This window comes from Mustela lutreola, chromosome 11 (assembly GCF_030435805.1).
Source record: "Mustela lutreola isolate mMusLut2 chromosome 11, mMusLut2.pri, whole genome shotgun sequence".
NCBI lineage: Eukaryota > Metazoa > Chordata > Mammalia > Carnivora > Mustelidae > Mustela > Mustela lutreola.
Window position 1 is genome coordinate 70,376,774 of NC_081300.1, and position 134,450 is coordinate 70,511,223.

Below are 134,450 nucleotides of genomic sequence, written 5' to 3' on the forward strand. Positions count from 1 at the left end.
CCGTTGGCTCCCCCCTGCCCCCCACCACCTACTAAGGACCCATCATGTGCCTCTTCACCCTCCTCTTCATCACACTGCCCCGTCCTGATGTGTTCAGGCCTACCCCCCTCTCTCTGGAGCCTTAGCTTCCTGCTGGAGGTTTTGAGCCTTCCCAGCCAGTAGAGGAACTCAGCCAAGGGCCTGAGGGGTTCCCTGTGTGCCAGACACTTGTGCTATGGCCTGCAGGGTGACCTCATTTTCCTTATCTTCAGCTAGTGATTTGCTTTTTTTAATTATTTTATCCATGGAGAGGGCTAGATTCTGGACCATGGGTGAAAGATAAGCCACACAAAAGATCCCTCCCACCCTTCCTCGGTTCTTAGTTTTGCTCTCAGGAGGCAAACTTTGTTGCTAGATTTGGGTTGTTTCCCACCCACCCACCAAGGAATATTCTGTACATGATTAGAAGCAAATTCACAGAGATATTTGCCAAACAAATGGCAGCACATTCCAGATACTACCAGCACTTTGCTTTTCTTAACCTATCAGTACTAACAGACCCACCCCAGAATTTCTTGGGTGAACGGGCTGCCATTAGCCGGAGCGTATGGGTGGACATTCAGGCAGTTTCCGTCTTCCGTGAGTCCAAGCAACAGTGCAGTCAATACCAGCCCACATACGGCCTTGCTCGTGGGCAGATGCAGCTGTGAGATCTAGCTCCAGAATTGCTAGGCCAGAGGGTATAGCATTTTCTGTTTTAAATTGTACTTCTTGTTTTGAGAAGGCAATGTATTCACATGGCTCGAAATCCAAAAGGCAAAAAAAGAAGTGAAAAATCCTACTCCTCATTCCTCTCCGCAAAAAAACCAATGTTATTCCAAAGGCACTCAAAGAAGTCCAATATGGCTTTTTCCCCTTTTATACACAGTGGGTAGCATGGAATAACCCCGATCTGTGCCATGTTCTATCTTGGAGACTTTTCCATTATCACCCCATTACAGAGAGGGTCCTAATGCCTTTTTATCACGGCTGTGTGCTTTTCCATTGAATGGAGGTGCTGTCCCAAGCCAGAAGCCCCACAATGCCCATTAAGTTGGCCTAGGGTGTTGCTAGTACAAGTGATACTGCAAAGAATATTCACTTTCATACATGGACAGGGTCAAAGGTAGGTGCGCTTATAATTTTGAGAGCTGTTGCTAAAAATTCTCCAGTTTACATTCCCACCAGCCAGGAATGAGATGCCTATGTCCCCCATACTGTCACAGACAACCCAGTGTCTATACACTGTGTGCCAAACTTAAGGTGAAGAATGGTACCTTACCGTGTTCTCAATATGCCTTTGTTCGTGTGTTTGCAAGCCACTTGCATGTCCCATTCTCTGGTTTTAAAGGATTTTAGGGGCGCCTGGTTTGGGCCTGGTTTGATGGTTTGGGCCTCTGCCTTCAACTCAGGTCGTGATCTCAGGGTTTTGAGATCAAGCCCCACATCAGGCTCTCTGCTCAGTGGGGAGCCTGCTTCACCCTCTCTCTGCCTGCCTCTCTGCCAACTTGTGATATCTCTCTCTCTCTCTCTCTCTCTCTGTCAAATAAATAAATAAAATTAAAAAAAAATAAAGGATTTTATTTAGGGCACCTGGGTGGCCCAGTTGGTTAAGCAACTGCTTTTGGCGTCAGGGTCCCTGCTCAGTAGGGAGTTGCTTCTCCCTCTCACTTTCCCCTCTCGTGTTCTCTCTCAAGTAAATAAATAAAATCATTTAAAAGTTTTTTATTTACCGATTTATTTGAGAGAGAGAGTGCACATGCGCATGTTGAGGGGCAGAGGGAAAGGGAGAGAGACTCTCAAGCAGGCTGCACTGAGTGCAGAGCTTGATGCAGGGGTTGATCTCACGGCCCTAAGATCATGAACTGAGCTGAAACCAAGAGGCAGATGCTTAACTGAGCCACCCAGGTGTTCCTGCATGCCCTATTCTGCAAGCTGCTTCATATTCCTATTCTTTGCCCATTTGTATAGTTATTGGTCCTTTTCTTACTGATTTGTCATTATTTCTCCCCATTTTGTTACTGTCTTTTACTTCACCGTGTTGAAAGTGTTTTTGTATGCTGTCTTCCTTTAATCTCTTCTATACTTGCCTGAGCTGGTGCTTGTCTGATCTTCATTTGTGCATTTCAATCCTGTTCCATCTGGGCTTTATGTTAGGGACAAGGTAGGGATCCAACTTTTTCTTTTCCCAGATGGTTACCCAGTTGTCTCCACACCATTCACTGAGTAATTCATCTTTTCCCCACAGAGCTGAAATGTCATTTGTAACATGTACTACATTTCCATATGTATATGAGTGCTTTTCTGGACCCTGCTCTGCAGCGGAAACTTTTGTCTACTCATTGGCCACTGCATTTTTAAAAAAAATATTATATCTTTATATTTCCATATTTATAGTACCCGTTTATTCAACCTCTTTGTCCCAATTGAACTTTAAAACTATTTTCTTTTTTTTTTTAGAAGATTTTATTTACTTACTTTAGAGAGAAAGAGAGAGAGCAAGCAGGGATAGGGGTAGGGGCAGAGGTAGAATCAGGTTCCCTGTTCAATTGACTAAGCCACATAGGCACCCTGAAACTACTTTGTCTTTTAAAAAATTTACTGTAGGGGTGCTTTGTGGCTCAAGTGATTAAGTGTCTGCCTTTGGCTTGGGTCATGATCCCAGGATCCTGGAACCAGGCCCCACGTCAGGCTCCTGGCTCAGCGGGGCTTCTGTTTCTCTCTCTCTCTCAAATAAATAAAATCTTTTTTAAAAAATTTACTCTAGATCCTTTTGTAGTTCATAAGTGTGATGATTGGGTGTTTACACCCACCATTTTGCACATACACACAAAAAATTGTATTAATTTTATTTGGACCATACCAAATGTTTGTATTAACCTACAGAGAACTGACATCCTTATCATGATGGCAATAATAACATTTATCTTTATATCAAAATATAGGAGTAGATGCTTCTCCACTGGTTCATGCTTTCCTTTATGTCTCTGTAATATTTTTTAAATATTCAAGATTTATTTATTTATTTATTTGACAGAGAGAGAAATCACAAGTAGGCAGAGAGGCAGGCAGAAAGAGAGGGGGAAGCAGGCTCCCTGCTGAGCAGAGAGCCCAAGGCGGGTCTCAATCCCAGGACCCTGAGATCATGACCTGAGCGGAAGGCAGAGGCTTAACCCACTGGGCCACCCAGGCGCCCCAAATATTTTTATTTTTAAGTAATCTCTATACCCAGTGTGGGCCCTGAACCCATAACCCCAAGATCAAGAGTCCCACATAACACTGACTAAGCCAGCCAGGTGCCCTATGGCTGTAATATTTTAAGTTTTCTTCATTCAAAAGTTCTTGCATGCACATTTATTTTTACATAGATTCATGAGAGTTTTTTTGTTGTTGTTGTTCCTTTTTGTAAATGGGCTCTTTTCCATTCTTTCCTATATATATATTTATTATGTAATATAGATTTAATATATAAACATAAGAATAATATAAATGTATAAAGTAACATAAGTTATGTAATAGAAAATTTGTGAACTAAACTCCAGACTTTATTCAGATTTGACTAGTTTCCCCACTCATGTCCTCATTCTGTTTCCAGATCCCACATTCCATGTGGTTATCATGTCTCCTCGGGCTCCTCTAATCTGTGACAGTTTCTTTGTTTTTCATGACTTTGTTTTTCACGACCTTAACAATTTTAAGGAGTACTGGTGGGTGTGTTGTAGACTATCCCTCAATTTTGGTCTGTTTTTCTCGTGGTTAGACGGGGTTGTGGGTTTTTAGGAAGAAGACCAGAGAGTGGCCTTCTTTGTTACATCCAGTCAGGGGCCCACAGCATCCGCCTCTCACTGTCACATTAGCCTGGATCACTTGGCCAAGGTCTTGTTCCCAGCTTTCTCCACCGTGGGGTTCCTCTCTTCCCCTTTCCCTTAGTCTGCTCTTCAGAAGCAAGTCACTAAGGGCAGGCTACACTCAGGAAAGATTGTGGGGGCAGGGAGTAGCTACATAATGACTTGAAATTCTTCTGCTGGAAAGAACTGCTTTCTTCTCCTGTATTTATTTATTAATTCAGTCATATATATCAGTCTGGACTCATGGATATTTATTTTCCCATTTGGATTTAATCCAAAAGTATATTATTTTACTGCATAAATTGCTCCAGTTTGGTCATTGGGAGCCCTTTTGGGTAGACTCTATGTCCCTTTGATATTCCCCGTCCTTTTGTTACTTGGCGGCTTCCTTGCTTTCTGGCATTTCAAGATGTCCCAGGCTCATCTTGTATCTGTCCTGCCCTGACCCTAGCATCAGCCATTTCTCCAAGGAGCTGGTTCCTTTCACTGGTGAGCAGCCTTAGAAACGAAGATGTCAGTGCTGGGTGCCTTTTTTGTTCCTAGGGTAGCACTTCTAGGCCACCTCAGCAGACGGAGCTAGGAAATATCTCTGTGCATACTTACCCGTGTAGACACACATGGCCCTCCGTTGTTTTGTAACCAGTAGCTATTTGCATATAAAAAATGAAATTGTTTTATATGTATAAATCTTGTCCCCACCCACTTGCTAAACTGTCTTGTTTTTCTCTCCGTTTTATCTCATCTCCTCCCACAACTGTGTGAAGTCAAGACCACTGTTATCCCATCACAAAGAGGGAAACAGGCTTAGAGAGTTCAAGTAACTTGCGCACACTGCACACCCCCTGGAGGGGAGACCTCAAACAGCCCCACTCTATTCTGTGTGGCCTCCTTGTGTCCTGAGGGCTGCAAGAAGTTGACCACCATGCTCAGTGGGCAGCATTGCAAGGATGACCGAGGACCCACTATATGCCAAGCATCTGGGAGAGGGGTACCCACCCCCATCCAGGGCTCAGGGGGTGAGTCACTGTTGGGACAAGTGGTATGGTGCTGTGATTAACGGTCAGGACAGACCACGATGGAAGATCGGGGAGGGCACCAGAGCCTATGCCCCTGGGAGCTGGAGGCAGTGCAGGGTGTTCGACCCCAGGGAAGGTCTAGAATCAGGCCAGCTGGGGAAAAGCTGTGTGGGCGCAGGGGGCAGGGAAGGGCGGTGCTCAGCAGGCTGGCATCAGGAGGCTGTGGACTCAGGATTCTCCACCCAGTGCCTGTGCCTGCCAGGGACCTCTCAGCCCACCCCACTTTCTGTGGCTTAACCCTTCATGGCTCAGCTTAGGTGTGGTGTCAGGCCTTTCCTGAGCCCTCAACCTTGGTAGGCTGGTCCTCCCCTGGGTCTCCTCAGCCCCCAGAACCCCCAGGCCTTTCCACCCATCTGTGCCTGGGTGCTTGCCTGGCTCCTTCACATGCCACAGAGAGCAGGCAGGAACCAGCTTGGCCACTGTGGGCCCAGCACCAGGTCCTACAGGCTATAGGAACAGATGTGTGGATGCTTGATGAACGCGCTCTCTGTGGAGCCTAGGGCCTGCGGAGCTGCAGACAGCACCCTAACTGCCTCTCCTTGGGCAGGAAGTGAGGGAACCACTGAGGGAAACTTTGAAATTCACATCCCAGTCCAGGTTTTCTGGCTTGCTAGTCTTTGGGAATCTTGGCACCTGGGTGGCCCACTCCAGTCCTAGCTCTGCTCAGTCCCCACAGATAAAGGGGGCTTCCTTAAAGTCCTTTCCCGCAAGGCCACATTCCCCGGCTGATCTCCTCCCGAAGGCCCTCTGGTCCCTGGGCTTCTCAGAAAGTCAGACCCGACGGTTCCCGTGCCTGTGCCATCACTTTCCTGCTGCGCAATCTCAGGCAAACCTTTGCACCTTCCCAGGCCTCCCTAAGCATGCGGCTATGGGTTGGGGCGTATCCTTCCTAAACAGGGACTGCTGCTAAGGGTGCTGGTGCTCGAGTTTCCTAGGGAATGGGCCATCCCTGTGCGGTCTGCTGGACCTTGTAGGAGCTTTAGGACAGAGGAGAGTCCTCCATCATTCCCAAACCAGGCACCAAGAAAGCATACTGGGACCCAGAGATGCCTCCTGCCCACACACACACAGCCCTGTTTGCTGGTTCTGAAGAAGCCTTGCCCGCGAAGGCACTCTGTCTGGAAGTGAAGCAAGGAAGGTTTTCCAGAGGAAGGACATGTAGAACTAGCTCCCAAGGGTGGTCTTGCTCCCAAGGAGCAAGAAGAGAGGGTGCTTCAGTCAGAAATGTGGGCCCTACCCAGGGCCTGAAGGAAGACTGTCCTGATGTCAGCCCTGAACCCTCCTGAATGCCAAAAGGGAACAGGAGCTTAATTTATTTATGCTCAGCCTTGTTCCCCAAAGGAACTGAGGCAGCTTACAAAACCCAGAAGTCTGAAATGTTACAAAGTGACAGGGGAAGTTGGGTGAAGGGAAAGGATCATGGCAGGAAAGGAAGATGAAGCCAGGAGTCCCCACTTACTGGGCTTGAATACCCAGAACACCTTCCAGAGGTTAGCCACAAGTCTAGCTCTGAGCTCCCTAATGGCTGAGGAGAAAAGTGAAAGAAGACCCAATTCCCTGACCTAATGTGGGAAGATGAAAATACAACCAGTGCTCTGGAGAAGCACCTTCTGTTGCCATCACCTGCTTCTCTGCCTCTCCTCACTTCAGGGTTAAGCTCCCCTCTCTCCTCCACTTCCCACACTATGCTCCTACAATTCCTGGATCCCATGTGTTCTAGAACCTACTCTCCTAAAGTAAGATTTCCCCCTCTCCCCACCTCTCCAGTCCTGGTGAGCAGTAATATTAGGAATGCTTGTTGAGAGCTACTGTGACCTGGTGTGTAGCGGGCTCACCAAACTCTGTCCAGCCCTACCTGGATGCGGGCCATCTGATATATTGTTTCATGCTGGACATTTACCTCTGTGTGCAGGACAAAAGTGGGAGAGCTCCTCAGAGGAGACCACAGGCTATGTGACCGTCAGGGGCCACCCACTGGCACCCCCCCCCACCACCTTGGAAGATCGCCTCCCGGGCCTGTTTTTCTCTCTCAGAGGGAGATAACCAGGATAAAGCTGTAGATTCAGTAATCACTAAGCAACAGCTTAGTGAAGGGCCCAGCACATAGTAGGGTTTCAAGCAAAGTATCTGCGTTTGATGGATGCGGAGCCCAGAGGCCCGGCAGTGCGGAGACTCGCCCAAGGTCACACAGCTGGGGCTGTAGATCAGACCAGGGCGGCCCGACTCCCACGGGCTGGGTTTGTCTGGAGCCAGCTTGCGGGAGCGGTGTTTGGAAGAGCGGATGCGGGCGTGGGCGAGAAGGGACTTCTATTTTGGAGCGGGTGAGAGAAGCGCGGGACACCGAGGGGGCTGGATCCCTCCCTCCGGCTTCCCGCGACCCTTCCCGGGAGGAGCATCCCGGGCGGGTAGTGGGGACCTGGGGAGGGGCGGGCCGGCGGTTACCTCATCGCCGCCTCCGGGAAGCTCCGCTCGCCCGCTCGCTCCCTCGCTCGCTCGCGCCGCTGGCTGGGGCGGCGACTCAGGGCGCCGGAGCGACCGAAGGACAGCGGGACTGAGGCACCGAGAGGCAGCGCCGTCCCCGCGCCCGGACCCGCTGCGGGACCCGCCGCGAGACCCGCGCGGCCAGGAGGTCCGACCCCGGTGCTCGCGCTGCCGGCGGTGCCTCCAGCTCGCGCTGCGGGGCGGAGGCGGTGTCTGCACCGCGCGCGGGGTCTGTTCTCTCCCGAGCTTCGGCACCTGCCGGAGCTGCTCGTTCGTCCTCCGTCGGCCTGCTCGGCTGTCTGCCCTCCGGCCGCCCGCTCCGTCCTCTGGCCCTGCCTCTCCTGACCCAGGGTGCTCCGGGGGCGGGGGCGGGGGGGGCGATGAGGAGCGCGGGGCCAGGGTGCACCGGGCAGGGCACGCGGGGCGCACGGCGCTGCGCTGGTCCATGAGGGTTTACAACGCTGGGCGTGGCTGGGCGCGCGGGCCATGGGGGGCAGCCTGCGGGTGGCTGTGCTGGGTGCCCCGGGCGTGGGCAAGACGGCCATCATCCGTCAGTTCCTGTTCGGTGATTACCCGGAACGCCACCGGCCCACGGACGGGCCACGCCTCTACCGGCCCGCGGTGCTGCTCGACGGCGCGGTCTACGACCTGAGCATCCGCGACGGCGACGGCGCTCCTCCGGGTCAGAACCCCGGGGGTCCAGAGGTAGCGACTGGGGAACGGCCGGCGCGGGCGGGGGCGTGTGACAGCGTGCGTGTATATGTGGCGGGTGCTTGGTGCACACGTGCATGTCTGCCTTGACAGCCCTGGGGTGCCAAACTGTGTTCATGGATTAAAGGATGAACGTGTCCTGGGGGGTTTGTGTGTGTGTGTCTCCCTGATGGCCTACTGCTATCCAAGATCAGGCCCCAGGCCCGGCGATTTTGAAAAGAGGGTTTTTCTCACTGGCCTAAAGTGCCTGTATTATTTGCCTGCCTCCGAGGGTGGTTCTGGATCAGTGCATGGCAGACCATGGTCGTGCCTCCCTGCCAGGGAGCATTTTATGCTTGGGGAATTAAGCAGACTCTCAGTGGGGAGAGGATGGGGCCAGACACAGGTGTACTTTCTAGGGCGGTTATTCTCTGCTCCTTTATTCCTGTGACTTGGAGCAAAGAGTTTAGCAATTTGTGCGAATCCCAGGGCAGATTTTGAATTCTTGGAGCTGGATGCCTCTGAGGGGTGAAGAGGAAGGAGCACACAGAATTAAGCAGGGCCTCCTGGAGGCGCTGACGTTTGGGCTGACCCTGGAAGGATGAATGAAATTTTGATTAAAAGAAGTGTCAAAAGCCTGCCAGGTGGAAAGGACAGCATGTGCTTAACCCAACCCCCCACCCCCACCATCCCACCCCCGCCCTGAATGTGTACAGCTGTCCCATCATCAATGGTGTCGGAGGGCCTGGGGAACACGGAGCCTGGGGCTTAAAGGCAGCTGTGGTAAACAGGGAGTGAGGGCCTAAGAGGCCAGCCCCGAGATGAGCTTTGAAAAGCTGGAAGGAGGAAGCTAGGGGGTAGGCAGAGAGGAGGCCGAGAGCGAAGGAGGGCTGGTAAGCAGCTGACTGGCTTCAGACACGGGTTAGAAATTTTTATCCTGGCAACCCTGCGGACAGGAGGCCTAGGGAGCTTGGAGAGAGATGGTGGGGGACGGCCGAGGCCTGAGGATGAACTGTGGGTTTAGCATCAAGACCCTTCAGAGGGTCTGGCTGTTGGAGAGTGAGAAAGGGTCTCTGGCAAACTCCGGCCTCCTGCCCCAGGAGTGGCCAGACTCCAAGGACTGGAGCTTGCAGGACACGGACGCCTTCGTGCTCGTCTATGATATCTGCAGCCCGGACAGTTTTGATTACGTGAAGGCGCTACGGCAACGCATCTCGGAGACCAGGTGGGGATACTGCCACAGGTGTGTATGGGTGGAGCAGGGGTGCTTTTGCCAGACCGGCCGGGCCTTTGCCCAAGGGTAATGGGTGGGTTCTTCCCTGGTCCTGGCTGGGTCTCTGGTCTGCCAGCTATGCGGTCTTTGGGCCACTCGGGTCTGGTATTTCCTTGGGAGGGGGGCTGTCTCTGGCCACAGAAATGTATATACCCACTGCGGAGGGAGGGGTCTCCGGCGTGGGGCGTCCGGCACACTAGCCCTCGTCCCCATCTGGCCCACAGACCGGCGGGTGCACCCGAGGCTCCCATCCTCGTGGTAGGCAACAAGCGGGACAGGCAGCGGCTGCGCTTCGGGCCTCGGCGCGCCCTGGCCGCCCTGGTGCGCAGGGGCTGGCGCTGCGGCTACCTGGAGTGCTCTGCCAAGTACAATTGGCACGTGCTGCGTCTTTTCCGCGAGCTGCTGCGTTGCGCTTTGGTGCGTGCACGCCCTGCACACCCGGCCCTACGCCTGCAGGGGGCGCTGCATCCAGCGCGCTGCAGCCTCATGTGATTGAACTGGACGTCGACGCCGAAGGTTGGGGGAGGGTGGTTTGATTGGAACAACCGGCTACCCGGATTGGACGAAATTGCCCAACTTCTCTCGGATTGGACAGGACAAGGTCTCCTCCCTGATTGGACGAGGAAACCTCCCACTCAGTCTCCGGGCAACAGGACTTTGGGGAGCTGCATTGGACCCTGCCAGGCCCCCAAGCCACACTGGGATCCAGCAATCTTTTCTGGGACCTCATTGGGTTACAGTCCCATTGGGTAGAAGGGACTTGGCTGTGGATCTGATTGGAAGCGCTCAGGTTGCTCCTACGGTTCCACTGGACAGACTATAAAATCACACCTCTCAGGAGGTAATAAAGGGGAAAACGATGGAAGCGCAGCTTGCATTTCTTGGGTGGGCTGCATGGTCTTAAGTTTAGAGGTCGTTGCTCTCACCTAATACCAGAACCCCAACATGTAAGAAGTGTCCCCCGAAAGGTGTGATGGCCCCAAGGCCAGCCCCAAGGCCAACCCCAAGAAGCAGACACATGTGGCTGAAACAATACTTTACTGTCAGGCTCTGCAGGGCCACAGGACCGCAGGATGGGTCCTCACTGACCTCCTCTAAGGCAATCAATAATATTAGTAATTAAATAGCAATGCTCATCCCCCAACCGGAATGTACAACAGAGGTCCCATTGTGCCATGTGGTCCCAAGGGGTCTGGTCCCATGAGGTCTGGTACCCGAGAGGCAGGGGTGGAGGGGGGGGCTCCCTGATGCAGAGGGGTTAAGGCCACAAAGGAATAGGATGAGGAGTAGGGGCCTGGGGGGCAGCTGGGCTGGTTCATCACATCCAGGAATCCGGCTCTGCCCTTGGGCTCACAGAGTGCAGGGCATGCCAGGCCCCAGGCTCTGTGGATCCAGACGGGCGGCGAGGGCCCCGAGGCGTGGGGATGCGTGAGGGTTTTCGGTCTGGCTGTGTGTCCATCCGGCCCCGTGCCCAGGTCCTCGGGAGCTCCAGGCCAGCCAAGGGGCTCCCAGGTGCATCTGGTGGGCCCCCCACACCAGGGCAGGGGCTGCCTTCATCAGAAGAGCTGGACAGGACTGGGCCTCGGGGCCCGGGCAGCCCATTGGCCATCCGGCCAGAGTCCCCGGGCTGGCCACACTTGCCACCCAGGACACTGAGGGATGAAGAGGAGGAGCTGGAGGAACAGTAGGCCGAGTCAGGAGCTGGAGGGTCTGGGGCCCGAGCTGGGTCAGAGGCTGGTCCGGCGGGGGTCCCACCAGCAGCAGCCTCAAGGGCTCGGGCATTGGCCAGGAACTCCTCTTCCAAGCGCCTGAACAGTTGCTGCTCCTGCTTCGGGTCCAGCTGTAGGGGGGTGCGGAAGACACTGGCCGGTGTGGTGCCCAACTCTGGACTGGGGTTGGAGACCCGGAGAGGCCGGGGCGCTGCAGGGCTGCGAGCCCGGGGAGTCTGGGGACTGCTCCTGCCTGAGCCCCCACTGATCCTGCCCCGGGGCACCCATGAGTGCTGCCCATCTCGGTCCCTGCGCACCAGCAGCATGGTCTGCTCCTCCCGGCTCTGGCTCCGGGCCCGCCGGGCAGGGCTGGCGGCTGACAGCGGGGCTCCCCGGCCTCCTGGGGCCCCACGGGGCCGCCCCCGATCCAGTCGGTCTCTGGACTGGCTGCGCGGGGGAGGAGGCCGTCTCGGGGAGGATGGGGTGCCCGTGGTCAGCCGCCGGCTGGGTCGCTCCTTCCGGGAGCCAGTGCCTGAGTCTTCACTGCGGACACCAAGGGGGCCACTCTGGGCTGAGGACGCTGAGGAGTCACTGTCCCCGGAGTAGCGGCGGGAGCGGGGATGGGGGTGCAGCTGGTCCCGGGCCCTGGGGCAGCGGAACAAGAGACATCGAGAGATGGGGCATACAGAGACAGTACTGGCATGCAGAAGGGCCCAGAGAGGAAAGGACAAGCAGCCAAGTGGTTGGGGGTGGGGAAGACACCTGTGGTGGTGGTGGTGTGGGTGGGGTGGGGGCTGTCAAGGGCTTCAGTCCTCTTGGGGACTTCCAGAGAGAAGTGAGGGACTCCAAGCAGCTTCCGGCAGCCAGGGCCACCCCCGACCCAAGGCAGCGGAAGAAGCCAGGTTCCGAGTTCCCCCTCCCCAGGCCTCCGGCTTCCTGGGCAGGCCAGAGGGAAGCGGGTAGGACTGGCTGCCGCCCAGCCCCCAGGGCCTGCCCCAGCTGTGTTGTTCAGTTGCTTAGGTTGCCATGGAGATAGGAAGCCAGGCCTGCCCCCACCCACGGGAACTTTTCCCAGGGTGTGAGTCACCCTGGAGCACAGGCTCCTTTGTCATCCAGCCACGGCAGACACCCCCAACCCCCCCGACCCCTCACCCCCATGTCCCCCTGCCTCTCACCTGAGGGTGGTCTCCATTCCCTCCTTTGAGGCCCGTAGGCTAATGGGCATCACTTCTGGCCGGGAGCTCCGGCGCTCACCCCCAGGCACTGGGCTGCCAGCCCGCGGGCTGGGGGTGGGCGACACCCTCTGTGGGGAGAAGGTGCGAGCCCTGGGCTGGGGTGGGCGGTGGGCTGCGGGGGTGAGACAACAGGTGGCCTGTGAAGGGCAGTGCCACAGACAGAGCCCAGCCTACGCATCCCCCGTATGGCCCCGCCGCAGGCACTGACCCGAGGACGAGCAGCGGCAAGGGTCATGCTTGTCCAGATAGTGCTCCAGAGTGTCCCAGCCGCCACCCACGCGCACCATCACGTGGCTCCTCAGCACCTGTGGGAGCCCAGTGTGGGCAGGTCACGACCTGTCAGTGGGGGTGGGGGGTGTGACAGCCCACCTTAGGCTGCTGCCTGCAGGGCAGCCCCAGGCTCTTACCCGCACGAAGATGAGGAGACTGGAGTCTCCCACGCGGTACTTGCCCTCTGAGACTTTGATCATGGGAAACTGGTCTGGACAGGTGCAGTAGCCCAAGATCTCCCTCACCTGAGGCCAGAGAGGAGAAGCGGGAGGTCAGGGATTCAGTCCCTCCTCCTGGGGCCTGATGTCAGCAGCTCCAGGGTCAGGAGGAAGCAGGTCCTTCCGGAGAAAGGGGGCACGGATGGTGTGGCTCCAGACTTGGGTGCAGGCTCTACACTTGACCTTTCACCAACTGCCCTTCCCCTTTGGCTGTTGGAGGTCAGGAAGCTGATCAGGAAAGGATGGTGGCCCTGTGGTCAGGCCAGGGCGTGGGACCCCAGTGTGGCGCCTCCCTCCAGCCCCTGAGCCTGGGGCTGTCCTGGGAGCCGTCCTCACTCCCCCTTCACCTACTTCACAGAGAGAGGCTGAGGCCCCACAGGGAGACTGGGTCCATTGGAGAAGGAGGACCATGGGACATGAGTGCAGGGAACCCACGCCACATCAGTGCCACAGACATGTAAGACACACACACACACCCCAACATGTACACCTAGGCCACATGCCCAGCAAGCACACATTTGCACCCCTCCTGCTCCAGCCCAGGTCAGGAGCTGCCAGGCTGGCTATGTGGGCGGCCCACCTCCCAGCCAACAATGGGGCCAGAGGAAATGAGCAGGTGGAGCTTCTGGTGACCCTGGCCCAAGATAGGACTGGGGTTGGCAGCCTCTGCCCAAGGCCATCCGGCTAACCCCCTCAGGGGTAAGGCACAGCATAGTCCTAACCTTCTGATAAGAAGGACACTCTTGGCCAGGCTGCGGGGGCGTTAGGGATACCTAGGTCCTGAGATAAGCAGGAGGGAGCTGGGGGTACAGTCTGGCAGCTCCCCATGTTTTTCTAACAGTAGCTCTGGGCTTGGCTTCTCCACCAGTGATGTGCGCAGGGCCACGGGGGGTTGGCAGGGGGGCTGTAGAGCCCTGGGAAGCTTCCCTAGGCCCTCAGTGAGCCTACTGTGTGCCGGGCACCTCCCTCAGAGCCAAGCATCACAGGCACCCACTCAACCTCGAGCTCTGTGATGTGGATCTAAGTGTCTAGTCCTGAAGTACATACAGAAGCGGTCAAATCACACAGCCCCTGGATGAGGGGTATACAGCCTTCTCTGGTGGACGGGGAGCCCTTGAAGTGGAGATCACACAGTGGAGCTCAGATTTCATCCACAACCCAGCAGGGCTATGCGACCTCATCAAGCAAGCACTTCTCCCTCCAAGCGGCTGTGCCCGCTCCTTGGGGCCAGGTATATAGTTGATGCTCAACGTGTGCACTACCCCATGGGGCAAGCTGTCCCATCCTGGGCACGCGGAGGGGACGTGCACCCTCACGGGCAGACTCACCAGCTCATCAAGGTTGCGCAGGTCGCTGGGTGTCATGCGGGGCCCGCGGGTGGGAGCCCCTGCTGTGGTGGCCGTTTCGGGGGCGTCCTCCTCGGCTGTGCGAGTGTGGGGGGCCGGGGGGGCAGCACGGAGCTCCTGCTCAATCTCCTGTTCAAACTGCACAAGGCGAGGGGCGAGCAGGCCAAGGCGGGCCCCACGCCGTGCCACCTCCAGCAGGCACAGCACAACGCTCTTCTCATTCTTCCGAAGCACCAGGTCCTCTGTCTCAAACATGAGCACTTCAGGCACACCCAGCTCTGTTCGGCACCAGCCGATGAACGTGGCTACATTGTCGCGGGCCATGAAAGAGCCGGGCACCACACTGTGTGCCTGGAAGGCCACCCCGCGGGCTGGGCGGGCAACAGCCAAAGCGCGGGCCGCATCGGTGACAGCATTGGCATGTTGGCACAGGGTGGTGCCCGTGGCCAGCCCCGTCAGGAAGCCATCGCCACCACTGGGCAGACCCAGGCCATACAAGGCGTTGAGCCACTCGGCCAGGTCCTCCTTCATGGCCTCCACGTAGGCCTCACTCGAGCGGTACGGCCGCACGCTCTTGGCTGCTGAGCCTGCGATGCCCGCCACCGGGTCCGCCATGTCTGGGGCCAGCAGAGTCACGATGGGTGGGCAGGGATACAGGGCTGCTGTGAGGACCCAGGAAGCCCTCGGTACAGACTAAGCCGCTGACCACCTGTAACTCGCCTGTCATCTCAGGCCAGCTGCTTGGTTTTGTGAGCTGGCTGTGAGAAACTTCACTGTACCTCGGTTTCTTCGTCTGTGAAATGGGTACAGTAATAGCACCCTCCTTGCAGGACCTAATGAGATAATTTCTATGAATGACTTAGTATTGAAAGTGTTTGCTATTTCCCTCTGGGAGGTGGGTAACAGGATACTTGACTGAATCCTCCCTCCCTCGCAGGTCCCCACGCATCCTTATTGCCCCACAAGGTAGGTGAAAAGCAGAGCCCTAAAGATGCAGCCCACAGGCGTGGGCCCACAGTGGACAGGCAGGACAGTCCAGGAATTCAGGTCCCAACCGCAGGAATGATTAGCTCCATCACTGAGGGCTGGTACCCGGCCCCCCACCTCTGGGAAGGTCCCAGGTACTCCCACAGCTCTCCTTCCCTAACGACTCTCATTATAACAACGACGTAACAGCAGTAACAGTAACCGCAATGCCCCTGCCCAGGGCTGAGTGTCAGTGATTTTATCTCCATTTTACAGATGAGGAAACTGAGGTGCAGAGAGGGTAAGGGCTCGCTCAAGGTCGCAGAGCAGTGGGTGGCAAAGCCAGGCCGACCTGAGCCGCGCTTATGCTCCCAAGCGCCATGGGCAGCCCGGGGGCCGGAGACAGGCCCCGCCTCCTCCTGCGAGCCTCCTTAGCGCCGCAGGCCGGGTCCGTGCCGGCCAGGACTCGGAGGAGCCTCCGACAGCCCCGCTGGCCTTCGGGCTTCGGCCCAGAGAGGGTGCGGGGCCGCCCAAGGTCACACAGCCCCGGGGAACGGAGGCCGCGGCTGCCAGGTCCCCGTGAGTGCGCGCCAGGCAGGGGGTACTGGGGGTCCCCGCGCTCACCTGGCTCATCCTGCGGCCTCGGGGAGCATCGCCCCGGCGGGGCCGAGCGGGGCCGGGCCGCCGCAGGGAGGCGCCGCCCGAGCCACAGCGATCCGGTCCCGCGGCTGAGGCCTCCGCACCCGCCCGCCCGCCGTCTCCGCCCCGCCTCCCTGGAATTCGGATCCGGCCCGAGGGGGCGGGCGGGGCCGCGCGCTCTTAAAGGGGCAGCGCTATTCCCGGGCTGGCTAGGGGGACGGAGGGAGGAGCTGGAGTCTCCTGACTGGGGTGGGGGCGGGATCAAGGCCCCCGGGCGCCCCCACCAGCCCGGACGTCCTGTCCCAGATCAGCCTAGTCCCTACCGTACCTTTCAAAACTGCTTGGTCTCCTGTGGGGAGGTTTGGGCGATTTTAACTGCACTCCATCCCTGGATAGCTGCCTCCTCGGGAGGACCGCACGGCCTGTTCTCAAGACGAACTCAGGAAGCGATAGGGACCGGGGCTGCAAAGTCACCTCCGCCTGGAGGGAACCATCCTAGTTAAGATAAATGAAGCCAGTGTGACTCGGGTGTGAGCTTCCTACCAGCAGGGCGGGCCTCGTGGAGGGGGAAGATAGCCTGTTCTGCCCACCCGTCGTGCCACTCCTTACTGAATACTCATTTTTAACCTTGAGGTTGGGGGAACCCGTTTCTCTGATAAAGACACAGGCCCAGAGGAGTAGGCAGGGGGCTAAGGCCTAGGGATCTCACACCTTGGCCCCTGCCCTTCGGCGAGAGACCCATCCCTAACCACCTGTGGCTGCCCAGGTCAGGCACAGAATTAAGAGGAAAGGAGGATATGAAGTGGCCTGGGTCGGTTTGGCTCCAGAGGGTTAATCGCTGCTGGTTTCTTTTCAAACTGCAGAGGAGGGCCCCGGCTGGGACCTGCGGGAAACCCTGCCCCCTGCTGCTGGCTGGGTGGGGAGGCCAGGCCTGGCTGGGCTGCAGCCCCGCTGGCGGGGCGGGGCCAGCCTGGGGGGAGGCACCACCACCCATAGCCAAGTCTCAGAGCTTTCATAAAGCTCCTACTGTGCACCAGGCTTGCTCTGTGCCCTTGACCTAAACCAGTCAAGTCACCTCTATGAGACACTTTCTTTTGCCTAAACTGGAGCTCAAGAGAGCAGCTGGTGGAGTCTGGGGTTTGAACATGGCTATTATGGGAGTATCCTCATTCAAGTGTCAGGGGCATTTGTGGAGTACCTACTGTGTGCTAGACCTTGTGGTGCCAGGCTGATCACATACATCATCCCACCGAGTCCTCATGACTCAGTGGGCAAACAGCCTAGTGTCTTAGATATCCAAGTGGTACAGGTTCTAATCTACCGTCTCCTTCAGCACCCCTACCCACAAAGAGTGAGGAAGGGGGGGTAACTAGTAACAGTAATGGCTGACACTTAAGTGGCGACTACTGTGTGCTGGGTCTCTTCTGGCACTGGGAACTAAGAGCAAAAGGTGGGAGGCAGACCGAGCCAGCTATCGGGGTTCACAGTGTGGTAGGAAGGCAGCCCTAGGACTGAAACAGGGATGAGGCACCAGGGAAGAGAGAGCAATGGAACCAACTGAGGGCCTGGGAGTGTGGGGTGGAATGAGGCTGCAGGGGTTTGTTTGTTTGTTTGTTTGTTTGTTTGTTTTTGACAGACAGAGGTCACAGGCAGGCAGAGAGGCAGGCAGAGAGAGAGGAGGAAGCAGGCTCAATCCCAGGACCCTGAGATCATGACCTGAGCTGAAGGCAGAGGCTTAACACACTGAGCCTGCAGGCACCCCAGGGCTGCAGTTTTAAATCAGTGTTCAGGAAAGAACCTAAGGGAAGGAACAGTGTAGATGGCTAGAAGCAGAGTATTTCATACAGAGGGGACAGCCAGTGTAAAGGCCCTGAGGTGGGCAGGTGGTTGGTGTGTTCAAGAAAGAATAAGGCCTCTGAGGCTGAGATGGAGAGTGGGATGAAAACAGAGATATTGGGAGCAGAGCAAGTAGGGCTTTGTGGGCCATGCCTCTTTGGAGGGACATGGGAGTCATGGAGGGATTTATTGCAGGGGAGGGGTGTGACCTGACTTAGGTCTTAACAGGTTCCCTGTGGTTGCTGTGCAGGGATGGAGCAGAGCTGTATCTGAGGGCAGAGCTGATGGGATATGCTGGTGAATTGGGTATGAATGTGTGGACAGAGTCAAGAATTTCTCCCAGATCTGGGACTGCTGATACTTGGGGAGAGAGGGCTGCTGGAGATGGGGGAAAGAGCGAAGTGTGGAAACTAAGTAATTTAGTCCTCAAAATCATCTTTTTTTTTTTTTTCCTCAAAATAATCTTAGGAGGTGTGATGATTTTATGTGTTCTCATTTTACCACGTGGGGACACTGAGGCCAAGAGAGGGCAAGGGATGTAGTGTGGTCAGCAGCTGTGCAGGAATTAATTCCTGCTTATGTCTACCTTGCTGAACAACAGGGTTCTAGACATAAGAGAGGCCAGATTGAACCCAGGCCCTGGTCTTGGTTTTTGGGTGAGATGGTTAAGCTCTCTGAGCCTCAGTTGTACTATGTGTAAAATGGGACAACAGTAGTAGTCACATCATAGTGTTGTGAAAATGGTATCATTAGTTAGCATTCAGGACAGATGTCTACTATTCCTCTGAGGAAGTGGGGATAAGGGGGTGGGGGCTTGCTGCTCCCTATCTCCCGTCCCCCCAGCTGTGACCTGCCATCACAGATGCCCACTCTAGAGCACAGACTCCAACATTCTGATTATAGGACAGGTGGCAGGTGTAGGGCTGACTGGCATAGCAAGACTCTTGGCCCAGGCCGTGGAGGGCCTCAGCTTTGACCCCTTTTGTTGTGTGGTGACCTGTTCTGTTCCTTGCAGGACCAAGGGAAGTCATAGAAACTGCTGGAGGGACAGGAGGTTTGGGCTACAGTTGTTTTGAACCCATTCCCACAGACCCCAGGGTCCACCCTGGTATACAGAAGGTGTGCCTCTAATGCGCTCATGGTCTTGCCCATGGCCAGTGGACACGTGGCTAGATTTCTTGCCTCCACTGCTGGGTGCCAGAGAACTGCGTGCTTGGCCTTGGTTGCAATGGAGGTCAGATGACGGCCATGGAGTCTTCAGGTAAAGCCCTCCCTTGTGGGATTCAGCTCTGGGGCCGGGCAGCTCAGGTGCTGGTTGGGTCCCCTCCAAGCTCTCCAGGTTAGACTGAGCTCGTGAGCTGAGCCCTGATTGAGCAAGTGACCCATGGGGGGCTTTAGGCTCCTATGTTCCCATGTGGGTCCAACCACGACAGCTGCTTGTTCCTGCTCCAGCTATGGGACCCTAAGCTTCCCTGAGCTCCCTCCTGTACCCTCCAGGAGCAAAATCAGGGCCAGAAAGCCCAAGAGGGCCCGCTTTCCAATCCGCCTGTTACACTGCTCATTGCTTGCACTGTGGCCGGCAGCTCCGTCTGCGTGGGACAGGAAAGGTCAGCTCCAGAGCCAGCCACTCGCCCTGAGGTCCTGGTGTCTGGGTGCTTGGCTCCCAGTTGCATCAGCCACTTGCCTCGGTCACTGTCCTGTCCTTGGCCCCACAGCTGCCACAACCTTGGAGCCCCACGCTCCTTCCCACGGGGCAGGTGAGCCACTCGTTGCGGTGTGTGCGGGGCATAGACCCATCTCCAGACTGACTCCTCAACCTTTTGCCCGTAACTGTGGAGTGTAGCCTTGCGGGGCTGTGAGGCTGAGATGGAAATGTTTATTCTGAGTGTGCTCCACCAAGAGCTCCGGAGAGTTCGGAGCAGGGTGTGGAACGTAAGCAGGACTTCTCCGACTTCTCCCTGCTTCCTGTCCTGCTCCTGCTGGTCGCACCCTTGCTTTTCTTCCTCCTCCAGCTCCACGGGCACTAAGCAACTTTGTGCAACCCTTTGAGACAGAGCTTGGAACTCAGGCTGCCTGAGGTCCTCCGAGGCCAGTGTGGTCCATACATTTCTTTTGGCTGAGAGGAATCATTCCTTCTGACATAAACGCCTCTCGCAGGACTATTTAGTGCTGGTGACAATCCCCTCTTGAGGCAGGGCCGAGAGCCACTCTGGGGCAGCCTCAAGTTCCAGGCAGGGGGTAGGTAATGCTGGCCACGTGTGATGGTTGTGCCGTGGCTCCCACAGAGGGCCGCCTTGTCATCCCTTAGCATGGGCTGTGGGCTGGGTGGTGGCTGATCCCTACCCAGAGCTGCAGAGCTCCCAGCTTCTCAGACACGGGACACCTGCGTGCAGGGAGCACAGGCCCGGATGCCTCAGCCTCCACTGGCCAGTTCCACCGCCTCATCCAGGACAGAGGGGTGGACTCCTACCTCAAAGACTTCTCGGGAAGTCAGTGTGGCGAGGTGGTGCTTGGCACCACACAAGAGCCCAGGGATGTTGTGGTTAGATTTGGGCCTCAGGCTGTGCACCTGGGCTCTGACACTCCGATGCCTGCCAAGGCTGAGGTGGGAGCCTCCTGGGCCCCTTGGAGGAACAGCACTGGCCTGTGTGGCCAGAGTCCAGCCACCAAGGCTGAGTGGGGCAGCTGAGGTCACATGATACTCGTAGATCATGGTGAGTGTGCTGGAAGGCCTTGGTGAGTTGTAAGAGAAGCGTCTAGAAGTTACTTGGGCTTTGTGAGGCAAGGGCTGGAGGGGTCAAGGGAAGCGGGGAGCCCCACGCGGGGCAGCAGAGGAGAGGTGGGAGGTGCTGGTGACTTAACACTGTACAGGGTTTTTTTTTTTTTTTTTTTGTCTGTACGGGGTTTTGATGAGAGCCCGCTGGGTTGGGTCGGGGGCTGGGGCAACACGAGAGAACAGAGGCCAGGACGATGGTGAGGCTCCAGGTGTCCCCCATTTGCTGAGTTGGGCTGGAGGAAGGCGCCGGCTCTAGCCCTTCTGCAAGCCCGTCAGCCCCTCGAAAGGAGCTGGTATTTAGGAGGATGTCAGCCAGGCACTGAGGGTCAGAGGAGGCCTTCCTACCTTTCGAGGTCAGGGAGGGGGTGCAGTAGCCACCAGAGGGCCCAGGAGGGACCACTGATTTGGCAACACAGTAACTGGGGACTTTGAGAACTACTGTAAAAGCAAAAGAAGACTGACAAATGGCCTGGTATCTAGAGGGGCTGATGAAGGGTTTCCTGAAGGTGGGAAAGCAATGCCTGTTCTTGAGAAAGGACTTGTCAGTGTAAAAGACGAAGCCACAGAGATGTCACACATTTGCTGAGGAGGGCTGGGATAGTGCCCAGGACCTGTCCTGGTCTGCCTCAGGAATAGAGGCGAGTAGCGAGCAAACCCTACGGACAGCAGGGTGGCTGTGAGTAGGGAGGGGTACACGGGCTCCTCGGAGCCTTCCCAAGGCCTTGCTCTCGTGGACCAGGGGATGGAGAAGAAATCGTTACTCCAAATTCTTCTTGTGCCGTCCTCTGGCAAAGGTGACCATCTCTCCTTGAATCTTCAGACATTAGCTGGTTTCACTTTTTATCATTTTTTTTTAGATTTTATTTGTCAGAGAGAGAGAGTGAGCACAGGCAGACAGAGTGGCAGAGGGAGCAGCAGGCTCTCTACGGAGCAAGGAGCCCAATGCAGGACTCAATCCCAGGACGCTGGGATCGTGACCTGAGCTCAAAGCAGCCGCCTAACCAACTGAGCCACCCAGGCGTCCCAACTTTTTATCATTCTTTAAGCTTTGAAAAGCCAGAATAAGATACAATTTCATACATGTGGACTTTTGAAATACGGACTAGTATCAAGTTATGCTGAGAGCTGTGGCTGCGACTTTAGGAGGCAGCAGTTCCATGGGACTCCCCCCACAGCTTGAACCTCTCCACTTCCGAGCTAGGTGTCCTAGCTGCCAATAACTGATTTCCCTGTCCCTGGCTGCCATTCAGGACTGTGTGTGCAGCCCTGCCCTAGCTGGTCTTTGCTGATGGGGTATGTTAAGGCCTGCATTTCTTCCTGAGCATCTGGTCATCAACTGACTTATTTGCAGACTGGGTTACATATAGTTGCTTACTTGGAAAACCTCTCTTCCCAGGAAGGCATGGTGGGGCCTCAAACTGGATGCTGGGAATCACCCTTAAATCTACTGGCCCGGACCTAAAGAGTCTTCACACAAATCCAGGAAAAGGCAAGACTGATGAAAAAGGCCCAGATGTTTTAGGGTCTGAGGCTCTTCTCATCTTCTCCATTATTTCAGAAACACGCTCATGAGAAAAGCCCTGGCTTCTGACCTCACACAAGGCAGCCAGGGATGGCTGAACAGTGGCCTCTATTCAACCACGTTCACAAATGCTGACCCTAGAACATCAAGAAAATGTCACATCACGGAGTGGGAAGTGAAAACAGTTCCCATTAGCGGTCACTGAAGCAGACTTCGTTCTGAAGCCTGTGGAGCCTGACTTGGAACACCCACGACAGCCCAACAGTGGCCTAGAAGCCACAGTTACCCACGGTGTGGGGCATTACACAAAGCTACTCCCGGCGAATGAGCTGGACCTGGGCTGGATATCCCCATGGTGAGGGGGGACACCGCAACCCCCGTTTCCTTGCTAGCAGCACCACACCCGACATGGTGCCATCCTGACCCTTATGGGTTTCCCCTCCCAGGACAGTGGAAGGAGCAGTTACGTGGCAGCTCAGGGCCCACTCCACGACTTGCAGCGACTGCGCAACAGAGGCCGAGAAGGATGACTGTTTATAAACATTTGGAATTTTATTTAAAAAAAAAAACAAAAAACAAAAAAAAAAAAAAAAACAAAAAACATCACAACCATGAACATTGTTACAGTTAGAGGCCCTCTTGGTTCTCCACAATGATACTGAGCATGCTCACAAGGGGTTCCCATTATTTAGTCTTAGTTAAACAACCATCTTTAAAAGAAGGAAAAAAAAAAAACTCGGCACACTACCATTTAACTTGTTTTAATGTTTCTTCACAAATGGTGAAAAATACTAAAGTACAGACAAGGAATAATCATAATGTTGTGGCCAACATTATAAATATGGAATTATAAATTTAAAACATTTTCTGGTTTAAAAAATAAATCTGGTAGTCAATGCAGCTCTGCGGGGTCTCTGCGTCTAGTAGGGCCGGTCTCTGCGTTCCTGACGGTGCTCGCCTCTGTAAGTCCAAAAGGGGTGAGGGGTGAAAAGGGGGAAAGGAGAGGGTGCGTCCCGCCACCTCCCAGCGGAGCCCAGCCTGTTCCAGGTCAGCCAGGGAGGGCCTGCCACCTCCTCGCGCCCTGGAGCCTGCAGCTGGTTCACACCAGCACGTACTTATCCATTTTTCCAGGTCCTCCGCGCCCGCCTCTTCTTCCTCCCATCTGTTCCATCAAAGGTCCAGGGGGTCCGCCGGGGCCACCCCGTCTTCCTCCACCAAAACCGCCTCGGTCCATGCCCCGGCCACCACGGAAGCCCCCTCTGTCTCCACCACGGCCACCTCTGAACATCCCACCGGGACCACCGCGGTCCATGAGGCCGCCTCTTCCGCCCCGCATTCCACCAGGGCCACCTCTGCCACGGTCACCGCCTGGAGAAGGAGGACAGATCAACAGCAGGACAGGGAGGATGGGGGCTGCTATGGATGTGCCTCAGAGGCTGCTCAGATCTGCCGCCTTCTCCCAGAGCAAAGACCAGATGCTTTACTAGGTCTGAGGGTCCGGGGCACTTCAGAAGGGACGCTGGAGCCTCAGGGGCTCCAGCTCCAAGACTACACTTCTGGAGACCCCCAACCTAGCTGTGAGCCCATCACGGTAACACATGAGGTTTGGAACCAAGATGCTGAGGGGATGCTCCCCAAACTTGTACTTACCAGGAGGTGGAAAGGGTGGTGGAAGGAAGCCTTCAGGCTTCGGGGCCTTACACTGGTTGCATTCTGTTCTCCAGGCAAAGTTCTGGTTTCCACAACCCCTGCATAAAATTTTATCACAACAGAAATCACTAACGAACGAAAGCCGTGAAGCAAAGCAAACGTGAGCAGGCACACACCGTATCCACCAGCACGAACACTGGAGCCTGGTCAAACACCACTGAGAGATCTGCTGACGGAAAAGGCTTTAGAGCCACAGCCTCAGACAGCAACAAATCCCAAAGACCGGTGTATGATCCAGAAAATGTTTGCACAACCATGTACACGGGGACCTCAGGAGTCCAGCAGAACTGTGACTTCCTTCAGAAGGCTCTGAAGATGGACTGATTTGGCCACCCACCCACCCCACGACCGAGCAATCAGGTGAAAGTTATCCCTAATACAACTCGAGACAGAGAATCCAACTGTCCTCCTCTCCAGAATGGGAATGGGTGGGACACAGGGTGACTTCACGAGCACAGGGTATCAATTTGTCAAGAGAAGTACATACGGATTGGGGCACTGCCAGTCTCCAGCTCGGTGCTGGACATTTCCTCCTCCGGATGGGTTCCCTCGAGAACCCCGGGGCCCTCTTGGGGGAAAGCCACCTCTGTCTCCTCCACGGCCTCCCATGCGACCCATGGGGCCCCCAGGACCTCCTGGGCCCCCTGGACCTGCAATAGGAAAGAACCAGTCACTTCTGCACAGCACCAGATTTGCTGCAGGGGACATCTTTTAAGGGAATTCACACAGATCACAGCTGTCACTGTCCCTTCATTTGCCTCAGACTTTTCTGCAGGCCCAAGGACCCAGCTTTGAGCCTTCTGTGCATATCACTTTAGCTAGCTCCCACAACCTGTGAGGGAAAGGCATTCTCATGCAGAAAGACCCAAAGCAGAATAAATAAACGGCACCTGATGACCGCAAGGCAGAGTGGTTGCCAGGCATTCCAGCCCCCCTTAAGCAAGAAATCCCTGTTCTTCTCTTCCTTTCATTCCTGACTTTTAACTGTCAGCCTTTAGCGGTTCAGTACTGATTCTACATTGACTTTTTAGTATTTCTAAGGGGCCTGTCTATACTCTGGAAATCAAGTTTCTCGAAGACAAGTGTAAAAAACCACAGAGCAACAGAGCAGTGGCCCGGGGAGGGTGTGTGGTAAACACCTGCACGGAGGGGCGGCGGCATCCCTCTGCCCTCACGGGGCGGCATGCCACCCCGCAGGCTGTTCATTGGAGGCTTCTTCCGAGCAAGAGACACCTTAAGTTTGCTCCCTTGAAAATCTTTTCCTGGAACCAGAGAACAGAACACCAATTACTCCCCATCTACAACTCTTCCCTCGAGGGACTGGGCAAGGCTGGGTAACTCCTCGTTCCCCAGCTCCACCACACCGTCACCCTCAACACCCCCCAACCCCATAGAGCATGTGCCCCACCCACAACCTTCTCGATCTTTGCGAAGGCCACAAAACATTTTCAAGATACGTCAAAACTCCTTTACCCTGGGGGGGGGGGGGGAGTAAGCCAGGGGAAGGCCGAGTGCACGGCACCCTTGCCCCACAAAGTATGAGAAGTAGGGACAAGAGTATAAAGTGGCCAAGAGATGAGAGCCAGGACCTGTCCAATGACATTTTCAAGTTGGTTTTGTCTGCACTGAATTTCTGGAATCAATGCCAAGGCCAAATACGGATATATGGGGCGCCTGGGTGGCTCAGTGGGTTAAGCCGCTGCCTTCGGCTCAGGTCATGATCTCAGGGTCCTGGGATCGAGTCCCACATCGGGCTCTCTGCTCAGCAGGGAGCCTGCTTCCCTCTCTCTTCTCTCTGCCTGCCTCTCCATCTACTTGTGATTTCTCTCTGTCAAATAAATAAATAAAATCTTAAAAAAAAAAAAAAAAACTCAAATGTATACTGGATTTTTTTGGGGGTGATCTGTACCTTCTGATACTTGTGCTCAGAGAAGCATTTACAATTTTAAGGTGGATCTGTAATCATGACTCAAAATAAGGGATCTCCTAATCCAGAGCCAGCAACAGGGCTCTCCCATTGCAGAAGCGAGCCAGGCCCAGTGCTGCCCAACAGCCAGCCAGTACAGTACTGTGCTTCCCCAGTACAGAGAGAGGGTCTTCCTGCTCCTTTGGCTCTCAGGTTCCTCCTTTCTGCTATGTGCATCTGTTCCATCTCCAAAACCACTTCTGAGAATGCTATTCTAATAGAATGACAAACACCAGCCAGCAAGACCCTTGTTTCACCTGCGGCTGACAAGGGCAGCATGTGCTACAAGAACCTTCATGTGCCCCAGGATGTGAAGTTAAGAACTTAAGTGAGTTAAGAAGGCCAGTGAGCGCCCCCTGTTGACTCTAGGGCTCCTACCATCAAACCACTCCACAGCGGCCTTGGCAGTTGGTGGGTCTTCATAGGACACTGTAGCGTCACCTTTGGGCTTTCCTGTTTCCTTGTCCAAGTAGATATGAATCATGGGTTGTCCGGTTCTCTTGTTCATCTAGGCATAAAATAGCAGAGTTAGGCTGTGACCAGAAACACACTGCTTTTTGGGAGAAATTCAGAGAAGTTCCTTGAATTGTCAAAAGTGTCGAAAGCAGTAATTTTCCAGATACACATTCACAGTAGGATGTCAGTTTATCTCCAAGTAGTGGCATTATTTCCTAAATTGCCACAACAAATATACGTGTGATTTTTTCCTCTTAGGTGTAGGTGTCATGAAAACCAAAACAGACCTAAAGTTCCAAAGTATGTAAGTGAACAGCGTGCTTCCCATTGCTTCCCTAGTTGTCATCTCCTGGTGCCCTTGTACCTGACCCAACATGCTCTGTGCCCTCACTAACAGGCACCCAGTGACAACGGCCACATTTTAAGAGGCAGTCAGGCTTTGATGCCAGCACACAATCCATGTCTCGCATAAAGTAAAAATCACCCTTAAATCAGTAAGTACTGATACAGGGTTGTGAGTGTGCTAGAAGCATTCTTAAGTCTAACACAGCCAATTTTTCCTCCAGAGGTAGAACACACTACTCATTAGCTTTGCAGCTGAACATCAGACGTAACTTGCTTGAATTCAGGAGCAAAACAGTATAGAAGAATATGGTTTCATCTGTTTTCTGCATTTAAAGTGCCTATGATCAAAGCCTAATCTATACATGTTTGTTTTTTTTTTTAAAGATTTTATTTATTTATTTGCCATAGAGAGAGAAGCGAGAGCAAGCACAGGCAGACAGAGTGGCAGGCAGAGGCAGAGGGAGAAGGAGAAGCAGGCTCCCTGCCAAGCAAGGAGCCCGATGTGGGACTCGATCCCAGGACGCTGGGATCATGACCTGAGCCGAAGGCAGCCGCTTAACCAACTGAGCCACCCAGGCGTCCCTATACATGTTTGTTTATATAACACCTAGAGACACCTGAGAGTAGTGATTTATAGGCCAATTTTTTTTTTAAAGAAAGCTAACATTTATAAGACAAGTATTAACACCTACGTTTTTATAAATGACATATAGAGACTGAAAAAAATAGGCAAAATAGCAGTATGAATGATGGGGCTATGTATTTTTAAAATCTCCTCTATGGGGCGCCTGGGTGGCTCAGTGGGTTAAAGCCTCTGTCTTTGGCGCGGGTCATGATCCCAAGGTCCTGGGATTGAGCCCTACATCAGGCTCTCTGCTCAGCAGGAAGCCTGCTTCCTCCTTTTCTCTCTCTCTGCTTGCCTCCCTGCCTACTTGTGATCTCTGTCAAATAAATAAATAAAATCTTAAAAAAAGAAAAAAAAAAAAAAAGAAAAAAACCAAACCCCACACCAAAACTCCTTTATTTTACAAAACTAACAGTATAGGCTCTTTTCTTAACTAGGAAAACCCCCACATACCTGCATAAACAACGTATCATATAACATCACAAGTAGAGAGAGAGATCTTCATTATGCAACTCATAAGCTCTACCCAAACCAAATCTCTTTCTATATAAATCTCACTTGAAAAATCTCATTTGAAAAAGACCATAGTTAACAACTGAAAAAAATCTAAAAAATAAAACTAAAACAGCTGGATGGCTCAGGAAGTTATGTATCTGCCTTTATCTCAGGTCATGATCTTGGGGTCCTGGTATCGAGGCCCACGTACCATTCCCTGCTCAGCCTGCTTCTCTCTCCCTTTGCCTCTCCCCCCAGCTCCTGCTCACCCCCAATTCATAAAGATAAACTCTTTTTCTAAGACTTAGAGAGAGAAAGAGAAAGGGGGGGGTCAGAGGGAGAAGCAGACTCCCTGCTGATCAGGGAGCCCTGATGCAGGACTCAATCCCAGGACTCCAGATCATGACCTGAGCCCAAGGCAGTTACTTAACCAACTTAGCCACCCAGGCATCCCAGATAAAATCTTAAAAAAAGGAAACAAAAACACCCAAAAACAAAACTAATAAAAGACTTGAAAAAACTATAAGGAGATGGTCTTTAGTAAAAACCTAAGTAAATGGGCATATGATATTCATGGAAAAAACTACTATTATAAAAATGTCAATTCTCCTCAAACTACCTTACAGATTTAATAAATACTCAGTTGGTTTTTTTTTTTTTTAAAGATTTTATTTATTTATTTCACAGAGAGAGATCACAAGTAGATGGAGAGGAAGGCAGAGAGAGAGAGAGAGGGAAGCAAGCTCCCTGCTGAGCAGAAAGCCCGATGCGGGACTCGATCCCAGGACCCTGAGATCATGACCTGAGCTGAAGGCAGCGGCTTAACCCACTGAGCCACCCAGGTGCCCGGTTTTTTCTTTCTTTTCTTTTTTTTTTTTTAAATTTATTTGACAGAACGAGAGATCACAAGTAGGCAGAGAGAGAGAGAGGAGAAAGCAGGCCTCCCGATGAGTAGAGGCTTAACGCACTGAGCCACCCAGGTGCCCCTAAGTTGGGGTTTTTAAAAAACTTTGTAAGTGGAATTCTAAATGCATATAGAAGAGCCAGGAGTAAATAGCAAAGCATTCCTGAGGGGAAAGGACAAAACAGAAGAATCTGCTTTACTATAGATATCAATACTTAGCATAAAAATAGCTGCACTAGGGGTGCCTGGGTGGCTCAGTGGGTTAAAGCCTCTGCCTTTGGCTCAGGTCATGATCCCAGGGTCCTGGGATGGAGCCCCACATGGGCTCTATGCTTGGCAGGGAGCCTGCTTCTCCCCTCTCTCTCTCTGCCGGCCTCTCTGCCTACTTGTGATCTCTGCCTGTCAAATAAATAAATAAAATCTAAAAAAAAAATAAAAAAGCTGCACTATTAGTGCCGGACCATACAAATTAAAGTACAAAAGACCATCAGAAATAGATCCAGGCCTCCCTCCCTCCCAAACAAACAAACAAACAAATAAAATCTTAGAAAAAGGGTGGAGAGTTATGCGTCGGTTGCTCAGTCAGTTGAGTATCTGCCTTCAGCCCAGGCCATGATTCCAGAGTCCTGAGATCAAGCCCTGCATTGGCCTCCCTCTTCAGCAGTGAGCCTGCTGCTTTCTCTCCCTCTGCTGCTCCCCCTGCTTGTTCTGTCAAATGAAATAAAATCTTAAAGAGAAGAAAAAATGTAATAGATCCAGTACGGATGGAACTTTATGTGACAGATATATACCGTCAAGGAAATGATTGATCTTTCAATAAATGTTGTTGGAACAGAAGGTCTTACAAACAGAAAGACACAAACCAGTAAGGAAAAGGCTGGTAAGCTCAATGATATTAACAGCTTCTTCTATTCTTCAAAAGAATACATTGGCAGTATTAGCGAAGGACCAGCCTTCAGGAACTATAAGGAACTCTATGTAGGAGCAGCTCAGATGGTTGAGCATCTGCATCTGACTCTTAATTTTGGCTCAAAGGTAATGATCTCAGGGTTCTGAGATCAAAGCCAGCATTGGGCCCTGCACTGAGTGTGCAGCCTGCTTGGGATTCTCTCCTTCATCCTCTGCCCCTACCCCCTGCTCTCTCTCAAAAAGAAAATTAGATTAAATTTAAAAGAAGTTCTTTATAAAATAAAGTCCTTTTTTTTTTTTTTTTAAAGATTTTATTTATCTCTTTGACAAGCAGAGATCACAAGTAGGCAGAGAAGCGGGCAGAGAGAGAGAGAAGGGGAAGCAGGCTCCTCCCTGAGCAGAGAGCCCGATGCAGGGCTCGATCCCAGGACCCTGAGATCATGATCTGAGCTGAAAGCAGAGGTTTAAAACCCGCTGAACCACCCAGGTGCCCCCTAAAATAAAATCTTAAAAAAAAAAAGTTTTAAAAAAGATTTTACTATTTGACAGACACAGCGAGAGAGGGAACACAAGCAAAGGGAAGTGGGAGAGGGGGAAACAGGCTTCCTGCTGAGCAGGGAGCCTGATGTGGGGCTTGATCCCAGGACCCTGGGATCATGACCTAAGCTGAAGGCAGACACTTAACTGACTAAGCCACCCAGGTGCCCCTAAAATACTTTAAGGAACTATTATGTAAAACAAGAAATGACAACTCAATGAAGAACAATTACAAGACTAACAGGCATTTCACAGAAGGCAGCTTGCAACTAGAACATTAGTAGTAGGGTGACAGGCATTAAGGAGGACACGTGATGTGTTGAGCACTGGGTGCAACTTATAAATTATTGAATGCTACATTTAAAACTAATGATGTTGTGAGATATGTGTATGTACCTGCACACATTTGCATCCATTAATTCAGTCTAACTCAATCTAAATTAAAAAGTTAAAGCAACAACGACAAAAAAACCAAAAAATACCAATCATCATCAGGAACTAGGGAAAAAGGAAATTAAAATGACATTTCCTGGGCATGTGGGTGGCTCAGTCAGTTAAGCTCAGGTCACGATATCAGGATCAGGAGATGGGAGTATTGCATCGGGCTCCATGCTCAGCAGCAGTATGCTTGTCCCTCTCCCTTTGCCCCTCCCCTTGGTAGTGCTCACGTTCTTGGTCAAATAAATGAAATCTTATGAACAAAACCCCCCCACCACATTTCCATTTTCCTCCAGCAGACTGGCATTAAGATAAAATTTCAGGTGATTCCCAGCAGCAGTGAAGATGTGGTGAATGCGGTCTCAGGAATGCTAGTGGCATCCACTAAGTTGCTCAGCCATACTATCAGCTTAGGAAATCGAACATGCACACAGCTTTAGAACCAGCAATTCTATACTGGGTACAGTCGATCCTCATTATTTGTGAATTCAGTATCTGCAAATCTGCCTAACTCATTAAAATTTGTAACTTCAGAATCAATGCTTGTATACTCATGGACATGTACAGAGTGCCAAACATTTAAGTTGTCTGACGCACCTGGTCCAGTGGAGTTAAAATGACATATACTTCCCCCACCCCTCAGTCCAGCTTCCTCTAGAGATGACCAGGGGATAGAGACTGTGGGGACAGGACAGTGGTGCAAGAAGTTCTGGCCCTGGGGGTGGATGAATGTGTATGTCAACTCAGGCAAATCACTGGACACTTCAGAACCTCATTTTCTCTTTGTAAGAGAAAACAGATATACAGAGGAAGTTGTTTTTAAAATTTAGGGTTATAATGTGAGATATGTGTATGTACCTGCACACATTTGCATCCATTAATTCAGTCTTTGTAGTGACTTGACAGAACTACTGCAAATAACAAGAACCAACTGTACAGTGGGGCCTGGGTGGCTCAGTTGACTAAGTGTCTGCCTTCAGCTCAGGACATGATCCTAGGGTCTTAGGACTGAGCCCCACATTGGGTTCCCTGCTCTGACCTGCTTCCTCCTCTTCCACTCACCCTACTTGTGTTCCCTTTATTGCTGTAAAAAAAAAAAAAAAAAAAAAAGAAGAAGAAGAAGAAGGAGGAAAGAACCAACTGTACACACACTAGACACACTACTGTCCTGTGCCCCAGGAGACGTTGTACAAGAGTATTCACTGCAGCACAGGCTCCACACCACAAACTTAGAAATAACCCAAAAGTCTATTACAGAATATATGAGTTACTCGTGATGTACTTATAAATGACCTGAGGACCCCTGATCCCCCTTCCCAAGAGCTCAGTTTCTCTTAGTTATCCTAATAAGAACCCAAGTTTCCCACTGTACATGAACTACAACAGTTCATATCTGTTCACTCCTAGTATATTCCCAGAATAGCAGTCCCTCATAGTAGTGTTTAATAAACATTCTCCAAGGGGCACCTGGATGGCTCAGTGGGTTAAAGCCTCTGCCTTCGGCTCAGGTCACGATCCCGGGGTCCTGGGATCGAGCCCCGCGTCGGGCTCTCTGCTCGGCAGGGAGCCTGCTTCCCCTGCCACCCCTCTGTCTGCCTCTCTGCCTACTTATGATCTCTGTCAAGTATATAAATAAAATCTTAAAACAAAACCCGTTTGTTGTAATCTGTACTTCACAAAAAAGTGTCCGTGTAAGTATATATATATATTTTTAAAGATTTTATTTATTCATTTGACAGACACAGATCACAAGCAGGCAGAGAGAGAGAGGAAGGGAAGCAGGCTCACCACCAAGCAGGAAGCTGGACATGGGGCTCGATCCCAGGACCCCGGGATCATGACCTGAGCAGAAGGCAGAGGCTTCAACCCACTGAGCCACCCAGGCGCCCCCACTGTAAGTATTCTTTTTTTTTTTTTTTAAAGATTTTATTTATTTATTTGACAGAGAGAAATCACAAGTAGATGGAGAGGCAGGCAGAGAGAGAGAGAGAGGGAAGCAGGCTCCCTGCCGAGCAGAGAGCCCGATGCGGGACTCGATCCCAGGACTCTGAGATCATGACCTGAGCCGAAGGCAGCGGCTTAACCCACTGAGCCACCCAGGCGCCCCCTTTTTTTTTTTTTTTTTTTTTTAAAAGATTTTATTTATTTATTTGACAGAGAGAGATCACAAGTAGGCAGAGAGGCAGGCAGAAAGAAAGAGAGGAGGAAGCAGGCTCCCCGCTGAGCAGAGAGCCCGATGCGGGGCTCGATCCCAGGACCCCGAGATCATGACCTGAGCCGAAAGCAGCGGCTTAACCCACGGAGCCACCCAGGCGCCCCCCCACTGTAAGTATTCTTATAATAAGCCAACAATGATAAAGGATGGAATTGTTTTTTTAAAGCAACCTTCATTTTTCGTTTTTTTAAAAAATATTTGAGGGGTGCTTGGGTGGCTCAGTGGGTTAAAGCCTCTGCCTTTGGCCCAGGGTCCTGGGATCAAGCCCCACATCGGGCTCTCTGCCCCGCAGGGAGTCTGCTTCCCTCTCTCTCTGCCTGCCTCTCTACCTACTTGTGATCTGTCAAATAAATAAATAAAATCTTAAAAAAAATTTATTTGAGAGAGAACAAAGAGCGAGCATAAGCAGGCAGAAGAGCAAAAGGGAGAGGAAGAAGGAGACTCCATGCTGAGCAGAGAGCCTGATGCGGGACTCGATCCCAGGACCCTGGGACCATGACCTGAACTGAAGGCAGACACTTTACCAACTGAGCTACCCAGGCGCCCCAAAAGGACGGAACTGTTAAGTATGCCCACGCATGTTTGGCATTTTTCTACAAAAAATCAAAGGTTTTTTTTTTTGTTGTTTTTTTCCCCCTTTGGTATTTTAAGTAACAAACCACAATATACCCAGAAAGAAAAGTCAGGCAACTTCAGAAGCAGTCAGATATTCAGCAATTTTTTAACATCATCTCTTTAAAATTTCTGCTGATTTGAAAGATCTTCCTGCTCACAGTTACACTTTTACTTACCTTAACAACTCCACACTGCTTAAAAAAGTCAGCCAGATCATCTAAAGTCACATTGTCATTTAAGCCTTGCACATAAATTGCACTGTTGTCAGAATCTTCATCTGGATCTACAGGTGGGCCTTACAGAGAAAAAAGACAAGGGAATTATTGTCCTGTATCTATAGAGACTGATTAACCCACTAGTCTCTACTGCTCACTGCTATTGTGAGTAGCTGCTCATGATAAAAGGAGCCCCAAACTGCCTCTGACAGCAAGAATATCACACTGGCTGCTGAGCTCTAGCAGGAACTTACTTCTGTGCTGTTCATTTATAAGGCATGATACAAAATTCAAGAATTCAAAATTACCTAGATCAAGATCTGGTCCTTCATCCATGGGTCCTGCCAACCAGGAAAGATCATATAAAATATTATTAGTGCACGTCTTGCAAGCTATAAACCTTACAAACACACATAGCTATCTACTATACCACCATTTGATGGGGCTTCATTTTAAACTCAAAATGACCCGCACTGCTAAAATGGAGCAGTGCCCCTTTAACATTTGTGAAATATTTGCTAGGGTTTTGCTTTTTTTTTTTTTCTGGTTTGCTTTTAAACCATTAACCAAATACACTCTCAAAGCTTATGTGCCAAATTAGTGTTAAATTTAAGTCAAAAATTTTCCTCCAAACGTACCAAATTTAAAAAACGTATTCTCCCCCACATTACAGAAGCAGTTGCTCAATACTTCAAGTTACCCTTTGTTTTGTAACCATAGGTTAACCTTATTACCCCTAAGACAATGCCGGCAGTACCCATTAGTCTCTTTGTATAGATCATTTTTAAACCGCTTATGAAACTAATAAAAAATTATAGTTTTCTAAAAACTGACTGTATTTTTTTTTAAACACTATCCATGGTAATACTCAAAAACTTACCACCAGGCTTATTGAAGCCACCTCGCTCTCCAGCGCTGCTGGGGGGATAAACGAAGAAATGAAGGCCTTTCCCTTTAAAAGCCAGTACCGCTCTGAGCCTTGGGGGGGCTCGTGGGGAAGAAGGGCACTGGCTAAACACATCTCCAAACAATGCATCTCTCTCATCTCGTCACTATGCCTTTCTTCAGGGCAGCTTGCTCAAATTTCCTTTATATACAACCTTGCTTGTCTGATTGTACACACCAGTGTGGTTGGTTCCTTTCATTTCGGGGGCTGGTATTAATAGTGCAATACTTGGCAAATAGGGGCGAAAAGAATCAATCCCAAAACACCCACCCCATCAGCTGAAAAACAGGGAGAGTTTGGTTGCAGAGAGGAGTAGCAAGCAGGGGCAACTGCTTTCCATGTTCATAAAGGTGCACCCTCAACCTCTCCTAGGGGAGAGCCAAGTGAGGCTTCCTAACAAGTCACAGAGTGTAATAAAGCAGGAGACAACCACATTAAACGCCTACAACAAACATCAGAGGACGCATCCAGCCAATCTTCAGCATAAAGCCATACAATTCAGGGAACTAATGGATTTAACAATTGCTGTGAAAGGAGAATTTACAACAAATATCAAGGCTCAATAGACTGGGGGTGCAACTTTATAGACACATCAGTTGAGGACAGTGATGACAGCAGTATAAAATGACTGCCTTACATACTGTAAATTGGGGAAGGGAACATGATGGGTCTTTCTTATTTTTCCTTTAAGATTTAAATAAAGGCAGCTCCTCACTGGGAGGCCCTGAGATTTTTCTAACCAGTATTGCACCTTTAATACCTGAATATACAATTTCAAGCTGTTGCATGCAGCTTTGTTTCCTTTTTAAAAGTACACACCATAAAATGTTCTCTCTCTTTAAACACAAAAGTTTACACTTTAATGTTACACAATTCTAGAGTATTATACCTCCTCTGGTTCATTACCAAATAACAAGTATGCAGTTACCAAAGTTACAGAAGGATTCCATTTATACAATGAATACATTTTGTTAAAAATATTCTATGTATATTTTTCCTCTCCATATGGACACCGTGTCTAGTCCCACTTTTCATTATGCTGCCGGCTGAGTACTGAGTACGGGTACTTTTTAAGTATTGAAGTGTATACAAGGCTCTCACTTTGTAACCTGTAGCATATAAATGCGACAAAGCATGTTAAAAAGTTTCCACGTTTAACAGCCAATGAAAATATCAAAATACTGAGGCAATGAAAAAGGGCATGTTAACAACATTGAGTGCCTTACCTGCAGAAGACACTGAAAACCATCACCACATCAGAGTAAAAAAGAGGGGAGGGGAGAATGCCCCTGTCCTGTCCCCAAGGGATCCAACCGACTGCTTCACAGTCAGTTGAAAAACCTGTGGGGAAAGCCACAACTTTTGTCTATGGCTCCAGGAGAGACTTCTCGTCCAGAAAGAGGGGATCCCTTTACTAGCAAAATTAGTAGAATTATCACTTCTGGAATATTAAAATGAATGAACTCGAAATTGGTTTTGCAATTGGAAAATACTAAGAATTCTACGTGATTGGAGAAGATGTGATGATAGTAATTTCAAGTGTCTATGTCTATTTTAAAACATCCATAAAGAAGTGAAACCTTTATAATGGAATGACATTCTCCAAATCAGTCTGATTTTACTTAATACCAAATTGTTCATCAATTTTTTAATGTTGTCAAGTAACTGTTTCTTCCAATAAAGATTTCACCAGACTTTTAAGTTATGCAGAATATGCAGAACCATATTTTCAATCAGTTATCTTTCAATAGGATACAAATATGAAGAACACAAAAATTAAAGATTAACTTTTTATCTAATTTTGAAGTCCACATCTATAAAAAGAAACCCTACCCAATTTTTTCTTGAACCAATGGTGGCACCAAATCCAATTTATACTTAATATGTAACATTCTGCATAACTTTTTTTTTTTTTTTACTAGTTTATATAGGGACAGAACACACACAGAACTAAACCTTCTGGATTATGTTAACCACCAACAGTATACCTCACCTTCATTAAAAGTACAGACACTGGAAAGGGAAGAAGGGGTAGGACAAGGGAGGGGAGGGGCAGGCACAGATAGCAGGGTTATGTTATTGATCTAAACAAAGTTTTCTAAACCAGATTGTGCCATCAATCAAAATGGTCAAACCGATTTAGACTTTCCAAAATCTCCAAATAGGGAGTGATCCTGTAACTATATACATTACTCTGCAAAAAACTTTTAGACTTTTCTGTGTACCAGGTGCACTTCAGGCCATAGTTCAGGGGTTATGGGACCAAGATCTTCATCATTATGTTCAACAATTCCAAGTACAAACAGAAGTTGGGGACAAACACTGTGGAAAACAGCTCCATTTCTTTTCTGCAGTATATATACACCAGGTATTTCAAGACAACCATTCAGAGGTAATTAGTTAAAAACCTAGGGGTGTTAGAAGGGTTGTGTGTGTTCCATCCCAAATCTATTACCCACAGAGGCTTTTGACCTCTGGAAACCATGAAGGGAACTGAAAGCTCTTGTTTCAAAACCATTCTTTGTTCTCCCCAACCCAACGAAGTAGACTGGCAGGGAAATAAGCGAACTGCCACTTAATCTATGCCACAAAGATGACATTTCCATGTTTTAGAAGATGGCCTGGGCTCAACTGATTGTCCATGGAAATGCAGAAATAAATTTCTTATGTCTTTCAGTCCCTTCTTTCCATTGAAAATCCTATGGATGAAACAAAATTAGATAAAAGGAGAAAAGGTTTGCTCTTACCCCATTCCACCGCGTCCTCCTCCCCGCCCACCTCTGCTCATGCCTCCACGATCAAATCCCCCTCTTCCCCTGCCCCGGTTATCAGGGCCACTCATGCTCCGGTTTTCTCCTGGTCCGGAAAATCCTCCAGACTCCTGCCCATAAACACCCATGCTACTGGGGTGGTCCTGTCGGAATGAACCTGAGGAAAGAGTCACATCTGTAAGCCATGGACCAGCATTTGAACCACTGCCTGTCGTACTTCTCCTGGAATCACAGAATGCTCAATTGCAAGGCACTAACCAAGGCACCATCTTCTTTAAACCTAACAAAGCACCTCTAATCATGTAGGATCTTTTAACTTTAACAAAAACTGCAGGTTCAACAGAGCTGAGGTAACCTTACATAGTTAGCCTGGGAATAAAACACCCAAGTAAGAAAAAGCCCTCTGGTCAACAGTTTATAGGGTTTTGTATCCTATGATGCCTCCAAAACCGGCTTCTTTAAACTACTCTCAAGAAACAAAAACCGGAGGCAGGTTTCTTAGGGCTTTATTATGTTGCTGAAGCTTGGGCTCCATCAAGAAGCACTACTCATCTCATAGCTGGAATGAAACATGCCCATGGATGGAGTTTCATTAAAAAACAACTATCCAGGTAAAAATTAAATTGTGAAGACAGTTTTGAGTTTTTGGTTACTTCTCCATGTAAAACTAAGTGTTCTATGAGAAGAACCCCTCCCCCCCTTTTTTGCTTTATAGATGTAAAAAAACCAAACCCAAAATACAACATTTACTTGACCACCAAAACTGCAGTTAAAAAAAAAAGAAAGAAAGAAAGAAAGAAAAAAAAAAAAACCACACCCAAACTGCACTAGTCTTCAGAGCTATCTGTTCATGCCCTTTTAATGAATTGGGGTGGGCAGGCCACAGAAATGCCAGCTTCACTCACTGTATGTAACACCTCCTCAGAGAGCAAGGCTGGCATCTTAAAATGTTTTCTCTGGTTAGTTACAAGCTCTTTCTTTCTTTGCAAGGCCTACTACCAATTAAATTGGAGAAAAGCACTCAGGTCTTTAATGGGACATCCAAGCGGTTAGCCAGGGTATTATGACCTAAAGATGCCCTGGAGTCCAAAAGTAAACAACCATAAAGACCATTTCCCCATGTTTAGAAACTCCAAACATAATCATTCTTATTTGGTTTTCTCTCTTAGCAACTCACTCTGCTGCCCGTAGCTGCTGCTCTGTTGGCTATATTGACTTGGAGCCTGGCTGTAGGATCCAGTTTGGGGGGGATAACTAGTGGGCGGCTGCTGCCCATAGCTGCTTTGTTGACCATAGCTACTCTGCTGTCCATAGCTGCTCGGCTGCCCATAGGTGTTCTGCTGAGAGTAACTGCTCTGATCATAACTAGTCGGCTGTGTAGAGGAGTAGCTGAAAAAAAGAAAAAAAGGTTTTTAGGAAGGCGAGGGTCATTACTTCTTCAAGCCCCCTAAATATAAAAGATATTCATAGCACGTGACATAGAAACCCTTAAAAACACTTTCTACAATCAACAGTTTCAATTTAAAATAAGTGATTATTTTGGTATTCAGAACAAAGTTTTAAATGCAAAACAAGGGAAAACTACTAAAAACGAATCTATAGCATTATATAACCCTTAAGAGTCTCCTCTTTTACCTCCCACCCCCTTAAAACCACAGTTTTCAAGTAAATTCAAGGCAAACTTGGGAATATGGTGTTTCCTGCATTCAGGGAAGAATGTGTGCACGTGTACTCAGGAAAAGCCACGGTGGACCAAGTCTGCCTCCAACAATTCTTCAGTCACGACAGTGACTGTTCTGAAGGTACAGGCTGCCTGATGTGTGTGTGGCCACACAAATATGGCAATCTTCTGACATCTGTTCAAGTTTCAAATTGTTTCGCTATACATCATATACAGTTTTAAACTTTCAGACATGCCTGATCATCTACTAAATCTTAAGATGGATAAGGAAATTTCAGAATCAAGGCTCTAGACAAGAGTATTAAGTGGGTCTTCATCTTTTGACATGACAACCACATGACCGGGAACTAACCAAGGGTACTTTCTTACATAGAAATAAAGCTCGAAAGAACTGCTATTAAACTTTAGATGAACTATGGAAATGAAAATAAAGACACTGTATTTAAAAGTACGACTAAACTAAGCTGTTATCCTATCTCCCAACATGGCTGTATGGACTCAATAGCTTCTCTTCAGTGTAGTGTTTATTCAATGGGCCAGATCAACCACCCCCAGCAGCACAGACACAGGTGGGCTCTGCGGAAGAACTGCTGTAAGCCCTGCCCACAGATGCTCTACGCTGTATACTTACCAAGTCAGCTGTATTTTGTTCCCAAACCTGTTCACACCTGCTGCACTTTCATGTGTAAATCAATGACACTGAGTGCAAAAAAGGGAAATGCTACCTCTACCAAAACTAAGTTAACATTTTAGGAAACAATTCAGACAGTTCATTTGAAAACCTGCTTCTAATTAAATATAAGTCGGGAAACTTGAAGTTCTTCCTCTACTTTACAAGAAACCCAAATGAGATTCTGTAGCTGTTAGGGTGGTTAACTTAGGACAGAGAGTACAGAATAAATCTGTAGATGAAAGTCCTGGCCCAATCATTAAAAGACTTGTGCATGGGGGCGCCTGGGTGGCTCAGTGAGTTAACCCCTACACTGGGTTCCCTGCTCAGCAAGAAGCCTGCCCTCTCCCTCTCCCCCTGCTTGTGCTCTCTGTCGAAGAAACAAAATATTAAAAAAAGAGTTGTGTGTGAATGGACCTCAAGTGAGGTTAAACATAAAATGATTAAAATGAAGTTTCTTTCTTTTCATGTCTTCCACTTTACCCATCCTAACTACACTGGAGGTGGCTTCTACGGTTGGGTTTACCTGCTTTCATATACTTGTTTCTCATCTGTCTGAATTAACTAAAAGAGCGAAATTAAAAGGAAGAATGTAGAGTGGTAAAAATGTTGTGTTTAGAGAAGGAGTTACGGCCAACCTAAGACTTAAGTTTTAATTTAACAATCTGTGTTCAGGCTCATCACGGGGAGAGTCAGATAACCTATTTCACCTGAGGAAGAAGCAAGCTGGTCAATAGCCTGAAAGAAAAACTGTTACTCTACTAGCTTGCTGGCTGTGCGAACAAAGACACTGACCTGGTAGGAGGATAAGATGGTGGTGCCGTGACTGGCTGCATGGGGTAGCTCCCAGGTACCTGGGGATAACTGTAGTTACTCTGTCCATATCCTAGGCTGGGCTGGTTGTAACCCCCTGTGCTAGATTGAGGTTGACTAGTCTCAGCGGGTTTGTTACCATCCTGCGGTCTAAAAGGAGAAATAAAAAAGTAAGACTTTTTCCCCCTCAGCCATAAAAGTGGGTGAGAACTCTATAATCTCTGAGCAACATGCAATGTTAGGACTGAGCTTGGAAGTAAATACAATTGTCAACTGAATTCCATCAAACCCAGTCTTGGTCCAACTGTATTTGCTGGAAGAGAACACTAAGGGGGAGAATTAATCACATCCACAGATGAGATACCAACATGTTCCACTCGTTCCACTGCTATCAAAGGCAGTTACAGTATTTTCTATTGCCAATTTCAGTGATCTGGGAGGGGAGGTGATTTGTTAGGGAAGAAAATGCTTTTTTTCCAAAAGGGACTACTGAAGACAGACAAGAAATTGACAATAATGCAAAGTGTCATGTTAAAGTAACATTTATATAAGTTCACAGCATTTATAAATTTGGATTATTGTGTTTAAATTTCTCATTTATTAAGAACAGACCTGAAAATACATGTTCTAACTTGGGACTGCTATAAATAAATCTAACCTTGCCTGAAAGTCTCCATATGGAAATACCAGAATAGGGGAGGGAATCACCCCCTCCAGCCCCAGCTCCCAGCAATGCTTGGATGAATTGGGAAATATTAAATAATAAAAACCAATCCCAGTCCCAAAGGAAAAAAACAAAACAAAATCCCCAGGGTTTTCTATTACCTTTTAGCCCTAACAGTCTGCAAGAAGACTGCAGCAAAGTGAGCTTCAGCTATAATAAGCATACCCCCAAGAAGCAGGCAAACCAGATAAGGATGTGGAAGTACTGGTTTCTCCAGAGCTGAAAAGGGTCACAAGCCCCCTCTTTCCAGTGGAAAAGGGAGTAGTTGACACTGATCATGAGACGGTTTTAAAGTGGTAAGGACTGAAAATCAAGAAAAAAAAAGGAGCCCCCCTCCAATAATAAAAAACAAAAACAACTGATATATAACTCCCCACTCCAGCTATGGCTTGGATATATTGTTGCAATGGATCATCAAATGGGACTTCAAACAGCTGGTAACATTCTGAAATGCCTAGGTCAACTGAAAGGGAACCCTACAGGAATCAGTTAGTTTAGTCTAGCTACTGCACAGGATCTCTAACAGATGTAAACTACTAAGTAGCTCTGATTACTCACTGTGCACTTTAGAAGTAAATTCATGAGTGTTTGCCAGAGCTAAGTTCTTACCTCTACAGTAGGCAAAAAGTCTAGGTTACAAGTTGATCTCTTGTTTATTCCCTAAAAAGTCTTCTTTCAAATCAGAATTCAATGTTCCTTCAAGACTGTATGCAGAAGCCACCTATGTGCATTGCCTAAAGCAAAGACCTGAAATCTTCTGTTAAGTAATAATCAATACTATTTACCTGCTCATTAGTCATGGAGTATGAAACTGTTTGCCCAAATATTCACCCCAAAGCAAGGTACCCACTTAAGAATACATACTTGCCTACGATATTTAGATGACCAAGCCACTACATAATACAGAAAAAAGAAAGTCAATTCTTTCCACCAAGACACAAGTGTATGACTTCCCACCTCCCCTGTACTGTGAACTGCCATGTTTTTCCCAAAGAGAAAGCTGTTATCCATTTACAAAGTCAATAAAACCAAAAGTACAATTCTATCAGTTGTTCTGTTGTGAAGGAAAACACACACTCTATTTTTTTTTTCTGGATTTGGTAAATACAATAGTCTCCTCCTACTCTAAAAGGTCACTCTTTTAAAACTGGATGTCTAGAAACTAGACATCTGGCCAGTGACATTCCTCATCTTGGCCCCTGGATGACACCATTTCTCTACTAAATGGAGAACAATGTATCTGTGATGCATCCTAAAGCATTACTGTGATGACTACAAGCACACAGTGAACCTCTAAAGGTAAGTATGTTAAGAGTGACCATTAAAAAGGAAAGAAGTCCTGGAATCTCTAACTGTGCATAATTGCTCTTTCCCGAAACAGGCTGATGTGCCCTAGCGTAGGAACTAGGGGAGTGTGGCCTTACCTTGCAGGTGCGGTGGCTGCCGGCTGCTGCCCATAGGCTGGGTAAGCAGGTTGAGTGCCATAAGCAGACTGAGCTGCATAGGAGGCCTGGGTGGTAGTGACCGTAGCAGTGGTGGTATCGTAAGCACCAGTGCCATAACCCTGGACAGGCTGGCTGTATGCCTGGGGGGCAGTTGGAGTAGTATAACCTAGAACAAAAGAGAACTACATCAGTTTTCTGGCTCCTCAGAGAGTGCCTAGACACTTGTTAACAAAATAATTTGTAAACCACCTACTTTAAACCATTAAAGTATTTAGCCCCTTTAAATACTTCCTCCTCCACTATGAGTAGCAACTAACCAATATTTAAAGCTTAAATTGTTTGAAAGTACCCAGTTTTCAGCATAGCACTCTCTTCAGCTCTAAAATCATACCTAACAGAAAGGAGGAAACAGGGTATACTATAGAAAGTGTTAGTACAGAAAACAAGGTTCCTGCTGCACCTTCCCCTCTGGATTCAATAGGAGAAAAGTCTGCTTTTGGGGATTCTATACTGGTCTTGCTAGCAGGTCTTCTGAACGATTAAGTTAAGTACTAGTTAAGTACCCCAAAAAACTCTCAAGCAGGAATAAAATGTCCCAGAAAGGAAAAAGCAATGACACATTGCTAAAATAGCTAAAAATGATGATCCAGGTAATAGTCCTAGCATTAAAACCTGTAATTTGGAATTATTTTTCATTCAGTCCCAAGCATTCCGACATGGGCAGTTCATGTTTAATTAAAGGATGCCGAAATCCCAGAGAACATGTGTTTAATTTTCCATGGGAGATGTCTAAGAACTACTTTTGTTCCAGGTAACAACTAAAAAGATGTTTGCTATCAGCAGTAAATTTTGAAATGGCACTTGAATAAAATATTACAAATTATACTTGCTTAAGAATAACCAAGACAGATTATCTTATTTGACCTTTCTGATAAATGATTTTAATTAAACTTAATATCCTCCAAATAAACCTTTAAAATGTAGATGATGAAACCATTTAAGATTCTAGGCTTGTCATCAAATTATCCACCCTTCATTCCTTTTTTATTTACCCTTCACAAGCAAAAAAGTCTTTTTCCTGTTTGGAAATATTGAAAGTAGACCCTAGAGCTAGCCATGCTGGTCCCCTAACCAGGTATCCCAAAGACCTGCTGCGTTCAGAGGTATGAGGCAAACCAAGGTAGGTTCCTTCCTACCAGACCAGGCAGGGATGCAGACCCTTTCATCTGAACGTGGCTTGCACTGTGACAAAAGTCCCCCCCCACCCCCCCCCATCTGCAGCTCCTAACCTGAGTTCCCATCCTCTGAGATGTGTCATAACCTTTCCTGGTGCTGGGCTCTTCTGACTCCTTCTAATGGTCAGTGAGCACAACAAACTAGCCATGCAATAAAAAGTTGGGTTTACATCCACCAAAAAGTAGCCTACATCTCACTAAAGTATGAGAGTTTCAGTACTTAGAGCAAATCAATCAAGATCGCTCATTTTAGTTAAAATTTAGGCCTTAAACTTCAGTTAGAATTAAGTGTCCTCATTATACATACAACTTACTTGTCAACAACAAACACCAACTTCTCTTTTTACATAAGCGTCACCTCCTGTAGCATAGAGTGTAATACTTTTTTCCCCATTCCAAACATTTTAGGGAAATTCTGAAACTAATACACAAAGACAGTAATTTCCTTCTCAAACTGCTAGGCTGAAATATGTAAGAAAGCATAATGCACAAAACAGAGAACTTCAAGCAATGAAGTTTTTTGAGTTTGCAAGTCATCCATCTGTTTATTTAACTTAAAAGTGCTTTGCAGGGGCACCTGGGTGGCTCAATGGGTTAAGCCTCTGCCCTGCCCTCAGCTCAGGTCATGATCTCAGGGTCCTAGGATCGAGCCCCGCATCGGGCTCTCTGCTCGACAGAGAGCCTGCTTCCCCCGACATCCCTCTGCTTACTTGTGATCTCTGTCGAATAAATAAAATCTTTAAAAATAAATAAATAAAAGTGCTTTGCGGAGTCCTAATGTCAACCATATAAAGCACTCATTTATTTAAATTTAACTGGAATCTAATTCCACCTACCCCATTACTCCTACACAGATTTTTTTCCCCTACACGATGACAAGACCATCTATAAGATTCACAAGGGCAATTAAAAACAACAGCAACAACAAAGACTGATCGGGGAAATAACCAATATTATAAAACTATACAGTAACTGTTAGAGCCTTGGAGTGCTAAAGATTACGGTAATAGACACTGAGTTAATTAATAATCTTTAATTAATCTCTAGTACCCACACAAACGGCCAGGCAAATGAGCAAAAATTAACAGAGCAAAATGATTTAATGAAAATAAAAAAGACCAATGGCAAAAGACAACACATCTACTCTGTGCTGACGACTTTAAGGAAAAAGGTAGTAAACATTACACAAATCAACCAAAATTTTTGTTTAACTTGAACAGTAAAAACTAAAGTTTCTATTCTAACTAATGAAATGAGAATTTATATGGCCACTTTCTCTTAAAGCCTAATATAAAAAATTCTATTAGGAGAAAAGGGTTTTTTTCTACATTCTGCTCAATAATTATCCAATGACTTTTATGTGTAAAGACTACATGAAGGAAGGAAAAATGTGTGCTTGAAGCCACTTACTAACTCTGAGAGTCCTAACTTAGTTTGGTTCAGCCTCACTTTGCCCATCCGGTTTAATTCCAGTCTCTACACTCCAAAGGTCGATGGGAGCATTAAGGGAGGTATGTATGGTTCTCCATAAACTATAAAATCCATAAAACAGTCCTTATTAAGTGCAGTCTCTTGCTCATCAAAGCCACGGATTTCTGTATCAGAATGTCCTATGTTTGTGTGCTCACAGTGGGATTTGTTCAATTAATGACAATAAGAACACAGGACTCTAAAGAACCTAGAAGACCGTGTGTTTCCTATAAGTGACTTTATCATATTCGTATAAAATGATCTAGAAATGCCAAAGACTTAATCTAAGCTGTATTATTTATCTTCAAATGATACTTATTTTTAAAAATGAGGGAAAGCTGGGGTGCTTTGGGGCTCAGTTAGTTAAGTGTCTGCCTTTGGCTCAGGTCATGATCCCAGCCCCACGTCTGGGATCCAGTCCCACGTCAAGGTCCCTGCTTAGCAGGGAGCCTGCTTCTCCCTCTCCCTGCCACTCCCCCTGCTTGTGCATACTCTGTCAAAATAAAGAAATAAAACCTTAAAAAAAAAAAGAGGGAAGGTGGTCAAAAACTACAAAGTTCTGGTTGCAAAATAATATTCAGGGATGTAACCTACAGCATGGTGATTATAGTTAATAAACTGTATTGTGTATTTTAAAGTTGATTAGAGAATAGACCTTGGATGTTCTCACTGCAAGAGAAAGTTTGTTAACTGTGTGGGCCAATGGATGTTAACTAGATTTTCTGTGGTAATCATTTCACAACATAAACAAATATGGGATCATTAGGTTGTATACCTCAACCTCCTATTATGTATCAGTCATAATCTATAAAAAATTAAAATAGTTTGAACATGTAAAGTTCAGTCTCACAATTTCAAAATTCTGTGCTAAAAATCCAAACTGTGTAGTTCTAGCTCCAGCTTTTCCTTCAGCTGCAGCTAACACCAGCAGAAGTGTAAATAGGTCCCATCCTATTTGAGATATGCATTAGCTACACAGATTAGGAAATACTGTCCATCTAATCCAGGACACTGTCACTCAAGGACATAAATTACAGATACAGATTTTTTCCCCTACTAAAGACTCTGAGATAAGATGACGTGTAACTTAGGGAATTGAAAATAGTTTGAAAATAGGGAGTTCTTACGTTTTTAAGACTTTTGTATTCAATATTCCCTTCTAATAATAAAGACAAGAATGGGTAGATAGGAAGAAGGAACGGTTTCTAAAAATGTTACACAGCAGCACTAAACATAAAAATTCTTGTAAGTTTTTCACATACTCCACTCAATCCTAGTATAAAGATACAATTTATTCTAATTCTCAGAATAGTTTATCTTCTAGCTCCCCGGAATGCTGTTCTTTAACACACACTATGAATTAAAATAATTCATTAACATTTAAAACAAAAAATAAAATGTATCTGGACTGGAAACCAACCAAGAGACAAACATTACATGCAGGGTGGCGGTCTGTTCCGCTAAATAAATCTACTCATGCAATCTATCCTTCAGGGAATAGGGGGCAATCAGCTGGGAAATAGTCATCTGAAATACCTTTGGGAAAGTGAACAACTATTATTAAGGCCTGACACAAAATAATGTAAAATAAAGCAAAACCTCTCCCAAAATCACAAAAAGAAAAGAACATGGATCTGTGAATGGCACCTGAAGCAATTTCCCATTAGCACCTTGTTGTGTGTGACGTTAGAAAGTTTGAGGGTTAAACAGATGATAACACCTAAAGGGTCAACATTACAAGGTTAGACAAGATGAAAAGCATTTCCCATGCAAGAATGAGCAGGATAGTCAAACCTGTACTGGTCCCTTCTACTGTGGAAAGCACAAAACAAAAAGTAGAGGGTACACTATCAGATGAAGCAAACAGATGTGAAAATCAGTTTGATTTTAAGCAGCTCACTTTAAGAAGGCTCATTCTTACCCAGTATTACCATTAGCACAATCTTTTACATATTCTCCATTTTGTTTTAAGATTATTCGATACACTGACTGAAATAGTTAAAAGGAAATTATCCCACCCACATTCTTTCAGAAATGCTTCAGAAGACTATAAGGGAATGGGAATAAAGGATCCTCAGATGCCAAGGTATGGAAAAGAATATACACCTGAGGACATACATAACAAGATTCTTAGCAAACACCCCAGTGGCTATGATCTAAAAGTCTCTCCAAGGCAGGCCTTACCAGCAGGAGGCTGTCCATAAGAAGTTGCATAGGCGGTCTGCCCATAGGTAGCAGTGGTCTGAGCTTGGGTATAGCTGACATCAGTGGGCTGTCCATAGGTTCCATAACTTTGCTGCCCATATGCCTGCTCAAAGAAAAATGGATGCAAGTTCATATATAAACCTTGTATTTTAGTTTAAAAAAAAAAAAAAAAAAAAGACTTATTTCTAAGTCTCTAAATTGGAAGAATCAAAGCCAGAACTACTGCTTTCTAGTAAACATTGTAAAAAACAGGCAAGTGATCACAGTATCATGAATGCTTGCTTTCCCTTACCTAATCCACTTGTATTTTTATAAACTTAATGACAAAAAAGTTCCTGAGATAACGAGGCAAACTCTCAGTTAACTAACTATACAGGAGATTAACAAGACACTCTCAAGGGATGGGCAATAACGGAACAGGTGTGTAATTGCCAGCACTTAGCGTAGCACCGTTTTTAGCAACTGGAGATGAGTGTTAGAAGACAAAACGAACCAAGAGAAAGAAAAGGAAAATGGGATTAAAATCTGTTAGTTTGAAAACCAGATTTTCAGCTTGACCTGAATATTTAAAAATTTACACCACTTCGAAGAAAATGAACCAGAACACTGCAGTCTCCTTAAGGTTAACATCAAAAACTGTCTTTTGAACTTGGACATCAGTAATCTGGCAAGGAATGAGGTATTCTTCCAGCTATTAGCATGATCACATTCTAGATTTGAATGACCAGTTATGTAAGACCTGTCAGAGCCATCACACATCTTCTGTCCTAGAATATTTCAATGGCAGTTATTAGTATCCATTTTATGTCACTGACCATTTTAGAATTCGAAGTGGTCTTGAGAACACTAGGATGCTAATTTCTAGAATCTGTTGGCCTAGGCTTTTAAACACAAACTCATGTACTGGAAAGGGCTCAGAAGTTTTGTAGCTAGGCAGCCATATAGAGCTGACCCTGTCATTTACTATGTGGCCACTGGCAAATGACCTCTCTTTGTGCTGCAATTTTTTCGTTTGCAAAATGTCCTAATAACACCTTCTTTTGCAGAACTACTATAAAACTAAATTCAATTAATTTAAACATAATACAATATGTAAAGGACCAACTAACTACTGAGCAGGGCACTTAACTTGAGAAATGATACTAGAAAGGTGTGGAGAGCTAGCAACTCCCAATTTGGGGACGGTGTCATTTATAATGGCACTCCCACTGTGAAGTATAAAACACCTGAGTACTTAAATGATTATAAGCACATTATACTTTCCTAGTACCTGATTTTTTTTTTTTTAAGATTTTATTTATTTATTTGACAGAGAGAAATCACAAGTAGATGGAGAGGCAGGCAGAGAGAGAGGGAAGCAGACTCTCTGCTGAGCAGAGAGCCCGATGCGGGACTCGATCCCAGGACTCTGAGATCATGACCTGAGCCGAAGGCAGCGGCTTAACCCACTGAGCCACCCAGGCGCCCCCTAGTACCTGATTTTTTAAAAAGAGCTGTACTAGCTGTTGTTTTAATGGATGACAGAAATACTTTGTTTTGGGATATAACCACATCCAAATATCTTAAAGATTACCTGGGTGGTCTGTGCATATCCTTGAGTGGGTTGGGCGGTGTATGCACTGTAGCTGTAAAAGAAATTAAATGCAAGAACTGAATACAGAGCATTCAGATTCCATTAAAAAGTCCTCTACAACTCCAGGAGGCTTGGTACTCTAAAAACATTATAATCAATCACACCCAAAGTACAGTTACAAGAGACTGACTTACCCCTGCTGGGCTGCAGCTTGGCTGTATGTACTGTAATCTAGAGAAAACAAGAAGAGAAAATAATGTGAAGTCAGCAGAGACAAGAAGAAGGAAAAAATAGAGGGAGGAGGAATTCAGGTGGAGGAAGATAAACAGCAAGTACAGGCCAACACAGATCCAAATAAGTATGTCTTCTCCCTTAACACCAAACCAAAATATGAGTCTAAGCCAGTTAAATTCAGAAAGTTTGAAATACAGTGCCAGCTAATGAGGTCAAGATCAGCTGATCTGGCAGATACTTTAAAGGTTCCCATGACCACAACCCCCCCCCCCTTAACTGCAGGCTGTCATTTCAAATACAAGATCATCATCCTGAGATTAACAGAAAACAAGATGAACCAACACGAACAGAAGTTTTACCTTCATATAAAAACGAGGCATGCCACAATATTACAGTGTTTAACATCAGACTGGTTACAATAGCAGCTGCATCTCTCCAAAACCTAGTTTTTCTATCACTCCTTCACTAACCATAATTCCACAGCAGAGCTGTGACATACATGGAGGGGCAAAAGCCATCACCTCAAGTCAGTATTTCAAAGGCTTTCCTGACTGTATCAGGGCTAAATTTCTAGAGTAAGTCAAAAGCTAGACACGATAAAAATCACAGCAGAGTTAAGACAGAAGCCTGATAACTGGCAGAGAAGAAAGCATGTAATCTTTTGGGGAGTAATATGGTTTTAGGTAACATCAACTTTTAAAAATTCACAATGATTTCAACTCAAGAAAAAAAAAAAAAAGCCCACAACTTTACTTCACTTCTCTCTAATCTTTCCTTTCTCTTTTCATATGAAATGTACAAACACACAAAAAGGGACAAAAAACTGGTCCACTGAGGGGTCTATAAAAGTAGTGAAAACAAACAAACTAAAATGATTAAGAAGTTTTCACAGCACTTCTGAACTAAATACATATTTTAAATAAGTATTTTTTTTTAAAATATTTATTTGACAGAGATCACAAGTAGGCAGAGAGGCAGGCAGAGAGAGGAGGAAGCAGGCTCCCTGCTGAGCAGAGAGCCCGATGCAGGGCTCCATCCCAGGACCCTGGGACCATGACCTGAGCAGAAGGCAGAGGCTTTAACCCAGAGCCACCCAGGCGCCCCTTTAAACAAGTATTTTTAAAAGTTCTGCCCAATGCTTTGCTCTCCACAAGAAATACATATCTTATTCTATGCTAGAAAAGAGTACTGCTATTAGTACTGAACAAAAGGGTCCTTTCTTTTCCAATCAGAAAGTAGCCCCTCATTTGAAAGCTACAATGGACGTCTCAGCTCTTCACGGAGAAGTTCCTACCCCCACACTATCCAAAGCCTGCCTCACAGTCCACCTGACCAGAGAGCATTGTGATGAATCCATCTTTCAAATTAGGATCACCTTTCTACCTCTTTACCTTAACTACTTTACTTCCTCTGTACATCCTTAACTCAGAACCCTGATTCATCAACATCAAATCAACTACCTAAAGGTTTTGTGTAATGAACACATTGATTCAAGACAATCCTACAGCAGTTTAAGGTTAAACCGTAAGGCATTTTCAGTAGCACAACTCATGCTTTCTATGCAGCACATAAAAAATAAATGCAAATCACTTCTTCCATGTGGCATTTACAAAACAAATGATGCATCAAAAATAAAACATTTCAACCTACATTTTGCTGAGGTGTCTCATGTGAGAAATGATTCTAAATTGCTGACATGGAAGTTCAACTTTGCAAGAGGACTTTTACACGCAAACAGTTATGTAAAACAGAAAACTGGCAAAGCTGATACGGAACAACGAATGATCTCAGATCAGTGAGAAAGCAAACCACTTAGTCCCATGGTGGGCTAAAGGAGGGAACAAACTTGTTTCCTGAAAACTTACGTTATCTACCTATGTTAACTACCTACAACTCACAAATGTATGGAGTCAAAAATGTTCATTACACAATGGTCAGATTTTTTTAGCAGTTATACTTTGTTTTTAACCCCTAACTGTGCCGTTGAAGACCTCACTAAAAATAAAGGACAGATGGAGAAGCAAGGGCTGTAATCCAGGGGGCCTCTAAAATGCTGGCAACATTCTCTTCTTGGTGACTTGGGAGTTTGCATTGTAATTCTTTGTTAGACTGGACAAATACTCTACTCTCCTATATGTAATATACATGAGAAGAAAAACCATCTATCTTGACCTAAAATAGTGGCATTTAGATGCTTTAAAAGCAGTAGAGATTTAGAGCTTCAAGCTACCTAGAGAGTTAAAATCAGTATGGGGCAATTTGTGGAAACCAAAAGCTTCGCTGTTAAGGTCAAGAGGTTAAGGGCACAAAAAGCTCTTAAAAGATCTAGCCTCATGCCTCCATTTTGAAGGAAAGGAAACCAAAGTCCAGATAAGCATAAGTCTCCAGCTGGCATACTACTGTGTGTCTATGTAAAACACAACTGTAATTCTATTATAATATATGGAGGTTTCCGATAAACAATTTGAGCGAAGTAAACCAAGAAACTGGCATGTCCAGCCATGCAAAAATTTCACTGTACACCTTTTGACTCCCCACGCTTCAACAGGAAAGGAGAGTAACATTCCCCCTTACAAAAATTCAAACACTGTGCTTACTAGATAGGATAACATTGGCCTATTGGAAAAGGCTCTGTAGAAAACACTTCCCACCAGGATGTGTCTTGGATTGTGGTATTTCAGAGTCCTTTCTTATAGGGGCATTCTGAACCCTAGCACTAACAGCCAGCATTTACCTGTTTTACTGATCACACAAATCAGGGAGCCTTAAATTATCTTTAAGTTGCTGGATTCTCGACCCGTTTCAAATTAAATCTCTGAAGGACCCAGAGCTTTTGTCTTCCCTCGACTTCTCCCAAAGCTTCTAAGTCCTGGTAGGTAGCCTAAGAATACCCCCAGCGCCCCACCCTACCAATAACCGCAGGTTAGTGCACAAACAGGCTGCGAACTACAAAGTGATGTCTACGCTACAAGGTTAAACAACTCGCGTAAACGAGACCACCCTAAATTATCACATTTGAGCGCCCATACCGGGCTTTCTTTCAAAGTACAGCATGCGTTCCCTTTCTGTCTCTCCTATCAGTCCACGAAATAAACAAGGCTACCGGCTTAACGTAGGAAAATAAACTTGCGAGACGATTGCTTAAGCGTAATTCAAATGCCGACTCGGGCCTTTTGTTTCTCCTAGGTCAAAGAGGCCAGAATTTTCTCGCGTAGGTATTTGGGCCTCGCTATCCGGGCTGGTCTTATTATAAAACGGATTTCCCTCGGCGTTTGCTGAAAAATGGCCCTGGGAAGCACTTAATTGCTTTTTGGAGAAGAAAGGAGGTGGGATTAATAAGAGTAATAACGAAGAAGCCGGCGGGGGGGGGGCGCCGATTGGGGAAGCACATTCCACCCAAAACCCAGTCAGGCAGAAGTTCGGTTTTGGGCTGGAACCCGCCGAGAGAACAGCTCGGCTGCACCGGACGCCCCAGCCGACCAGGCCTATTACCGGGCGCCCGCTCATAGGTCGGCACCCCTCGGCTCACAAGCCCACGAAGCCTTTTTTGTTTATTTGCTTTTCTCCCCTCCGGCTTGAGTCGCGTCCCTGGAAATGGTGGGGGGGTGGTTGGAGAAGCGGCGTTTCTGCTGCTTCTCCAGCAGCCATCGACCCCCCCCCACCTCCGGTTTAGGGGTGTCGGGCTCCAGGCCTTGCCGAGCCCTCCCCCAACCCCCACGCGGGGCCCGGGAGGCCGCAGGCCCCGCCCACGTGGCGGGTGCCCGGGTGCGCGGGGCCTGCTGGCTGCCACACAATGGAGACCACGGCAGGCTCCGCGCGCCCCCGCCGCCGCATGCACCTCGCGCGCCGGGGGCGCCGGAAGGTTCCAGAACCGGCCTTCCCGGTGGGGGGAGGGGAGAAGAACGAGGGCCCTCGAGCTCGTCGGGCCGCGGCGGGTACCTCATACCCTTCTCGGCAGCTCCATTCAGTTGTCCCGGCCACCCCTAGAGACGAACGGCCCCTGATTTGGGTGTCCCGGCTGTCGCTGGCGCGACAGCGGCTCCACCACACTCACCCGTGGACGCCATTTTCTCTCCTTCCTTCTCGTTCTCTCAACGTCCGTCTCCCTCTCGCTTTCCCTCTAGGCGCCGCACTGCGCAGGCGCGAAACCCGCAACCTCGGGCGCTACCACCGGGGCAGGCCACGGGGGTGAGAGAAGGAGGGATGAACCACAGCTTTCTCGTCCTTCCCGCCCGCAGCTCTTGGCCTAATGCTCTCTAAAGAGCGCTGGACATGACGTGCGGGCCAAAATAGCACCAAAGGGTCCGGAGCGGCGGGTGAGCGGGTATTGATGTCAAGCCGGGGAGATTCTCCGTACAAAGCTAAGCTCTCCGGAATGGTTTCGCCCGCTGGCTCTAGGGACCGTCTCTGAAGAGTCTGCCTTGAAGGGACACGGAGGCCGGCGGGAGGGCTGGGGGAAGGGACCCGGGCCTAGAACAACTGCTGACTAATCGGCGGGCGGCGGGCGGCGGGCGGGAGGCGGCGAGGAAGGGGGGGATGGGAGGGGTGGCGCGCCGGCTCGGCTGGGGTCACGCGCTCGAGTGCAGGCAGAATGGGGTCCGGGCTTTCGGGCCTCGCCGGGAAGCTGGAGTCCCGACTCCCGGCCAGGGGCCCCACATGGCATTCCGGGGGCGGGGGACACGCTCTGCAGTGAGTACCCCCGACACGTGGCCTGGGCCGGAGGGGGAGGGGGCCGAGGCGGGTGGGGTAGATGGGAGGCCCCTAACGTAGCTCCGGATCCCGAGAGCCCCTCCCCCCATCAACGGTCAAGGTTGAGAAGGCCCTTTAATCTTAATCCCCCATCCAATACCCTTATTTTTACAGAAGGAGAAACTGAGGCCCAAGGAATTGGGGTACTTTTCCTAAAGTCATAAAGCTGAGTTCGACCAGTACCGTGGGATCCCCACTCTCGGAAGAATCTACCCCATCCTTGTCTTCTCATTCTGTCCTCTGAGCTTCCCAGTAAGGTAGGCGGGCCTGATGGTGCACAGCCCCGTTTTATTGTTGAAGAGACTGAGGCTCAGAGGGTTCCAGTTCCAGTTCTGGTTGTCCATGGGCAAGTCCTTCAGCTCTGGAAAGTACCCATGGGTGGGTGGTTTTGAGGGTGCAAGAGGAGGCTTTCAGTGGGTGTCTTGGCTTTGGGCACGGCTGGCACCTGTCTACCTTCCTGGACACAATCTAGTCTCCCCAGGCAGGTGCCCAGGCCCAAGGAAGGTTAGGGCTCACCCAAATCTTTCACAAATGTATGGAGTCAAAAATGTTCCTTACACCTGGAGCCAAGCTAGAGTCTCTCTTTCAGTGAACACATACAGAGAATTGGGGATGAGTAAGAGGAGGGCGCTCCCACCTGCCATCTGCCTAGACTACTTGCCCGGGAAGAAAGACAGGCTGTGCTTACTAGATAGGATCACATCCACAAAGCAGGGGATGGGGCATTTGAACTGGGCTTCAAGGGGGTGAGTAGGAGCTTGCCTATTGGAGAGATGGACGGAGGCACATTGCAGGCGGAGGAGCTTTCTACATTTTTCCAGTGGGAAACTGACAGGTGGGTTTTGATGCTGAGGTTGCCCATGGCAAGGGAGTAGATGAAAAGTCTTGTCTCTCTGAGAGCCTGCCTCTTGCATCATGAAATCTGGTCACTGGGAGTCTTGACACAGGCCTGGCCACGGCTGAAGAGGTTTCAAGTCCTTTGCCCTGTGGGCCAGAGCTTGACCCAGCTAGCCTGGAGCAGCTGCTTCCATGTTGAGGCGTCCCCTAGTAGGGCTATCTAGTGGCTCCTCTGCCTCCCACGGTTAGTGGGATGGCTACAGTTTATTGAACAGGAGCTGTGGGCTGGGCCCTGCCTTATTCCATTCCTTTTTCTCATCCTATGGGGAGAGGATTTTCTTAATCCCCTTTTTATAGATGAGGAAGGAGAGGCTCAGAGGGTGGAAAACTTGTCCAGGGAGGCACATCAGGAAGAAGTGGAGGGGATATTAGAGCCTTCCTGTGAAAGAGGGGAGGCTAGGGCAAGAGGGGTTGTGTTCAGAGCTAGAAGAAGGGGATGACTCTGTCCAGTGTCACTTTGTATGCCTTCAGAGTGTGGGATTCCTGCCCCCTTCCAGCTCTTCTGCCTCATTCCCTTCCTAATATGCCTGCCCATTGGCTGGCCTCATCCCCTCCATCAGGGGCAGCGGAGCCCACCTAGAGCTCTAAGTCTGGGAGGAGAGAGGAGGGTGACCCGTCTCCAGCCCAAGGGAAGAGAGAGGCAGAGGAAAGCTGGAGATGGCCCTGAGTTTGCCCTGGGGTGTTGTACCCCTCCTTCTGGGAGTCCGGAGCCGTAGTTCATCTTCACTGGCCTTGGGCCTCCCACCCTAGGCCTTTCTTCAGAGCCCTTTTTGGCTTGGCCTCTCCCCATGCTCACATGCACAGGCAGCCGGGATGGCAAGATGGCAAGATGGCTAAGCACATGGTTAGGATCTGACCTGCTCTGTGGTGGAGTTGCTGGGCCTGCCTCTCCAGCTTGTTTCTACTGTAAAATGGGGCCATCAGGAGGGTAGTTGAAAGGGGTTGGATAAAAATTGCAGTAATAACTGTGTTATTTTTCTTCACCCCTAGCACACGGCCTCAGGACCACCCTTGACACCTTCAGCCACGTTATGCGTGCCCAAGGTCCCCTCAGCCTACCGTCCCTGGCGCTGCCTCTTGCCTCCTCCGTCCTGATGCTGCTGCTGGGCAGCCTGTGGCTGGTGGGGGCTGGGCCCAGCCTTGCCCTGGCCCCCGAGCTGCTGCTGGACCCTTGGCAGGGTGAGGGCTGGCCCCTTGGGTCTTTGAGGAGGCAGGAGACTTGCTCTAGGGCCCGAGACCAGTTCGCAGGAGCACCATGGGTCCTGCACCGGTCAAGCAGGGATAGGATCCAGGGCCGGGGGAAGCGTGGCCTTGGACAAGAGCGTGCCCAGCTCATCTGGAGCCTGGAAGGGAGGGCGGAGCACCTAGGCAGAGGGGCTGGGAGTGTGTAAGTAGGAATTCTTTTCAGACAGCTTTCCTTCTTGGTGTCTTTCCCTTAAAATAAGAACTCAGGCTTTCAGCTTAGTATGAGAATGTTGAGGAGGTCCTGGGAGTTTAAGGAGTGACCCCAGCTGCATGGTCGTGTCTTAGCAGACGTTAAATGAGTTGCCCATAGTTGGGTTGCTCTTGAGAAGACTGAGTGGTGGGCCTGGCCCGACCTGCTCTGGTTAACACAGCAGGGGAGCAGTCACAGCTTGTGGAAGCCCTCATTCCCCTTCACGAGTGATTAAAGTGCTGGCAGTGGGCAGACAGTGGTTCCCGGGGTGAGGACGCTGGCTTAGCAGTGTCCTGTAGCAGTGTGATCACCACCTGGGCCAGCACTGGGGGTTAGGGCTGCTGACCCGCATGTAAGCTCCTTCTCTCTCCCAGCACACCGGCTGCTGACCCATGCCTTGGGCCACACGGCCCTACCTGGCCTGCTCCTGAGCCTGCTGCTCCTGCCCACTCTGGGCTGGTGGCAGGAGTGCCACCTGGGAACTCTGCGGTTCCTGCATGCCTCTGCCCTGCTCGCCCTAGCTGCTGGGCTCATGGGGGTGCTGCTGGCGGGCCTTGGGGTGTCCAGTGCAGCTGGCGGCTGCGGCTACATGCCCGTCCACCTGGCCATGCTGGCAGGGCAGGGTCACCACCCTCGCCAGCCCCAGGGGGTCCTGCCACCGTGGCTCCTGCCATGGCTCCTGCTGGCCTTGACACCACTGCTCAGCTCCGAGCCGCCCTTCCTGCAGCTCTTCTGTGGCCTTCTTGCCGGCCTGGCCTGTATCCTTTGCTGGGGCTCAGGGCCCGTGTCGACATGTGGGTTCTGTGGCTGGGCCCTCCCACCCCCCAGGATGCCTGGGAGGGAAATGGTGCAAGAGGGTCAGGCCCAATGATGCCAGACAGTGTGCGTGGACATATTCTGGGAGCATCCCCGGGTTCTCTAGCCAGGCTCCGGGACGGGGGCAGGGGGTGGCCTCAGGGCCAATGTCCAGGGGGAGGTGCCAACTGCCAACTACCATCTAAAGGAGGGCCTAGGAGGGCTGAGGTGACCCAAGCAGGCACCCAAACTGGCTCTCCCCAGTGAGGGAGGCATCTGAGCTACGATGTGATGATGTGATGTGCGGGATGAGGGGTTCAGGGGAAGAGAAGTGAAAAAGAGCTGGCCGGGCAGGAAGTGTGAGGCCAGGGTGGGAGTGAGCCTGGGGGTCAGCGCTGAAATGGGGAACACCTATGTCTGGTGGTGCATTAAATACAGATTTTTGCTCCAAAGATGCTTGATGCCTCTTGGGGGAAACGGTGTCTTTGAAGAGAAGAGTGGGCACAGGCTGACCTCCCCCTGGGGTTTTTTAAGGCCTGGGGACACCAGCTGCCTGGCCTGGCAGAATCCTGTCATGGGGAGTATGCCGCCATGGCTGAAGGCTACGGGGGAGTGTCAGTGGGCCCCAGGGTGGGCCTTGAGTCAGACCTGAGCAGTCTCAGGGGGCTCTGGGAACAGAGCAGGTGTGGGGGCGGGGGACGGGGGAGGCACACACCTGGCTCCACCTCTTACTGGCTGAGTAGCTTCTGGCAGGTTCCTTTCCCAAGAGCCTCCGCTTTTCCCCAAGTGCTGATTAGGGTGAGGAGACATTGAGGAGACATCCCTTGCCAGGCTGCAGTGAGGAAAGACCGGGGAATGGCTGGCACACACAGCCTGGGCCCTGGCATGCAGTGTGGGCTCCCCTGCACCCCCCACCCCGGCTGGCTTGGGTTCTCCTTGACCAGCCGCCCTGCCCTGGGCAGACAGATGCAGCAGGGGCCTTCCGGTGGCTGGAGCTGTCAGAGCGGCGGCTGCAAGCACTACAGGAGGGCGTCTTGTGCAGGGCACTGGCTGGGGGCTGGCCGCTCCGACTCCTTCCTACCCCAGGCATCCCAGCTGAGCTGCCGCTCACCCATCCTGCCGGAGTGAGGTGAGCACAGTGCTGAAGACACCCTTCATGGCAGCTGTGGCAGGGGCTGGCAGTCAGGCCCTCTTCTGCTTCTGCCCCTCCAGGCCTCCCACCCCCGGACCTCTTTACATGGCCTCCCCTAGCCTCTGGGCCCTCAGTGAAGGCTCAGCCCTGCTCCCGCCAGGCCTGGGGCCTGTGCAGCCAGCCTGGGAGGTCTCCTCAGAGGTGGGCCTGGCCTGGGCCGGGCCCACCTTCCCCCCAGGGACCCCACTGTGGGCAGCCCTGGATGAGCAGCTGCTTCAGGAGGGGATCGAGGCCTCACTCCTCGAGGGGCAGCGTCCTGAGAGCCCACTCCGGCTGCCCAAGTCATCCGTCTCCTCTCTGCGGTAAGGCGGGGGGGTGGGAGGGTGGGGGTCCCCTGGTGCAGGGGCTGGAGGTGGCCCTGACATTGCCTCCCTGTCCCCCTCCTCACCCCCCCCATCCCACAGGCTGCAGCAGCTGGAGCGCATGGGCTTCCCCACAGAACAGGCAGTGGTGGCCCTGGCAGCCACTGGCCGAGTGGAGGGTGCCGTGTCACTGCTGGTTGGGGGGGAGGTGGGCACCGAGGCCCTGGTGACTCAAGGGAGGGGCGGGCCCGCTCACCCTGAGGGTCCTGGTCCTCCCTAGCCCATGCAGGCCCTTGGGTGACAAGAGGCTTGGCCCGTTGGTGGGTAGCTTGAGCCCAGCCCTGTTTGCCAAGGGTGGCAGTGTGTTTCAGAAGAGGCCCCTCCGGCTCCCCACCCCGGTACTGTTTAGAATAAAAACCAGTTCATTTTTCAAGCTGGACCTCTGTGGATGCAGCCGTTGTGTCGGACTCTTCTGTGTTGGCAGCAGGGGGGATGAATGAATGAACAAGCAGTGAAGGAAGGATCCATCACAGGAGAACAGCTCCTTGAGGTGTGGAGATGCACTGGCCCCCCTGCCTGCTTAGCCCCCGACATTGCGTGTGGGCAGGAATGGCCGCCGAGAAGAGGGAAGGGGCTCCCGGCCTTGCTCAGCTATTCCCCATCTAAGCACACACTGAGACCAGGCCAGTGGGACATCAGACTGGGGGCCTTTATTGGCTGGACACCTCTACCTCCAGGGGGCCCCTCCCTCTCCATGCCTCAACCCCCACCTGGGACATGGGAGAGACTGGGGGCTCATGGGGCAGGGCCTATACAAGGAATCCCCAGCGTCCTGCCAGCTGAGCTCAGGGTAGGGACCCAGCACCAGAAATCAAGGAGAAGAGGGGTGCAGTGGGCTCCCCAAGGTTTGGCTGGGGACGAGGGGGTGACAAGCCCTGCGTGTGCCAAGGGCCCAGGAGAACTCCAGCTCCCTTCAGCCCCTCCAGGCCCAGATGCCTGGGTGGCTGATGAGAAGACAGAAGCCTCGAACCAGTCACCTCTTCCTGTCCTACTTCCGAGAAGGGGACAGAGGCCCAGGGCCCTGAGTGAGGCCTCATCTCTTGCCTGGGCTGCCCCTCTCTCTCAGGCCCCTGTCCCTTCTCAGCTTCATATTAGGCTTGCACAGGGAGCCAGGGAGTTGGGACGAATACTTGCCCATCCCAAAGGCCTAGGTGGCAGAAGGGACCCTGAGGACATGAATAAATATGGCTGGGCGGTCCCTGGAGGCAGTTGGCCAAGTCCAGGCTGGGAAGGGAAGCCTGGCCTGGTCTGCCCCTAGGGCCGCCCCCGCCCTCAGCCTCTCTCGTTGCGGCTCCTGGGGGCCACGATCTGGTAGTTGGCTGCGAGTCCTCCCCTCTTGCCCCGCAGGAGGCTGGGGGTGCCTGTGCTGGCAGGGCCTGCCCCCGACCCCTCTGGTTCTGCCGGAGGGAAAGAAGAGAGGCAGGGTTAGTGAGGTCTGTGTGAGGTGCCCCTCTCCCTTCAGCCCTCTGGGGGCTAGAGTGCTGGGTACTCTGCCAGGCACACTGCCCTGGCATTTGGGAGGCAGAGCTGTGAGAAAGAAAGATACTTGCAAACTGGTTAGTGCCTCCCCCTCCCCCGGAATTATCAGCTCCCTACCCAATGAGAGCACTCTGGGCCCTCCGATTTTCTCTGTCAAGTGAGAATCAATCAACCTGTCGTGTCTCTGAAATGCTTAGCACAGAGTGAATGCTCCATAAAAGTATAAGTCTTTCCCACACCTTGGGATAGAGGTGTGCCCTGAATCATCCCCGTTTCATAGCTGCGGAAGCTAAGGTTAGGAAATAGACTTGCTCTCCCCCATTCCTGGGGTTAGGCCACCTGTGGTGCGGAAGAGTTTAGGAAGGCCAGGCTCTGGCACTGACCTACTGTACAGCTTTGGGTGAGTCTAATCTCTGTCAGGGTCTCAGTTGTCTCATCTCTAAAACCAGGTGTACTCTGAGGTCCTGGCCAACTCCAATAATTAGGGAAATCAGTTCTAATTTGGCTATGGTGAAATAGGCCCCAACCTGGAAATGAGCTGTCCCACAAGAGTGAAACTGAAAAATGGGCATTCTTGCCACCCGGAAAGTTCCTACTCATCCTTCAACACCCAAGCAAGGCCTACCTGCTCCAACAAATCTTCTGCTACTAACAACACTTCGGTCCCTCTCTATGTTAAGTAAGTGGATCAGGTAGATCAGGATGGGCCATATTTCCAGGGGGAGATGAACCCTCGAGCAGAACCCCAGGATGGGGGACTTGGCTGAGCCTCCAAAGTCCTGTTCAAAGGGACAGACACTTGGACTCTGGTGAGCACCAGCTTTCCGCTGGGGCGCTGCCAGAGGCCGTGCCCTCATAATCCTAGCTGTTTAGGACTCTGACCCTGGGTGCCCCAGTCACCCATACACCTCTAGGCTGAAATTTGGGACCCTGGGACAAATAGGTGTGTGTGGTCATAGTCAAAGGTATTTCATCCCCTAAATCAGGGAGCATAGGAGGAGAGTAGCACGGAGCTCAGGCTCCAACAATCAGCTAGGGCCAAACCCTGGTCCCACCATGTACCAATGATGTGGTCTTGGGCAAGTCATGAGAATCTCTGAGCCTCGTATGGAACGCGGGGACAATACTGTGTCATACCCTTTAAGTGTTTAAGGTGACCAGGAGTGGAAAGTGGTTTTCACAGAAATGCTGGATGATTAATGGTCACTAGGTGTGTTTTTGACCCAGGTCTGTTGCAGGCCTGGTCACTGTGATTTGGTCATGAGATGCTATTCTGACCCTATGCTATTCAGGGCCCTAGGTTTTCCTGGGCCAGTGCTTTAAAGGACAGATCTACGGTGGATCTGTGGCCTCACCTCTGCTATCGCAACGACTCTTGAGGAAATCATGTGAGCTCTCTGCACTTCTGTTTTCTTCATCTGTGAAATGGTATCACCCACCCAGCAAGCTTGTCAAAAGGGCTGGATTTAAATCCCCCAGCCCAATGGGCTGGATGTGTGACAGCTGTTACTGCCTCATTATTGATTATAACCTAAACATGAGCCCAATCTGGATCTTTAGTTAGCGCCTGCTGTGTACGATGGACAATGGGGAAAGTTCCTTCTTTGCTCCCTTCCCCCCCTCACCTCCCCTTCCAGGTCAAGACTCAAGCTGGCTTGTGGGGTCACTCGCCCAGGCTGGTGGCCACAGTGAGTGGGCGTGACCACCTCAGGTGACCAGCACTCCCTCCCTGGGCTGCTGGATAGAGGCGACTAGAGAGAAGACAGGCTACGGGTCCAAGGCTACAGTACCTTCTGGCTCTTCTCCCAGTCCTGAGAGGTGGTGAGGGACACCTGAAAAAGCCTGGGATTTGGTCCTTGAGCCCTGATCTGCAAGAGGGGGAGGAGGTCTGGGAGGTGGTCACTGATGGTTTTGGAAAAGATCGAAAATGCCCCATGGCAAGGTGGGAGGAGCTTGGGAAGCAGACCCCATACTCCTTCCAGCCTCCAGGGCTTTGTCCACACAGGGCTCTCTGTCGGGGCTGCCCTTTCTATCTTCTGCTCACACACACACACTCTTAGGGATCTTCCGTGACCAGTCCCAGGGTCCCGTCTGCTGGGAAGATTTTCCCCTGCCACAGCTGGAGGCAATGGCCGCTTACTCACATCCTCTGGTGCTCCTGTCGCCCATGGCCCTCATCTCTGTAGACCCTGAGGATTCCCCTTCACTTGATGGGCCCAGAGTGTCCCCCCTGACCTGGCACTCCTCAGCAGGTGTGCCCTACAGTTTTGCTGAATAAAGGTGGCTTGGCTGTCATCCTTGCCCTCCTTTCTGCTTGGGGACTCACTTTTCTCATCTGTAAAATAGATGTGAAGTTGGACCTGATGTCCCAGGCCTTTGTGCGCTGATGTGCTAGGATTGGGCTGTGGGATGGGGTGGCTGGAGGGGAGAGGAGGGCGGCCGTGGGGGCCTCTTCGCGGGTAGGTGAGGACCGGAGCTCAGCCCTGACGGCGGATAATCTCTGCCTCTCTCCACGACCATCTACGGGCTCCGGTTTAATGGGGGAGAACCTTAGCCCCACTGTGAAAAACCAGGCATGGGGAGGGGTGCTGCGCACTTGGCGTCTTATCTCCTTCCGTGTCTTCTACCTCCTTTCAAAAGCCTTCTCAAACCGGGGCCTGCCAGATTCTCTAGCCTCAGCTGTCACTCCCTAGCAACCTCACAGAACAGCCTAGCCTCTTGGCTTTGGCTTGTATTGTTCCTCTGCCTGTTTACCAATGATCATCCTTGCTCTTCAGGTTCATTTAGAGGATACCTCCTCCAGGAAGCCCTCCCAGACATGTCCTCCCCCACACACCCTAGCCTGGGGCCGGGGCTCTTCTGTGCTCTCAGCACTCGCTCCACACCACGATGTTCCTCACCCCGGGTTTAACAGTTCCAGGGTGACCCCTGTGCCCCTGCACCCTACACTCCCTGAGAACAGGAACAGGTCTGTCTGATCTGGGAGCTTGTGCCAGCAAGGAGTCAGGCACTGTCTGTCTGTCTGCTGGCTGGCTGGAAGGACTAGAGGAGTGTCTGCTGGTCTGGGGCCACCAGTAGGAGGTGACTTATGTGTCCCTGGGCCCTTCCTGGAAGGGGCCACCCCTACCTGCCCGCCCTGCCATTACCTGGCCAGATGATGGCTTCCAGCAGGGTGACTCGTCTGGCCAGGAGCTCCAGCTGAGCCTGCTGCTGCAGGAAGCTCTGTAAGCTAGGAGCCTGATGGGAGATCAAGAAGAGCGACGGTGCAAGTCCGGCCTCCGAGGGCTGGGCCGGGGAGCCTAGGGGGCGGTGTAGGGGACAGGCACCAGCCGGCTTCGAGGCAGGAGCCCGGGTGTGAGTCTCTACTGAGACCTCAGTCTCCCCTTGTGAGTGGGGGCAGGGTTCCTCCTCTGACTGGCTCCTCAAGTGAGCAGATGAGTGGCGACATTGGTGGGTAAGGGCCTGGGGTGGGGGTCTGGCTCTTTCCGACTCATAAAGGGACCTGCAGGGTGGGTTAACAGAAGGGGACCTGCAGCTTTAAGGGAGATACTTGGGGCCAGGAAGACCTGCCCTATGAGAGCCTCTGGGGGCCTCTGGGGGAGGGGAGGTTGGAAGTAGTGGGGAAGCCTGGCTTCGTCACCCACAGTCCCCTGTGCTTCTGGAGCCTAGCCCCGTGACCTGTTGTTCTGTGGACTTGGGAGACTGGCTTGCTCTGTTACCCACGATTTATGGAGAGCTGAATGAAGCCTTACTTTGTGACCTGTGACCCCCTGCTCTGCTGCAGTCTGGCCCGGTTACCCACAATCCCCTACTGGTCTGGAATTTGGCTCCATTACCCCTAATTTCTTCCAAACTCAAAAATCTATCACCTCTGCTTTCCCTGTAGGCCTGGAAACCACATTACCCACAATGCTCGGAGGCCCAGGTCTGGCCACTGAGGTGGGGGGCCCAGGTCTCTGGGGTCCCCTTTTCACCTGTGGAGGAGGGACCAGCCATCAAGGGATGGGTGGTCTTGCTCTCTCAGGTCCTCCCCAGCCTGGGGCAGGCACCTTCTCCAGCCTCACGGCTGGGTCCAGGCAGCTCCACCCCCAGAGGGCCTGGGGAAGGCTAGCGAGTGGGGGCTGGGCTGTCTGTCCGTCTGTCTGTCTCTACTCACCATAGAGCCCAATCATTGTTTCCAAGATTAAAACCCTCTCAGCTAAAATCTTCAAAGCCTCGCGTAGTTGGTGCAACCCCTCCCCCTGCGGAGGAAAGAGACAGATGCAGCCGTGAAGGGGGTAAGGGAGGGGACCCTGCAAAGCTTGTTGGTGGCCCATGCCCCACCCTGGACATGCAGCTGCAGCCCACACCACCGGCCACAGCCCAGGGCCCGCGGACAGCCAGGACAAGACCAGGAGAGAACAGGGGCATGGGGGCGGGGCAAGACAGGTGGAAGCAGCCCCCTCGGTAAGTCCTGATGGGTTCCAGCTGGCAGCTCTCTGCCCACACCCCTGCACTGGCGGCAGGGGGTTGCAGATCCACAGGGGCTGCGCTGCTGTCCCAGAGCCTGCCTTGGATGGCTGTCACTAGGTACCCCTGAATCTCTGGTGCCTCACACCTGCATGGTTCCTGCCCCATCCCTGGGGCACCTGCATTCTCATTTACTTAACAGTCTTTCAACGGAGTCCCTTTTTGCCTTAATACTACATTAATTTCACTCTAATGAATTCCATCAGTGCGAACAGGCTACTCATAGATATCCTTTCCATTCACATAAAAATGAATACGTACAAGTAAAATGAGAAAACGTGGCATCACTTTTGGGAAGTTGGGCTCAAAAATGGAAAAGCTGAGGCTCAGGCCCAGGTGTCCACTCCCCAGCCCTTCTCACTTTGGGCTCCTCCCTACCTGGGCTCTGCCTATTTCAAATCCATATTCAGCATGTCTTGGGATCAGGCCCCCAGCCCCACCCTCCCTTCTAAGCAGTATCTTGGGGTCTGCAGTCCCAGGCCTAGGGATGTGGCAGTGCCCCCCCCCCCCCCCCGCAACAGTGTCAGCTGGCACTCCGGCCAGCCTTCACCTTGACTTCCAATTTGTCTGTCTGTCCTTTCCTTCCCACGGACTGGCTGAACCTCCACACTCCCTCACCTCTTCCTCTTTCCTAGCCCAGACTAAAGCTATTTCTGGAATGTTGATCTCTGAATTCCAACAGAGCAGCAGGACAGCAAATAGAACTATTCCAGTCCTGACATATCTGGGAGTCTCTCTCAGCGTCCTTTACTTAGTACAGACTAATTGAAGGGATTGGGGCAGACTATGCTACAGCAGAACCCCACCCTTTAGGGTTCACCAAAACATCTAACAACTGAGAGTCCGCCAAACGTGTCCATGAGACTGCTGTGGCGTTGCTGGGACTGTCCATTACAACCCAGCTGTCCTGTCCACATCACCAGTTTAGGGCTGCCCTCAGGCCACTAACTGGCCACTGCAGCCTAAGGGTCACAGGGTCACCATGGGCCACACCAAAATAATCCCTCTTCAAGTATTACAAGAGCAGGATCTAAAAATGGATGACCTTCAAAAATTACACTAAGCCACTCTGGGCGTGGACGGTGGGGACAAGCTGACACCATGAATGTCCAGGTAAGTGTAATAAGAGGGCGTCGGCTAGAGCTCCTGCCAAGAGCATTTAACTGCCTCTCATCACCAGGAAACAACCAGACAAATCTAGATGGCGGAATACTCGCAAAAAGACAAAGTCAAGAGGAAGAAGAAAAGGACAGGGAATGTTCTACATTACAAGGCACTAGAGATGTAACAATCAAGTGCAATACATGAGTGTTGATTAAATCTTAGATTAAATTAAAAACAAACAAACAAACAGCTAAGGGGCGCTCAGGTCATTATCCCAGGGTTCTGGGATTGAGCCCTGTGTTGGGCTCTCTGCTCAAAAGGGAGTCTGCTTCTCCTCTTACCCCTCCCTACTGCTAGTACTCTCTCTCCCTCTCAAATAAAATCTTAAAAAACAAAAAAGAAAATTAAAGGAAACTGTCAAAGTTCCGTTATTTGGATCCCTTCCAAGATGGGTGGCCTGTTATTTGCACTGATAACATCCCAGTCCCCTCCCGGCCTGGACTGAGTGTCCAGGGCCTGCTGGACACCCCCCCACCCAGCACCTCCACTCAGCTTTAATACAGCTCCCCTTTTCCCTGGACAGAACCCAGTGGCGCTGCTTCTCTGGGCTCTCTACTGCAAAGGTTGCCTGAACTGCTTGCTCCCCCTCACAATCAAACCAGCACCACAAATCGCTTAGTCCATGGACAGCCATCCGTCCACACCATCCTCCTTGCCGGTTCCAGCCCCCAGAATCACTTGCCAGAATGACCACAACAGACTCCCCTCTGGCATCTCTGTTTCTGATTCTCCCGTGTTGCCCCCCTTCTCCCATCCATCCTTCACAAGGCAGTCAGATGAACTGTTTGCAAATGAAAATCTGACTGTGTCCCTTCCCTGCTGTTAAATAATTCAATGACTCCCCACTGTCCACAGAACCAAGTTCAAATTCCTCAATATGGCCGCCTAAGTCCTGAAAGCCTGTTTGACTTCTATCTCACCCCTTGACTGTCACACGGTACCATGCCAGGTATCAGCAGCTCCTCGAATACCCCAGGATTACGCCAGCCCTAAGGCCTTTGAACATGATCTTTGAACATGATGCTCAGCCTGAATACCTTTGTTTGGTGACACACCCTTCAGGCCTTAGCCCCCATCTCCTCCTCCAAGAGAATGCCAGATCCTTCCATCACAGCTGAGCTCCCTCAGTCCTGTTGCCGCTTGTTACTGGTCTGTTCTCCCCTCCCACTGTGACCACATTAAGAGTGGGGACTGTGTCCAAATCATGTCTATATGCCTGGCACCCACCGAGGAGGGGCGGGTTTCCCCAGTTCTGGGATATGAACATCCTGGGCTTCAGTTCCAGCTCTGCCAACAATTTGCTCTGCGGAGTTGGGCCTCAGTTTTTCCTGTCTGAATGAGGGGTACGAACTTTGGTCTAGATGGGCTGGTTCATCTCAGTCACTCTGGGGGTAGTACCTGCAGTTCATATTCATGACCACTGGGTGTCACTGCTGAGCCACAGTTGGGCCAGTGGTTCAGGTCTTCCAGGGGGTTGGTAGGTGGAGAGAAGCCCCCTCAAGCCCCTTCCCCACACTGGACCTCATGCCCACCTACCCCCAACAGAGCTAGTCCCCCAGTACCCAAAGCCTCATGCTGACCCCAGCCCAGCAGGCCCCCCTTAGGCATGTGGCAAGCAGGGGCAGAAGTACAGGTGGGCGTCGGGGAGGCAGGAGGATGGGAAAGGGCCCTGCTACCTCTTGGGCAGCCTGTCCCACAAGGTGGTCCTCAGTTCAGGGCCTGGGTTGGGACAGTTCAGGCATCTGTTCTCCTCTTGGAATCCCATGCAGGAATGGAGCTGCATAGTCTAACTCAGCCTCATGTCACCTTTCCTACCTCTCCTGGGCTGAATAGGGAAACAAGTTCCCAGGCTGGAAATGGCCAGTGAAGGGACCTAGGGGAGGGACAGGGCTGGGCTCACATGGGTCTGCCTGCCCTCAGCCCAGCTTGTGCCCATACTGGCAGTGCGCTTAAGAGGTTCTGGAACCATGAGGGGTTGAAGGGGAGTGTGGGGAGTAGAGTGAGTGTGGGAGGCTGGGAGAGGCTTGCCAGAGAGGTAGCAGGGCCCCCGAAGTCATGGGAAGACACAGGGAAGGGCTCGTGCAGGGTGAGGGGCTCCCACGGCTGTATCCATCACTGACCCCACAATCAGGAACAGAGAGGGCAAGGCAGGCTCTGGGTGCATCCCATGTCCTCAGTTACAAGTGCTTGCTGGTAAGTAGGGCACCCCAGCCAGACTGCACCAGGGAGGGGGCAGGGGAAAGGGAGGCCTGATACCAGCCTTCTGAATAGCTTCCCAGCTTTCTCTCCTGTGAGGGGGGGGCTGCCCTACCCCACCCATTTTCCAAATGTCTAGGTCACAATGGTTTCCAAGTCCTGCACTGTGGGACTTTCGGACCTCCCCCTCCATGCATCTCTTGGGTGGGCAGATTTCTAGGCCTAGGAACTCATTCACTGCAACTATCTCCAATGATTGTAAAGGTTTCTAGGACCCCGCATGTGGTTTCTCTGTCCCCTTTCTCATATATGCTATGTCTCCTATGTTTGTGAGTTTCTAGGCCTGCCTTCTCAATCTTCATGGGTTTCCTATTGTGTATTGTGGTTTCTAGATCTCCTCATCTCATTTTCAGTGGTTCTTCTACACAATGATAGTTTCTAGGCCTCTCCTCCCTCTCCCCATGGCTCCCCTATGTATATGATGGTGTCTGGGACCTTGTATTAATTATAGCTCTTTTGAGAATAGTGGAGTCTAGGTCTCCTGACCTCATTTACCATGTACAATGTAATCATAATGGTTGTGGGCCTCCCTTCCCATGATCCATGGATTTCCTAGGTGTACAGTGGTATCTAGGTCCCTTATCCCTTTTCCAACAGGGTCCCAGTGTACCTCACTGTGTCAATGCCTCCCTCCTGATGCTTCACAGCTTTCTCAAGGCCCCCTGTCCCATTGTTACGTGTGGACATGGTTGGTATTCATGCTTCCCTTTCTTCTGCAGGCAGAGCAGAAGCCGAAGCCCTTGCTGGGAAGGGGCCATGGAGGTAGAAGGTACAGTCTGGACTGGGTCAGCCCAAACCAGCCAGGAGGAATGGGCAGGGTCACCCTGGCTTGGCAAGGCCACAGAAAGAAGACAGGGACGAAGACAGAGACAGAGAGCGTGGGGCCTGCTGATAAGGCTGGCCCTGCCTGGCTGAGAGGGACACGATGGGGACTGGGCCAGAGTGGAGATCTGTCAAGACTCCCTCCTGGGAGCCTGGGTGGCAGTGGGGATTGAGAGGAGCCCCTATCCCCAATGATCTCCTGAGTGCCCAGGGCAGGGAGGCGCAGTAGGAGGTCTGGGCTCCGCTGGAGCTTACCCAGTGGCTCTTCTCCCCAGGGTCTCCTTTGGGGCCAGGTTCTCCCTGCAAGGAGAGACCGAGGTAGAGGTAATGAGAGAGGGAAGGAGGAAGGGAGGCTGGGGAGGGGAGGAGAGGGAGAAAGAGGGAAGGAGACACTAAAAGACTGGGAGAGACTGTGGTTTGTATTGGACTAACATAATGATTTAAAGGCAATGAAACATAATAAAAGAACAGCCAGAAACTGGAGGCTCTTTGACCTTTGAAAGAATTGAACTGCCCGCGGTAAACACACACACACACACACACACACACACACCCTCTACATACTTGTGGCTTTTCTCCTGAGGGCACACCCCAGCCCTTCAGCCTGGCAAATAGTTCAAACAGGAAGCTTTAGTCTTACAGGGCTGAAGAATCACAGGCTGGAGTTGAGACTGCCAAAGGAGGAGGAAATTGAAAGGAAATCCTAGAAAGCAGGGAGCCACTTAGGGGAGTGAAATCTATATAAATACCCACCCCCCAATCCTTGGACAGTCCATGAATTACTCATCCTAAAGTCACAAAGCTGAGTCCAACCCTTGCTCTAGACCAAAAATCAACATTCTTCAGAGGAAGATAATAGAATCCAGATTCTCTTTATTATCTATAGTGTCCAGTATGTAAGTTACTAGGTATGTAAAGAAATAGGAAAACATGACCCACAATGAAGAGAAAAATAAGTCTGTAGAAGCAGATCCATAGCCAACTCAGCTGTTGAAATTAGTAGGCTCTAAGTTGAAAATATCTGTCTTATTTGTCATCAAGGAAATGCCCCAAATCAAAATCACAATGAGATATCACCTCACACCTGTCAGAATGGCTAAAATCAACAACACAAGAAACAACAGGTATTGGCGAGGATGAAAAGAAATGGGAACCCTCAGTGCACTGTTGGTAGGAATGCAAACTGGTACGGCCACTCAGAAAACAGTATGGAGGCTCCTCAAAAAGTTAAAAATAGAGCTACCCTATGACCCAGCAATTGGACTGAGTATTTACCCAAAGGATACAAAATTTTAATTCAAAAGGATACATGCACCCCAATGATTATAGCAGCACCATCGAAATAGCCACATTATGGAAACAGCCCAAATGTCTTTCGACTGATGAATGGATAAAGAAGATAGAGTATTGGGACATCTGGGTGTCTCAGACGGTTAAGCATCTGCCTTTGGCTCAGGTCATGGTCCCAGGGTCCTGAGATCGAGTCTCGCATCGGGTTCCCTGCTTGGCAGAGATTCTGCTTCTCCCTCTCCCTCTGCCTCTCCTCCTGCTTGTGCACTCTCTCTCTCTCAAATGAATAAATAAAATATCTAAAAAGAAAAAAAGTTGAAAAAAAAAAAGACAGTGTGTGTGTGTGTGTATAAAATGAAATATTACCCAGTCAAAAAAAAAGAATGAAATCTTGCCATTTGCCATGACATGGATGGAGCTAGAGAGTATTATGTTAAGTAAGTCAGAGAAAGAAAAACACCATGTGATTTCACTCATATATGGAACTTAAGAAATAAAGGAGCAGGGGCGCCTGGGTGGCTCAGTGGGTTAAAGCCTCTGTCTTTGGCTCAGGTCATGATCTCAGGGTCCTCGGATCGAGCCCTACATTGGGCTCTCTGCTCAGCGGGAAGCCTGCTTCCCTTCCTCTCTCTCTGCCTGGTTCTCTGCCTACTTGTGATCACTGTCTGTCAAATAAATACATAAAATCTTAAAAAAAAAAAAAAAGAAAGAAAGAAAGGAGCAAAAGGAAAAGAGAGAGAGGGAAGCAAACTAAGAAACAGACTCTTAACCATAGAGAACAAACTGATGGTTACCAGAGGGGAGGTAGATGGGGGGGGATGGGTGGAATTGGCGATGGGGATTAAGGAGGGCATTTGTCGGGACGCCTGGGTGGCTCAGTTGGTTGGGCAGCTGCCTTCGGCTCAGGTCATGATCCCAGCGTCCTGGGATCGAGTCCCACATCGGGCTCCTTGCTTGGCGGGGAGCCTGCTTCTCCCTCTGCCTCTGCCTGCCATTCTGTCTGCCTGTGCTTGTTCTCTCCCCCTCTCTCTCTGATAAATAAATAAAATCTTAAAAAAAAAAAAAAAAAAAAAAAAAAAGGAGGGCATTTGTCATGCTGGCGCCAGGGGACGTGTGGAAGTGCTGAATCGTTATTTGTACATGCCTGAAACTAATATGATGCTGTAAGCTAACGAACTGGAATTAAAAAAAAAAAAAAACTAAAAAAATAAAATATCTGTGATAAATATGTTAGCGAATGAAGTGGAATTGACATAATGGGTGATGAGATGGGGCTTTTCAGATCTGAAGAAATCTTATTTATTTATTTTTTTAAAAAAAAGATTTTATTTATTTATTTGACAGAGAGAGATCACAAGTAGGCAGAGAGGCAGGCAGAGAGAGAGAGGAGGAAGCAGGCTCCCTGATGAGCAGAGAGCCCGATTCGAGACTCGATCCCAGGACCCTGAGATCATGACCTGAGCCGAAGGCAGCGGCTTAACCACTGAGCCACCCAGGTACCCAGATCTGCGGAAATTTTAGAAAAGCATCAGACGGAAATCCTGCAAATGAAAAGGACTGTACTTGAAATAAAAACTTCGCTAGTGGGGATTAGCAGAAGATTGGCCAGGACAGAATAAAGAAGCGGTTAACTTGAAGATAGTGTGCAATGCAACAACTCGAACTGAAGCACGAAGAAGAAAAAAGATTTTAAGAAAAAATTATGGGGGGGCGCCTGGGTGGCTCAGTGGGTTAAGCCTCTGCCTTCGGCTCAGGTCATGATCTCAGGGTCCTGGGATCGAGAACTGCATCGGGCTCTGTGCTTGGCAGGGAGCCTGCTCCCCCCTCTCTTTCTGCCTACTCGTGATCTCTCTTTCTCTCTCTCTGCCAAATAAATAAATAAAATCTTTTTTTAAAAGAGAGAAAAGAATAAAGAAAAAATAATGGGAGCCTGGGGCACCTGGTTGGTTCAGGTGGAGGAGCACAGGACTCTGGATTTGGGGGGTCATGAGTGATTATTGGAAAAAAAAATACTTTAAAAAAATTAACAGAGCCTCGGTAACTCAAGAGAAGGTGTTAGGTAGAACTGAAGTCCTGGAAGGAGAGAAGGTAGCATAGGAACAGAAAAAATAAGTTGAGGAAATATTAACCAATTTCCTCTCTAAATCTGATGTAAAAATGAAACAAACCAAACTTTTTGTTTCTGGCATGGTGCATGAGGAGCTCAGAAGTTGCCATTCTGTCCTAATAACAAGAAAAATGCTGAACAAATGGAAAATCAACAACTCTTCTTAGAGCCATCAAAGCAGTGAGGTCCCAGGACAAACCACTGCCCCCCCAAACTGCAAAAAGGAGCAGATTGTGATGTACTGAGCAGAAGCCTCCCTGGGAACCAGTGCCAGGTAGAAAAACATAAACACAACTGACAAGTTGCTGGAGGCCAACTCTCGGTGTGGCCAACTCCGAGAGTTCAACATTCCAGGGGGACCCGGTTTTGGGGGGAATCCCCACATCTGTGAGTTTTACACAGGAGCCCTGTTGTAGAAAAATCTCCTGGCGCTTTCAGCAGGAGGAGGGGGAAAGGAACCATTTTGAAACACTCCAGAGCATTCTGTTGTTCTCAGCAGGGCCTGCTCTCAGGAGAAACTTTTTTTTTACGGGAGCCGAACCTGTTGGGGTCTTTTTTCTTTTTCTTTTCTTTTTTTTTTTTTTAAGATTTTATTTATTTATTTGACAGTCAGAGATCACAAGTAGGCAGAGAGGCAGGAAGAGAGAGAGGAGGAGGCAGGCTCCCCGTTGAGCAGAGAGCCCAATGTGGGGCTTGATCCCAGGACCCCGGGACCATAACCTGAGCGGAAGGCAGAGGCCCAACCCACTGAGCCACCCAGGCGCCCCACCTGTTGGGGTCTTATCAGAGCCTCATTGACCTGGGGGAGGGAAATACCCAACTATTGCTGGCTTTAGCCTTCCATGTGTGGGAACAGAAATAGCCCAGCTCAGCTCCCACTTAACCATCTTGTCCCACCTAACTGGGGTGTGAGGGGGTGGGGGGTGGGAACAAAACAAAAAACACTAAAACAAACAAACAAACAGAAAAAAAACAAAAACAAATCTAAGCAGTGCTGCTGAAGTTCACAGTCCAGGGGCAGACTGAGGGAAAGACTGAGACCTAACAATAGGACTCCAGGATGCTTCCTCCCCCTGCACACCTAACCACTACATCACTAAAGTCTCTCTACTGCCGTTCCTTTCACCAAGTACATCATGTTTACCTTCCGACAAAAAATAACAAGGTATTCTGTACGCTGCCTTTGGGTTTTGTTGATAGTTTCCTTTGCTGTGCAAAAGCTCTTTTTTTTTTTTTTAAATGGCATTTCAAGATTTTTTTTTTAAGATTTTATTTATTTATTTGACAGAGAGAGAGATCACAAGTAGGCAGAGAGAGAGAGAGGAGGAAGCAGGCTCACTACAGAGAAGAGAGCCCGATGTGGGGCTCGATCCCAGGACCCTGGGATCATGACCTGAGCAGAAGGCAGAGGCTTTAACCCACTGAGCCATCCAGGCACCCCTCAAGATTTTTTATTTATTTGGGAGAGAGAGAGAGGGAGCACAAGCGAGCTCAAGAGGGCGGTGGTGGGAGGTGTGGCGGTGAGAGGAGGGAGGGGCAAAGGGAGAAGCCGACTTTCCACAGAGCAGGCAGCCTGACTCAGGGCTCCAACCCAGGACTCCGAGATCATGACCTGAGCCGAAGGCAGATGCTTAACTGACTGAGCCACCCAGGCGTCCCTGTGCAAAATCTTTTTATCTTGATGAAGTCCCAATAGTTTATTTTTGTTTTTGTTTTCTTTGCCTTTGAAGACGTGTCTGGCAAGAAGTTGCTGCAGCTGAGGTCACAGAGGTTGCTGCCTGTGTTCCCCCCTAAGATTTTGATGGATTTCTGTCTCACATTTAGGTCTTCCACCCATTTTGAACTCGTATGTGGAATTTAAGAAACAAAACAGGGGAAGGTAGGGAAAAAGAGAATATAAACAGAGAAGGAGGCCAAACCATAAGAGACTCTTAAGTATAGGAAACCAGGTGAGGGTTGCTGGAGGGGAGATGGTTGGGGGGGAATGGGATAACTGGGGGATGGGCATTAACTGGGGGATGCCATGCCCGTGACAGAATGGGCATGGGGTGTTGTATGCAACTTATGAATCATTGTCTTCTACCTCTGAAACTAATCCTCTATATGTTAATTAAATTGAAAGTAAATAAAAAAGTTTAAAAAAATGACAAGGCATACTAGCAGGAAAAAGACACAGTTTTAGAGACTGAGCAAATAATAGGACCAGAGTAAGACATAGCAGAGATGTTGGAATGATCAGACCAGGAATTTAAAAAAACATCTCTATGAGGCACCTGGATGGCTCAGCTAGTTAAGCGTCGGCCTTCGGCTCAGGTCATGATCTTGTGGTCCTGGGATACGGTCCTACAATTGAGCCCCACATCAGGCTCCCTGCTCAGTGAGGAGTCTGCTTCTTCCTCTCCCTCTGCTCCTCCCCACTGCTTGTGCGTGCTCTCTCTCTCAACTAACTAAATAAATAATCTTTTAAAAAATACTACTATGATTAATATGCTAAAGGCTTTAATGGAAAAAATTGATAACATGCAAGGACAAATGGTAATCTGAGCAGAGAGATGGAAATTCTAAGAATCAAAAATAACTGCTAGATTTTGGTTGGAGGTGCTCTTCATAGAGTCCATTAGCTAAGGGTCATCCCATTTTTCCCAGGCCTCTTAAGAAATGCTTCAATTCTAGCAGAGGCCCTGCTTTCTAGTATCGAGAGCCACCGTCCAGAAATACAAATTCAACAGAATATCAGCCATTTATCTCCCAGACGGTCCCCTTCCTGACGTTCTACCTAGAGCAGGAAAAAATACTGAAAACATTACCTGCAGTCACAAGTCCTTCAGTTTCCTACCAAGATTTCATATTCCCTTAGAGATACCTTTCAAGGAGAAAGTGAGACAGGAGGGGCACATGGGGGACTTCAAAGGCACTGATAAGGTTGTATTTCTTAAGCTTGGTGTTGGGCACATGAATATATGATTTGATATCATTTAGATTTTTCAGGTTAAAAATTCTTTGCGTGTATATTTGAAAAAAATGCTGGAGATCAAACACTCGAAACAGAAATGAGGAATGCCTTTGAAGGGCTCATTTGACTGGGCGTGGCAGAGGAAGGAATCTGTGAACTTGAGAATATGACAATTAGAAACTTTCAAAACTGGAAAGCAACGAGAAAAAAAGACTGAAAAAGCAGAACAGAATATCCAAAAATGATGGGACAAGTACAAAAAGTACAACACATGTAATGGGAAGACCAGAAGGAGAAGAAAAAGAAAGGACCAGAAGCAATATTCGAGGGAATAATGACAGGATTTTCCCAAATTGTCAGACACCAAGCCACAGATCCAGGAAGTTCAGAGAGCACCAAGCAGGATAAATGCCCCCCAAAATACTACGCCCTGGGCAGATCATATTTAAACTTCAGAAAATCAGGGGTACCTGGGTGGCTCAGTGGGTTAAAACCTCTGCCTTCGGCTCAGGTCATGATCCTAGGGTCCTGAGATCGAGCCCCGTATTGGACTCTCTGCTCAGCAGGAAGCCTGCTTCCCCCACCCCCATCTCTCTCTGCCTGCCTCTCTGCCTACTTGTGATCTCTGTCTGTCAAATAAATAATTAAAATCTTTAAAAAAAATAAACTTCAGAAAATCAAAGATAAAAAAGGGTCTTGAAAGGGGCACCTGGTTGGCTTGGTCAGTAGAGCATATAACTCTTGATCTCAGGGTTGTGAGTTTGAACCCATGTTGGATGTAGAGTTTACTTAAAAAAAAAAAAGTGTCTTGAAAGAAGCCAGATGAAAAGTCAACTTCTTTAGAGGAGCAAAGATAAGACTTCCATCCAACTTCTCCTCAGAAACCATTCCAGCAAGAAGAGAGCAGAGTGAAATATTTAAAGTGTTGAGAGACTAAAACCATTGACCTAGAATTGTACCCTGTAAAATCATCCTTTAAAAGTGAAGGAGAAAGAAAGATTTGCTCAGAAAAACAAAAAATGACAGAATTTGTTGCCAGTAGATCTGCCTTGCAAAGATGTTAAAAGGAATTCTTCAAAGAGAAGGAAGCCATAAGTCAGAACTTGGGATCTACATAATGAGAGGAAGAGCATCAGAGAAGTAATAAATGAAGGCAAAATGCAACATTTGTTTCTCGTATTCTTAACTGATCTGACAGAAAATACTTTGCTCAAAATGATAATACCAACTATGTAATTATGTACGCTTCGCATGTGTGTGTATGTGTATATATAGATATCCTTACATGTAACTATATATGAGTGAAATGAATGACAGCAATGATATAAGGAAAAGGAGGGAAAAATGGAGAATATTTTATTATAAGGTTTTTGTACCATAAGGTATTTGCAAGTAGAGGTGGGTTAGTTGTAAATGTATATTGCAGACTTTGGGGAAACCACTACAAAAACTGAAAAAGGGAGATGCCTGGGTGGGTCAGTTGGTCAAGGGTCTGCCTTTAGCTCAGGTCATGATCCCAGAGTCTTGGGATCAAGTCCCATGTCCGGCTCCTTGCTCAGCCGGGAGCCTGCTTCTCCCTCTGCCCCTTCCCCTGCTCATGTTCTCTCTCTCTCTTACCCTCTCTCTCTCTCAAATTAAAAAAATCTTAAAAAAAAAAAAAAGTGAGGGCACCAGGGTGGGCTCAGTTGGTTAAGCCACTGCCTTTGGCTCAGGTCATGATCCCAGAGTCCCGGGATCAAGTCCTGCATTGGCAACCCCAGCTCCACTGGGAGACTGCTTCTCCCTCTGACATCCTCTCCTCTCATGCTCTCACTCTCTCTTTTTAATAAATAAATAAAATCTAAAAAAAAAAAGTGAAAAAGGAAGTACAACTGATAATGCTAAGAAAGGAGGAAAGTAGAATTATATGAAATGAATTAAAACTGAAAAAGGCTGAAAATCTGTAGAAGAAAAATAGGAACAAAGAATAAGAGCAACAAATAGAAGACAGTAAAAAGTAGGGTAAATATTGATTTAATAACCCCTTTAAATTTCAATAATTTAATAAATTTCTTTATTTTTTAACTTTTTAAAAAAGACTTATTTTTCAGTAGTCTCTACAACCAACATGGGGCTCGAACTCACAACCCTGAGATCAAGAGTTGCACGCTCCACTGAATGAGCCAGCCAGATGCCCCTAAATGTCAATGGTTTAAATACACCAGTTAAAAGTCAAGGATTGTCAGAGTGGGTAAAAAACCAAGACCCAACAGTATGTTGTCTAGAAGAAGCCCACTTTAAATATAAAGACACAGGGTACTTGGGTGGCTCAGTGGGTTAAGCCTCTGCCTTTGGCTCAGGTCATGGTCTCAGGGTCCTGGAATTGAGCCCCGCATTGGGTTCTCTGCTTGGCCGGGAGCCTGCTTCCCCCTCTCTCTCTGCCTGCCTCTCTGCCTGCTTGTGATCTCTCTCTCTTTCTCTGTGTCAAATAAATAAAATCTTAAAAAAAAAAAAAGACACATATAAAGCCAAGGGATGGAAAAAGATATACCATACTAGCACTAACCAGAGCAGACAGAGTAGACTTCGGAGAAAGAAAATTATCATGGATAAAGGGTGGGGGCAATACAAAATGATGAAAGGATCAGTACTCCATGAAGGCACAACAGTTCTTAATGTGTATATGCCTAACAACAGGGCCTCAAAATATACAAGCCCAAAACTGATAGAACTGCAAGGAGAAATATAGGAATCCACTGTTACAGTTGGAAACTCTGACATCCTCTGCCAGAAATGGACATATACAGTTAGGCAGAAAATGAGAAAGAACATAGTTGAAATCAGCAACACCATCAATCAACTGGATACAATTGATGTCTATAGACCATTTCATCCAATAACAGATTACACATTCTTCTCAAGCTTACATTGAACATTCTGGGCCATAAAATATATCTCAATGAATTTCAAAGAACTAGAAATCATACCATGCATGTTCTTAGACCATAATGGAATTAAACTAGAAATTAATAGCAGAAAGGTAACTGGAAACTCCCCAAATTCCAAATACTTGGAAATTAAACAATAGACTTCTAAGTAACACATGGGTCAAATAAGAAGTCTCAGGAGACATTTTTAGATATTTTGAATGACATAAAAATAAAATGGCAACTTATCAAAATTTGTGGAAAGTATCAAAAGCAATGCGTAGATGGAAATTTATTGCACTGAATGCATATGTTAGGAAAGAAGAAAGATCTAAAATCAATAATCTAAGCTTTGACCTTAGAAAAGTAGAAAAAAGGAGAGTAAATTAAATCCAAAGTAAGTAAAATAAAAGAAACAATAGAAATTAGAGCAGAAATCAACGAAATTGAAAACAAGAAATCAATAGGGAAAACCAACAAAACCAAAAGCTAGTTCTTTGAGAAAAAAAAAATCAATAAAACTGACAATCTCCTAGCCAGGATAATTAGAAGAGAAAAAAGAGAAAAATAGATCAACAGAACAGAACAGAGAGCCCAGAAATAGAAATCAAATTAAACTGATCTTTGATAAAGAAGCAAGACAATGCAATAAAGCAAAGATACTCTTTTTCATAAATAATGCTGGAACAACTGGACACTCACATGTAAAACAAAAAAAATGAAGAAATTATACCAATTCTTTACAATTTCTTTCAGAGGATAGAAGCGGGAGAACACACCCTAACTCATTCTATGAGGCTAGTGCTACCCTAATACCAAGACTAGACAAAAGTACAAGAAAGGAAAAGAGATATTGAGGGGCGTTTGGGTGGCTCAGTGGGTTAAGCCACTGCCTTCGGCTCAGGTCATGATCTCAGAGTCCTGGGATCGAGTCCCGCGTCGGGCTCTCTGCTCAGCAGGGAACCTGCTTCCCTATCTCTCTCTCTCTGCCTGCCTCTCCATCTACTTGTAATTTCTCTCTGTCAAATTAATAAATAAAAAATCTTAAAAAAAAAAGAGATATTGAAAGATCAATATCATCTCATAGATGCAAAATTCTTCAACAAAATTTAGCAAATGGAATCTAAGATGTATAAGAAGAATTATATACCATGACGAAGAGGGATTTATTACAGGATGTATGTATATATGTGCATGTGTGTGTGTGTATTTTAAATATTTTATTTATTTATTTGACAGACAGGGATCACAAGTAGGCAGAGAGGCAGGCAGAGAGAGAGGAAGGGAAGCAGGCTCCCCGTTGAGCAGAGAGCCTGATGTGGGGCTCAATCCCAGGACCCTGGGATCATGACCTGAGCTGAAGGCAGAGGCTTTAACCCACTGAGCCACCCAGGCACCCCATGTATGTGTGTATATATAATGGAACATTATATATCCTTTAAAAATAAAGGAGATTTTCCCATTTGCAACAACATGGATGGCCCTGGAGGGCATTATTCTAAGTGAAATAAACCAGACAGAGGAAGACAAATACTGCATGATACTACTTCTATATGGAATCTTTAAAAAAAAAAAAAGAAAGAAAGAAAGAAAGAAAGAAAGAAAGAAAGAAAGAAAGAAAAAAAAGATTGAACAGATAGAAACAGAAACACAGTAGATTTCCAGGGTCTGGGGCAGGGGATGAGGAATGGGGAAAGGTTGATAAAGGAATACCAACTTTCAGTTATAACATGACGAAGTTCTGAAGATTTAACATAGAGTATGGTGCCTGAAGTTGAAGATAGTGTGTTGTGTAAATGACATTTGCTAAGAGGGTAAATCTTAACTGTTCTTACCACATATGAACACACACACACACACACACACACACACAAAGTGTGTTCCTTACAGAAAAGATTCTTACGAAACTTAATATACTCTAAGATCCAGCAATTGCACTCACTGGCATTTACCCAAATGAACTGAAAACATGTCCACACAAAAATCTGCATGTGGATGTTTCTTCAGAACTGCGCAAACTTGGAAGCAACCAAGATGTTTTTGAGTAGGCGACATATGATGGAATATTATTTACAGCTAAAAAGAAATGAGTTTATTGAACCGTGAAAAGACACGGAGGAAACTTAAATGCGTCTTAGTGAGAGGAGAGGGATGAATGGGCAGAGCACCAAGGATTTTTAGGTCTGCGGAACCACTCTGTATAACATGACAATGGTGGATACAGAACAGCATTCATCTACCAATACCATGGAATGTACAACACCAAGAGGGAACTCTTGTGTAAACTATGGACTTCAGGTGACAATGTGTCATTGTGGATTCAATTGTACCAAATGTGCCATTGTACGTGAGATGTTGATAGTGGGAAAGGCTGTGCATATGTGAGGACAGGGAAGATATGTGAATCCTCTGTACTTTCTGCTCAATTTTTCTTGAACCCCCCAAAGTGCTGTAGAGATAATTTTATCAATTAGATAAAAAAACAACCAACCAAAACAACATTCTCAGAAACCTTGCTGATCTAGGAATCCTAGCAAACCCAAAGAAGGATAAACACAAAATCATACGCAACTACATCATTATCAACCTGTTGAAAACCAAGAGTAAAGAGAAAATCTTAAAAGCCAAAGGAAAAAAGACGTAGTACGTACAGGAGAACAACAAGAACCACAGCCAGTTTCTCGTGAGAAGTTGTCATTTCCTATATCAGCCAGAAGACCATGGAACAATATCTTTAAAAGTGCTAAAAGGGAGGAAAACTGCCAAACTCTCATTTTATCTTCAGCTGAAAATATCTTTTTGTTTTTTAAAGATTTTATTTATTTATTTGACAGACAGTGATCACAAGTAGGCAGAGAAACAGGCAGAGAGAGAGGGGGAGGCAGGCTCCCCATTGAGCAGAGAGCCCAACACAGGGCTCAATCCCAGGACCCTGGGATCACGACCTGAGCCAAAGGCAGAGGCTTTAACCCACTGAGCCACCCAGGCACCCCAGAAAACAGTTTTAGGTAAAAGCGGGGAGGATTCGTTGCCAGCAGACCCATACAGGCAGAGCTAAAGGACGTTCTTTAGGCTGAAGACAAATGATACCAGATGGAATCTGGAGCTACAGGAAATCGTTAGAAATGATAACTATATCAGTAGATATGAATGACTATTTTCCTAACTTGTTTCAAAGTCAATTGTTTAAAGCAATAACAACAATGTATTGTGGGGATCATAACAAATGCAAAAGTGAAATGAATGACAGTGATAGATCAAGGTGAGAAGGGGGCAAATTATACAGTTGAAATATTCCTATTTATACATGAAGTGGTATAATATTAATTCAAGCAAATTGTGATAAGTCAAGGATGCCTATCGTTATCCTTAGAGCAACCGTGAAAAATAACACAAAGTCATAGAGATAAAATGGGGTTGTAGACAGTACTCAGTCTAAAAGAAGACAGGAAAAAGGGAAAAATATTAAAAGATGGGGTCAAGAGAGCCCAAATCGCAAGATGGTGGGATGGTTGACTTAAATGGAACCGTATCAATAACTCTACATATCATTAAAGGTAAGTGAACTCAACAGTCAAGACTGTTTAAAAAATAAGCCCCGAGTATATGCTGTTAACCAGAGATAGCCTTTGAATAGAAAGAGGAAAATAGAAATAAAAAGAATAAAAATAGAAAGGAAAAGGACTGAAAAAGATATACCAATGCAAATGCTGAAAATAAGAAAGTTGGCGTGTTTAATTTAGTATCAAAGCAGAATGCAGATCAAGGAGTATCACTAGAGAGAAAGATATTAATATCATAAGGTTGACATTAGAATTCTGAACATGTATGCACCTAAAAACAAAGCTTCAAAACACACTAAGCAAAAACTGACCAAACTGAAGGGAGAAATAGACAAATCTACAATCATAGTTGGAAAGACAGAGAGTGAAAGAGAGAAAAATAGAGGGTCAGAGAGACAGAGACAAGGAGGAAAGAGAGGGAAACAGATACAGAGACAAAGAGCCCAAGTGAGGGAGAGGGATGTGACATGATCCTTAGAGGACTCAGAGACAAGGGACAAGAAAAGAGAGAGATGCACCATGTCCTAGACGGAGGGAGGGTCGGGAGCTCTGGTTGTGGCGCATGGAGCCAGAGCAGGGGTCTGGACCTGTGGGTTCCTGGAGGGGGTGCTGTAGGGTGGGCAACATCACTCACCCGCTGCCCCGTGGAGCCTTGGGGGCCAGGCTCCCCACGCAGTCCCTGTGTGGGAGGGAGGAGAGGTGAGAAGTCAGCTATTGGTGGGTATGACCCAGGACTTCGCAGAATCCTCCACCAGGGGCTGCCTCAGTACTCACTCTCTCTCCCTTCTCTCCTGGGTGGCCGGAGATTCCTTTGGGTCCAATGGGGCCTGGGGGTCCCTGAGCAATAAGACAGGGCCTCAGTCTTGTGCTGAGGCGGGATGGGGTAGGCAGGGATTTGTAGGGGCAGAGGGGTAGAGGAGGGGGCCTCAGTTTGGCCTGGGCATCTGGGTTCTTTCCCACACTCCCAGTGCCTGGCACACAGCAGTGACTTTGTACAGCTCAGGGTTCAGAGTTATGGCCCTGGAGTCAGAGAGTTTGTGCCCTGACCTGGAAGTTGCTATGTGCTGGCAGCAGCCCTAGGTCAAGAACCTCTATCTTTCTTGGCCGCCAAGTGCGGACAATGCTTGCTTCTCCTTATGTGGACTGAATGAAAAGATTTATGGAAAGTAGTTTGCATATTAAGTGCTCCATAAATGCTTGAATGAATGAATGATGGATGGATGCCTGGATGGATGGACAGATATGTGGACTGATAAGTGGGTGTGTGGATGAATGAATGGAACAGATTAGTGGGAGCAACCGGAGATTTACTCACCATGTGTCCAGGACTCCCAGGGATGCCCATGGGACCAGGAAGTCCAGGGGGACCTGGAATAAGACAGGATGTCCTCAGGACTGAAACAGAGTACAATGCCAGGAAGTCCACCATTCGCTCCCTCCTGAGAGCCACAGCCTTAGGCCCTCTGCCATTTCCCAACCCCACCTTTTACCCTGGACCTGGACTCAACTTACCCATGGGCCCTGGGGGGCCTGGGAGTCCAGATGGTCCCTGGGGCCAGTGGCTGCTAGTCTCAGTGAAGGTGTTGGACAGTAAAGGGTCCCCTGGCAGGGGGGAAAGATGGTGAGTGACCAGGGCTGGGCTTGAGCATGACCGTCAGTCTGTACCTGCCCCTCTGCCAAGCTGACCGTGACTGCCCTGTGGGATAGCCTGCCATGCGGCTGGGGCTCCTGGACAGCTGCTCTAGGGATGGGGAGGGTGGAGAGTATTGGTCACACAGGACCAGGAGGCAGGGAGACCTGGGCACTAACCCTACCACAGTCTAACTCGTGACATCCAGCAACACTCCAGCTTGCTGAGCCCATACTGCCACATGTCAGATAGGAACACTAATAAAAGCCACTGTTTACTGACAACCTACTTTGCACTGGGCTTCTGTGTGTGGGGGTCATGGAGCTCTGGGAGAACTCTACAGTTACTCTCTCCATTGTACAGATGAGGAAACTGAGGCTTGGGGAAGGAGAAGGAGTGGTGAGATGGAATGAATGGCTGGCTGGGGGAATAAATGAATGGCGCCCAGACATACATCAAAGAAAAGGCACAGGTAGGGGTGAACGGGGCACTCCAAGCTCTGACCACTGGCAGCATGCATGGAGGTCAGTCTGGGGACGAGGCGGAGGATACACATCAGGGCCCTCCTAGGCGGAAGGGGCTCTGAGCACAGAACTAGGGAGTGCAGAGCTCATTTCCTGCTGCCAGGCCTGGAGCTTTCTGGTACTCTCAGGGCTGGACCCTGGCCAGCTCCGAGGCTTGGCAGGAGGGCCTGATGCCGGCAGTTCCAAGCACAGGCTCCAGAGGATGCCTGGGTTTGAAGCTGGCCTCCCTCCCCCATGTCCTGGCTATGTGATCACCCCTCTCTTGCCCTCAGTTTTCCTCATCTGAGAACAGAGCAGGACAATGGCATTTGTCAAAAGACTAGGTAACACGTAGCTGACCAAAGGCAAGCCTGGTAAACAGAAGGTAGATAGCAGTGGTATTGGGGTAATGGTTATGCCGGCCTTGTCCTCACCCCCACCATTATCTGACGTGACCCCAGAGGACTTACCATACTGGGGGTTCCAGGTGTGGGGTGGTCCGACAGGGGCTGGGGGCCCAGGGGGTCCAGGAGGCCCTGGTGGGCCTGGAGGTCCCCTCTCTCCAGGGGCTCCCATAGCTCCGGCCTGGCCAGGGCTTCCTGGGGGGCCCTGAGGACCTACAATGGAACCAGGGAGTTGGTGGGTATCTAGAGGCAGGGAGGCCCAAGGGTGGTTGCAAGGAGGCAGGACAAGGCAGCCTGGGGGAGCGGAGTAGAAGAGGGCTCCTGAGGCCCCAGGCCCAGGACTGTCCTGGCTCTGACCTCCTTGGCCATCTATCAGAGGGATGGATAACCCTCTTCAGGGGCTTTAGGACAATGGACACTTGGTACTTAGTAGATTCTTAGGAAATGTTGATTTCCAGGATGTTCTCTCCTTTCCCTTCCAGGCTTTCGAATGAGTTGTTCGCTCTACCAGTCTTTGCTCTGCCTTGAAGGTGTCCCCTTCAAGTCATCCTTTAGGCTTCAGCTAAGATGTCACTCCTACCAGGAAGCCCTTCCCACCCCCTACCCAACCCAGGCTGGGTCTCTGCTTATTTCCCTGGGCCTTCCATACCTGCAACATCCCCCAGAAGAACATTGGTCCCATGGTGGGGGGCACTGCTGTTCCTCCTCTGCCTAGGTGCCCCCTTCCGCCCTGGTCTGGGAGCTCCGGGAGGCATGAACTAGTCTGGGCCCACCCCAGTGCCCAGCTCAGAGCCTGCTACGGTAGGTGCCCAGGAAGCATGGGTCCAGTGAAGGCAAAAGAGGGCTTCAGGGAGCCGGGGTACAAGTGGAGGTGGGTGAGTTGAGACACGAGTGGGTAGAAGGGGCCCAGGCTACCTTTGGCCAACAAAGGGTTCACTGACAGGGCTGAGCTGGGTAACTGAGGGGAGGGGCAGTGCTGTGGGCACTCACCTGGCGGGCCTCTCATCCCCATTGGGCCTCGGCTGCCAGTGTCTCCCTTGGGCCCGGTGGGTCCAGGAAGCCCCTGGGCACCAACTCGATCTGGGGGAGAAAGTTCATCAGCTTGGCAGCTCTGGCTTTCCTCTTGCCCTCACTGTGGCCCCAGCACCCCAGCCAGCACCTACCATCTCGAGGGAGCAGTGGGGCCCTCATGTTCTCTCTGGCTCCGGGTAGTCCTGGGGCAAGGGGGTAGGCAGGGGTCAGTGTCATCCAGGGTCCCTGACCCCAGCTCCACTGTGTGGGGTGGGGTGGTGGGGTGGCCAGGCCCCATCCCCTCCGGCCCACTGGAGAACTGAGAAGACCGAGGCCCAGAAGGGGGTCAAGTTGGGGTGGGGACTAGAATGTGGGAGCACACCCCCCCATAACACACTCACCTTGGAGGCCTCCATCCCCAGGGCTGCCTTGGGCTGCTGGGGAGCCCCAGAGTGGGACGAGGTCCCCAGGGGCAACTGGGGTTGGGAGCACTGCCCGCTCAGTGACAGTGAGCACGGCTACCTGTGGAGGAAGAGGAAGACAGGGTAGGTCCAGGGTCTCAACAGGGACAGGCTAGCTGAGGAGCCCCCTGGCTTGGTCATAGGAGGTCTGCGCAGCCAGCAGAACCCAGGTTGGATTGGAGACCCAGGGCCCAAAGTGCCTGTGATTTTCAAACTGCACAATTCATCCTTAGGAAAGCCATTACACACTGTCTCCACCACCCAAGGGGAGTTCTGGGTCGCTGTGTGTTTGCTGGGTGGTGAGGTTTTTCCTCTGCTGACCTGCATTGATAATCTGAAACTTCTCTTGGTCTCTTAAAGCACCACAAGCTTGAAGGATTTTTACGAAATTTGGAAGGAAGTTTGGGAGGGTAGGAAATGAACTAAAGGCCGCAGGGTGTATACAAAACCACTCCGGGACCCAGTGTGGGGGAGCCTCTGAAAGGTCAGGGGTGCCTCCTGAGCCACTGACCGGGATTAAAAAGGGGCCAGAAGGGGCACCCAGGTGGTTCAGTCAGTTATATGTCTGATTCTTGATTTCAGTGCAGGTCGTGATCTCAGTGTTGTGAGATCGAGCCCCACGTTGGGCTCTGCACTCAGCCCAGAGTCTGGTTGGGATTCTCTCTCCTTCCCCTCTGCCCCTCCTCCTGCTCACGTGCACACAGACACACACACACACACTCTCTCTCTCTCTCAAAAATAAATAAATAAAACCTTGAAAAAGGGGGGACAGAATGCCCATTGACCGGGGGTGGGGATCCAGAGAAAAGTTGAAACTCTTGGGCAGACCCAGAATGGAGAACCATGCCCCAGATCTGAGACTGAGCCCCTCATGCTGGCCTCTCCCAGGAGGAATTCCGGGAGCAGTGTGGGCTTCCCGGAGCTCCCCAACCTCATAGCGAGGGTTCTGGCACACATCGGGGGCATCCTTTCATAGGACAAAATGGAGATGCTGTGAATGGCTGGCTGGTTTCCTGCAGAGTCACGCATGCTAACTCCGCAACCACCCCTTCGGCCATCCGGATTTCAAATTTCTCTATCCATTATTAACGTTTTGGTAAACATCTTCACATCGACTCTCCTTAAGATAAATTCCCAGAGTGACAGAGGAAAGGCTACGCAGACAAAGTGTGTACGTCTCTGCGTGTGCTTAGAAAAATCTGGAAGAGAAGATGCTTAAATGTTGACTGTCGCTCTCTCTGGGGGTACAAGTAACTGCTGCAGATGATTTCCTGGTAGGTTTTTTGCCATTCTGAGTTTTTCATGTTTCTAAATTTAAAATGTCTTACTTTTTTTTTTTTTTAAAGATTTATTTGTTTTAGAGAGAGCACGTGTGCGCAGGAGGCAGGGGAGGGGCAGAGGGAGAGAGAGAATCTCAAGCAGAGTCCCTATGGGGTGCGGAGCCCAACCCACAACCCATCTCATCATGCCCAGATCATGACCTGAGCCAAAATGAAGAGTCCGTGGCTGAAAGTGCTGAGCCACCCAGATGCCCCTGGAATGTCTTACTTTTTAATTGCTAAAACCCTTTTATCTTGAAATCATTTGAGATGCTCAATAGATGTTTTGCTTCAGAAACTAGGAAGATAGTGCTTTTATGGTGGTGTGGGTGTGGCGGGGTAAAAGGCAAAGGCGAAAGGGCAAGGTGGGGACGTAGCCACGGGCTCTGGGCGATGTGTACAATTCTCTGTCTGCACTGGGGATGGGGGAGCACAGGGGACCTTCGTGGGGGAAGGAGCCGGCCAGGCATATGACTCTGAGCAGGCTTCCTGGGGACGGGCACGTAAGGGAAGCCAGCTGGTTCCAGAGGGTGGAAACGACTGCTGGGAAGGCCACCTGCTCTTGGGTGTTGAAGCTCAGCTCAGAGCTGCTCTGTGGGAATGATGAGCTGATGGGGCGTGGAGGGTGGGTGGGGACGAGCCCAACAGGGGAGGGGCAGCTGCTCACGCACCTTGGCCTCCAGCGCCTTCAGCCGCTCGGTCAGCTCTGACACTTTGCTGCAGTTGAGGCAACCTGCAGGGAGGGACGAGGCTGGGCCAGGTATCCTAGGTTCCCCGTGGCACACGTTAGCCCTCAGGGGGACGCAGAATAGAGGCAAGGGGACAGACTTTTAATGGCCCCAACCCATGAGATGGCCCAGTGCAGGGAAGGAGCTACAATCTGGTCAGGGTGGGGCATGCCCTGAGGGTATCCTTGGGCTCCAGAGCCCCTAGAGCTGAACCAGAGACCCACTCCTGCAGCCTTGGCTTCCAAGATGCCTCCTTCCCTGGAAGCCAGGGCAGGAAATCCTGCTGCTTCCCCCTGGGCAGGGCTGGCCTGGGCTTGCTGGCTTTGGGGACCGACACATCACAGCCTGGATGGTGTTGGCATCAGAGGTGCTCCCCCTCTGATCCACCCTCCACAACCACTGGCCGGGTCCTCCAGTCTCCCCAGCAATACCCCTAAGTGATCCGTAGCCTTTCCGGCCCGTTATGCAACCTCCCAGCGGCTGCATACAGAGACTAGTGTTTACAGGCTCGTCTCTTCAAGATCCTGGGTGTTGGGACAAGTGTTACCCCAGTTCACATCTGAGGAAACTGAGCTCAGAACAAGGATGGGGGAGTCCTTAATGAGCTCAAAATCTGGGGTCAAGTCCCAGCACTGCCTCTTCCTGGCTGTGGGGTCCTGGGCAGAGCATGTCTCCTCTCTGACCCTCGGCTTCCTCCTCTTTAACATGGGGACAATGATGCCTTCCTGAGGCTGGAAGATTTAAATGAGCTGACAATGGAAAGCACCTGGCACGGTGCCTCACTCATTGCAGACTCTTATTAGAAAAGCATCATTTCAATAAAAAGCAGAAGCTGGGGGCTTGGGCCTCTGTCTTCAGAGTCCGGGGGTCATGGGTCTTGGGGTACTGGGCCCAGGTCAGACTCCCTCTAGAGCCCTGGGGTGGATGGGGTTGGCACTCCCCCCGACCCTCCACTGCTAGACCCAGCCGGTCTTAGGACCATCACCACATTGCCTGGGCCCCCACCAGCCCTCCCTTAAACCAGAGGGACCCTAAGCAGCTGCCCTGGCACCTACCTGAGAAGGCTGTGGGCCGAAGCGCCATCCGTCGCATGGTGTTGCCCGACCACCTGGGCTCCACGAAGCCAGAGGAGCCTGCAACTGAGGGACAACGGGGGTGAGGGACCCACCGCCCCGCACCGTCCTTGTCATCCTTGTTTCAGACCCCACCCTGCCCGTCTGCTGCTGTTGCCCCAGCAGCGATCCCCACTTCCCTTAGTGCAGAGGGAGACAGAGGCCCAGAGAAGTGGGACAGTTTCCTGGGATCACATAGCGTGAGCTGGGCTGAACTGGAACAAGACAGCCAACCTGATGGTGTTGGGGAGAGGGGCTCACAATGGGTGGGGCTGACAGTGAGGCACGCCCACTTTCCTCCCCTGCCCCCAACCCTGGCTGCCTGGGTTAAGAGCTTAGAGCTAACAGGTGCAAGGCCAAGTCTCAGCCCTGCTACTCGCTGCCTGTAAGACTTGTTCTCTTTGGACCTGCCTATTTCCCAACCATAAAATGGGGTCCTCAGGCCACTACATCTCCCAGGCTGCTGGGAGGCCCGAGGAAGGTGATGTGTGCTAAGAGGCCCACTGGGCACACGCAGGGCCTGGCACACAGCGGGCAGCAGGGACATTGCCGTCCACCCTCTCCTTGCCCCAACTGGTAAAAAGTCACAGAAGTGGATCCAGCCCTGGTTTTAAATGAAAACCAGAGGGAGGCTGGCTGCCTGGGAGGGCAAGGGGGGCTGTGTTCAGGAGCCCACCCCTGCCACCACCCCTGTGGAGAGCCAGCTGCCCTGGCCTGCCTGGCTTTGGGGGCCTGGTTTTCTCCACAGCCAGAGGGATGGGCTGGCCAAGCCAGAGGCGGGGGGCACAGCTGGAGGAGCTCTGGAGCCAGCGGTAGCAACTGCCCCCCCACCCCCCAGGCCTGCCTTTTAAGGCCACAAAGTGCCGTCTGTCCAGGGGTGGGAGGTGGAGAGAAGACCCAAATAAGGCACAGGCCTGGCGGCTTAGAGCCAGGCTGTGGGTTAGTGCTGGGAGTGAGGCGCCGGGAACTCAAACCAGACTGCTGCCTCTGGCTAGCCCTCAGTAGGGGGCTGCCAGACCCTGCTGCACTACAGGGCCTTCGTTCAGACTGGGCCTGCATCCCCAGCATGCCCTCCCTGGGGACCTGTGACTTGCCCCAGTGCAGGGAGTGACTCTCCCCCAGGACAGAGGAAGAGGTGTGCTGGCACCTCAAGACTGGGTCAGGGATTGGGGACAGGTGAGGGGGGTAGGATGCCACTGTGAGCCATGGCCAGTGCTAAGTGCAGTGTCTATCCCAGCCCAACCCTAGAGTAGGTAATAACAGCTGACACTTAACAGTTAGCACTTAACCCCGGGCCTGGCACATTCTAGTAAACACTTCCCATGTACAGTCTTAACTCATTATCCTCCCCCAACCCTCCAAATGGGTGCTAGTACCATTTCCACTTTACAGATGGGGAAACTGAGGCACAGAGCTCCTCTGTCCCCTAGGCTCAGACAAATGGATGAGTGAATGAGAATCTCTCTCCTGGGTGAAAGCAAGAAGGCTGGAGCCTGGACTTGAACCCCGGTTGGACTAACTCCAGGGCCTCAGTTCCTTTCCCTGGGCCAGCTGGCCCCTGGAGTCAGCAGGCTGCACCGAGGCAGGGAGGCCTGGCACTGGCAGGAATGCAGGCTCCAGAGGGGAATGGGCTCCCCGAGCCCTCCTCACCCTCTTTGCTCCCAGGTGAAGATGTAAAAGGCCATTTTATTACCCTTTGCAAGATGCCTGCCAAAAGAAGCTGCTGTCTCTCCAACCCATGGAAGTTTGGGCTTTTTCTGGGATGAAACTGAGCAGACCATCTGCCCAGCCCGCCCTCCCCGCTACCCCGCTATTGTTCCCCTGTTTCTCCATGGCATTTCTCCAACGCGTCCTGTAACTATGTCAGTTCCCGAGTCTGCTGCCCATCATGCGCTCCCCTCCCCTGCCGGAACATGAGCCCCACCAGGGCAGAGACCCAGCCTGGCCTTTGCAAGGCCTGGAAAAGCGCCCGGTGAGTAGTAGGACCTCAGCGGCCTCAGTAAACCTTCTGTTCATGAAGGCATGACTTGCCGGCTGAAAAACGAATGCAAAACAAAATAAAAAGCAAAGTACTGTGGACTGCAGACACCATGCTCTTAAAAATGAGCATAAATCTTCTAACACCACACGAGGGGTTCCCTGAGTCATTAATTTGTGCACTTGTGGTTGGAAATTCTTTTTCATCCGGTTTGCTTTCAGGCATTTCTCTGGGAGCCCGGAGGAGACTAGAAAAACCAATGAAAACACAGTTTGACCATCAACATAGATGTAACTGGCTCAAAGTCAAGGGCAAGTTAAAATTTTAAAAGGAAGGAAGGAAGGCAGGCTAAAAAAATAACAAAACTGTCCAAAAAAATCACAGAATATGTTAGTTTTGGTTTCAGGGTTCACAAAAACGATCCCCCAAACTCCTCCAAATTCTGATAAATGGACAGAACTACTTTAAGGGAAAACCAAGTTGTTAAATGGCCTTTGAGCACAGTAAATCCCAGTAGGGAAAAGGCCGAGGGTTGGCGAGAGGTTTCTTGTTATCCAAAAATATCACATACTTCCCATTGGTGTTGGGCTAGGGCCCTTAAAGCAGACCCCAGTGGGCTAAAAGCCCCCCTCACCCCAGCCTGGTGGTCTGTCCTAAAGGGTTGCCCCTGAGCCCCAAAGTCACCCTCTCAGGGGCTCCAGGCTAGGTCTAGGATCACAAACTCCAGCTCCATTCTAGAAGCCTGACTGTGGGCTACTTCCCACCACCAGGGAGGTCTCTATCAGTATTGTGTGTGTGCGTGTGTGTGCACATGCGTGCACACACTCACACACACACACACACACACACACACACACACACAGAGCTTCCCTACCCCCTTCCCTGAAGCAGTCAATCCCATGTCACCTCCCCCAGGAAGTCTTCCCAGACAGAACAAGCTACCCACCAAAGCTTCCCCTTGAAGCTCTCATTGCTCCATCACTCCCTGTCTTGATCTGCACAAGGATGGCATCAGAGATAGTTTTGAGCCCTCTGCCCCCACAAAGAGCTCCCCTTCCCTTTGCCCAGGACCAGGGTTAAGCTAAGAAGCCCTTTCTCATTGGGCCCTCATGAGAACACGAGGCCCCGAGTGGAGAGGCTGCCTGTCTGCACAGTGAGGTGGGGCTGTGGGGATTCAAGTCCCATGCTAAGCTGAGAAGGCAGATTTGAGAAGTTGAGAGTGTCCCTGGGCAGCGTCTCTGACTTTTTCTCTCAGGGCACGGGCTGGGAGAGGGCCTGCCTCATTCACAAGCCACCCACGGGTCTGCTGGGTCCAGTGACCACAGCCACAGGAAGGCTGCCCAGGCCAGGTGTCCTCCTGGGAATTTACTTTGCAAATATAAATATTTGCTTCTGTTGGTCTGAACCAAGGCTGGGGTTGGGGTGGAGGGACCGGGAGCTCTGAGTTCCCTCCAGCGGTCTCTGGGAAGCCTCAGTCTGTGTCTGGCCTGGCCCTCTCTTCAGTGTAAAATGAGGTTCCCATTAGTAGGTTTGGTGCTGGGGAGACAGGAGCAGTGCAGCAGGATGGGGGACATCATAGCCAGGTAGTGGCTCCAAGGAGATCACAGGCAAAGGGGACAGCTGCTACCTGGGCTGTATGGTGGGAGAGAGGGCCAGTGTGGGCCGGGGCTGAGATGAAGGGAGGGCAGGGCTGGAGCACAGCACTGGCGTGCCCAGGAGGTTGGAGAGGGTAGCACTGGCCGGGGGTGGAGGATGGGCTGGCAGGGAGTCAGGAAATGGGGGCCTCCAGGTCTTCCAGATGGGAGTGGAGCAGAGGGGTGGCAGACATGGGCAGGTTCATGCAGCATTGAGCCCCCAGGAGATCCCGAATCCTCAGAGTGAAACATAAACCTGACCTTGTAACCAGTTAGGGTTGGAGATGCGGACAGTCCCGGTGCCCAGGAAAGGCCTGGGCCACAACCTCCCTTCTATTCTGAAGGTTTTGTGCTGTGTGACCTCAGGCAAACTTCTTCCTTTTCTGGTTCCCCACCACAGATGACAAGAGCTGCGGGGGTCCCTGGATGGGGAAGGGACATGTGTGCTAAGGACAGTGGGACATCGAGGGGCCGACAGAGGTTGTCTGACTCCAAGGGATCCCATGGGAGAGGAGGGGGAGGGAGCTCCTCTATCTTTCTGTCTGGGTGAGCTTCCGCCAGTCTCAGGGTTGCGCCGACAGACTGAGTGCCCTACCCTGGGAGTCCCTGGCTGGGGCTGCTGCACAGGAAAACTCCTGGCTCCGGTCATACGGATGGACTTTGAATCTGGATGTGACCCTGAGCACAGCGTTTCCGTGTCCCAGCCTCAATTTCTACATTTGGACCTTCTGCACCGAAACACGATAGCATGACGCCGGTGAGTATGAGTCACAGTGCTGGGCATGGCAGACAGGGGACGCTTTCCTTCCCCTCATCAATTTGACAGTGGGAGGGTCAGATAGGGGGTTGGTATACTGCAGACCTCAAGTCAGAGCCCTGGCTCTGCTCTGAGAATCCCAGCTACGGAGCTTACTAGCAAGTGTGACCTTGGCTGAGACCTATACCCTCTCTGAGCCTCACTTTCATCATTGGACATTGGGGCTGATCTGTCTGCTGGGACTCGCCCCAGAGGCAGGATCACAGGGAGGTCACAGCAGCCCTGCCCTCAGCAGAGCCCACCAGGGGGTCAGGACCAGCAGATTTAATACATCCTGGCCTTGGCCCTTCCTCAACTGTGTTCTAGTGGGAGCGGGCAGCTAGGTGAGACCTCAGCCTGGCTCCCTCCCTGCCATCTAGTCCCCGCTTCCCAAGGCCTGGATACATATATAGAGGCTTGTCTAGGCAGGTCCTGATCCTGGCTCTTTCCGTGCTGAGTGACTCCAGGTCAGTCCATTCACCTTTCTGAGCCTTGGTTTCCCTATCTGCAAAATGGGGCCCATTCCAGTCTTTTCCTCCCAGGTTGTCGTGAACATCAGAGAACATCCCTGCTCATCATCAGAGTGAACATTCCCATTCCGCACATGGGAAAACCAGGGCTAAGAGCTGTGAAGGAATGAAGATTCTGGAGACTAAGGCCCTGGGAATGGGGGTGGGGAAGCATGCAGGGGCCTGCCCGCTGAGCAGCTGACGAGAAGCGTGGTCTCAGAGGTCGGAAGCAGGACAGTCCCAGAAAGCCATCACAGAATCCCCAGCACGGGCGCCAAAGGTTCAAGGCCTGAGTCTCTGGTGCTCGTATTAAACGTGGGCATTTTTCAATACCAAGTGACTTCCAGATAGAGACAAGATTCAGAGAGGTGGAGCACAGCTGATCTAGGTCTGGATTCTGGAATGAGGGGTCCTCTCTCTCCTTCTTCAGGCCACCGAGGCTGCTCTGGTGACACAGCTCTGTGGTCCCAGGTCCATGTCCCAGTGCTGGGCAGACTACGAAGTCAGTCACCAGCAGGGGAAACAGGTGGGGAGCTCAGCCCAGCTGTCAGAGGAAGGGCAGGGCCTGGGATGGGCCTGCAATGCCCCACACTTCCCCACCCCCATTCCCAGGGCTGCTAGTAGAGCAGTTTTCTAGAATATCCAGACCCGAGCATCCCTTTACTCAGCTCTCACTGTATGGGTTTGGGAGAGGCCCCTCCTGTCCCATCCATCATCACATTATGCCTACCCCGGGCAGGCAGGCCACCAACAAGGTCTTTACTGTGTATTTATTTCATCCTCAAGACATCCCTGGGAAGCAGACTCTAGTATCATGCCCATTCCACAGGTGAGAACACTGAGGCTTATTGTGCGGGCTCTGCAAGAGCGCACGGCCGCATGGTGCTCTTTAGAGAGGGTGCCCCTCCCTTTGAGTGGGCATGACACCAGGGCCACCGGCTCTGCAGCCTCCCTATTCCCCAGCCCTTGCACAATGGCTTGCACAATGCATGGGGAGTCCCCAGCCCAAGGCCACACAGCTGGGGTGTAGCAGATCTGGCCTGGCCCATGAAGCCCTGGATACTCCCGGCCCCAGGCTGGGACCTGGAGACACTGCGAGGGAGATGGCAGATGTCAGGGGTGGCCCAGCCCTGCCTGCCTTGCACACCCACCATGCCATCATCAGAGCCCTCAGCCCTGATCGTGGCTTCTGGATGAATCGCCTCCAGCTGTGGGAATCAAGGGCGGGCTCTGCCCCCACCTGTCCCCCACCGTCACCAGCTCCACAATGGCCTTGTGGACCTGGGAAGTTCTGCCCTTGAGAGGGAAGCCAGGGATAGAGCAGCCTTTGTCTGGGCAGGCCTACTAGGCCCAGGTGGCCCCCACACTCTGGGGATTCACCCTCCCTGCCCCCCAAGCTCCTCTGTAGCCTCTTTGGCAGCAGGCCCTCCTGGCTGGCTCTCCTCCTGCCCCCTGGGCCCTTCAGCCTTGCTTTCTCCCAGCATGGAGGGGAGGGTCTCATACCTGGTTCTCCATCACGACTGCCTTCCCACATAGGCCTGGTGGTCTCCTCTCAGTTCAGGACTCCTACTGGCGATCGGGCAGCTCCCCTGCTCCTCTAGCCACCCCACCAGAACTGGGGACTCCCCAGTCCCACAAGGAAACCTGCCAGGCCCCCTCCCCACCCCACTTTGTGGTGAGCTCTGCCCCACACCGGGGGTACTCTGGGTATGGGACTCTACATCTCTGGGCCTCTGGTCTGTGAGCCAGAACTCTCATAGGGTCCCGGGGAGGTGAAGCTTGGGTATCTTTCAAGACTGGTGATTTCTGTTAGCATCATGTCCTCCTGAGCCAGAGGCCATGTCTCACGCATTCATGGAATCAGAATAGGTCTTGCTACTACTGAGGCTGCTTTGGGGGCTCCAAATGGCCCCCTTTCACTGAGGTGCCTACGGGATTGCTTCTTGGGCTGGTTCCAGGCTGGTCTGTCCTCTGGAGGGCCATTGTGGGAACACAGCCCTTGGTGACCAAAGTCTTTCTCTGAGTTCAGGTAGGCATCGAGGGCAGGAGCCACCTGGTCTGCTTAGCAGAGAGGCAGGTGGCCTGGAGAGGGCTCTCCAGGTAAGCATGTGGCCACAGCATGGGGAGGCCTGGGCTGTGTCCTCTGGGCGTACTGGGGTGCTGGGCGCTTAGCCCTGAGCCACACGTGTGGCCTGCAGAGGAGGGCCCCGGGGTAAAAGTGCCCCCCTCCTGTGCCTGGGACATGCACTAAGCGTGGTATGCCCATCCCTCGGACCCTGACTGCCACTTAGCAACTGTACACCCACCACTTCCCGGAGCCCGGGTTTCTTCACCTGTAGGATGGATACAAGCATCCCAACCATGCCAGCCCGGACCTAAGCGGTGCTTTGCTTCTGAGAGCTGGGAGGATTGCCAATGGACACGTCCATATGGGTTTTCCCCTGAGTTTGGAGGAAAGACCTGGGATGGAGTGACTCAAGATGTGAGCTCCAGGGCATGTATGGAATTTCTCCAGAGCTCCTGAGGGTCCCCCAGGAGGGAGGCGGGTCCACACCTGGGGGGCAGCCAGCAAGGGTGGCTCTGACCAGCAAGGGTTGACCGCTCCCACCCGCGCACCCGAAGGAAGGCACCTGGCCTGTCCCTCAGGGGGTCCTACCTTCCTCGCAATTCACCCCCGAGTGCCCGGGACAGCATCTCCACTCACGCGCGGTTACCGTCTTGTACATCACCTTGTACGAGGGTCTCACCACGGTTCTATAGCTGAAAGAAGGGGGCCAGGGAGCCAAACTCAGACAGAGTCTTCTGCTGCCTTTCCTGCTCACCTGGATGTCCATGAGGACAATGTCCGGGTCCTCTGCCACCTCTGGGCCCCCTCTGGAGCCTCTCTCTGGCTATATTCTGGGATTCAGCCCCTCCAATCCCTCCTAACTCCCCAGGTTGCGGGGGGTGGGATCCAGATCCTAACTGGACAGGGAGTCCCTGCAAGCTGGCCTGTCCCCAGAAGTGAAGCCTCACCAAGCAAATGCATGTGGGTAACTGGTGGACTCCTTCCTCCAGGAAGCCTTCCAGGTGCCCCAGGAGCAGAAGGCGAGGTGCTGATGTTCCCTTTACTCCACCCGCCATCAGGATCCCAGCCTTGCCCTGCGCTTCTGATGCTGGACTGTGACCAGGCCTCTGTTCATGCTATGCCCCCACCTGGAATGCCACCGGCTTCTGAGTCACTGGGGTCTTGCTCACCTGCTCCCCGGGCAGCTCATGGGCCAAGGGCAATTCTGCAGCACTCGCTGAAGGTAGGTGCCATTTTGCACATGGCACGAGATGGTCCGGGTCACCACGTAGGAGCACCAATTCCTGAAACAGACCCACAGTGAGCAAGCTCGGGTGCTGTGCACAGCCCCTGCCCAGGACCCAAGGTGGGGGGGTGAATGAGGAGGTCCAGGTTCTCTCCAGGAGCCCCTGAGCCTCTAGGCGGAGAGACCCCTGAACTCCCAGAGTCCTTTGGGCCCCAGTGGGAGTCTTGGGGGCACTGTGGCTGGGGGTGAATCCAGAGCCCTGGAGGGGGCAGCTGTGCTGGGGGCGCTTGGAAGGGCTCAGGGAATGAGCTGCGGGGCACAGGACAGGAGCAAGGTATCTTTGCCCAACCTCTCCTTTCTCAATATCACTTCTCTCCCCCCGCAGCCCATCCAGGTCACCAATACCTCCTGCCGCCCACCTGGACAACAGCAGCAGCCCTTCTGTCCTGCCCCTCCGTGGCTCCCAAGAAGGAGTGCCCTAAAATGGAAGCCTGGCCTTATCCTTCCCTTGTTCACCTTCATGCTCAGTACTCCAGTGCTCACACCTGCTGGGATCCTGCACCTCCGGGCCTTTCCTCACACTGGGCCCACTGCCTGGAGCACCCTGCCTCTACTTCCCCACTTGTTACCTCCAAGCTTCAAAGCCCTACTGTGCTGTCACCTCTCCCCTGTCCTTTCCCATCTCCACCTACCCTAACATAATGATGGCCCTCTGCCTGGATCCTGCAGCACTCTGTATCCCCATCAGGCTGAATGCAGCTGGCAATTCATGTCTGCCCTCTCCCTCCCCTGGCATGACAGAAGAGAGGCCGTCTGTCTTATCCTTGGGTCCCCTCTGTGGAACACCCAGATGTCCCAAGCATGGAGGACCGACTTCTCCAAATGCCGATTAATAATCATAGTTGTGCTGCATATATCAAGCAACTACTGTATGCACCGCATATATTGAGCACCTACTGTATGCTAAGGGTATTTACATTCATCTTCTTGGTGAGCCAGGCCGGCACCTCCCCACATTTTACAGAGGGGAGGGGAAGACAACTGTTCCTGTCCCAGACCTGGCGCATGGTAGAGGCAGATTTGCACCCAGGAATGTGGATGGCCCACCCTGGATCCTGACTCCATGCCAGAGACCTCAGCTTCTGTTTCCTCCCCATCTCCTGAGCCATGGTCTGTGGTTCTGTAAAGGCCCCAACCTGGGAACCTGCTGACCCCAGGCTTGAGGTCACAAAGGAAAACTCTGGTGGAGTGGCGGGCTCAGGCTGCAAAGGGTCACCTAAAACAGTGCCTCCTTTTCCAGCCCCAGCAAAAAATGCAGGGCCCGTGACCCTGTGCAGGCTGAGGGCTGCTGAGCGCCTGGAATGTTCCGGCCATCACAGAGGCATCTGCTGCCACCAAAATCAGTCTCCTGGCTGCTGTCCCACCCCCTATCCTGGCCCACCCAGAGGACAATGTCCTTGGCGGGTACCTGCCATCTAACACCCTGTGGGACCCTGGGGAAGTCCCCTCCCTGTCTGGTCACCCTGGAACCAGTCTGGGAAGCAGGAACAGCCCAGCCAAAGGCAAAGGGGGAAAAGGGATGGCTCTGTTTAGACCAATGACCTGGCAGAAGCTCCACCCAGCCCGTGGCCAGCCACCCCATGTGAGAGGTGACAGGCGCTTGCTACAGTGCTGTTGGGAAAGATGCAAAATCAGGAACCGCCTAAACAGCCGCGGGACCCCTAGACCTAGAAAACCCAATGCTGAGCTAGAGCGCAAGTTCTCCACACACAGACCACTGTGTCTGCTTAAGGGAAAAATGCAACAGGAGGAGAACGATTGCGTTTCTATTCAAATGAGGATGCCCAAAGACTATACGCATATTCATAGATACATGTGCACAAAGGTAGGAAAAATCACAGGCTTGCAGCAAATGGCCCCCTCTGGGGGCAGGAAGGGGCTCTCCATCTGCTCTGTCCCCTGCACTAACAGCAGCCTTAGGTTATCATGCTTGCTGCACACCAGGAACTGGGGCCAGGGCCTTTCACATGCCAATTATGAGCACCACTTTACAGATGGGAAGACAGAGACTCTGGGGTCTGGGATGTGCCCCAGGCACCCAAGATGAACAACATGGTCATGGCTGAGCTGAGGTCCATCTGATCCTAGAGTCCACCCTCTTAACCTCTGGCTGGCAACTTTTCTTCTAATGAGCAGGTGGGGATTTTAAAAGTTAAATAAATACATTTCAAAAAGGCCCCCCATCCTTTAGATCCCCTGGGTCCCTGGAGCTGTGCTTTTTGAAACTGGAGTTTTGTTTGCTTGGCGAGGGGTGGGGGCATAAGCCCCTTTGAGAAAGTGACGTCAGTTGCAGCTCGTCTCCAGAAAAATGCATCAAACTCAGAGTGCAAGTTTTGGGAGGGGGCTTCCTGAGGGTATCTACAGACACAGGGCCATATGCCCTCACCCGCACACAAGCGCACACCCCTCCCTTCATGCCCACACCCTGAACTGCGCTTGGGGAGGTGCGCCTGGGACTGCCCACAGTTGTCTGATCTGCCCCTTTTTCCTGGGGAGTGGGAGCTAGAGAAAACAATTTTCTTCTTCTTTCTTAATTAAAATTGCCCCCAGGTGGGTCACTGCCTGGCTCCCTGATTTATTTCTCATGACCTTGAGTTTGCTTGAATCTCCTGCTTGGGAGATATGGAGCTGGTTGCTGACTAGCCAGAGGGGGATAGTCAGGATATATGGGGTCCAAGGTCAGCCCCTGGCCCCTTCCCTGGGGTGTGGGGAATCACCAAAACCACAGCCCGCCCCTCCCTGACCTTGGAAGACCCCAGCCCGCACTGTTCTCTGGATAAATCTAAGTTCTTCTGCAGAGCCCTAGCCCGGATCCCCTGTAAATTTTCCACCCGGGCAGCAGGAAGGAGGTCCTTCTAAAGCACAGACTTAATGTGGCCACTGCCTGCTCTGAGTCCACCGTCCGCCATGGCTCCTCATTGCCCTGTGAGCCCAGACTGACTGGTCCTGCAAGGAGGGGTGGGCACCTCCAGGGGTCCCTTTCAACAGCCCTGAGCTCTTCCCTTCCCTGTGGATGCTGACAGAGGGCACTGGCAGGGGCCAAGCCATGACAGAGCTCAGCCTGAGGGTGCTTAGGACGTTTGCTGAATGACCGAATGATCAAGAGCAGAGAGTGGGCCTGGGCAGGGGAGCCATGACCCAGGTTCCTGGAGATGGATGCAGTACTTGGAAGCCGGCCTACAATCCTGCTGCCCCTGTGGACCCTGTCTCCTGGGACGGGACGTGGTCAGTGAGAAGGTGCCCGGGAGCCCCCGATGCTGAGTCTGTGGGATAGAGCTAGGGCAGGGGCTGGGAGAAAGCGGCACTTCCCTTCTGGGCTTGCCACTCGTGCCCACTCAGCACCTCCCAGGCCCCCAGAGGCTGCCAGAGGAGAGAAAACAGGCCAGACCAGCTCAGCCTGGCACCGGCTGCCCCCACGAGGGCCCCCCTCTCATTTGCCCTCCAGTCCCTGCCATGGGGGCCCAGGGGACTTTGTCTCTGCGGGGCCCAGGGCTGTGATCCGGAACAGTGATAGCGCTAATTGCAGGAGGCAGCCAAGCGGGCCAGGGGCCAAGGGCCGTTATGAAAAGAAGAGGAAAGAAAGGAGACATATGAAGTGGGGGCAGGGTGATTAGAGCCAGAACCCCACTCTGGAGGCAAAGTTCTAGTCCTGGCCCTGCTACTTCCTAGCTCGGTGACCTTGGACAAGGCCCTGACTCTCTCAGTGCCTCACTTTGTCCATCTGCAGATGGGGACAGCAGGATTTCACACACACCACATAGCCACATAGCCCAGCGCAAAGAGCTGTGGTTCTTGGACTGGGGCTCATACCCCACAGCCCACAGCCGGGGTCCAGCGGCTTCCCCGAGATACCTCAGCACAGTACCTTCCATCCAAGGTTTTTGCCTTGACTTTGGGATAGAGATTGCCAGGCTCTGCATTTAATACGGGGGGCACCCTGAGGCTCCAAGAGAAGTCACATGGCGAGGTCACCCACGTGGGTGCAGAGCTGGGATTTGAGCTCCCGGGAAAGGGGCTGGGGAAGAGAATTCTCCCCTCTCCTTGATTCTAGGACTTGCCCCAAGGAGGCCCACTCTGCAGGAGGAAGTGGCCTGGGACACTGGTGATGGCTTCTATTAGAGAACCACAGTGCTGTCGGGAACAGCCGCAGCAGGGACTGGGGGACATACAGAGGGGCAAGGGTGAGCCAAGGCAGCTCTGCACAGCCCCCAGGCACCCTGGTTCTGGGGGTCTCAAAGTCTTGCCACATTCCTGGGGCTGGGGCAGCCCCATTGGATGCCTTCCCAGGCCTCCCCCTCCCCAGGCACAAAGCCTCTTTTCTGCCTCTAATCCCTTGGCTGCCAAGGGGCGCCTGGGGTGCTGGGCTGGGGGTGGAGGGAGGTCTGATGGTGTGTGACGTCCCCATGCTATCGCCAACAATGCTGGGACATGGCCACAAGGGGAGGTCCCGGCAGTTGAGGACCACGGATTCCTCCAGCTACGGGTCCCTTCCTCCACCTCATGTCCGTGATAGCGTGAACCACTATTCGTTCCTCCTGGGGTGGACCATCCCCCCTCAGAACAGGCCAGTGGGCCAGGGAGAAGGGGAGGAGAGGGTAACACTGAGGAAAAGGAGAACCAGGGCAATGAGGTGACCTGTCTGGGGTCACACACTGAGTGAGGACCAGAGCCAGGACTCCTAACCTCAAGCTGCAAACCTTTCCCAGACCTACCAACTGACACCTTCTCCTAGGGTGCCAAGGACATGGGATTGGGAAACTGGCTGGCTGGGATTGAGGTGCCGCTTTCCCTCTCTGGGTCCCATTCTGATCTGTAAAATGGGAACAATGGCATTGCCTGTAGGGCTTTGGTGATGCTAGGCCACTGTGAGCCTTCTGTGAACAGATGGCATGACAATTCCCAGTGACCACCAGCTACCTGCCCAGGGTCACCATCTTGCTCCCACCCAGGAAGCCCTGGTGGGTGAGAAGCCCAGGCTGGGAAGCCCTGCCCACGACTGGCTGGAGGACAGTCTGGACCTTAAACCCTCTCCACCATCATCCTGAGCCCGACACTGGAAATTCGAATTTAGGGTCTTGGTTATCTTAGCACCTAGGATCCTGGGGGTTCACATTCATGCCCTGGGCAGGTCCTATCCTTCTGAGCCTCAGCTTCCTCTTCCGTGAAAGGGAGATCATCAAAATGCTTGCCTCCATGGCAGTTGGGAAGATTCTGGAGGTGGTGGGTGCAGGTAATTATGCCCAGCCCAGGTCAGCTGTGGTCAGCATGCAGGAGGTGGGAGTAGCTGTGATATGGGCCACCTGCCTGCTTCTGTCTGGGATGCCTGCTATGATGCCGCCACCTCTGCCCTCCAGCCCTAGCCATGTCACCTGCTCTTGCTAGCCCAGCAAGGGCATGCTGGCCCCTGACCACTGCGAAAGGGAATTTCTGAAAAGAATTAAAGAATTGAGGCCCTAGGGGGTGGGGGCCCCAGGAAGGCCTTTGAATGGGATGAAAAGGCCTGAAGCGGTCTGGCTACTCCGCATTGTCTGCCTCAAACAAATGGCTGGCCTTTGAGAGGGGACCCCAGCAGGGGTAGGGGCTGCAACCAGGACAGGGGACAGGTTCAAACGCTGTTATCATGGCCGGAAAGACACAGATTCGAATCCCAACACTTCCATTAATGGCCCATGAACCCAGACAATTATGTTAATTCTCCGGGGTCCCAGTTTGCTCATCTGCTAAATGGGGACAGTGCTTCCTACCTTACTCAATCCTTGAAGGATTCATGACCACGTTGCAAATAAGGGGCTCCTCCCTGGGGAGATACTCCACAAACACCAACAGAGAGAATGTTCCCAGCTCCAGAAACAGCAGCAGGAATACAGAATGCTCTCTCCAGTCTCTGATTAAAATGCCAGGTCCCTGGGGTGGCCACTGACCCACAGATCTGTGAAATTCCACCCCAGTCTTCTTCCTCAGAGGGAAATAAATAGCCGGGGTACTAAAAAAAGCCGAGAGAAGGGAAAAGGGAGGGGGGTCCCCAAGGGTCAGCTGGGGGATGTGCTGGGCTTTTCCTGCGTGCAGGGAAGGGGGCCCTTGAGCTAGGGCGATGGAAGTCCCAGGAGGCGGGCTTCTCCCTCGTTGTTCCCCTTCCCCCACCTCTGGGGCTCTGGAGGTGAAGTGGTGGGGGCGGTGGGGGAGTCTGGAGGGGAATGCCGGCTCAGTCACACGGAGTCGGGGACCCCAGCACTGCCGGGAGCCTCCTCCAGATAGCGGGACTGGCCCAGGTCTCTCCTCCCATCCGGCTGGCACCAGGTCCCCTTCCCAATCCTTGGCTTGCACGGAGGTTGAGGGAGGTTTGCGGGGGGTGGGGAGGGGTGCGTGGAGTCCCGGCCCCGGGGCTGGCAGGGCACAGAGGTGGTGGGAGGCGACCCTTACCTGCGTCCGGAGAACGGAGCTCCCCCGACGCTCCACGCGGCGCTGCCTCCCGGGAGCAGGAGCCCGAGGCAGAGCAGCGCCCAGGCCCGCGGGCCGCCCATGCTGCGCCCGGCGCCCTCCGCGCGCGGCCCCTCGCCGTCGCCGCCCCCAGCCCGCCGTCCCCGCCCGCCCGCGCCGCCTGCCTCCCCCGACGCGACGCGCGGAGCCCGGTTCCCAGCGCAGCAACCGGAGGGCGGGCGGGAGGCGGGCGCCGGGCGGGGGCGCGCGTTCCCGGCCTCGCCCGGCCCCGCGGCGCGGCCCCCCGCCCTCTGCACGGCAGCTGCCAACCCGGAAGGAGCCCCGGGGGGCCGGGCGCCCCCGCCGGGAGGCCCGCCAGGTGCCCACCTGAGCCCGGCGCCCTTCGCCGCATGACCGTTTGGGGGCCAGAGGACCAGTTCTGAGGTGCCCTCTCACGTGCTTCAGGCCGGGGAGCTGAGCCCGGACCCAGTGCCGCCACGCCTGGACTAATGAATGATGCCAGGGCCCTCATCCCCTAGCCCTGCATGCAACAAAGGCTTCCTGAGCAGTGAGCGCCACTGTGTGCAGGGCACCTCGCGTCCGCTTCACATCCTGTCTCCGTTTAATCTTCAAACCACTCTAGGCGAGGTGGGCACAATCATTCCCATTACACAGAGAAGTAAACTGAGGCCCAGGCACTCGTGGCTGCCCCTGCCAGGAGAAGCCCCTGCTGTGTCTCCACTCTTACTGACATTTTACAAATGGAGAAACTGAGGCACAGAGAGGCGTAGTCTGCCAGTGGTTTGGAAGAGCCAGGGTTTGAACTCATACCTTGTGACTTCAGAGAGGTCAGCTCTTTTTTGGACCCGGGTGCGAGAGGGTAGGGGAGCAGAGGGAAAGAGAGAGAATCTCAAGCAGGCTCCACACCGAGCTCAGATCCCGTAGCTGGATTTGATCTTATTAACCGGAGATCATGACCTGAGCCAGCCAGATGTGCCAAAGCAGGGTCAGCTCTTAATGACAATTAGGGAAGAGGGCAGGTAGCTTGTCAGTCTGGGCCTCAGTTCCCCATCTGTAACAAGATAAGGACTGGCTTAGAGTGGAGTTTCTTTATCTGGGGTACATGGGTGAGCTTCTGGGGAGACAGGTGTGAATCCCTCAAAAGTGTATACAAGTGTGTGTGTGTGCACGATGTGTGTGTGTGTGATGGAGGAGTGTGTATATGTGTGATGTGAGCATGTGCTAGTTTGATGGGTGTTTCTGGTATATGTGTGATGCCTGTGTGCACGTGTGCGATGGATGTCTGTGGTAGGTGTGTGTGCTTCTGGGGAGGAACCACAGCTGTCATTAGAGATGACCTCTCCAAAATCTCAGGACAGTCTCTAACCTTCTCTTCTGCCTAGATTGACATGCAGCAGGCAGTCCTGGGCTGGGGAACCCCCTGCCCAGCTTGGCAGCACACCAGGGGCCTGCCCTTCAGGATCCTGCTGTGGCTTGTTCAGACCCAGACCCAGACCCAGGATCTCTACTAGAAACACTCCAGCAGGAAGGATGTGCCAGCCCCTGCCTCCCTGGCACGGACCCCTGGGACTTACCAGGGCTGGGCAGCACCAGATTCTGTGCCTAAGCAGGGTGGTGCCAATATAGAGGGAGCTGCCCCCCCCCCAAGGGGACAGGTAGTAAGAACTAGGTTCAAACCCTGCTCTGCTGTCTTTGCCCCAGTTAGCTTGGGCAAGTCCTGCCCCTCTCCAGCCTCAGTTTCTCTTTGTAAGGACAGCTGCACCTTCCTCATGTGGTGGGCCATTCGATGTCGTGGCCATGCCGGGGCATCCACTGTCCCCTGCTTCACATGGCCCCCCGAGCGTGCCCCACTTCCTCCAAAGACATCATCACAGCATCAAATTTGCTCCCTTGGGGAGCTGCCTCCCTCCCTTCCGTGTGCAATTTTGGGACACCAACTTTATGCTGGCTGTCTGACCTCCCAAAACACAGCTTGGTGCCTCCCTGGTTAGCCCTTGGTTTTGCCATGAGATCAGTGACTTCATCCCCCCATGACTGGTCATTCCCAAGGGGCCACCTCCTGAGAGAATCCCAGCCCCACCAAGCCCTGGGTAAGTGAGGAGGATGAAAAACCATCTCCCCAAAGGGCACTTTGGAAGGCAACTCTGAAGGAAGGAGAAGGGATGGGCACTGGCTTCTGTTCGACAGAGTGCCTGGAAGGGCATGTTAGATGGCTGGGACCCCCGCTGGGTGCCACAGGAAGAGGGGACTGCCACAGATTTGGTCCAGTGATTACTGGCATACACAGTCCTCGATTACTGCCACCAAGTTCATGGGAGCTGCAGGCCACCACAGGACTTCTCCAGCAAGAGAACCCTCTCTAAAAAGGGAAATTTGAACAAGGGATCCTTCCAGGAAAAGGTGTTATCCACATTTGGTCCTGTCCTGTCTGAGGCTGGGATCTCCTGGGGTCTCCTATAAGCTCCTGGTGGTGCTGTCTGGGGGTCCCTGCCTAGTGTCAAACACCCCCCCCTCCCGCCCATTCCAGAGCAACCACTGGGAGCTGTGTGACCTGGGATAAGTCACCTCCCCTCTCTGAATCTCACTTCCCGGCCTGAAAGAACAAGCTGTTGGAGATTTTCGAGATCCCTTTGGCTCAGGAGTTAGCTTCTGGGCAAGTGTGAAAGATCTGGATCTCCATGTGGAGGTCCTGGGGGCATGGCCTTCTGAAAGCCCCCGCTTTAAGCACACACTTTCCTGGGAAATGTCATCCTGTTTTCTGGTCCTCTTTCCTCCCTGCGCAGGGAGGGCAGGAAATGCTGCAGGGACCTGGGGCTTGGTCATTTGAGGTTTCAGTGTTTGCTGAGGCAGAGAGGAGAGGGGACTGTTGGCTGTCCCTGTGGGCGGGGCCTCCTCCCTCAGGGCTGGGTCCTATCTGCTGCCAAGACCAGACCACGACCGCCAGTAAGAGCATGGCTTCCGTTACCGAGTGCTGACTGTGTGCCAGGAGCTGTGCTAAGCATTTTGCTTGCATTGTCTCCTGTCCTCCTCTCGGTCCCCAGTGAGGCCGCCTTAGTATCCCCAGGTGTGCGGCTCACCTGAGGAGGGCCAAGGAGGGAGGGGTGCCGGGTCATGTGAGCATGCCAGTTGAGTCCCACAGTGGAGCTTTAGGGAAAAACAGGACTTGGCTCAGATTTGATGCCTGTTTGGGAGCTGGTGAGGTGAGAGAAAACATGTGGGCACACACGTGTGGACCACACAGGACGCGGGGACACACACACACACCCCCTCTTGGAGCAGGCCATGGGGTCCGGGAAACGCAGCCCTTCTGGTGTGGATTCACCGACACGTCCACTCGGCCTGGTCCAAACAGGAAATGCTATCCTCATAGCAAATAAACCTGGGCCGCAGGCTCCCTTCCCTGTGAACCCCCACTTGGAGCCTGTGCTGAGGACCCCTTTTCTCTGCTGGTGTCTCCAGGGTGGGGGGTGGGCATGATTATCAGCTCTGTTTGCATACCAGATGGGCTGAGACCAGGAACCCCACCTGATCTGTACCCACCTTGTCCAAATTCTGGAAGTGAGGAAGGAGCTCCAGTGGGCTGGGGGCTAAGGGGTGCCCACAGAGCTGTGTAGCAGCCCCTGAGAGGCCCGGGCCTCCAGCCCCGGCACTGCCTGGGGTGTCATGAAAGGGAAGGGGCCCGGGTAAATGTCAGTGGTCTTCAAAGCTTCTGCCCAGACAAAGGGCAGGCCCAGAGGGCTAGACCTTCCCCAAGAGTTTCCAGGTTGGGGAACAATGTCCGCTTTCTGTGCCTTTGATCTGGAGGCCTGGCCCTGTTGCCCCTCTGTCCCAGAGCCTAGGACATCCCATGGGGCCAGAGTGGGGGATGCTGCCCTCGCCCCCTCAACCCCCCCAAGAGCCTGCAGCTGCCTGGCCAAGTTATTTATGCTCCATGGAGCTGCTGTTCCCACCCAGCTCACTCCTTCCTCACAGAGCTGGGTCTGAGGCTAGAAGGGAACGGTAGGAAGGAAGCTGTCAGAAAATCATAAATTAGGGCTGCAAGAGGGCCTTCTGCCGTCCTCAGGAATCCTCGAGAGGAGAGGCCTGCATCTTTGGGATTGGGGGGAAGATAACAGAGTGGCGGGATACGGCACAAGCTGGCATGATAGGACTGGGTACTGGATCTGGAGTCAGAGACCTGGATGTTCTGTGTGATCTAGAACTGGTCCCTTCTCTCTGGGCCTCAGGCCTCCCATCTGGAAAGTGGGGGTGATACAAGACTTGGGGACTCTCCTGTGACTGTGCTCTGTTGACGGTGAATGGATGGACAAATGAGAGGCCTTCTGCTTAACATTTGTCCCATTTCCCCCCCTCTGGTCCCTCCCCCCAAATCCTCCCTCCTTTCACCTTTCTGCCTTCCGCCTCTGTCCCATCTACCTCCTATAGAGTCACTTACTCTGTTTCTCTTTTCACACCTGTCCTCCTACAACAATGGGTTAATGAAATCTCCTTAGGCAGCATCCATCTAGCTGGGGGTGGGAGGGGCGGGTAGAGGGGGGGAGCTGTGTGCTCCTTCACACTAGAGTGTCAATGACTAATATGTTGAATGTTTTTATATGTTGGAGGGCAGTAAACAGAGATTCTTCCTCACTTAAGTCCTAAATCACTGGTGGTGGAACTTCTAGACTAATAAGAGAGATGTTTGGTGACCAATGGTCTAGGAACGAGGTCTGCCAAGTGAGAGGGCCTTCTGAGTGGGAAGGTATCTATCTGCCAGCCCCAGTGAAGTCAGGCCCCCAGACCCCCCACCGCTGGATACGTGTGGAGGGGTGGCCATAAGTCTCTGTGGTTAGATGAGTGTGGCAGGTGACAAGGGCAGGCAAGAGGAGCCACTCAGAGCAGAGGCCCCAGGACCCTGCCAGTCCTAGGTGGCACCTGCTGGGCCATGAGCATGTGATACCTCTGACATGAATGATTTCCATCAGCAGAAATACTGCAAAGGGGGAAGAGGAAAATGAGAGGGATGGGAGAGAGAAAGAGCCCAGAGACAGAGGGAGAGGGAGTCGGCCCGCCAGTGATAGAAGACAGGTGAGCCAGGGAGATGTAGCAAGTAGATGGACAGAGAGGCAGAAAAAGAGACAGAAAGGCATAGAGGAAAGGGTGCTTTGGGAAGAGGTCTCCAGGTTCGCAGGAGTTGGGCAGAGGGGGGCAGGACCACTGTTCCAGCCCAGCACCATTCTGGAGCTTCATCCATTTCTCTGCACCCCACAGACTCTGGCCTCCCTCAGCACCCTGCCCCTTTGCCCCCAAGGGTGGGAGCCAGTCTCTCCTACCCATGCCTGGCCCTGGTTGACCTGGGCTGGTATCAGCCGTGTAACAGAGCCCTTGGGCCCAAGATAAAAGGATTCCCTAGCCTCCTGCTTGGCCTGCAGAGTCTTTGGGGGATGGAGGCCACATGGGGGGTGTATGTTCCTTGGACACTTGGACCGCAGGCTCTTCCTGCCCTGTCCTCTGGTCCAGCCCTATGGCACTAAGCCTGGATCCCTTGTCCATCTGCTCACCCCTTGGCTTTGTTCCATCCAGCCTTCCCCCTTTGTGGGATGTGACCTCGGTCTCCTTGGTGGCCTTACCTCCTCTCTGAACCTTCTAGTACTTCAGGATCTTCCCAAGGGCAAATGAAGCCAGTTCACCATGTGGGGAAAACTTTAGCCTCCCTGCTGCCCTCAGGTTGAGAACTGAACATGGTCTGGCCTGCTCATCCTCCCTCTGCCCCAGACCCTGGGACACTAAATGTGTTTCAGGTGTCCCAACCACCCTGTATTCTCCAGCCAGCCACACGACTTTCCTATCCTGTCCCCTTGGCCTGCCAATGCCCACTCACCCTTCAGTCTCAGCTCAGCTATCAGATCCTTTGCCTCTAGGAAGATGTCCTATACCCGTCAAGACTTGGTCACGTGTCCACTGGGTTTCCCCACTCACAGCATTCTGTGCTGGAGCTATCTGTTCATTTGTCTGGTTCCCTTGATAGATCCATAAATAGGCATAGATGCTGGGCCCTTTTTGTACTTTTTCCAAGAGCTCTAGGAAAGATACATACCCCAGACCCCATCAGGTACTTTAAAATGTCATAGAAAAAAGTATTGTGATTAGCTGTGGGAAAATTTGCAACATATCAGTCAGAAAGAAAAAGGTTAATTTCCTCCACATATAAAGAGCTCTTACAAATCAATAACGTCAATGACCCAGTAATGAGCAAAAGGTATGAACAGACAACTCGGAGTGAAAAGGCATTCACCTTCACTCAAAAGAAAAGCAGTGCAAATAAAAACTACAATAAGGTAGCACCCTCCAAAACTAATGCTGCAGACTTAAATCACTTTTTTGTTTTTTAAAGATTTTATTTACTTATTTGACAGAGAGAGAGAGATCTCAAGTAGGCAGAAAGAGAGGGAGAAGCAGGCTCCCTGCTGAACAGAGAGCCCTATGTGGGGCTCGATCCCAGGACCTTGAGATCATGACCTGAGCCAAAGGCAGAGGCTTAACCCACTGAGCCAGCCAGGCGCCCCCTTAAGTCACTTTTGATAAGATGGGTTGGCAAGGGTGTGGGAAAAATGTTACTTCACAACACTTTCTTTGGAGCAGTTGGTAATATTTAAGAAAAGGTAAAATGTATACTCCTTTGACCTAGCAGTTCCACACTGAGAAGGCCTCTTACACATATATTTGCAAAGAACCCAAGGAATTGACCGCAGAGCTAGTTGTAGTAGTAAAAGACTGAAAACAATCTAAACCTCCATTGTGGGAGACTGGTTAGGGCACCTCCACCAGAAGAATGCTGCGTTGCCACTAAACAGAATGAAGACAGAAACAAACTGTGGTACACTCTTACAGCGGAATATTAGTCAGACATTAAAGAAACAGAGTCCTGACATGTGCCGCAGCTGGGATAATGGATAAACCTTGAAAACATTAGGCTGGGGGGCACCTGGGTGGCTCAGTGGGTTAAAACCTCTGCCTTTGGCTCAGGTCATGATCCCAGGGTCCTGGGATCAGGCCCCGCATGGGGCTCTCTGCTCAGCGGGGAGCCTTTCTCTGCTTGCCTCTTTGTCTACTTGTGATCTCTGTCTGTCAAATAAACACACAAAATCTTAAAAAAATAAAACAAAACACATTAGGCTGGGTTAAAGAAGCCAGAGGCAAAAGACCACATACTGTATTCACACGTAATGCCCAGAATAGGCAAATCCATAAAGACAGAAAGCAGAAGGGATAGGGACAGGGGATGGAGAAGGACTGCTCCTGGCCAACGGGGTTTTTTAGGTGATGAAAATGTTCTAGAATTAGAAAGAAATAGTGGCCCCACAATTCTGAATACACTAGAAACCCCTGAATTGAACATGTTAAAAGATGAATTTTGTGATATGTGAAATACGTATATAGAGATGAGGTAGATTAGGGAACACTTTCCAAGACCAGTTGTGAAGTGAAAAAAGTACAGCTGTGTGTAGAGGCTGCTGCCATTTGGGGGAAAATTACAGGAATATATACCCATAAACACTTGGATTTCACATTCATCTCTCAAGAAGGATTCACGAGACACTGGTAACCATCTGTCTTTGGGAAGTGAACTGTGGGATTGAGGGTGTTTGTTTTCATTGTGAATCCCTTTACATGGTTTGAAAAAAAAAAAAATTAATACCCCAAAGTACACATGGCATAGTCCTTCTCTGCCCGAAGAATGAAATACGTGTGTGTGCGCGCGCATGCGCACCATGTAAAATGGCGGCTCTTAAGATTCCAGCCCTGGTGGCTATTGCCTGCAGCCTGGGAGGGCCCCTGGGTGCTGGTGTGAGGTTTCTTCGCACATTCGTACCTCTGGGCAGGCAGAGGTCTACTAGCATCAAGGCTGCATCAGGAATTGTACCTCTGAGCGGGGACGTGGCCCCATCCTGCTCTCCCTGGAAGGACCCTAAGCTCCTGTCCTCAGCAGGCCTGGCCCAGGACTTCCCGTAGCTCAGGTCACACCCGAATGGAGGTTGTTCAGGGAGGTAACAAAGAAGTGGGAAGGGCCAGAGGGAAAAGCCTGTCCCTGGAATTGGGTTGTCGGACAGCCAGGGCTGCCCCCATGTCTGCAGGCCCTGAAATTGGCTGTGTCGTCCCCCTGATCCCAGGGAGGGAGGAAGAGGGAGAGAGGGGGAGAGAAGTGGGAAACAGAGAAGAGGAGGGTCAGAGGTGGAGAGAGACTGAGCCAGCATGTCCTCATAGAGGAACCTGAGCCTGGCATGGAGACGGGGCAGATCAGCATAGAGTCACACTGGCAGAGACAGGGAGAGAAAAGAACAGAGAGTCGGAAGGAGGACAGGGTGATGGAGAGGAGCGTGGGGGCGGGGAAATAGAGTCAGCATTGACCTGCTTCCTCCTGGGTCAACCCCAGGCTAATATCTGTGTGACTGCATCCTGCACGAATGATCACAGCTGCCCATGCGGGGTGTTCTGCCCAAGCAAGTGAGGCCAGGGAGGGTGATCAGCTGCAGTAGCAGAGTGGGACCCAATGTCTGGCTGCAGACCCCTGCAGCACGTGGTCAGGGCTGTCCAGGTCCAGAATCAGCCCTGGACCCTACCCTGTGGCCATCTCCCTCCTGAGAGGGGCCCACTGGCCCCTCTGGGCTGCTTGTGCCCTGTCCCAGTGGGACATTCCCAGGGGCACAGCTACCTGCCTTGGAGTCCTCCGGCAAGAAGGGCAGCCTGTTATCAGGAAGGGGCCCAATATGGGGCTAACGTTGTGAGGTCTGTAGCCCCCATTGACCAGGAGGGTGTTTTCAGTCCTGCCTCTGTCTTCCTCACCATGTGACCTTGGCCACTGTTGCTTCCCCTCCCTGAGCCTCAGTGCTCTTGCTTGGAAGATGGGGATAGCAGCAGCTACCTCTCTGGGTAGATTGCTACGAGGAGCCTTTAAGCGGGCTCCTTGCCCGGTGGCTGGCACCCCTGCTCAGGAAGAAGTACCCACGTTGAATTTGAATCATGTGACACATATAGTTTGCAGAATGAAACATCTGGGCAGCCTTGGGACCTAATGCTTGGGACAGACAGAAGGGTCAGCCTTTGAAAAAGAGAACGTCAGGGAAAAATCTAGGGTTTCCTAATACTACTCATTGTTGCTTGAATTGCTTCTCTTGGTCAATCTCTTGCTTTCCTAAAGCAAGGAAGCTTCGTGTTGAAATCCAAAGCTCTTCTCTAGGAGGGCTATCATATTGATGCAGGAGTAGGCTGAAGAACTCACGTCCTGTCATTTTGCCTGGGTTTGCTGGCTCAGAACTCGCCCTGGCTGGGTACTCTGCCTGCAATTAAGAAGCATTGCCAGTAGGTGGCGTCCTGAGTTTACACGCACACCCGTCCACTCCTAGAAGCCCCCTTTTATTAAGACTGGACCGGGCTAGGGAGACTTTCTCCAGATTTGTGGGAAAGAGTGCTGTCATCACTTAGCAATGTGTGTCCTTGGTGAAGGTGGGGAAGGTAGTAGCTTCTCTGCCAGGCATCCTGCCACCTCTACATTGTGCAACTGAATAAATAAGCATATTTTTCTATTTAATGGTGCTTTTTAGAACAAGTGGGACTGTTTATTTTATATATATATATACACACACACATATATACACATATATATTTATATATATACATGTTTGTTTAGATATACATATATACATTTATATACTTAGAGAGGCAGAGGGAGAGGAAGAGAGAATCTTAAGCAGGCTCCACACCTGTGCATGAGCCCAACGTGGGGTTCAATCCCACAACCGGGAGATCATGACCTGAGTCGAAATCAAGAATCAGACGCTTAACCCACTGAGGCACCTGGCACCCAAGTGGGACTCTTTTTCAAACACTTGGGTGTAAATATTATAATTGCTCATCAGGGTTTAAGAAGGGATGCTCATAAACATTTTTATAGTGAAGAACATACAGTTTGGGAATGAACACTTACACAGCAAGGTGTTCTAAAAAAAAACCCAAATATGTAGATACAGCCCTTCTTACTTGTCATGAACAGCTAAGAATTTCCAAATTTTTCCCCAAAATAGTTTTAAAGGGAGAAAGTTTTTTTTTTTTTAATATTTTATTTATTTGACAGAGAGATCACAAGTAGGCAGAGAGGCAGGCAGAGAGAGAGAGAGAGAGAGAAGCAGGCTCCCCGCCAAGCAGAGAGCCCAATGTGGGGCTCAATCCGAGGAGCCTGGGATCATGACCTGAGCCGAAGGCAGAGGCTTTAACCCACTGAGCCACCCAGGTGCCCCTAAAGGGAGAAAGTTTTAATGCCTCTTCTTACCTGCTTTTTCCTCCATGCTTGTAAGGAGCTCTGTTTTGGAGCTGAGATCTTTACAGCTTCCCACAGGTTTGTGGCTGTCTGCTAGCTTGGCCCCTGTCTCTGTAAGCCAGTTCTTGGAAGAAACTATAAAGGATCAAGAAAGTCTTTTTGGCTGCACCCTTCTTAAGAATTGCTGAGTTTTATAAAATCATTCTTTTTCATCAGTAAACCCTCAAAGGCTCTTAGAATCTTTTTTAGTGGTAAAACATTATAATGACAATTTAGTATCATTAACATTTCTTAAAAGAAAATAAATCGCTTGTAATCCATCCACCTTGATAAAATGATTCTCCAGGTTTTTGTTGGGATTTGGCCTCCTTTGTTTTTAGGGCCTTTTTTCTTTTTCCCCAAAGAGAGGTTTTAGCCCCCTGAAAAGCTGAAAATCCTCCATTCTCCTAGCTGTTTGTCCTTTGAAGTCAAATCTGGTTTCATTTCTCATCTGTACTGAATGGCTCTTTACGGAGAGTCACAGGAAGGATCAGGCAGAGACAGACGGAGGCTGTCTTCTGCATGGGCCGGGGTTGTTGGTTTCCACACACGGTGGCCTGTTCAGGCACCATGTGAGTGAACGCGAGCAAAGATGGTGTCTGCAGGGCCGGACACCAGATATCTTTGTTTGTGGGAATTATAGGCTGTGTCTATATTTTCTCATTTCTAATTGGTCACTTGGGTGATCCCTAATGTATTGTGTTTGCAATTTATAACAGAGGTTATTTTTAGGGGCGCCTGTGTGGCTCAGTGGGTTAAGCGGCTGCCTTCAGCTCAGGTCATTATCTCGGGGTCCTGGAATTGAGTCCCATGTTGGGCTCCCTTCTTGGCGAGGAGCCTGCTCCTCCTCTCCCCTCTGCCTGTCTGTCCTCCTGCTTGTGTTCTCTCTTTCTGTCTCTCTGTCAAAAAAATAAATAAATAAATAAATAAAACCTTTACAGAATTATTTATTTATTTATTTGAAATATGGAACACTTCACGAATTTGTGTGTCATCCTTGTGCAGGGGCCATGCTACAAAATTATTTTTAATTTAAAAAACAAACAAATAAAAAAAACACAACCAGGGGCATCTGCCTGGCTCAGTTGGTAAAGCAACCAACTCTTGGTCTCAAGGTTGTGAGTTCAAGCCCTACGTAGGTTGTGTAGCCTACTTGAAAAAGAAAAAAGGAAAAAAAACCACATTCACCACTCCTAGGTATATACTCAGGAGAAGTGAAAACACAGTAACCACACAAAAGCTTGGATGCAACCCAGTGTCTGGGTTAAGAGTGGTTTATCCCTGCAATGGAATATTAGTCAGACAATCAAAAAGAATGAGGTCCCGACACATGCTACAAAGACAGGACGCCAAGTGAAAGAAACCAGTCACAAAAGGCCACAGATTGTAGGATTCCATTGCCATGGAATGTCCAGAATAGGGAAATCTATAGAGACAGAAAGCAGGTGAGTGGTTGCCAAGGGCTGGGGAGGGGGAGCAGTTGGAAGGAAATGAGGAGTGACTGCTAATATGTATAAGATTTCTTTTGGGGACAATGAAAATATTCTGAATTTGATTGCAGGGATGGTGGCCCAACTCTGAATACACCAAAGGACTTGTACACTTTAAATAGCCGAATTGTGTATGTAAATTACATTGCAATAAAGCTGTTCTATATAAAACACACACATTCAAACGGAACTTAAGGTTTTAAAGGCAAGAAAGAAATGTTTCTTCAAGACTCTGAGGAAGGAAGACCAGCAGGGGTGGGAGGTGGAGGGAAAGGTTCAGCCGCAGGTGACATTCACGCCCCCCCAGGGGCACGGCAGGACACCAGCTGGATGGTGGATGGCGACCATCTGCAGTGAGCGAGATGGGCGTGGGCGATGTAGGCCTTCTCCCGCCGAGCTCCCCAAGCAGGGCTGAGCCCATGCTCTAAACCATCACTGTAGCTCACGACGACTGTAGCCCAGGGGCTGTGGGAGCTCAGAGGAGGCCCCTGACTCAGCCCAGGTTGCCAAGGGAGGGGCATCGGAACTTCAACTTGGCTGATGTTGATGAGCGAGTCAACCAGGTGGAACCCAGGGGAAGATCCCACGTTGTGGGAGCAGTGGTGGAAGCGTGGAGGGGGCCTGAAGGCAAGAGATGGCTCAGATGTCCCATGGGGACCACGGGCAGGGCAGTATGGTGGGAATGGGGTTGGGGGAGGGGAGCAGAGAGGTCAGTGGGGCCAAGCCCTGGGTCTGGCCGGGCTGCTTGCCCTGGGAGCTGCTGTGAGACTTAAGTTGGGAGGGATATGGGCCTGGCCTCTGCTTTTGTAAGACTCTTGGTTGTAAGACCCCTCGGCTGCAAGGGCTGGAGGCCAGGAGACGGGCCCGGCTTGGACGATGGTGTCCGGGGCTACACACGGAGTTTGAAGGGTGTCCTCCCCCTAAAAGATATGTCCAGATCCTAGAATCTCTGAATGTGATCTTTTGGGGACAGAGTGTTTTTGCAGATATAATTAAATTAAGGATTGTGAGAACAGCTCATCCTAAATCCAATGAAAAATGTCCCAATTAGAGATACCCAGAGGGGAGACAGAGATGAGGAGGCCTCTGGAAGACAGAGGGTAATGAATGCCTTGAGCCACCAGAAGCTGCAAGAGGCAAGGAGGCACCCCGCCCCCAACGGCCCAGCCCCGACCCCACCCAGAGCCTTGGGAGGGAGAGAGGCGCTTCTGACATCTTGACTTCAGACTTCTGGCCTCCAGAAATGTGAGGGAGTACATTTCTGATGTCTCAAGTCACCCACTTTGAGGTAATTTGTTACAGCAGCCTCTGGACCCTGATACAGGAGGTCACATTGGGGGGTAGAGAGAAGTCACCAGAATCTAGAGATATTTTTAGGAGGTTGAAATGACCGCCTTTCACATACCTCCTCTCCTGAACCTCCCGCGATAGCCTTTGACTACAGGAAGGCCATGATTTGAGCCTCGTTCCTCCAACTGAGAGCTACGTCACTCTCCTGCAAAATGAGATAGCTGGGAACGGCCGCCCGGAGTGCGTAGGCCTAACGTCCGCCACACCACAAGCATTCAGTTCGTGACCACGATGGTTATAAAGTCCTGAAACCTTAGAGAGTATGTGAAATGGTATTTGGCTTTGCCAGTTTTCCCTGAGCCTCAGAACCTTCCCTTCTGGCCTCCTGGGCACCGAGTGGAGTAATGGCATCAGGGGAGGGAGTTATGGGTTGAATTGTGTCTCCATTAAAAGACATTGTAGTCGGGGTGCCTGGGTGGCTCAGTGGATTAAAGCCTCTGCCTTCAGCTCAGATCATGATCCCAGGGTCCTGGGATTGAGCACCACATCGGGCTCTCTGCTCAGCAGCAAGCCTGCTTCTCCCCTCTCTCTCTGCCTGCCTCTCTGCCTACTTGTGATCTCTGTCAAATAAATAAATAAATAAAATCTTTAAAAAAAAAAAAAAAAAAGACATTGTAGTCCAATTCCGTGGAACCTATGGATGGGACCTGATGTCGAAATAGTCTGTGCAGAAGACCAAAGATGAGGTCACTAGGGTGGCCCTAAACCACCATGATAATGACCATGTCCTTATCAAAGGGGGAATTCGGAAACAGACAGGCGTGCATGGCCAAAAGATGATGTGAAGACACAGGGAGGCCATCTTGGGGCTGGGGAAAGCCTGAGGCCACCCGAAGCCAGGAGAGGGCCTGGAGCCGATTCTCCCTCACAGCCCTCAGAAGAAACAAACTCTGCTGACACCTCAGTTTCAGTCTTCCGGCCCCAGACTTGTGAGACAAAGAATTATGTTGATCAAGCACCCAATCTGTGGTACTTTGTCATGGCTGCCCCAGGGCACAAATGCTGGTGAGACTAAGATGAGTCTCACCATCAGGGGAGAACTGGGCATTCCAGGGCCTGTGGAAATACCTAGGGGCCAGTGCCAGCCCCTTGTCCCCCAATAGTCACTGACAAGGCCTGTGGCCAGGCTTGGCTGCCTCTCTGCTCCCCGCCACCCCACCAGGAGGGCACCAAACGCTTCCAGGACAGAAGTCTGGGATGCATTTGGAAACCCTGGCAGAGGGGTTTCAAGTTCGGCCCCATCCCGGTCAGCAGGGGATCTGCCATCTGGATCCTGTTTGCTGTCCCCTGGCAGGGGAATCTGAGCAGAACTGTGGAACGTGGTCAGGGAGGGGGTGGCTCCCTTTGTGGCCAGGGCTCCGGGTGGGGAGACAACAGGCCTTGCAATCAGACCCTGGGCATTAACCCGGGCTGCCACTTACTTGCTGGGTGACCTCAGGTCACTCACGGCACCTCCCCAGTCTTGGTTTTCTCGCCTGTAAACTAAGGACAATAGTAGAACTTACCTCCAGATGTTGCCGCCAGGTTTCAATGGGTAACGCCAACAGTAAGATGCTTGAGGAGGGGAAATTTGAGATTTTTTTTTTTATTCTTTAAAAAAAAAAGGGGTAAATATACACAATATAAAATTTATAAAATTTACCATTTTAACCATTTGTGAGTGTTTTGGTGGCATTTACTAATCTTCTACCATTGTGCAGCCACCGCTGTCTGCCTCTAGAATGCTTTTCGTCTTGCAAGATTGTGTCGCCATTAAAGGGTAACGCCCTGTTCCCCCTCACCCCCCAGCCCCTGGCACCTGCCATTCTCCTGTCTATGGATTTGACCATTCTAGGCATCAGTGGGATCATAGAGCCTACAGTAATCATACAATCCTTTTGTGACTAACTTCACTTAGAATGTCCTCAAGGTTCACCCATGTTGTAGTGTGTGTCAGAATTTCCTTTTTTTTCCTTTTTTTTTTTTTAAAGATTTTATTTATTTATCAGAGAGAGAGAGAGAGCGAGCACAGGCAGACAGAATGGCCGGCAGAGGCAGAGGGAGAAGCAGGCTCCCTGACGAGCAAGGAGCCCGATGTGGGACTCGATCCCAGGACGCTGGGATCATGATCTGAGCCGAAGGCAGCTGCCTAACCAACTGAGCCACCCAGGCGTCCCTTTCTTTTTCTTTTCTAATGAGAAAAATATCAGTGCTTTGTGCTGTGTGGAGGCGCGGGGCAGTGCCTCTGCTTATGTGGCTGAGGGACAAGCGGGTGCTCTGGTTCTGGAAGACGCTTGCTTCCTGGGACAGTGTCTGCTCTCGGGGCCGCTAGTCTCCAGAAGTCTCGTTTGGGGAGCTGGAAGGGGGCATATTCTTGGGGATGCCAGAGCTCCTTACCTGTTTCCTTTTGAGTTTCTAGAGTTTCCAAAGGGAGGTCCTAGGGCTCTGGGAAGCCACTCGGGGCGGGAGCGGGGGTGGGGCCCTGACTCCTAGTCTGCCTTGGCATGGGGGGTGGTGAGGACGTGGCTGTGTGTGCTTGAAGGCTATATGTATAAATTTGTGTGAACTAAAAAGAGGGAATGGCTAGAATGCTGGGGGACCCAGTCTAATTTGGGGTGTCTCAGCCAGCATCTGACGAGGCCCCAGAAATCTCCCCTCCAGGGATGCCTTTGAGTTCAAGTTCTGCAATAAGTGGAGGCAGGCTGGACGAGAGAAGCCCGAGAGAAGCCCCAAATTTCCAGACATAGGATAGAGCTCCTGGCCCCTGGGTCACCCTCAGCCTCACACGTGGGCAGGCTTCCACTGCTCCCTCCAGCCAGTGCTCAGCAGAGCCTTCCTCCTAGCACACAAGTGAGATGGGGTGCTTCTTGGAAGGAAGGTATACTCAAAAGGTCTTGGAGTCATCCTTCTGTATTGTGATCTCAGCGTCCATCCAGAAGAGGATGCAGTGGAAGATGGGACCGAGCATGGGGCCTGGAGGTCAAACAGGCCTGGGCCCCTCACAGGCCTAAGCGGGGCATCCCATCGCCTTCATCAGCTGTAGCCTTCTCATCTGTGAACTGGAGATTGTAATAACCTGGCCTCCCTATAGGGTGGCCGAGGATTCAGTGGGATGGTGTCTGGGCCGGGCCTGGAGTGTTATGAATAAATGTTCCATCAGGAGGAGGGACGACAGCTGCCCACACTGACTGTGCACAGGGACAACCCCCCTGGAATGGTGGGTTTTGCTTTTTTTTTTTTTTTTGGTTCTGTCAGTTCACTTTCTGGCCACTGGCCTCTTCTAGAAGTTGCACACAGATAAAAGGTCCCAGTTAATGAGGATTCTGGTTAAAGTTTTAAAATTCACAGCAAGCCCACTCCGCATAATAATGTATCAGCAACACAACAATCCTTTAATCTCGGAGGAATTAATTGCTGCGCCCAGAAATTCAGGGCACGCTGACAGAATCCTTAATTTCTTGAGCTGATGGTTTCAAAAAGCGACTGATTTTAGACTGGCTTCTCTCTGCGTGTACGAGCAACTCCCACAGTTCAGACAAAGGGCGAGATTGTCTTGATGTCTTACTCAGTAAGAATCATGTATGTGGGGTCTGAATTAATGTCAGCTCTGAAATTTGCCTGCTGGGTGGAACGTGGCGGACTGAATCCCCGGGAGAGTCAATGCGGGCTCTGTGGCCCGGGTCTACCGGGCGTTGTGTGGGGAATGTCCTCACTCACCCCACGCACGTTTGTTGAGCGCCCACTCGGAGCCCGAGCTCAGCTTGTAAAGAAACACGCAGAAACAGGCACAACCGGCCCAGAAAACAGACCAGAGGCAAACCCCCAGTCAGATAAGCTAACTCTACATGGCAATAAGGAAAGACTGGCAGGGAGTGAGGCAAGGTATGTGTCGCAAGTAACGAGGACCTAGTTTAGATGGCAGGGCTTGGGGGTGCGGGTGCAGGTTAGAGAAAATCTTTGTAAGTTGACAGCTGAAGGATGAGGAGAATTAACTGGTGGAGAGGGAAGAGAGTGGTTCCACTGGGTGAGGAGACACCCTGTGCAAAGGCCCTGAGGTACGAATATACTGTTCTGGGAACTAGGAGCTATTTTCAAGGAGCTTATGGGGACTAAGGAACATGGGGCAAGAAAAGCAAAGTCATGATTGTCACCATCATTATTATCACAGATGAAAGTGACATATGAAAGCTTCATGTGGGTTTGTATGCTCTGGATGCTACGCTATTCTGGGGAATCTGGCTTCCATTTTGGCCCCCAAAAGGACCATCCTTGGTGAATAGCCAGAGGCAGGAGACAGTTAAGGACACAAGCTCTGGATCAGATGACCTGACTTTGCCTCCTGATGCCCTTTTGAAGAGAGAAGAGGAGGCCTCCAACCCTCAGCACAGAAGCTTCTTTATTTAAAAAATTATATTATGTCATATATCATATGACCTTATTTTAAGCAGTGTTAATGAGGGTAAAATTGACTACAATAAACTGTACACACTTAAAGTGTACAATTTGATCAGATGTGACATATGTCTAAATCTGGAAAACCTTCCTCACAATCAAGATAATGAACCTAACCATCCCCCCCACTTGTCTCCCAGGATCCCCAAAGCTACCTAGGGCTCTCTGTATTCCCTTCCTTCCCCCACCCTTCCCTGATCCCCAGGCAACCACTGATCTGCTTTCTGTCACTATGGATTATTTGGCAATCTACTTTTTTTTCTTTCCAGCATCTTTCACTCTACATAATTATTATAAGTTTCCTCCACTGAAATGTACATCAATGGGTAATGGACATGGGGGAGGGTATGTGCCATGGTGAGTGCCGTGAAATGTGTAAATGGTACAGGTCTGATGATTCAAAGACCTGTACCCCTGGGGCAAATAATACATTATATATTAATTTTTTAAAAATCTATTATTAAATATCTAGTATAGAAAAAAAAAAGAAATGTACATCAATAGTTCATTCCCTCTCACTGCTAAAGCTGTTTCACAGCTTTTTTATCTATTCACCTGTTGATGATCCAGATGGGGGTTTCCAGACTGGGGCTCTCATGAATATAGCTGCTCAGGGCATTTGCATACAAGTGTCTATGTGGACATGAATTTTCATTTCTCTTGGGCAGAGAGACCTGGGAGGGGAATTGCTGGGTCATAGAGAAGGAGTATGTGAACTTGGAAAGAAACTGCCAAACTGGTTTCCAGAGCTGTTATAAAACAGTCTGTACAAGACGGCAGTTGCCCCTCATTCTCACCAACTGCTGGTATAGTTGTTCGTTAATTTCAGCCCTTCTAGGGGGGACGTCTGGCTCAGGTGGTGGAGCACGTGACTCTTGATCTTGAGGTTGTGGATTTGATCCCCATGTTGGGTGTAGAGATTTTCTAAATATAAAAATAAAAAATCTTTAGGTGCATCTGGGTGGCTCAGTTGGTTGAGCATCTGCCTTCTGCTCAGGTCATGATCTCAAGGTCTTGGGATCGAGCCCCGCATCAGGCTTCCTGCTCAGTGGGGAGCCTGTTTCTCCCTCTGCCCCCCTCATTTGTGCTCTCTCTCACTCTAATAAATAAATAAAACCTTTTAAAAAAATAAAAATCTTTAAATAAAAGTTAAAAAAATTTTGGGGCACCTGGGTGGCTCAGTGGGTTAAGCCGCTGCCTTCAGCTCAGGTCATGATCCCAGGGTCCTGGGATCGAGCCCCGCATCGGGCTCTCTGCTCAGCAGGGAGCCTGCTTCCTCCTCTCTCTCTGCCTGCCTCTCTGCCTGTTTGTGATCTCTCTCTGTCAAATAAATAAATAAAATCTTTAAAAAAAAAAAAAAAGTTAAAAAATTTTTTTTAGCCTATTCTAATATGTGTGTAGTGGCCTCATGTGGTTTTAATTTACATTTTCCTAATGACTGATAATATTGAGGTCCTTTTCATATTTGCCATTCATAAATGGATTTTTTTTTTTTTTGGTAAAATGTTTGTTCACATTGTTTGCCCTCTCCCCCCACATTTTTAAACTGAGTTGTTTATTTTCATATTGTCATATTTTGAGGGATTTTTATATATTCTGGATACAAGTCTTTTATAAGATCTGTGATTTTCAAATAATTTCTTATATTCTGTGACTTGTCTTTTCATTCTCTTGACATTGCCTTTCAAGAAGCAGAAGTTCTAGATTTTGGTGAAGTTCAGTTTATTGACACTTGATCTGTGGATTTGTTTTTGGTGTCATATCTTAAAAACCTTTACCTAACCCAAGGTTGCAAACATTTCCCCCTGATGTTTTCTTTAGAAGTTTTATAGTTTTAGGTTTTACACCTAGCTTTATGTTGAGTTAATTTTCATAGATAGTGCATGATGTGGATCAAAACTCTTTTTTATTTTGATTTATTTTTTAAAAGATTTTATTTATTTATTTGACAGAGAGAGAGAGAGAGATCACAAGTAAGCAGAGAGGCAGGCAGAGAGAGAGAGGGAAGCAGGCTCCCTGCTGAGCAGAGAGCCCAGTGTGGGGCTCGATCCCAGGACCCTGGCATCATAACCAGAGCTGAAGGTAGAGGCTTAACCCACTGAGCCACCCAGGTGCCCCCCCAAAACTCTTTTTTAAAAAATTGCATATGAAGAGGGGCCTGGGTGGGTCAGTCGTTAAGCATCTGCTTTTGGCTCAGGTCACCATCTCCGGGTCCTGGGATCAAGCCCCACATTGGGCTCCCTGCTAGGTGGGTAGCCTACTTCTCCCTCTCCCACTCCCCCTGCTTCTGTTCCCTCTCTTGCTGTACATCTCTCTGTCAAATAAATAAAACCCTTAAAAATAAATAAAAATAAAAAATTGCATATGGATGTTTGTATTCATCTCTTCAGGATGCAAAGACAAATGACCACATACTTTGTGACTTAAAGCAGTGGAAACTTACTGTGTAACGGTTCTGGAGGCTAGAAGTCTGCAATCAAGGTGTTGTCAGAGTCATGCTCCTTCTGGGAACTCGTAGGAAGATCCGTTGGTCATGTCTTCTAGCTACTGGTGGCTGCTCAGCATTCATTGGCTTGTGGCCACATTGTTCCCAATTGTGCCTCTGAGTTCACACCGTCTTCCCTTAGTGTGCCTCTTATAAAAATACTTGTTGTCAGATGTAGGGTCCACACATACAATCCAGGAAAACTTCTCATTTCAAGACCCTTAACTTAATTACATCTGCATATTAACTTACATTTTTTTTCCCCAGGTAAGTTAATATCCACAGGTTCCAGAAATTAAGATGTGGACATATCTTCTAAAAAGGAGTACCATTCAGCACACTATAATTGTTTCAGCACCTATTTGTTGAAAATACTACCCTTTCTCTACAAAAATGCCTCTGTACCTTTTAAAAAAATCCATGGACCATAGGCATATATGGGTCTTTTTCTGGACCCTTTGTTCTGTTCCAGTAAGCTACTTGTCTATTTTTATACCAACACTACACTGTCTTAATTGCTATAGCTTTAAATTAAGTCTTGAGACCAGGGATTTAAGTCCTCCAACTTTGTCCTTTTTTATTTTTTAATTTAAATTTTTTAAAAAAGATTTGTCTATTTGTCAGAGAGAGAGAGTGAGAGAGCACACAAGCAGGGGGAGTGGCAGGCAGAGGGACAAGCAGGTTCCCTGCTGAGCAGGGAGTCCAATGCAGGATTCAATCCCAGGACCCCAGGATTATAATCCGAGCTGAAGGCAGATGCCCAACTGACTGAGCCACCCAGGCATCCCTGTTCTTTAAAAAAACAAAACAAAACAAAACAAAAAGGTTATTTTGACTATTCTAAGTCCTTTACATTTCCATATAAATTCTAGAATCAGCTTGTTGATTTCCACAAAAAGCCTGCTGGGATTTTGACTAAATTTATGTTGAAATCTATAGAACGATTTAGGGGGAGTTGACATCTTGACAATGGTGAGTCTTTCAACCCATGGACGTGGTATACCTCTCCACTTATTTAGACTTTTAAAATTTCTCACAAGAATGTTCTGTACAATGTTTAACATTTTGTATTGTTTTTATCCCTAAATATTTCATATTTTATGTTATTGTAAATAGTATTTAAAAATATATTTTTAGGGGTGCCTGGGTGGCTCAGTCGTTAAGCGTCTGCTTTCGGCTCAGGTCATGATCCTGGAGTCCGGGATCAAGCCATGCCCTGGGCTTCCTGCTCCACGGGAAGCCTGCTTCTCCCTCTCCGACCCACCCTGCTTGTGTTCTCTCTCTCTGTCAAACAAATAAACAAAATCTTTAAAAAAATAAATAAAAAATAAAAGTATTTTTTTAAGATTTTATTTATTGATTTGCCAGAGACAGAGAGAGCACAAGCAAGGGGAGCAGCAGGAAGAGGGAGAAGCAGACTCCTTGTTGAGCAAGGAGTCTGATACAGGACTCCTTCCCAGGACCCTGGGATCATGACCCGAGCCAAAGGGAGACGTTTAACTGACTGAGCCACCCAGGCATCCTGATGTCTTACTCTTTTTATACATTATACACATTGATTATATATTCAGAAATGGCTTCTGGAATAGTGGTGAGAGGAACTCTGTGACCCCTCTCCCCAGAGAAACAACCATAATTGGTAAAATCTATTTGAAAAAAAACAACCATTTAAAATCTCTGAAAAATGCCCATAAGGGCATATAGCAAACAAAGAAATGTTTATTCAAGAAAATCTACTAAATCTCAGAAGAGCAAGAGTCTGTAGCATTTGAGCCCTGGCCCATTCTCCCACCCTACCCACCTCAACTCAGAAAGAATTAGCAAACTTTTGGAAAGACTGATGGAGATTATGCAATCTGATGAACACAGAGAGAAAAGAATGCAGAAAAATGAACAGAGCCTTAGAGAAATGTGAAACACCATTAAACATACCAACACATGCATAATGAGAGCCCCAGAGGAGAGAAGATGGGGAAAGGAGAGAAAAACTATTTAGAGAAATAATGGCTGAAAATGTCCCCAAATTTGATGAAAACGTTAATTTACATATCCAAAAAGCTTAATGGACTCCAAGTAGGAAAAATGTGAATAGATCCACACCCAAACACATTAGAGTAAAAATGTTCTAAGACAAATTCTTGACAGCAGAAAGAAAAACGAGTCATCATCAACAAGACAGCCTTAGTAAGACTGACTTCTTATCAGAAACAATGTTAGAGGGGTGCCCGAGTGGCTCAGTTAGTTAAGTGTCTGACTCTTGATTTCAGCTCAGCTCATGATTCTGGGGTCCTGGGATTGGGCCCAGCATCAGGTTCTGCCCTTGGTGGGGAGTCCATTTGGGATTCTCTCTCTCCCTCTCCCTCTGTTCCTCCCCCACTCTCTCTTCCTCTCTCTCAAATAAATAAATAAATAAATAAGTAAATCTTTTAAAGAAAGAAACAACACTGGAAGATGAAGCAAGGAAGGAAAAAATAAGTCAGCCAAGACTCTTATATCCAGCAAAAGCTATCTTTCAAAACTGAAGGTAGAATAAAGACTGTCCCAGAAAAATAAGAACGGAGCGAATTTGCTACATATAGGGGATTCAACTTGCTAAAACTGTGTTAAGAGGTTTTGTTTTGCTGTTTGTGAGAGATATTGGACTATACTTTTTCTTTTTCTTTTTTTTTTTTTTTTAAAGATTTCATTTATTTATTTGACAGAGAGAAATCACAAGTAGATGGAGAGGCAGGCAGAGAGAGAGAGGGAGGGAAGCAGATCATGACCTGAGCCGAAGGCAGCGGCTTAACCCACTGAGCCACCCAGGTGCCCCACTTTTTTTTTTTTTTTTAAAAGATTTTATTTATTTATTTGACAGAGAGAGATCACAGTAGGAGAGAGGAAGGGAAGAGATCACAGAGAGAGAGGAAGGGAAGCAGGCCCCCTGCTGAGCAGACAGCCCGATGTGGGACCCGATCCCAGGACCCTGGGATCATGACCTGAGCCGAAGGCTGCGGCTTAACCCACTGAGCCACCCAGGCGCCCCTGGACTATACTTTTTCTATTCTTATAATACTCTTGTCCAGTTTGGTATCAGGGAAATAATAGCCTCATGGAATGAATTGGGAAACATGTCCTCCTATTCAATTTTCTGGAAGTTTGCATAGAATGGGTAGTATTTCTTCCTTAAATATTTGGTAGAATCCCGGGCCCAGAAACCACTTAGACTTAAAGTTTTATTTGTAGAAAGATTTTTGGCTGCAAAGTAGGTATTCTGGTTTCTCTTGGTTCTTGAATCTACTTTGGTAAATCATGTCTTTCCGGGAACTTGTCCATTTCACCTAAATTGCCAATTTAACTGGCATAAAGTTGTTCAAAATATTCCCTTTCAAATATGTGTAGAATCCACAGTGATACCACTTTTGTAGTGTGTCTTTCTTTTTTTTTTAACTGGTCAATCTGGCTAGAGGTTAATCAATTTATTGTTATTCTCCAAGAATCAGATTTGGTTTGGTGATTTTCTTTACTGTTTTTCTGTCTTCCATTTATTTGATTTTCATGCCTTTTTTCTACTTACTTTGGGTCTCACCAATCTCCTCCTCTTCCTTCTTCCTCTAGTTTAAGGTGGAAGTTCTCTTCTTTTTTTTTTTTTTTTAAGGTTTTATTTATTTATTTGACAGACAGAGATCACAGAGAAGCAGGCAGAGAGAGAGGAGGAAGCAGACTCCCTGCTAAGCAGAGAGCCCCATGCGGGGCTCGATCCCAGGACCCTGGGATCATGACCCGAGCTGAAGGCAGAGGCTTTAACCCACTGAGCCACCCAGGCGCCCCCTCTTCGTTTTTTTTTTTTTTTTTTTTTTAATTCACTGAGATTTGTTTTATGGTCCAGCATACAGTCTTTTTTTTTTTTTTTTTTTTTTAAGGATTTTATTTATTTATTTGACAGAGAGATCACAAGCAGGCAGAGAGGCAGGCAGAGAGAGAGGAGGAAGCAGGCTCCCCGCTGAGCAGAGAGCCTGATGCGGGCCTCGATCTCAGGACCCTGAGATCATGACCTGAGCCGAAGGCAGCGGCTTAACCCACTGAGCCACCCAGGCGCCCAGCATACAGTCTTATATTGGTGAATGTTCCACGTGCACTTGCAAAGATGTACATTTTTTGCTGTTGGGTAGGGAGCTGTATAAATGCAAATTAGGTTGAATGTGGAGAAACCCTGAGCCAGTCCAAGCAATGAAGAGAAGGTCAGGGGTTGTTAGAGAGATTTCAGGAGTATCTCTGAGCCGTGGTGAAAGCTCAGGCTGTGCACGGATGGCCTGTCCAAGGTGTGTAAGCAAACACCTGGTAATGGCAAGGAGAGGTCCAAGAGGGAGGTCCAGGTTCCATGTCACCTTGGCCCTGGGCCTGTCTACATTTTGGTGTCACTGGCTGCCTCCCTGATTGCTCTCATCACAGACCCTCTCTACTGGACCGGCAGGTGCCCAAATGCCTGTTTCCACCCTCCTGAGCTTTGAGATGGTGACTGGGCCACTAATGAACCTCTGGCCACAGAGTCACACTGGATTCTGTGCCCACTTAGGAGGGGTACCGGCACTATATATTTGTGTCCTGGCTTCTCTGTTTCTAGAAGGCTGTCTGTCACAGAGTCACAGCTGTATGACAAGGCCACAGGAATACAACCAAGGGGACACAACCCTGAGGAGGTCATATCTAGGGACACATCCACAGGGTTGGGGTAGGTTTTTGTAGTCAATCTCATGTCCTTCCTTCTAGACTTAGCAAAATACTCCCTGGGGTCCTGGGTATCCTCAGAAGGTTCTTCTTGGATAATTGGATGTGCCTGTCACATACATGTGTGTTTCTAAAGCTCCCGCTGCCTGGACCTCTGAGATTTCTGCACAACCCTATGCCCACTCCTTTTCCCTCACCCCTCACTACGGCTCCTCCGGGAAGGGCCTCTTCTTCTGGCCTGTTCCCTTCCATACTTGCCAGAAAACCCAGTCTCCCCACCCAGCTCAGCCAGTCTCCCCTGTTGGCTTGAGGATCCCAGGGTGCAGGGTAGTGGGGTGTCTCAGGAGAGCTGGCCTCTGCCACAGGCATTGCACACCATGCCAAGTGCAAGCACCCAGAGCGGACCTACTCATGATTCCTGAGGTCGCTATGTGGACTCCTTCATGCCCCCAACAAGTACCAGGGGGCCTCTAATGTGTAGCTAGTGCTGGGACAGGCATGGGAATCTACTGCTCTCCTGGACAGTTAAGCCAGCAATGCTCTCCATCTAGTGGCTCAGCCAGGAGACCTTGGTAGCATAGAAAGGACACCTCTATCAGTCAGGGCCAGGCTCTTAGAAGGGCCAGTGGCACAGGATATAATGCATAGCTATTATCAAAGTGTGGCAGGGACATGGGCAGATGTCATGGGTGTGTGACCTGCATAGTCACATAAGACCCTGAGCTCAGAAGGGCCCTGCACTTGGTTTAATGCTCTGTGGTCACTGTTTTGAAATTCTTCATGATTTTTTAATAAGGACCCCTTATTTTCATTTCATATTGAACCTGGCAGATTATGTAACTTATCCTGGGGCTTCAATAGGGATAGACAGATGCCCAGGGATGGCCTTATGGGGGACAGAGGAAGGGATGGTCTTAGCCTGGCAAAGAGGTGGCGGAGGTGTGTTCGGGGCTGGGGGAAGAGTGTCTGAGGGACAGAGGAGAGAGTGTAGGCTGTACAGGATTGAAGCTGGGCATGAGCTAGGGAGGCAGGAGAGCCCATCCTTCTAGCTATTGAGAAGATGAAGTGAGTTGATGCCTTCAGGGCATTTAGCAGTGTCTAGTGCTTGATAGGTGCTGTGTACCTATTGACAATTATCATCATCATCATCTTATTATTATCATTATTAGTAGTAGTAGTATCACTGAGATTGGAGAGATCAGTTGAGGCAAATTCATGAAAGCCCTGGAAGCCCTCTTATCCTGGGAGCCCTGGGGAGCCATGGAAAGTTTTAGGCAGGAGAGGGCTCATCAGCCCTAGGTTTAGGAAGGACCCCCCTGCGGGGGAAGGCGAAGAATGGGTAGGCGGAGGAAAATCACTGAGGGTGCTCTTATGGCCACGCAGCAAGGGATGATTACATCTTGACCTCAGTGGTGGCAGAGGGAAAAAGGGTAATAGATGGGATTGGGACACTGGTGAGGACAAGGCTCATATTTCTGAGCCAACAGGAGGCGAAGGGCTGGACAGACACAAGTCCTACCTGTTGAATGCAGGACCAGCTGCCTGGAGATGTATGAGCTTTCTTCTCTAGGAACATACAAGAAAAGGTAGAGGGCCACTTGACCAGGATGCTACAGGGGTGCCTGCACTGGGACAGAGGGTTGTGGTCCAGCTCTGATGGGCAGACTTTCTGGATTGGGGCTTTAAATTACTTGGCCCTGATATTTACATCTGGAATCAGAGATAACTTAGTAGGCCTGGTCTATAGATGGGGTGCTACCAGGGTGCTATCTAAGGGCCCCAAGACTCTCTCACATGCACTTATGGGCCCACCCACCAAATACACACTCCACCTCGCCTTCTGCTGGGTGCTCCTGCTGCCCATAGACATTTGGCTGAAGTCATCATGGGATTGTAGTTCTCAGACCGGGTGTCTGGCTGGGAGCCCCAGGAACACTCAGATCCTGTTTCCAGGGAGGTCCCCAGTTAGTGAAATGCACAGACACTGACAAAAAGGAAATCAATATGCAACTTGGTTCTGGGACACTCTCAGAAAAGCCTGCACTACCCTTTGACGTCAGCGGGTGACAAGCCTTCTTTGGGATTAAAGAACTGTGACCACTGATCCTGAGGAAGCAACATAAGGCTTTATGTGGCCTTCCAGATGATAAAACATATTGCAACCAGGGCTGAATTCCTGTGGGAAATCCCCCCTTCTGCCCCAGCATTTGTGGCTTGCTGTCAACTGTTTTGATGAGAGCAAAGGGGGTCTCACCTCTGGGGGTCCCAGACGAGCTAAGAGAGTTGTGACCTGCCTCAAGCGAGTCAGAGGGTTCTGTTGAGCCCCCTGTTTCTGTCTGAGGAGGGGCCACAAAAACATCCCTTCTGTCCTTTGAAGTCACCATGAGCTGTGCCCACAGAGCTAGGCCATGCTGAGTTTCACCACTGCAGAGTCCTGCATTGCCTGGGCAAAGAAATCCCACCACCAGCAGAAGGCAGGAAGCAGAAACAAGCCATATCTATAAACTGCTTAGCACAGCCTTGGGCAGAGAAGGAAAGAACAGTAAAAAACCTTTGATCTTGGTCTCTTGATTTATGAGATAGTTCCATTTCACTGTGACTCAAAGAGTCAAGAAGGGATGGCATCTGTAACTTCGGCAGGATCTACAATACATGTTATCATTATCTAAGCTAATGATCAATTCCATAACGTGGACCTCTGGCAAACTGGGCAGAGTCCAAGCCTCAGGCTCTAGGTCTAGGGAGCCTCCCCCATGCCTGTGCCCGGCGCTGAATGGAAGGGGTGAGTGAGTGCAGCAAATGTGATCAGAAGAGCAGGGACACCCAGAAGGCCGCTATACTCAGGATGCATGATCACGTGATGAAGTTCAAGTACGGTTTCAAGTTCATAGCAAACTTGAAAGGAAGCTACAGAGATTTACCATATATCCCCTGCCCCATCATCAACATGCATAGCCTTCCCCATCACCACCATCCTTCAGAGCAAGATGTTTGTTACAAATCAGTGAACCTCTATTGGCACATCATTATTCCCCAAAGTCCATGGTTCACAGTAAGGTTTACTCTAGGCGTGGTACATTCTGTGGGTTTGGGCAAATGTGTAATGACATGTATCAACCATCATAGTATCATACAGAGTATTTTTCCTTTCCTCTTTGCTCTGCCTATTCGTTCCTCCTTCTCCCTAATCTCCTGCCAACCACTGACTTTTGCCATCTCCATAGTTTTTCCTTCTTCAGAATGTCATATCCTTGGAATCATACAGTACGTAGACTTTTCAAATCGGCTTCTTTCACTTAGTAATACACATTTAAGTTACCTCCACATCTTTTCATGGTTTGATAGCTTATTTCTTTTTTAGTGCTGAATAATATTCCACTGTCTGGGTATACCACAGTTTATCTATCCATTCACCTACTGAAGGATATCTTTGTTGTGTCCCAAATTTGACAATTTATGAGTAAAGCTACTATAAAAATCCATGTTCAGGGGTTTATGTGGTTGTACATTTTCAACTCCTTTTGGTAAATACCAAGGAGAATGATTACTGGATCATATAGTAAGAGTATGTTTAATTTTGTAAGGAACCAACAAACTATCTCCATTGTGGTTGTACCATCTTGTGTTCCCACCAGCAATGAATGAAAGTTACTATTCCACATCCTCACTGGCATTGGGTGTTGTCAGTGTTCCGGGTTTGGGTCATTCTAATAGGTGTGTAGTGGTATCTCGAGGTTGTTTTAATTTGCATTTCTCTGAGGACATAGGATGTGGAGCATTTTCTCAAATGCTTATTTGCAATTTGCATATCTTCTTGGTGAGTTGTATGTTAAGCTCTTTGGGCTACTTTTTAAGCTTGTTGTTTTAAGAGTTCTTTGTATAGTTTTGATAATAGTCCTTTATCACATGTATCTTTGGCAAATATTTTTTTTCCCAGTCTGTAGCTTGTCTTCTCATTCCATTGACATTGTCTTTGCAGAACAGAAGTTTTTAATTTTAATGAACTGTAGTCTATCAACGACTTCTTTCATTCTGTCTTTGTTGCTGGTGTATCAAAAACAATCATCTCCATACACAAGGCCATGTTGGTTTTCTCTTAAGTTATCTTTTAGGAGTTTTATAGGTTTTTCTTAGTATAGTTTTTAATTTTACATTTAGATCTGTGATCCATTTTGAGTTAATTTTTGCGAAGGATGTAAGATCTGGGTCTAGATTTTTAAACAATATGGATGTCCAGTTGTTCCAACACCATTTGTTGAAAAGACTATCTTTGCTCTATTGGGCCTTCACTCCCTTGTCAAAGATCAGTTGGCTATATTTATGGGAGTCTATTTCTGGACCTTCTATTCTGTTCCATTGATCTATTTGCCTATTCTTTTACCAATACCACACTGTCTTGATTACTATAGTTTTATAATAAATCTTGAGATTGGATAGTGTCAGTCCTCCACTTTATTCTTCTTTTTCAATATTGTGTTGGCTATTCTGGGTCTTTGACTCTCTGTGTAAACTTAAGACTCAGTTTGTCCATATACACAGAATAACTTGCTAAGATTTTGGATCTATAGATCAAATTGGGAAGAATCAACATATTGACAACACTGAGTCTTCCTGTCCATGAACATGGAATAGCTCTCCATTTATTTAGTTTTTCTTTGATTTCACTCATCTGACTTTTGTGGTTTTCTTCATGCAGATCTTGTACATATTTTTTTTTTTAGATTTATATTTAAGTATTTCATTTTAGGGGGTGTTAATATAAATGGTATATATTTTTTAAATTTAAAATTCCACTTGTTTATTGCTGGTACATAGAAAAAGGATTAATTTTAGTATATTAATCTTGTCCTGCAAATTTTTACAATCACTTATTATTTCTGGGAGGTTTTTTTTTCCATAGGTAATCATGTTATAAGTAAACAAAGACAGTTTTATTTCTTCCCTCCTACTCTGAATACTTTTTATTTCCTTTTCTTGTTTTTTTTTTTCTTTTGAGATATTATTTACTAATTTGAGAGAGAGCATAAATGAAGGGGAGGGACAGTGGGAGAAACAGAGAACCTGATGCAGGGCTTAATTCTAGGACCCTGAGATAATGGCCTGAGCCAAAGTCAGATGCCTAACTGACTGAGCCACCCAAGCACACACTTCCTTTTCTTGTCTTATTGCATTGGCTGGGAGAGATCATGTCTATTTTTTTTTTAAGAGTTTATTTATTTGACAGACAGAGATCACAAGTAGGCAGAGAGGCAGGCAGAGAGAGAGGAGAAAGCAGGCTCCACGCAGAGAAGAGAGTCTGATCTGGGGCTCGATCCCAGGACCTCGGCACCATGACCTAAGCCAAAGGCAGAGGCTTTAACCTGCTGAGCCACCCAGGTGCCCCGATCATGTCTATTTTTAATGCCACTGTATCTCTTGCACCCAGCACCATGCCAGGCATCCAGTAGATGCTCACTAAATATTTAAGGGAAAAAACGGAATCGTTTGGTCACTTAGGAGGAGAAAGCCTAAGAGGAGAGTGTTTTGCATGTGTGTGGTATGCATGTGCTTATGACAGTGTATGTGTGTGCACATGCTTATGCATGTATGTGGTGTGTGTGTGTGTGTGTGTGTGTGTGAAAGATCATCTAAGAGTGGGGCGCCAGGGTGGCTCAGTGGGTTGAAGCCTCTGCCTTTGGCTCAGGTCATGATCCTGGGGTCCTGGGGTTGAGCCCTGCATCAGGCTCTCTGCTCAGCGGGAGCCTGCTTCCCTTCCTCTCTCTCTGCCTGCCTCTCTGCCTACTTGTGATCTCTGTCTGTCAAATGAATAAATAAATATATAATTTTTAAAAAATCATCTAAGAGTGACCCTGACCACTAGTAAATTCAACTCAGTCACTGTTCTAGAATCAGACTCATTTGAAGTAGCAGTCCTTCCTCATGGAGAGAAATGAAGAGGGACTGGGGTGAGGCAGTACCTTTCTCTGTCTCCTGCTTTTTGTCCTCCCAAGACCAAAGCTCCTTATGACCTGTGAGGCATTTGGGGAGAAGATACCTTGAGACTCTCCAGAGGAGAGAAACACATCTTCCTACTTGGGGTCTAGTGTCTAACTGGGTTTTGTGAACATTTCTGTCCATCCTTGCTTACATCACTGCTGCTCACCACAGAGTTCAGACATATCCCAGGTACAACTAGGTTCAAATCCCAACTCTCCTATTT

The 134,450-nt window shown here is 50.0% G+C and overlaps 5 protein-coding genes, 1 long non-coding RNA gene and 1 pseudogene across 41 annotated transcripts; 3 read left to right on the forward strand and 4 right to left on the reverse strand.

The window, feature by feature from the left end:
• Positions 1 to 7,124: 7,124 nt before the first annotated feature.
• On the forward strand, positions 7,125 to 10,251 carry RASL10A (RAS like family 10 member A). Of its 2 annotated transcripts, none has more exons than XM_059139930.1 (3): positions 7,125 to 8,128; positions 9,214 to 9,356; positions 9,611 to 10,251. In XM_059139930.1, the coding sequence occupies exons 1-3, from the start codon at positions 7,910 to 7,912 to the stop codon at positions 9,876 to 9,878; spliced, it is 630 nt and encodes a 209-aa protein (XP_058995913.1). In that variant the 5' UTR covers positions 7,125 to 7,909; the 3' UTR covers positions 9,879 to 10,251. The 2 variants fall into 2 exon arrangements, with proteins under 2 accessions (XP_058995913.1, XP_058995914.1); XM_059139931.1 differs by having other exon boundaries at positions 7,137 to 8,128; positions 9,214 to 9,338.
• A 156-nt stretch (positions 10,252 to 10,407) lies between these two features.
• On the reverse strand, positions 10,408 to 15,907 carry GAS2L1 (growth arrest specific 2 like 1). Its single transcript, XM_059139928.1, has 6 exons — positions 15,755 to 15,907; positions 14,147 to 14,997; positions 12,738 to 12,845; positions 12,539 to 12,635; positions 12,271 to 12,442; positions 10,408 to 11,740 (listed from the first exon to the last, which is right to left on the reverse strand). Exons 2-6 carry the CDS (start codon positions 14,777 to 14,779, stop codon positions 10,705 to 10,707), a joined length of 2,046 nt encoding a protein of 681 aa, XP_058995911.1. The 5' UTR covers positions 14,780 to 14,997; positions 15,755 to 15,907; the 3' UTR covers positions 10,408 to 10,704.
• Positions 15,908 to 22,430: 6,523 nt separating this feature from the next.
• Positions 22,431 to 53,182, reverse strand: EWSR1 (EWS RNA binding protein 1). Of its 7 annotated transcripts, none has more exons than XM_059140446.1 (18): positions 53,155 to 53,182; positions 49,061 to 49,097; positions 48,867 to 48,918; positions 47,273 to 47,396; positions 46,883 to 46,900; positions 42,363 to 42,549; positions 40,197 to 40,364; positions 38,228 to 38,439; positions 37,027 to 37,207; positions 34,214 to 34,251; positions 33,642 to 33,674; positions 33,295 to 33,413; positions 25,958 to 26,087; positions 24,753 to 24,875; positions 24,101 to 24,263; positions 23,554 to 23,651; positions 23,019 to 23,271; positions 22,431 to 22,863 (listed from the first exon to the last, which is right to left on the reverse strand). In XM_059140446.1, the coding sequence occupies exons 1-18, from the start codon at positions 53,165 to 53,167 to the stop codon at positions 22,824 to 22,826; spliced, it is 1,989 nt and encodes a 662-aa protein (XP_058996429.1). In that variant the 5' UTR covers positions 53,168 to 53,182; the 3' UTR covers positions 22,431 to 22,823. The 7 variants fall into 7 exon arrangements, with proteins under 7 accessions (XP_058996429.1, XP_058996430.1, XP_058996427.1 ...); XM_059140447.1 differs by having other exon boundaries at positions 46,883 to 46,897; positions 47,273 to 47,399; XM_059140444.1 differs by having other exon boundaries at positions 47,273 to 47,399.
• Positions 53,183 to 53,279: 97 nt separating this feature from the next.
• RHBDD3 (rhomboid domain containing 3) lies at positions 53,280 to 58,903 on the forward strand. Of its 2 annotated transcripts, none has more exons than XM_059140484.1 (7): positions 53,280 to 53,416; positions 53,964 to 54,106; positions 55,737 to 55,925; positions 56,556 to 56,939; positions 57,943 to 58,105; positions 58,189 to 58,470; positions 58,573 to 58,903. In XM_059140484.1, exons 3-7 carry the CDS (start codon positions 55,778 to 55,780, stop codon positions 58,748 to 58,750), a joined length of 1,155 nt encoding a protein of 384 aa, XP_058996467.1. In that variant the 5' UTR covers positions 53,280 to 53,416; positions 53,964 to 54,106; positions 55,737 to 55,777; the 3' UTR covers positions 58,751 to 58,903. The 2 variants fall into 2 exon arrangements, with proteins under 2 accessions (XP_058996467.1, XP_058996466.1); XM_059140483.1 differs by lacking the exon at positions 53,280 to 53,416 and adding an exon at positions 53,626 to 53,789.
• A 255-nt stretch (positions 58,904 to 59,158) lies between these two features.
• EMID1 (EMI domain containing 1) lies at positions 59,159 to 103,605 on the reverse strand. Of its 28 annotated transcripts, none has more exons than XM_059140465.1 (19): positions 102,762 to 102,922; positions 96,902 to 97,015; positions 96,321 to 96,424; positions 95,998 to 96,105; positions 88,691 to 88,774; positions 87,579 to 87,640; positions 85,529 to 85,649; positions 85,280 to 85,330; positions 85,107 to 85,196; positions 84,183 to 84,329; positions 83,092 to 83,181; positions 82,895 to 82,947; positions 82,354 to 82,416; positions 82,214 to 82,258; positions 69,016 to 69,060; positions 64,166 to 64,250; positions 63,156 to 63,308; positions 61,800 to 61,877; positions 59,936 to 60,788 (listed from the first exon to the last, which is right to left on the reverse strand). In XM_059140465.1, the coding sequence occupies exons 2-19, from the start codon at positions 96,919 to 96,921 to the stop codon at positions 60,685 to 60,687; spliced, it is 1,503 nt and encodes a 500-aa protein (XP_058996448.1). In that variant the 5' UTR covers positions 96,922 to 97,015; positions 102,762 to 102,922; the 3' UTR covers positions 59,936 to 60,684. The 28 variants fall into 28 exon arrangements, with proteins under 28 accessions (XP_058996444.1, XP_058996447.1, XP_058996454.1 ...); XM_059140452.1 differs by lacking the exon at positions 102,762 to 102,922 and adding an exon at positions 103,438 to 103,603 and having other exon boundaries at positions 59,938 to 60,788; XM_059140454.1 differs by lacking the exons at positions 59,936 to 60,788; positions 61,800 to 61,877; positions 102,762 to 102,922 and adding exons at positions 59,666 to 59,927; positions 103,438 to 103,601.
• Positions 60,787 to 62,304, forward strand: LOC131811705 (uncharacterized). Its single transcript, XR_009346078.1, has 2 exons — positions 60,787 to 61,397; positions 61,647 to 62,304. It is a non-coding gene; the product is annotated as an uncharacterized LOC131811705 (long non-coding RNA).
• Positions 103,606 to 114,748: 11,143 nt separating the features above from the next.
• LOC131811983 (U6 spliceosomal RNA) lies at positions 114,749 to 114,833 on the reverse strand (annotated as a pseudogene).
• Between the last annotated feature and the right edge of the window lie 19,617 nt (positions 114,834 to 134,450).

What these genes read in the sequence shown, in the direction of transcription:
- RASL10A (XM_059139930.1), top strand. Translation starts at nt 7,910, where the DNA reads ATGGGGGGCAGCCTGCGGGTGGCTGTGCTGGGTGCCCCGGGCGTGGGC. An exon ending in AGAACCCCGGGGGTCCAGAG is followed by an intron (nt 8,129 to 9,213) that starts GTAGCGACTGGG and finishes CTCCTGCCCCAG; the next exon opens with GAGTGGCCAGACTCCAAGGA. An exon ending in AGGTGGGGATACTGCCACAG is followed by an intron (nt 9,357 to 9,610) that starts GTGTGTATGGGT and finishes TCTGGCCCACAG; the next exon opens with ACCGGCGGGTGCACCCGAGG.
- EMID1 (XM_059140452.1), bottom strand. Translation starts at nt 103,538, where the DNA reads ATGGGCGGCCCGCGGGCCTGGGCGCTGCTCTGCCTCGGGCTCCTGCTC. An exon ending in TGGGGATGGAGGCCTCCAAG is followed by an intron (nt 85,331 to 85,528) that starts GTGAGTGTGTTA and finishes CCCTTGCCCCAG; the next exon opens with GACTACCCGGAGCCAGAGAG. An exon ending in CCCACTGCTCCCTCGAGATG is followed by an intron (nt 85,197 to 85,279) that starts GTAGGTGCTGGC and finishes TTTCTCCCCCAG; the next exon opens with ATCGAGTTGGTGCCCAGGGG.
- GAS2L1 (XM_059139928.1), bottom strand. Translation starts at nt 14,779, where the DNA reads ATGGCGGACCCGGTGGCGGGCATCGCAGGCTCAGCAGCCAAGAGCGTG. An exon ending in TGCGCAACCTTGATGAGCTG is followed by an intron (nt 12,846 to 14,146) that starts GTGAGTCTGCCC and finishes CTCTGGCCTCAG; the next exon opens with GTGAGGGAGATCTTGGGCTA. An exon ending in TTGCCGCTGCTCGTCCTCGG is followed by an intron (nt 12,443 to 12,538) that starts GTCAGTGCCTGC and finishes TCACCCCCGCAG; the next exon opens with CCCACCGCCCACCCCAGCCC.
- RHBDD3 (XM_059140484.1), top strand. Translation starts at nt 55,778, where the DNA reads ATGCGTGCCCAAGGTCCCCTCAGCCTACCGTCCCTGGCGCTGCCTCTT. An exon ending in CCTTCTTGCCGGCCTGGCCT is followed by an intron (nt 56,940 to 57,942) that starts GTATCCTTTGCT and finishes CTGGGCAGACAG; the next exon opens with ATGCAGCAGGGGCCTTCCGG. An exon ending in TCATCCGTCTCCTCTCTGCG is followed by an intron (nt 58,471 to 58,572) that starts GTAAGGCGGGGG and finishes CCCATCCCACAG; the next exon opens with GCTGCAGCAGCTGGAGCGCA.
- EWSR1 (XM_059140444.1), bottom strand. An exon ending in GATATGCACAGACCACCCAG is followed by an intron (nt 47,400 to 48,866) that starts GTAATCTTTAAG and finishes TTTTTCTTTGAG; the next exon opens with CAGGCATATGGGCAGCAAAG. An exon ending in GGAGGACGCGGTGGAATGGG is followed by an intron (nt 34,252 to 37,026) that starts GTAAGAGCAAAC and finishes TTATCCCCCCAG; the next exon opens with CAGCGCTGGAGAGCGAGGTG.